A 143,435-nucleotide genomic window follows, 5' to 3' on the forward strand; every position below is an offset into this window, starting at 1 on the left:
CAAATTCCATATGATACATAGAAAAAGTCCACCTCATCTATTTTAGTTTTTTCCTGATCAATAATACAAAAAAAAAAGAAAAGAAGAAAAGATGAACAGCACCCTCTAGCGATGAACCTCAATTATTTCAAGATAACTTTAAAACATGGCTAGGTTAAGTCGGCGTTAAAACAAAAAATGCTCAGATTAACTTGTGTCTCATGGCACGCAGCTGAGTTTAAAATGAAACACAATGAAATCAAATTAAATTGACCCAGCTGCAACAGGCTCAGCAACCACATTTAATTTCACTGATTGGTCAGTTAGCCAGGCTATACAAAACAGGCGATTGTTAGAAATTCTGCACATGTACTTCGCTTAGCTTCACATCTCACACTGCTTATAATTATAAGATAACGTATCCACGTTCGTAATAACGTGGTGAAATCTGCCAAAAATGGTGAGACTGAACATAACAAATAATAAGACAATCTGAGCACTTAGTCCACATATTTCTAAATGAGAAGCAAAAGTTCTTCCAAACAATATAAAGCACACAATTCTATATGGAAAAACAGTTACATTTGTCATTAAGACAAGCACTACTTATTACACAAATGTCAATAACTGTCATAATATTAATAGTTCAACAGTCTTCCTCTGTCTATTATACGCACTGTACACATGTGAAATATCTGCCTTGAAATTACAATGAAATGACTTCCGGGCGCACTGAAAATTGTTATATACACACAGACACCCCCATACCAACATAAGCATAGTGCAACTCTATGTTTACGCACCAGAGATTGAGTGGGCAAGTGCGTATATATGCACGTTTAAATTATTATACACAAATGTAAGTAGTAGGCTATTTATGTGAAAATGTTTCATATGTATGTACAAGTAGTGTTTCCCTGATTTCTCCCTAAATGGCCCCTCATAGTTCAGCAGTAATGAGGCTAGTTAGATTTTGCTCAGAATTAAGTACACTTTGGGATGTTATATGTATCACAGTCTCCGGTGAGCCGTACATGGTTAATCAATCCAGGTTGAGGTAGAGTCACTGCATTAATGACACATCTGTTTGCATTGCCAGTTGTTGCTATGGCAGCAATGAAATTAGGAAATTCAAAGAAAAACAACTCATCTACACTCTTGGAACTTTAGAACCCCATATGTCCTGTGGCCCAATGTCACACGTGAGGGGAATCCCATCAACACCTTTACAGATCAGTCTGTGGAAAGACACTGAAGAGGACAGAGGAAAAATGAGGCGTTTCTGGAGATGGTGTGCTGGACGCATCGAGGACGAATACACAGACACAAAGGATGTGGAGGGTAAATGTAAATATAATGCCACTCACACCTGCGGTTGCTGCTGCTGCCACTCATACCTGTGGTTAAAATTCCTTTTTTGTCTTTAGCGCTGCATTGTCGCCTCTATCTCCCAATAATTCATAGTCGAGGCTTTAGAAATCTAATTTTTGGGGGGGTATATGCCATTTCCTGTTATTTGTGCAGAATACACACACTTTCACTTTGGAATCCACAAAGTTTTATAAATGAGGTCCCTGAATAACATCAATCTATTTCTACACTATATGGCTTTCTAATTTCATATGTCTGTCTGTCTTTCTGTTTGTCTCTGTGTGTGTGTGTGTGTGTGGTTCTGTGTCAGTAGTGGGGCCTGTGGCCCGATTGGAGTGTTTGCGGTGTGAGAAGGAGGAGTTGGAGAACAGTTTGTTGGAGCAGCTGAAGGAGTTGAGGTTGCAGAAGCAGAAGGAGCTGCAGGTTCTTCAGGAGATGCTGAAACACAAGCAGCAGGAGGAGACAGAGCTCCTGCAGAAACAGCAGGAGGAGGAGGAGCATAACAGGTCCATCAAGAGTAAGTACTATGGAAATGCAATAATACTAACATAACTAATAATGAATGTTAGCCTTTAGGCTCCAATAAAAGTGATACTAATATATGTATAGTACTATATATATTATATTTTATATATTCAGTAGTAATTATGTAGTATATACAATCTGTGTTATATCCAGCAGTAATGATACTTGCTCTGGCAGATATGAAAATGGCCTGTGAACAGGAGAAGAAATCTCTGGAGGAAGAACTTGAGAAGCTCAGACTGTCACTGCAGGTAGAGATCCCTTATAGTGTCAGTACACATCCACCAGTACCTCCACCTTTCACTTATAACGTCAGTACACATTCAGTACACATTCCCACCTTTCCATTGTACTGGCTGTAGTGATGATTCGTGTGTGTGTGTGTGTGTGTGTGTGTGTGTGTGTGTGTGCGTGGGCGTGTGCGCACCGTACCGGGGTAAAGAGGTTTCCTGTGTTATGTACGCTGTGAGAGTAAAACGACCATAATATGCTGACTAGATGTAAAAGGATTGTATGGTGTTGATTGTGAAGCGTCCTTGAGTATTACAAAGATCACGATATAAGTGTATATAAATGTCCATTAAACCAAGACAGATCAGTTCTCACTGCGTATCACTACAATAAGATAGTAACAATGTCATAGATAATACCATACCTACAGTTGACATTCCTCTCGAGAATAAACTGTCATGCACTGAAGAACCAGATAGTAACCCCAATGGTTATGTGATCAGGTGCATGCAGTTCCTTTTTCCCTTGCTTGATGGCTCTCTGCCACTGTATTTTGACATTTTTCCTCTGCTGATTGCACGTGCCTGTGCAGCAAACTATAATAAAATATGTCTCACCTGATTCTTCCATTTCCCGTACTGCTTCTGTCATGGACTCCAACTCCTATGATCCTCCAGCCAACTTCTGCCAACTAGATATAACTACCCTGCTTATTGATTGTGCCTATTCTCAGTCTACTGACCCCTCCTTGTGTATTTAAGATCCGCTTTTCTGTCTGCATATTATGCAGTCTCACTGTGTGTAGTTCTAAGCCTTCTAGTTGCATGTTGTTGTGCCTAATCAAGAGATTCACAGCGGCTTGGATGTTGTCTGGGTCAGCAAGTTCTGTGTCAGATGTTGGGGGACCTACAAAGAGTTAGGCAAGTCCCAAGAAGTCAGCTGAATGGGAGAACCAAGATCCAGGCTATCAACACCTAGGCTCTGCCATTTATCAGATACCCCGTTGGAATAAAAAGGCAGCCAAAGGAGGAGATAGAAGCCATTGACATCAAAACAAGGAAATGTCTCACAATGTACGGAGGGTTTCATCCCAAATGACCCCCAATGGCTCCAGCAAATGCCAGGAACAACATCCTAGATGTCTGTCCAGAAGAGTGCAGTCCTGGGAACAGCTAAGATACTACGCAGGACTCTCAAGCTCCCAGGCCTCTGGTAGAAGACCTGAGCTTGTAGGGAAACACCACCACCTGGAGGGCGAGTAGGGAATTTTATTTAATTAAAAAAAATAAAAATAAAAATCAGGTGTAACACTTGCGTAGTTTACTTCAGGTAGGGTTTGAACCAGCAATCTTCCAATTACAAGTCAGGTACCTTAACCACTGAGCTTAACCACTGAGCTTAACCACTGCCCTTTTTGTTTGTTTGTTTGTTTTTGTGAAGAACTCCAAAAGGACCAGAACCTAAACCATGCTGCCTTGTACATTACCTCCAGCAAGGCTTGCTGAGTAGCTTTGATCTCCCTGAAGAGGTCAAGCTGTTCCTGGGAGTGCTTCTCAGTCAATAGGAGGCCAGAGTTGGCCAGAGTTGGCCAGCAAGTCACATGCATTTCACCAAGCACATAAAAACAAAGCTGATTGTTTGCTGCTGCATTTAAAGTGTCAGATGAAGTGTAAACAGTAAATCCTCTCACCAGAGTGAACAGGAACAGCCATGGAGAAGAGACAGAAGAGACCTGCGAGGATGAGAAACGCAGACAAAGATCTCCGTCTCCGTTATAATAACTGGACAGTTATTATAACATCACACTTGTCACCTGTAAAGCTGAAGAAGACCTTTAGTACCTGCACCACAGTGATTTCAACACCTGTGTTCTATGCTCAATGACCTTACCCACAGAAGGGTTCATCAAGAGTGTGAGGGGTTGTGAATACCAGAACTTGTTGACAAATCAGCTGCAGAAAGTGCATTAGTGCGAGTCCCTGTATGAGTGTTTGCGCACGCGCGCATGTACACGCACCAGGGCTTGTTGATGACATAAATGCATAGTGGGTAGGCAGGCAGCTCCACCAGACCGTACATGGCTACACTAAGATAGCGACTTCCCCTGTCCGCACTCGCATTCATCGTCAGGCCATAGTACACGAGACTGCAGGCATACAACACACACACACACACACACACACACACACACACACACACACACACACACACACACACACACACACACACACACACACACACACACACAGAACTCAGGAGTGACAGTTCAGTACTTTTTAAAAGTTCAAGAGGAATATAAAGTCAATTAAGGCAACCTGGGTTAAGTAGGCACATTATTTTAGTTGATGGGTAACTCAGAAGGTCTGTGCTCCTGGTCTGTGCTATACACCTTACAGAGAACTTCAGACAACCCTGCCCTCAGCCCCTCCAGGATTCATGTTACATCAGGCACCTTCAGTCTTTAAATTGTAGTTACACACTCCCATTGAGGCAGTGGGGTGCACAACACCCAATCCTAGCATCCCCTACCGTGGAGAGTGGGAAACCCCGCTGTGCATACTCACCAGACGAACATGAGGACCAGAGTCCTGCAGCGGAGCACAGGGTGAGTGGCCAGCCGGAAGAGCCCCGGGCCGGACGCGTCAGGGCCAGCCGGGCTGAGCACGCGACGCAACTTCAGCGTGACCCGGCCCTTGCCATTCCGCACCGCGAAAGCCTGCAGCACACGCTCGGCCTGCGAAGAGCGCCCCCTGGAGTATAGCCAGCGTGGCGACTCAGGCAGGACGCTGGAGCCACCCCCCCCCACCCCCACGTGCACACAAACACACACATTCAGGCAGACACATACAATATCAAAGAGTAAGGCAAGAGTAAGGAATCACAGAGATTCCAAATTTCCAGTAATAGTTAAGAAGATGTATAAAAATGAAGGAAGGTTAGAATGATCAAAGAGGCAGAGCAGACATGTCAGCTGAGTGTTCAGAAGGTCCTGACGGAGGCGCCATCACTCAGGCCTCCGACTGCACACCTACATGCAGAACAGGAAGAGCAGCACGCCGGGACAGTTGACTGCCGTTGCTAGGTTACGCCACTGCCTAATGTAACCAAGCAGAGCGAACAACGCAATGCCCACGGCAAATGTCATGTTAGTCAGCGTTCCTGATACACACACAAAAACACACACCCATCCGCACGTGCACGTACGTACACACAAACACACACACACATAAAATGTAAGTCAACAAAAACATTACTAAAAATTCAAGAGGGGACAAATAGGACAGGCCTCATCAAACAAGGCTTAGAAGACATTCAGAAGCTGCTGGCTTCATTAAACTTGTTTACATGGCTTGTATGTTGGAGCGCGTCACAGTGCGTGGGCTCGCGCTGCACTACCTGTGTGAGCCTGGTTAGCCTACAGGTGGCACTACCTGTCAGGGCCCAGTAGGACTTCCCCACATACTCCTGAGAGAGGATGAAGCAGACCAGAGCCATGCTCCCATTCATCATGCCCATCAACAAGCGGGACAGGGCAAAGAGCTCGTAGCTGGGCGCCAGGGCGCTGCCGTAGGCAAAGAGGAGCTCGAAAAACATGCCTGAGAGAGAGAGAGAGAGAGAGAGAGAGAGAGAGAGAGAGAGAGAGAGAGAATATGTAAAAGAATAAGACAGAAACAGAGGAGAGACAGAAGGGAAATAGGAAGTGTTGAGAGTGCCATGGAGGGAGACAAACAGAGAATTAAATATTAACAGTGAAGCTTCCAATAAAATCTTCTTACTTACAAATGTCATAGCATGGAATGAAAATACATTTTCATGGATTTGTGAAAATGTGGTCAACATTATGCAGTGATATAAAAGAACTGCTGACCTATGAGCCGTGTCAACAAACCTACACAAACATCACATGGCTCAAAACATCATCACATGGCCCACGTCCCTAGAAGACTCTTCCAGTCGATATGAGAAGCAGCCATACGAGTAAGGAACACGGGTTTCCAGGCCTAAGTACCTGTGAGGAACACGGGTTTTCTCCCGATCCTGTCGGAGAGCGGCCCAAAGAGCACGTTCCCGACGAGCACACCGGTGAAGAACAGAGATCCCGCCAGACTAACTTTGTAGGCCTGCTGGTTCACCAGATACCACTGTGGGACAGTGCAGGACACACCATCAGACACAAACACTCCAATGGGTTTAACTATGCATTATGCATTACCCATTATGTTTTAGCCCTAGCCCAGCTCCCAACAAATCCATACTAGCTAGTTGATGTACTACATGGCCTGTCTTAGGTGCGTTAAGAGCTGGAATTATAGACAAATGCAGATCATGAGCACCGGGGTCTGGCTTAGAAATACTGCAGCCTGACATGAAAAAAAAACAAAAGTCCCTCAACTAACTCTGGGCTTCCTAACAAAGACTTGTCAGCATTTGCCGTCTTGAGGTTCCACTGGTATTGCTCAAATGCGGGCATGGGCTTCTACAGCACCATCCTACCGTGTAGTGCCCCACAGCGATTAGGGACTCGCGCTCACCTCCGTCACGATGGAGTTCACGTCATCCGTAAACGTGACGGACTGCGTTACATCACCTCCGCTGCTGTCCGTGACGGGCTCTGTGTGGTACTCTGGAACGGCGCCCACCAGCACAATTAGCATGGACTGGCAAGCCATGTAGATCTAACACAACAGATAAGACACACATGAGCCAAACTCAGTATTTACAACGCAACACTTTATTTAGAACATTCTCCCCCCCCCCTTTCCCCTACCCGACATAACGTATATAAATACTTTAATTTCGTAGCTCAGCGCTTATTACACTTCAATGAAGCATCATAACGCACGCACTTGACCATTATTTAGGCCTCAAACATGCTCGTCTGAAAGTCACGCGACCCTTATTTTGAGCTCGCGCGGGAGGACGGCCGCCTGCACGCGTGAATAAACTTGAACAGTCGGAGGTCTAAACCAGCCTTGGTGACAAAATGACGTTGTGTAGGTAAAGGCAGGTGTAGGATTACCACAGAAAATCCACACACTTTAGAGTCTGCGCTATTCAACAGCACAGGAGTAATGTTTGCGATATCCTAGCTAACCTAACTAGTTAAAAGAACAAATGAACAGAGAGTGAGGTTCGTTAAGCTGCCTAATAGTATACAGAATTCTGAAGCTTGAATAACCCTGAATATCAAATCAAATCTAACTTATTTTACAACAGATGTTGTTACAAAGCAGCTTTTCAAATGTCAACAGCGATTTAAATGAACTCTGCAGTCCTACGCGTAATGGCTGCATTTACCTGAACCTGACAGTGTGTCATGTAGTTAGGTTAGAGGACACCTTTATTACCAACATCTACCTAACGACAATAAATCACCAGCGAGACACAAATAAAGGACCTGGCCCCACACAGCTCGTTACCTCAGATAGCTTAACCTAGTTAGGTTAGACACAAATAAAGGACCTGGCCCCACACAGCTCGTTACCTCAGATAGCTTAACCTAGCTAGGTTAGACACAAATATAGGACCTGACGCCACACAGCTCGTTACCTCAGGTAGCTTAGCTCTCTGGGTTAGCATTAGCGTGCTGCACTACGTTAAGCTACTAGCTAGCTAACATTACCTGGAGCAGTATCAAAACGGTATCAATCACTTTCTGGTGTCGGCCGAACTCTCCGACCACTTGAAAAGCCTCTTCCAAATCCATTGTCCAGATAAGTAATCCCAGATCTTAACATCTCACATCGGTTTACTAAATGAAGTCTGCTCAGTCAGGTCTCTTCCTTCTTTTCTGGTCAGATAAAAACCTAGCTGCGGATGTGGGTTTTTGCCACATGGTAAAGATCTCTCACGCGTTAGGAGAAACATCAGCAGCACCAAACGCCGATGCCAAAGGCATGCTCACCGAAACTCGCAACTGGTATGCACGGTTATGGCTAAAGAAAATACCCGCTTAAATGCACCTCAAATTATTCCTCCACTCTGCTGTCCTCTGCAGAATTACAGTTTTGCATACTAGATGTGAAACGATTCAGTTTTCTGATCAAACTGAAATTTCACAGCTGCTTGAGCTGAACATATGTTTTTGTTAGCCAAATCACGAATGGCACACAACCTTTTCCAAAGTTTATCAACAAAGTCACTTGCAGGTGAACTCAAAACCAAGGGAGAAACAGACAACCATTGTTTGTACAGTAACTTAAGGGGCCCTCGCTCTGATCGGCCAAAAAGCAGGGTGTTTGGACTAAAGCCAATAGATTCCTGCACTATATCCAGAATGGCAAACAATAACAAGGGCACTCCCTCATCCCAATCTTTCTCAAAATCATGACAATCCATTTTAAAAATGTTCTTGAAGGCCTGATGGAACCTTTCTAGGGCTCCTCGGGACTCTGGATGGTAGGCGCTAGACACATGATGCTGTTTTTTTAATTTGCCAACAACTTGTGCAAACAGGGTCAACATGAAATTAGAACCTTGATCTGTCTGTATGCATTTATTTACATATGGTGCAAAACTTAAAAAATGCATTCACTATAACCTTAGATTTAAGGCAATGCAGGGGAATGGCCTCAGGGAACCTGGTAGCAGCACACATTAGCAAAAGGAGCGACCTACACAATCTACTCACAATCTCAAATAGCTCACTGACAACTGGTCTGGGGCAAAGTGGAGCAGAAGGGATCACTTGGTTAGGTTTTCCAACCATTTGACATGTGTGACAAGACAGTAATGAATTACATCACCGTTTACAGAGAGCCAAAAGAAATGTGACAAAATACGCTGTACACTTTTCTTAACTCCTAGATGTCCAGAAAGTGGATGTTCGAACACAGGACGTAACAAAGGTAAAAGCCGCTGTTTCAGTTTATGTAATACCTGAACTGTCCCAGGTTTTACTTCCTTAGCAGAGGCACTTACAGATGACCTTTTTGTTCTTCATACATATTAATTTATAGGTACAGTACAGTTACAGGTGTGAATGAGCAGTATAAAAAAATAATAATGAACCTGTAACAATGGTCTGTGTAGCAGGAGATCAGATACCAATTAGTGCAGTGGTTTGTACAAATACACAGATCACCAGCACACCAATTCAAAAAGGGTGAATAATATAAATCTAACATTATATACAACAGTGACACAAGTAGGATCTGAAATTTAAAAAAAGACAAGTTACATGCTCATCATAAAACCGTACACAAAAATATTAGCAATACTTTCTTACACAATAAATTCAACACAGCAAAGTATACCCAAACCTACAAGACCAATGTGGTTATTTATCCCAATAACCACAGCAGCCTTTTGACATCAAATTGTCTTCCTAAAGGTCTCTGAAGCAACTGAAATAGCTTCACAGATGTTAATACACACAACAGGAAAAAGGAATATGCTAACAGCGCTAGTGCTAATGGTACTATCGGCGCAGCCAATGGCGCATGCGCAGGGCCCACCATAGAACAGCGCCCTCTCATCATCACGGAGAGTGACGTGAGGAGAGTGTTTAAAAGGGTGAATACCAGGAAGGTGGTGGGACCAGACGGTATCTGCGGGAGGGTCTTCAAAGCCTGTGCAGATCAGCTAGCCCCGGTATTCACCGACATCTTCAATCTCTCCCTGACGCTTGGTATCGTCCCGTCTAGCTTCAAGCGGTCCACCATCGTCCCCGTCCCGAAGAAACCTCGACCCTCCGAACTCAATGACTACCGCCCTGGACGAAGGGAGGGGAAATTATGTTAAAATGCTGTTTGTCGACTACAGTTCAGCATTTAACACTATCTTCCCCTCCCTACTCACTACTAAGTTGGGGGATCTAGGACTGCACACATCCCTGTGCAACTGGATCTCCAATTTCCTAACAGACAGACCACAATCAGTACGGGTGGGCAACTGTGCCTCATCCACCCTCACACTCAGCACTGGAGCTCCTCAGGGTTGTGTCCTAAGCCCCCTGCTCTACTCACTGCACACCTACGACTGCACAGCCACTTCCAGCTCCACCATCATTGTCAAGTTTGCTGACGACACTGTTGTCATGGGCCTGATCTCAGACAATGACGAGAGGGCCTACCTGGAGGAGATTAAACACCTGGAAAACTGGTGCCAGGAAAATAATCTCCTCCTAAACGTCAGTAAAACAAAGGAGCTGATCGTGGATTGCAGCAAGAAGCAGGAGCGGCACTACCAACCTGTGAGGATCAGTGGAACCACGGTGGAGAGAGTAGATAGTTTCAGGTACCTTGGTGTTCACATCTCGCAGGACCTGTCCTGGTCCCGCTATACCAACTCCCTGGCAAAGAAGGCTCGTCAGCGTCTTTACCACCTCAGATGCCTAAGAGACTTCAGACTGCCCTCCAAGGTACTGCGGAACTTCTACACCTGCACTATCGAGAGCATCCTCACGGGGAACATCACAGTCTGGTTTGGGAACAGCACCAAGCAGGACAGACAAGCACTCCAAAGGGTAGTGCGTTCAGCAGAGCGCATCACTCACATGGAACTTCCTGACCTGCAGACCATCTACTACAATTGTGAAGGACCCCACCCATCCCAACAATAGGCTCTTCTCTCTGTTGAGGTCAGGGATGTGCTTTCGCTCCCTGAAGACCAAGACAGAGAGACTGAAGAGGAGCTTCTTCCCACAGGCCATTTGGGCCCTGAATCAGGGAAACTGATAAACTGTGGGGACCACCACCACCATGTAACATAACTGTGTGTGTGTGTGTGTGTGTGTGTGTGTGTGTGTGTGTGTGTGTATATATATATATACATACAATTACCAAGTAACATAAAACATAAAAACTGTAAATATGTTATTCCACAAAATGGATCTGTACATTCTGTACATTGTTTACATATATATACACAACCATATACATTGTACATTGTGTATATAATCATAATATACATATATTGTACATACATTGTTAATATATTTTTGTACATATATAGAATATATATTTCTCTATGCACCCCTGTGTTCTTTTTCCTCAGTTTGGACAGAGCACTCTCAACCATTTCACTGCGAGTTATACTGTGTATGACTATGTATGTGACAAATAAACCAAACTTGAAACTTGAAACTTATATAAACCTACTGTTAATTTGCTGTCAGGCACCATCTGAAAGCTTTTATTTCTTTGTTTATTGTATGATGATTCATGGTTCATACATATATATCCCAGCACAACCAGCATTATTAAGATGTGACTGTAGCCAGTAGCCAGTAGGTGTCATCGCATACTGGATACGCTACTGCATGTACTGGAACCAGAACGCAGTAAGGTTTGTATTGGGGGGCAGTATACCGTATAAAGTATGTGGTAGGCTATTTCCAATAGCCAATTAGAAACAGACTTAACATACTTAACATACATAAACACATTTGATCAATACGTCTCTCGTACATGTAATCATCTCTATGACAAAGCGGTCATTACAGAACTGATAGCAATACTGCTGATCAACAGGTGCGTTCCCGGAGATCGATATCGCAGTCAGGTTATCAGCACTTTAAATCCGATTTTACGGTATTTCGCCGCTCACAGCAAACTAACGCTCCCTAAGCAAAGAGAAACAGAGACCTTCGTATTTTTTGAGCTTTGATGAAGACACCCACTTTTACTACATTTAAAAGTACAAAATACAGTTTAGTTGAACTAGTTTACTTGAATCATTACATTAAACACAACTAGTAATATATATAAACAGTTTAATAAGCATTGTGCAAAATGGTTTTTCTATATAATATTTCTCAGAAGTTTATTACAGAGCTGGTCTGCCAGCTAATAGTGACATGTTGACAGCTAACTAGTGCAGGGTATGGGGAACTGAAGAATGACACTGGCAGTTGAGTGGTGGCCCTTGGCTAACTTACTCTGCTACTAGCCAAGGGCTCCTAGTCTTATGTGGCAGTGAAACAGTTTTGACTTTATGGGATATTTCTGAGAATTAGATATCCATATTCAGTCTTTGTAAAATGGGTTTATATTCACCTAAAGGTAGTACTGTTTTAATGTGGGTTTATGAAAAAATGGTAAAGTCAAATGTGTGCAAACTTACTCAGCTGATAGGCAAGGAGTCCTACTCTTATTTGGTAGTGAAATAGTTTTGACTTTATGGGATATTTCTGAGAATTAGATATCAAATTCATCTTATATGAAATTAGTACATTAATTTGCCTAAAGGTAGTTCAAATCTAATATGGATTTATGAAGAAATGGTAGAGTGAAATCTGTCCAAACTTACTCGGCTGATAGGCAAGGACTCCTACTCTTATATGGTAGTGAAATAGTTTTGACTTTATGGGCAATGTCTTAGAAATAGACAACTGTACTGTCTCCAAGCCCATTAAAGACATTAACATTTTATATGGATTTTTGAGAAAATGATACAGTATTATCTGTCCAAACTTGCACTGGTGATGGGCAAAGTCTCCCACTTGAGTGGTAGTAGAACTGTGTTGGCATTATGGGAAAATTCAGAAAAATACATGACCATACTTTCTCTGAATTAAATGGACATGTAAACATCATTACAAATACAAGGACTTCAGTATAGATTTATGAAAACTGGTGCAGTAGAATCTTTAAACATTAGAAAAGCATTATTATTATTATTATTATTATTATTTAATTGCCTGAGTCATATCTAAAGCTGTTGCAAAACAAATACCACAGATCACAGCTATGACCACAGACAAATGATTATTAATGCACACATGGAGAATAAAGCTATTTATTACACAAAGACATGCACACACAATCCTTTAATGAATCAATTAGTGGTAGCTCAGTGGTTAAGGTACTTGACTTGTAATTGGAAGAATGCTGGTTCAAGCCCCACCACTACCAAGTTGCCACTGGTGTGTCACTGAGCAAGACCATTAACCCTCAATTACTCAGGTTGTACTCAGTCATAATTATAAGTTGCTTTGGATGAAAGTGTCAGCTAAATGCTGTAAAAGTCACTCAAACAATTAGTGATATATTGTAACTATAAATAGACCCCAAATTAAAGAACTGGAAACCCAGAGAATGGCGGATGTAGTGCTCAGTCCATCACTGAAAAAGAGGGACTTGAACAGCTCCAGAAAGATTTTTGTTTTTCAGACATTTTTTGTTTTGGGGTTGGGGTAGGGTTAGGGTTGGGGTTTGGTTAGGGGTAGGGGTAGAGTTAGGGGTTGGGGTTAGGGTTAGGTTAGGGGTGGGGTTCGGGGTTCGGGTAGGGGTAGGGGCAGGGGTAGGGGTAGGGGCAGGGGTAGGGGTAGGGGTAGGGGTAGGGGCAGGGGTAGGGGTAGGGGTAGGGGCAGGGGTAGGGGTAGGGGTAGATTAGGATTAGGGGTAGGGTTAGGATTATGATTATGATTAGGATTAGGATTAGGATTAGGATTAGGATTAGGATTAGGGTTCGGGTTGGGGTTAGGGTTAGGTTAGGGGTAGGGGTAGAGGCAGGGTTAGGGGTAGGGGTAGAGGCAGGGTTAGGGGTAGGGGTAGAGGTAGGGTTGGGTTTTTCCCAACTTTTCAGGAAGGAGTCCCAGTCAGGTGCTGATAGGGGCAACTCAGACTGGAAATGATTCCAGAACCTGGTGATCAAAAGCACATCACATGATTTAATATTACAGCATAATCTATGGCTGGAGAGCTGAATAGTTGCAAACATGGGTAGGAGGTGGTGTGTGTACAGAATTTCAGTGGGTATGAATTCATGTTTCCATACTAAGGACTCAAATCTGATGTTTTCAGCCAGTGAGGTGTGTTTGGAAACTGCTACTGCAGACGAACAGAAGCAATCACATTCTCCTTTGCTGGATGGCACAGAGAATTTGATCCAATCCATGATATCCACAATCAGATCACATAATATGCAAACAGTACAACTTTGCATCCCAAATTTTTAATTGAAAAACTTTATTTTTAAGTGTCTTTTCTTTGTCTTTCTCCCTCTCTGACAGTGTTGGCAGATTCTGACAACTGACACTGCAAACTCAGATAAGGAACAGACTTGGTTCGCCTGGCGAGGTGTGCCTGCCTAGACAGTAAATCACTGAACTTGGTTTGGGTGCAGTTGGCTGATTGATGAAGAGGGCTGGGTTGTGTATGAGTGTGTTTGTGTGTGCCCAAATGCCTTACTTGTGATGGTAGATGTCTGGCTCACGGCTGATCCTGTTATTAAAGCCGATATACAGGTCGTCCCACAGCAAGCCATTCACAACCACGTGCCTCATCACCCCAATTCTGTTTTGAATCTAAATACATGCGCATGTGCGCACACACACAATTATATAAAAATAAGATGCGTAACAGATTAGACAGTGGATAGTAAAAATATAATTTATCACATGCTCCAACCACTTAATGTATACATACCCAGTGTTAGCCATATTATTCATAGTTTCCATGGTTAAGATATGTTGCAAAAGTGTAAGGCTCTGATGTTTCCATGGTTACCTCCACATAGAAGCGCTCTCTCTGTGGCCTTACAGATGGGAAGGAAAGGTCCAGAAAGTCGACCAGGTAGTCATAGCCATCATCCCGCGGCTGGAAATCGTCATCTGTCTCAGTGACCTGTTGGGAAGGTATTTACTTATTTTACATCTTATAGAGAAAACTATACAGGAAATAAAAAAAACAAAAAACCTATTTGAAGTTTGGCCCAAAGAGGCCAGCTTGCTTCAGCTTTGAACCTTTTGCAGTAGCTCTCATTAAATGATGTATAGTGACCAGTCTATCCCGTTTCAAGGCCCAGTCAGCAGCTACTGCAACTGACTAGGTCCAGGATTGCAAAGACAGAGGCTTCAAGACAATCCATCCAGTCTGTGAACAACGCACCAATACCTAAGCCTGCTGCAGGAGTTAAAAGAACATGGCAGCCAGTCTGAGGAAAATGTTTAGATATGCCTGGGCAACATATACATTTGGCTGAATCTGAAGCTGTCAAAGTCTGTTACTGAATTTTGTCTCATAGAATTCCCAGAGTTTTTCCCATGTTATATTTATTGCCTGGTATAAATAAATAAGATACTACAAATGGCTCCTAAACACAGTACAGAAGAAATATGTCACTGTAAAGTTGATCTCACACACACACACACACACACACACTGCATTAGCGTCTGTGCTCTTAACCAGTCCCTGAGTCATAGTGTCTGTTGAGGACACCGTGTAGGCCGCCTCCCCTTTGTGTAAAACTGTGTACAGCTGTTTGTTCAGGCTAGTGGCCTTTAGGTCTCAGGATATATTTTCCTTTGCCCTGTGACATTAAGGGCAAACAAGAGACAGGTTTGGCTAGATTTTAAAATAAGAGTCTCTGTGCAAACAGAGGGAGTGTAGCACAATGGTTGCTAGATTGAATAGAATCACTGACCAGGAGCACTCTAAGATGAACACTAGTTTTTCCTTCAGTAGAATGAGGTAGCAGGGCCATCAGAGCAGTTCCACATTTAAAAAGTGCTGTAAATTTTAGTTACCCGAATGACCAGGTTGTAGTTCTTGAATCCTGCCCAGTTGTAATAAAACTGGATCCAGCTTTTGTGTTCAAAGATTTTGGATGAGATGGCAGCGTTTAGTTCGTCCACATACAAGTCAAAGTCCCAGCTGTCCTTCAAGATCTTTGTGCCACTCGGTGGCTGGGTAATGCAGTCTCTAGATGTATTTGCAGGGTTAGAGGAAACAAATACAGAAAAATTCATTTCTCTCAGTTGGTATCATATCTGACATTACAATATTGTGTAAAATTTGCATAATTGTTCCATATTAAGTTAATTTTCATCAATATTAAAAAACAAACCAACAAAAACAAATTCAATCATTTATACAATGACACTGATAAGGTAATGTTGCTATTGAATAAAGGACTAAAATTAGATATTGTAAAGCTTGGTGTGCTCCAAATAGCAATTTTGTTTATACTTTCATCTTTGCAACATCATCCACAGCTTTGTTATACTACGCTGGGATGGAAAAGTCCCATATAAACTGTTTATATAAACTGTGTGCCAATTAACTGCCAAACTGCTATGTCTGTTAACACGATAGCGCAATTATCTAATAAATGTTACATTTACATCCTGTCACGCTCCCCCATTTCCCTGGCTACCTATCCACGTCCGTGTTTTCCCACCATCATCTGTTTCTATGGTTTCCTGTCTCCTCCCCTTTAGCTCCAGCTGTTCCTCGTTGGTCCTTCGTTAGTGTTTCTGTTGAAACCTTGCTTCTTCGTCCCGTGTTTGCTGGTCATTGTATATCCCCATGGAGCTCTCTGCGTAACCCGTTCTGTCTACGCTGCTTTCCCTGTTCTCGATCCTCATCAGGTGTTCTCTCGTCTGTTATACTTTTTCTCTGCATTCCTGTCTATGTTCCTCTCCTTTTTTCGTGTTCGCTATTGTAGATCTGTTTCCTGTGTGTGTCTTGTTTATTGTTTGTCTAGTTTAAGTAGCCCAGTTCAGTGTGTTCCCTGCTTGTCTTAGTTTTATGCCTCGTCGTTGTTCTCTGTCTTTCCTTAGTGTTTATTTCCTTTGTTGCCTAGTTCTTGCCCTCACCCTGTTAGCCTGTTATTCTTCTGTTTGTTCCTTCGTTCTGTACTGTGTTCTTTCCCTGGTTAGTCTGTTTCTGTTATTAAACTTATTATTCATTTATTCTATCCTATCTGTCTCTGTTCTCATTATGGCTTCCCCAGTTTGTGATTCAGTTCCTTCTCACGTCTGAGGCGTCGTCACTTTGCAAGTGTGTTCGCTCTCCCTCCCAAACGTTACGCAGCCCAATGAAATAGCAAAAATACTTCACTTTTGTTTATGGTACACAATAGTGAATTGCAGTATACATACACACGCACGTACACACCTGTCATCTTGGTTTGTTAGAGCAAGGGCCAGGTCAAGCACAGATCCAGGCAAAGGTGTCCATGTGGTGATATGGGGACAAAGATTCTTGATCTTTTCATTCAGGTCTGCTGGGTTGTTCTTAGTATTAATGTTTTTTATGTACCTGTTGGATATAGAGGGATCTGTTAAATATAGAATGTACTGGGTACTTTACAGTCTCTGCCTGGCAACGACAGTTATATTAGTTACGTTTATAAGCAAGTAATCTTTTGCAAAAATTGCTTTAGTGCTCAAGAATGTTCGATGATTTTATATATATGTGATAGACGGAAAAAATACACTGTTTCCAACTTTAGCGGTAAAAGTATGTCAATACCTGAAATTTCGCAAAAAATGAATTGAAAAATGAATTGCCATTTGCAAGTTTTCCCTCTCATGAGCTCGAAAACACACACACACACACACACACACACACACACACACACACACACAGCTGATGGGGGGACTCGCGGATTGAATGAGAGTGTTTTTCGGTCTCGTTACACTAAAGAAAGGCCGCCACATCCTGCGAGACACTGTATAGAAACAATGCTCGGTTAAAGAACAAACACATTTTGATTCATGTATCCTCCCCCAGTAGTTATCAGTTCTTGAATATCAGTTTGTGAATTTTCAGCCGTAAATAGCTTTCACCGCAGTCTCATTTGGATACAAGTAGCCTAATAACACTTTACTGATCCCAAAGGAAATTGCAGATTATGCTAATAAACGGCACATAAGATTAGATCAATGGTATAATAATTGGCCTGTGACCCTTAATTGTTACGAGAAGGTTAAGAAAGCCAAATGTACACAATTTATGACAAACATGAAATGAAAGATGGGGAGATCAACCCCAACTTTTTTTGTGGGCAAACCAAAACTTACACAAACTTAGCAAAAAATTACGTTACCACGCAGATATTGTTTCGCTAAAAGTCAGTTTGACGGACACAAGCTGAGCAGAAAAAAAAGTATTTTCGGGAATTTTCATTTTATCGCTTGCAGTTTAATAAAGATTCGATGAAAACGTAGCTGTTTCGCTACCTGTCGGATGGGTGAGCCTCGGTAAAGTAGCCCGCAAACGGGCAGTAGACTTTGGGCTGCAGTGTCGCCACCAGGTTGGCCGTATAGCGCAGAAGTTCCTTCCTCTCTCTGCTGATAAAGTGGCGCTTCCAGCTCTCTGCAGGAATTGTGTGGTGATTTTTATTTATTTTTTCTGTCATTATATTTCTAGATTCTTGTCTTTAAGTAACATTGTAGTCGGTCATATTTGACCTTTTCTTGAACCCTATGACCAACTAAGCACTTACCACGGTTTGCCTCATAACTCACCAGTGTATTTGTAACGTAAGGAGGCTAAGCAGGATGCGTGGACGAGTTATGTTAAACAAACGCATACATTTATTCGCACAGAAACCAAATACGATGCAGCAATGAAACTATCGTAACATCAAACACAGACAACAGTGCCATAGGGGTTTATATACATACGTAAATGACAAGCAATTACAAACAGGTGTGAAACGTGTGGGGTGTGGCCACATGGACGAACATACACACACCCACACAAACACACGGGGAGACACTTGGGAAGAGGGGCCGTGCCGCGACAGTATTTGACTCATAACTCACCAGTGTATTTGCCTTTGTGAAAGGTCATGGGAAATCCTGACGCTCCTCCAGCAAAGTCGCTCATCATCACGTCCACACCATGTGGAAGGCAGCCATTATTTGGACGTGTGCAGTCCACTGTGTTCAGGATTAGGTGTCCTGGGGGCATTCAGCAGATTCATTTCACAAATGCATGTGTGGTGGAAATTTGAATAAACAGCAAGTCAGACGTGATTAAAAGAGTAATTTATTAAAGAAAAAAGAAAAGATGTAGCTACATGAGGGATAATTCCTACAGCAAAAGCTCTAAAGGGGTAGACTGACTCTGCTCCTTATATCTAAACTTCACCCCCAGGGAGGGGTGCTCCGTCATCCTGTTTACCCATTCCCTGCTCCTTATCGCAATGAACATTCTTGCACGTACCAGAACGGACACAGTTTGCAAGATAAGCCTAATTCCTCTTTTACGACACATGCAGGTCACGAAGCAACATTCTAACAGTCGTTTTGTTCACACAACATACAGAGACAGAGTGTGCAGACTAAACTATTCATATAAGATTATATAATGAAAGGATTAACATGATTATATATGAATCATTACATATGAATCACACGAGAATACATGATCGAATAATATTTTCCATCACAGCATGATATGGAGTTTATGTACAATGAGCGTGAGCGATGCGGCTTTGCCTCCAGCTGCCCTGTAGCTAGTCTCCTCCTCTCCTCACTACACATTACATAGATCCACTAGCCACTATTGTTCTACAAAGACATATAACAATACATTTTGTTGTCTGAGTCACTCTCAGCAGCAGTGTGGTGGAGAGATGTTTGAAGGACAGCAAAGAGATTATATATATCAGAAACAGCTCTAACTCAAAGTAATATTTTGAGTTTTACAGTAGAACAACAGGGTTTTGGTTTTTTGAACTTCTCAAATCACTGAAACCAGTAAACTGTGATGTTTTCTTTCATTGGTCCGTACTACAGGAAGGAAGTTCATATCTTCCGCAACTTGTGAAAAAAATAACTTTTACCAGAAATGTCAGTGGTGAAACCTAATATCAGAGATTATGGGGAGTTATGAACACCAGGGATGTTGCATACTCAAAGTTATTACATAAAGTAACTAAAATCATCTTTAAAAAAGCAGAATTAGCATTTTCTTAAATGTTAAACACACACACATACACACACACACACACACGCACGCACGCACGCACACACACACACACACACACACACACACACACACACACACACACACACACACACCTAAATTTATTTGGTACTAATTATCCACTGCATCAGTTAATATATTTCATAACTAGGTATACACATTATTTGCCCCTTTAATGATTTCAGGTATTAAATGAACTTTGTAGTGTCTTTGAGCAACAAAACTGTTGAGTAGCATAGGCTAAAGTACAGCAACAATATTACCTTTATAATCAACTATTAAGCAGGTGTCTATCTCTGGGTGAACTCCATCCATCAAAATCATAAACCTCAGGTTTTTGTCAACCTTAAGGAAACATAAGGGGACAGAACAGACACTTGGAATGAATGTTTGCACATCAACACTGGTGTCACCCTGCTAAAAACCAAGCCTGAAGCTGCCACTGACAGGGTTGGAATATCTGTACGTCAGACGGTTTAGGAGAAGGTGAGATCAAGTCAGGAACAAACAGAAATTACTGCACTCACAGTGCTTCAGATTAGTCACAAAGATAGCGCACCATCAAAGGTGACAAAGGTATTTATGTTTTTGATGCTCTATTAAGATATTGTTTGAAACCGTTGTTTACATTTTCGGTAGCGTGAGTCACAATGGAGGATAGAAGAGGATTCTTACATTGTACCAGACTCCGAAGGGGACCACAGAGATGTTAGTTAGGTTCACTCCGCTTCTACCCAGATACCTGTGGCACCAACACAAACATATCTAGATGCCTTGACTCGACTGTCAGCTTCTACCGAATAGAATGGTGGGAATTAAGCCTTACCAGAACACTGGCCGTGAAGTGTCTCCCACGTATATGGGTATGTCTGGCCGTTGCTGGGCAAGGAGCTTCAAGGATGGATAACTGAGAAATTCGAGTGTGTGTAAAAAAGGTTCGAGCAAAACCAGCAGAAGACCCCAGTATCTGGATTTCGTAATAGTTTTCCTTCAAAAGCTCTCATGATGTAAGATTTGTAAGAATGCAATTAACAAGGTTGTGAGACAATTATGAATAATTATATGATCAGCAGTACCGATATTACTTTTAAAATGGTCTTGTTTGTATTCTTGTACGACATAGTATTAGTGTAATTTCACATGAATTTCTCTTTTTTCATCATAACTCCATTAGCATGATATCTCATTGACTTGTTCAAATGTGGGCATACATTGAACTAAATTACTGGGTAGTTTTATAGCTTGTATGAAAATACTTGAAAACAAAGGCTTTTTCTAAATGTGTTTCAAGAGTGTTTCTAGATTTGGTTGTGGTTTTACATTACATGTTCAAAATGGTGCTACAATTTTCAACACCATCACCTGGTTATTGACACCCCCCTTGCTCTGTTACTAATGTGTTACTACCATGACTGTGCCATTGTTTGTCTTACATTTCAAGTTTTCAGAACACTACGAAGACGACCCACCTTAGGTGGTCCGAGTGTGTGTGGCTGATGTAAACGAGGTCTGCTTGTCTGAGTCTGTCCATGGCGTCTGAGGGTGGCTCGTGCAGAAGCCACCAGCCCCTGGCGAAGGCAGGACCTGTCAGCCATGGGTCAAACATCATCCTCTTGTCTCCAGCCTTTAGTTCCATGCATGCGTGGGTTATGTAGGTCAGCTTTACGCACAGCATGAAAAGATATGGTGGTTTGTTTTGTTATTCAGTTGGGCCTTGTTTCAGAAGCAAACAGAAAACATTTAGCTTCAAATATCAGATGGTGTGGAACAACAGTCAATTACTGACTACATAACACTGAAGCTTAAATATTACCATTAAATAAGCGTGTGACCTTTCCACATCTGATTAGTTATAATTCATGAAATACTATGATTAACGTTATTCTCTATTAGTTATAATTAAATCAAAGAAACACAAGAAAGTTGTCAACAGTCTCACTGAGGTTGAGAAGTAAGTTTTTTTTTCTGATACCAGTATGAGTATATCCAGATCCTATTACATAATTTGTTAATTTTCTATGTGGTTCTATATGGAAACTGTTCTGTGTTTGTGCATCATACCGTGACCTCTCCCGGTTGCAGTTCTTGTGCTGGTCTGGAATCTACAGTCCAGGGTTCAGGAGGGACCAGCTCCACCAGCTTCAACCCTCCATCTTCAGACTTTACCACCTCTGCATGCATACACATACATGACAGACTGAAGTAACAGTGTTATTTGAAATATTTTAATGTTAATACTTCTCTAGGATATGTTTATGTGCAGTGGATAGTGTAATAATATATTAATATTGCTGCTAGTCCTCCTACTACTATTACTACTAATATAATAAGGACATTCCTGACATCAGTAATTTTCTATATTGCAGACTTTGTCCCAATGAGTAATAAACAATATTTAGTAACTTGGAACAGTATATACACATAATTGCTATTTAGAAGATTTTTAAGATAAGATACATCATTTGTTGGGCTTTTGAGGGTGTTGGTGGTGGGAGTCTAACACCGCTTCCTTCTTCAAAAAGCCCTGTAAAGGATGTTGCTATGAATAAAAGCATTTGGCAGTTTACTAAATGTAAATTCAATATACAAGTGCTGGTCAGGCTTCTTTGCCCAAGCCTTTACAAGAGGGCCATTTTCACAGTTTGTCAGGACACAAATGGTATAAAGCTGATTAATGCTACGAAAAGCTGAAGTGGAATCTTGGTGTCAAAGAACTCGCGTATCAGCAGCGGGTGAAATGCTCCACAGCACGAGTTCCCTTGATATTCATGTGAAATTTCGCTGACAAAAGTCTAGTGTGATCACGGCTTTAAGGTAAAGAGGAAATTTTTGTGGTCGGAACTGTGGACCAGAAAGACAGTTTGCAGGAGCACTTCAGGAAAACCAGAGTGAAGACCACAAACTGCGAGAAAATTACTTACTTTGGAAAAAATATAGAACGTGAAAATTCAGTTTTTACGAGGTATGAAACCAGAAGCGCAGCTAAAAAGGGTCTAGAATCACCCGTTTCAGAATGCGGCTTTATTAACATACAATATACAGAGGGTGACTCAATTAAACAAAACAAGGAAAAAAAAAAAAAAAAGAAAAAAAAAAAAAAAACCCACACATACAATATTCTTAATGACAATGCCCATCTCAACCAAGTGAACAACAAAACCGGTAAAATGAAGCCTAAACAATAAAACTGAAAATTACTTAGGAAATAGGAAAAAACATTAATTCATGCCTTCTTAAATTATAATGTAGTAAAAAGGTGGCCGGGCAGCGCTCACTCGTTCTGAGTGCGGAGGGGTAATCTGGCACGAGGGAGTGTCAAAAGGCTGTCCTTTTCTGACACCTTGGAGCAGTTCAGGGAAGGATTGGGGTGGTTCTTCTAGCGAAGGTACCTTAAAGAAGCGTCCTCCTACTACTAATATAATAATGACATTCCTAACATCAGTAATTTTATATATATTGCAGACTTTGTCCCAGTGAGTAATAATTCTATTTCATTAGAGCCAGATTTCATACATTTTTTATGCATCCAGTATCTGATTGTCTCAAATGCAGGATATTAGGGCGGGAGCTAGCAGGGTAGCCAGTAGCTTTGCTCCTTACATAGATCCGAGTATCAACAGATTCCCTGTGTCTGTAATGCTGAAAGCACAGTCAGGCACTTGTGGGTAGCTTAGTTGAGGCTCCCTTAAGGAGGGCTATGAGAGGAGCTGCTACATCACTGAAATGCCTAATAAAACGTCTATAAAAGTTTCCGAAGCCGAGGAAGCTCTGAAGTTTCCTGATAGTGGTGGGAACAGGCCAGTTGCGGATAGCCTCTATTTTTTTCTTTGATGTATGTCTCCATGGCTCTCTCCTCCTCGTGAGACAGGCTTTACGCAGGCTTTAGGTAATGTGGCTCCTTCTAAGAGTTCTATGGAGCAATCATAGGTACGATGAGGTGGCAAAATGGTGGCTTTTTGTTTGCTGAAAACCTCAGCAAGATCCTGATATTCAAAGGGAATGGAAAAGGTGCGGGAATCAACAGGGCTTTCAAGGGTAGTGGAACACAGAGTGACGGTGGGAAGGGTCAGGCAGTTCTTTGGGCAGGCGAATGATCTCCTACTGATCATTCAGTAAGACCACCGAATGATCTCTTACTGTGACCACGAGATACTAGAATTATGTTGTGCCAACCATGGGAGGCCTAGTATAATGAGGAAGGCTGAAGCTTCTATAACAAAAAAGGATGTGTGAAGTGCACTGGTGGAGAGTTTGACGGTTGTGGTGCGGAAGGCGATGGAACCAGCCCCTAATGGGGACCCGTCTACAGTGTCCAGGTGAAGGGACTTTGGTAGAGGCTCCACTGGAATGTCCAAATCCCAAACCAGATTGTCATGAATGAAATTGCCCTCTGCTCCTGAATCTATTAATGCTTTAAAGCAGGTAGATGAGGAGTGTGAACAAACAGACAGGTACATTGAAGGATTTAGCCACCATCCTTTTAACGGGAAGGGCTCTTACTTGGGCGAGTGGATTGGTCTCCTGACCTCTCCTATGGGCTGAGGAAACGAACCGGTTAGGTCTCGGACTGCACTCCCTCAGAACATGTCCTGCAGCACCACAGTAAAGGCACAGACCCTACTGGAGGCGGCGTCTTCTCTCCTCTGCGGACAAACGAGTGGAATCACATTGCATGGGCTCGGCCGGAGTTTCTCTTCTAAATTCTACTGATCTAATTCCTGGAGTGGGGTGATTGACGTGAATATGATTGGTTCGGTGCGGTCTCCGTTCTTGAATACAACGTTCCATCTGAACGGCTAGTACAATAAGTTGGTCAAGAGTCAGCTCATCATCACGACAAGCCAGTTCATGAAGTACTTCAGTGTTTAGGCCATTACAAAACACGACCAGCAGAGCTGCTTCATTCCATCTTTCTACCAGCGGCTATAGTGCCAAACTCCCAAGCTTAGTCAGAAACTGCACGATTGCACTGGCGGAGTTTAGTGAGCCTCTCCCCTCATGCGGATGATCAAAAACTGCTTTAAACTGGGCGAGGAAGTCATTATTCGGCAGTGTCTGAGTCGTTTCCCAGATAGCTGCAGCTCACTCCAGCACTTTGTCCATTAGCCGTGCAGTAAGGAAAGATATCTTGGCTTGGTCGGAACGGGGGAATGCCATTAAAATATAGGGTGCACTGTTACAAAAAAACCCTACATTTGTCCAGGGAGTCGTCATACTTATCGGATCTACTCATTGGAACAACAGGAGAAGCAGCGTTGGAAGTGGTTGCTGTAGCAGCAGCAGGGGAAGCGAGTTGTGCTGGGGAGATGTAGTCATGGCCTGTAGTCGAGCAGTAAGGTCTCTTAGACACTGTACAAGTTCAGCCATTTGGACCTGTTGGTCAGTCTGTTGTTTGGCAAGAACATCCAGAGACCGTGTGACTCCTTCGAGGACATGCTGGTGTTGACTGACGACCTGTCTTCGGCTGTTAACAGCCTCCATCAGAACCTCCGAATCCACCGTCTACACTACATAGAGGTGAACTATTCTGTAATGCTGAAAGCACAGTCAGATGCTTGCGGATAAAAGGCAGCAGTTTTATTGTAATCCGTATCCGTGGCGGTTAAACTAGCCAGGGCCAGAACCAGAGTGATACAGTCCAGGGGAATCACAATCATAATGGTAAACAGTCCAAGTCCAATAAACCATAGAGCAATAACACAGGCAAACAAATTCAACAAGGGGTATGCAAAAATCGTAGTCTCGGTAAAAAGCTCTGGCGAGTAACACTCCGTGTTACTATTCCACGTTAGTCACCTCCCTACATCTTACAAAAACCAGTCACAAGAGCAGAATTAATACACAAAACGGTGCAGGTCCAAGTGCAGGAGAGATGAAACGCTTCGTAGTGACTAGGCGAGAGTCAGTGCTTGGAGCCCTCTAATCACAACGAAATAATCAACAAGAACGTTAACGTAACAAACTAAGACAAACATGAAACGAGTAGTTACAAAATATATATCAAAGAACCTAGCTAAAAAATATAGATGTGGTGCGGATACATAAGGAGCAAACGAACAACGTTTGAACAGCGACAAGACGCTAAAATAACCGACAAACGTAACTCCGAAATACACGCACACAAAACAGCATCGGGAAACACCTGCGGCAGATTACACAAAGCAGACACAGGTGAAACTAAAACAACAATCAAAACTAAAAACAGAAACCAAAACAAAAGAACGTACTGCAGGCATCGCCATGACAACCGCGACAGTGAGAAAGGAAGGTACATGTGGATCCACAGAGCTCAGAGCAGCCGAATGAGACGTGGAGCGATTTAAAAGACATACTGAAGAGTGAGGAAGACTTGAAAAGAGAGCAAAACAGAAATGTAAACAAATATGAAGCAGCAGAAGAATATAATCCATCGAGAAACAACAGGAATAGATGCTTTTACTAAGAACTTACTAAGTTCTTCCTGTAGGAAACTGTCTGGTGGGTTCACATACTGCATGGTGGCGACATTAAGTTTCCAGTTGTGATTAGTGCAGTGCACTGTCCTAGTTTAAAAACACACACACACAAAAAAACACATACACAAGCATACTTCGTTTACCTGCTAGAATAATATATTATTTCTCTGTAGTGTCAGTTGGACTTCATGGAAAAGTTTAAATAAAAGACGATACATTTATATCTAAGGATTTTTAGCAAAGTTACTTGTTACTTGGTACAAGAAAAAATCCTTGCATTGTATTCATTGTAGTTTAGTAGTGTGTTGTAGAATTTTTGGGTTCTGGTTTTAATTAGTATGACTTTGTGGGATTTTGTTGGGTGGGGAATTTTAGGTTTAAGAAAGTAATAAGCTAAGAAAGGGTTTGTTATAACCATTTTGTCTCGTCTCTTGCTATTCTATTGTTATATAGAATTCTGTCTGATAAAAGGTAATGTTGAATAATTAATAATTATGTCAGAAGCATTCAGGAATTACACTGTGGAGTGTGGCTGGGGGTCATCTCAATAGAATTTGGAGGTATACAGCTATATAGGACACCTAGGTAGCTCACGAGCAACAATGGGATCTTTAAAACTATTAATTTCTTATTTGATTGAAGGCGAACCTAGACCCTCCTCCCTATATAAATTCAAAAATATTCCCTGAATCCCAGAGAGAAAGTGGCTTTCTGTGTATGAAGTAGGTTTCTTTGTAGAATTCTGTGTATGAAATTAGTTATCTTTGCATGACTCAAACCTTACTGTCCATGTGATGGCTTGGTTTTACGTAAAACATTTAATTAGACAGACGAAGCCATCACCTTCATGTTTTCCAACATAGACTAGATGTGGTTATTTTCTTTTGGCTCCCGTTCATCCCTGGCACTAAAATCCAGTAACAAGTGAGCCGGTCACAAATGAGATTTAAGTAGAGATGTAAACATGGTGCAAGGTGTTCTTTTCAGGTGGTCCAAGATACAAATTGGCACACCATCAAAGGACCACATTGCCAACTGTATTATGGGCCAAGTCAGAAAGGATAGAATTGTTGTGATGGTGGGAAAGCACACAAAATCACTTATTCAAAGCTTGCTAGCTAGCTAACAATAGTTTAGTGTTAAGTCTCAAAATCACAAGTGGTCATTGGAGGCACATTTGTGAAAATACCGAATGTCAATGGCTGTCCATTCAGTTGTCCCATCAGGTGTGATACATAAGTGAAAAACAAGCCCCCACATCACATACCTCCCATCAATGTCTTCAATGTCTTTTATGAATTTTCCTCCTTGGTGTTTGCATTGGTTCCTGCATGCTCTCAGGGTGTTCTTATCTTTGTAGATCATGAAGCACTTTCCAGCTGGACTCTTCTTAAAGTTGATTCCTTCAGTAAGGCCCAGGACTGCAGTGGCATCCAGCTCCAGTACAGTGTGAGAGGTGTGAGACATTCCTGCTCGCCCAGCAACTGACCAGGAAACAGCAGCTAGAAAGAAACAGAACCATCCCACTAGCTGAACCTGTCTAACCTTCCAAATTTACAGAACCACTCTTGGTCACTGTAAAAAGCAAAATATATGAATTTTTGTGAATGTTTTTATCAAAAGTAAGAAAGCCAGAATTAGCTAATTAATTCACAATGCATACATGTAGTCTATTAATGCTCAGTGCACAAATTTATCCTTTTAATGGTTGGTTGTTTGTATAGGCTACTATAATTGAATGCTGCAGTTTTTGAGAAAAGATTCCCCACTCCTCTGCAAGCGGAATTGAGTGAGTTATAGCAAATTGTTTGTGTTGCTCCATGAGGAGTGAAGCGCCCATTTTAGTTTTTTCTGGCCTCTAGGCACGCAAGCAACGCTTCAGGCCTGCAATGTAGGACAAACGAATAAACTACTGCCCAGAGTTTATTCATGATATCCCTTTATATTGCTATTTTCCTGTTTCTTTCCCCAACCAGAGGACATCGAGGTGGACCCACACTTCGTAGACGTATATGATTTGAATGTTTTTGTATATCTAATTTTAGGAGACGCACTCTGTGACTGTGTGTGCCTAGAGCTGTGGGTTTTTTTTTTTTTTTTTCCTTGATTGAAATGTGAGTTCTCACAATTTCTTTTTTGCTAAAAGGAAGGCAGTAGTTAAGAGGTCGGGGCGCTACATGAAGTTCAGTTCAGACGGTACTAAATGAGTGAGAGAGGTAGAAAAGAGTCTGTTTAAAGCGCATGTTTTAGACTGAACTACATCTTGTACATATTTTTCTTGTGTTCATTGTATGTGTACATCAGATTTGTAAAAAAAAGCTTAAACTGTTTATGTTTCAGAGTCTGTACAGTCCCTCTTGAAAAGCAGCATCAATAAAATAAAAAAAACCTCCTTCTTTGTTTCTGTAGTTTGGGTGTTTCCATCTGATATAGCGGAAACTATGTTTTGTACTGATAGGTTTCACATCAACTAAACCTTCCCTCACACTTTGCATCCATTTCTGTAAATAAGGATACATTTAAATAAATACAACCATACTGCCCCCCCCCCACACGCAAACAGACTTAAATATCTATAGTTAACATTACCCCAACAATACTGTTGAACTATTCAAACCCTAATAAAACTATTATTAGTTCATGAAACAAGACAGTAACTAATTGTGTATATCTAACTAATAATTAATTGAAAGATAGAATCCTTTACTGCCAGTACTCTGAAAACCAGGATTTACCAATAACTGAATATACATTTAAAAATCAACAATCTTAACTTACCTTAAAATTAAAAATGACAGAACTTGTTGATTTAATTCAAGCAGCAACCAATCCAGGGTACAAAGTGTCTGTGGTCTGTCGAGGTCTCTGGTTTGAGGAGGGGTTTGTTCCTTCCGTTTTCCGTTAGCCGCACCCTACCGGGGTAAAGAGGTTTCCTGTGTTGTGTACGCTGTGAGAGTAAAACGACCATAATATGCTGACTAGATGTAAAAGGATTGTAAGGTGTTGATTGTGATGCATCCTTGAGTATTACAAAGATCATGATATAAGTGTATATAAATGTCCATTAAACCAAGACAGATCATTTCTCACTGCGTATGACTACTAGTAAGCTAGTAACAACATCATAGCACCCACTGAGCTTAACCACTGAGCTTAACCACTGAGCTTAACCACTGCCCATTTTTTTTTGTTTGTTTTTGTGAAGAACTCCAAAAGGACCAGAACCTAAACCATGCTGCCTTGTACATTACCTCCAGCAAGGCTTGCTGAGTAGCCTTGATCTCCCTGACGAGGTCAAGCTGTTCCTGGGAGTGCTTCTCAGTCAACAGGAGGCCAGAGGAGGCCAGAGTTGGCCAGCGAGTCACATGCATTTCACCAAGCACATAAAAACAAAGCTGATTGTTTGCTGCTGCATTTAAAGTGTCAGATGAAGTGTAAACAGTAAATCCTCTCACCAGAGTGAACAGGAACAGCCATGGAGAAGAGACAGAAGAGACCTGCGAGGATGAGAAACGCAGACAAAGATCTCCGTCTCCCGCACCTGGGAAAGGGGGGGGGGCACTCACATTTCATTTTAATAAGGGGTCTACAGCAGAGGTCCCATTAACTGGACAGTTATTATAACATCACACTTGTCACCTGTAAAGGTGAAGAAGACCTTTAGTACCTGCACCACAGTGATTTCAACACCTGTGTTCTATACTCAATGACCTTACCCACAGAAGGGTTCATCAAGAGTGTGAGGGGTTGTGAATACCAGAACTTGTTGACAAATCAGCTGCAGAAAGTGCATTAGTGCGAGTCCCTGTATGTGTGTGTGTATGTGTGTGTGTGCGTGTGTGTGCGTGTGCGCATGTGCGGATGTACATGCACCAGGGTTTGTTGATGACATAAATGCATAGTGGGTAGGCAGGCAGCTCCACCAGACCGTACATGGCTACACTAAGATAGCGACTTCCCCTTTCCGCACTCGCATTCATCGTCAGGCCATAGTACACGAGAGTGCAGGCATACCCGCAACACACACACACACACACACACACACACACACACACACACACACACACACACACACAGAACTCAGGAGTGACAGTTCAGTACTTTTTAAAAGTTCAAGAGGAGTATAAAGTCAATTAAGGCAACCTGGGTTAAGTAGGCACATTATTTTAGTTGATGGGTAACTCAGAAGGTCTGTGCTCCTGGTCTGTGCTATACCCCTTACAGAGAATATCAGACAACCCTGCCCTCAGCCCCTCCAGGATTCATGTTACATCAGGCACCTTCAGTCTTTAAATTGTAGTTACACACTCCCATTGAGGCAGTGGGGTGCACAACACCCAACCCTAGCATCCCCTGCCGTGGAGAGTGGGAAACCCCGCTCTGCACACTCACCAGACGAACATGAGTCCTGCAGCGGAGCACAGGGTGAATGGCCAGCCGTGTGTTTACGATGTCAGTGTGTAGAAATGCAAAATTGGTCATTTATGAGCACCATTCAAACCAAATGGGCGAACAGGGAATGTGTTAGCAAGACAGTTTCATGCGAAAACTCGTGTGTGTGTGTGTGTGTGTGTGTATGTGTGTGTATGTGTGTGTGTGTATGTGTGTGTGTGTGTCTATGTGTGTGTGTATGTGTGAGTGTGTGTGTGTGTGTGTCTGTGTGTGTGTATGTGTGTGTGTGAGTGTGTGTGTGTGTGTGTGTGTGTGTCTGTGTGTGTGTATGTGTGTGTGTGAGTGTGTGTGTGTGTATGTGTGTGTATGTGTGTGTGTATGTGTGTGAGTGTGTGAGTGTGTGTGTGTGTGTGTGTGTGTGTGTGTGTGTGTGTGTGTGTGTGTGTGTGGTTACTTTGGTGTAGGGATGAAAGGTTTGTTCTTGTAGTCCCTTCAGCATTGTCTCAACCCAAAGGCCTTGTTCCTCTACTCAGATGAATTCTCACGCAGCCCAAACATCTCGCCATCATAAATCATTCAGAATCCAAGATGCAGATTTTGAGTTTGCATGTTTTTCTTATCAGAGACAAAGCTGAAGGGTAATCTCCAAAATCACACACACACACGAAAAAACTATTAAATCTTCCATCACAGCAGCAGTACCTCTGAATGCATTTATTATGCAGAAACAAGCAAGCGTTTCCTCCTCCACCGAACACATCTGCTGATCTTGTGTTTGCGTCATTGCCTTGATTCTCTGCCATTTTATCCGCGTCCTCATAAAACCTTGCAGTAGCAAGTCTGAGCAGCGGCAGCCATCCCAGATATGGCTTTAAGGACGTATGGAGATATTGTTTATCTCCTGTCCAATCCTCCAGCGATGCAGAGAACCTCACTTTGACTGTAGTGGCACTACAAATGTGGGAAAATAAATTGATCTTAATAAACAGGAATATTCAGAAGTGTAGCTGAACCGTATGACCAGTGAGGGAATGTTTAGTGTAGCGTAGTGGACTGTAGAAGGACAACGTAATATCATGGGAAGAAAATCTATATCTTATATCTCTCTGTCTCACACACAAACACACGCAGACACACACAGCGAGTTTTCAGAGATTGGATTTTCCCTTTTGCCGCTAAATCCCAAAACCCTTATCATTGACCAATGCATGCACACATGCCTTCACACACACACACACACACACACACACACACACATGCACACACGCACGTGCACACACACACACAAATAGCAAGATGCACATCCAGGCACACATGTCATGCTCTTCATCCATATTAGACATCCTCTATCAAACTAAGGCTAGAGTATGGTATAGTATAGTATAATATGAAACATCCTGATATATCCACTTTATCTGGGAGAACCCTCTAAACCAGTCTGTGGTATATACTGGTGCAGCGTCTTAATCAGTCTGTTGCTTTGGTGGGTGATACAGCCAAGATTATTTCAGTATGTGGACCTAGAGTACAACACAGTAGAAGGTGAGCAGGTGGCACTAGCTCACTAACTTCTGACCACGGCACCCGGATTCATGGTTTATAGACACACTGTGTTGGACTGACTGTGATAGGTTGACTGTGTTGAACTGGTTGTGGTAGGTAGACCATATTGAGCTGACTGTGTTAGGCAAACTGTGTTGAGCTGTCTATGATTAGCTGACTGTTTTCATCTAACTGTATTGAACTGACTGTTTTAGATTTACTGTGTTGAGCTGACTGTGGCGAGCTGACTGTGTTGAGCTGTCTGTGGTGAGCTGACTGTGTTGAGCTGACTGTGGCGAGCTGACTGTGTTGAGCTGTCTGTGGTGAGCTGACTGTGTTGAGCTGACTGTGGCGAGCTGACTGTGTTGAGCTGTCTGTGGCGAGCTGTCTGTGGTGAGCTGACTGTGGTGAGCTGACTGTGTTGAGCTGACTGTGGCGAGCTGACTGTGTTGAGCTGTCTGTGGTGAGCTGACTGTGTTGAGCTGACTGTGGCGAGCTGACTGTGTTGAGCTGTCTGTGGTGAGCTGACTGTGGTGAGCTGACTGTGTTGAGCTGACTGTGGTGAGCCGACTGTGGCGAGCCGGCTGTGTTGAGTTGACTGTGTTGAGCTGCCTGGCTCTGTTCTGAACACATCCATTACAGAGTTAGCTGATTAAACTACAGAACCCACAGCACACTGCCAAGGCGCTGGCTGGAATGTTCTTCGTGTGATGGAGATGACATGGAGATTTACGGAGGGATTGGGAACCAGTGGAGAACTGGGTGACTGCGTTTGGAGTTTGGGGGGCAATGATTAGGAATTTTGTAAGTGCTTGGGTGTGGCAGTGTGTCTATGGATATGTGCATGTGTGTGGACGTGCATGCACATGTCTGTGCGTGAATGTGTGCGTATGTGGGTGTGCACATGTGTATCTGCTTGTGCGCGTATGTTGGTCTGTGCATGTGTGTCTGTGCATGTGCGTGTCTGTGCATGCATGCATGTGTGTCTGCATGTGTGTGTCTTTCACTGAGATTTCAGCTTCAGATGAAATTGTGACATTTTTACCGAATCAGAGGCACAGATCACCTGCAGCTCACCTCTCATGCATACACACACACACACTCTCACACTCGCTCACACATACACGTAGGTACACACCCAGGTGCTTGTACAATGATAGGTCTTGACCGCACTGACGCCGCTGAGATGTCATTGCACATTACATTGTTTCATAATAAAAGCCTTTTCATGTTTTCATTTTTTTCTTTCTGAATATTTTTCCTGCTGGTCTACTTATGTTAACTTTTTCAATCATTTTTCCTGTCTTGCTTATGATGTTAAAGACCCTTCAACTGCAGATCCAGAACTGACTGCAGCAGACGTTTGTGGAGATGCATCATAGTTAGGTTCACTCCGCTTCTAGGAGATGCTGAAACACAAGCAGCAGGAGGAGACAGAGCTCCTGCAGAAACAACAGGAGGAGGAGGAGCATAACAGGTCCATCAGGAGTAAGTACTATGGAAATGCAATAATACTAACATAACTAATAATGAATGTTAGCCTTTAGGCTCCAATAAAAGTGATACTAATATATGTATAGTACTATATATATTATATTTTATATATTCAGTAGTAATTATGTAGTATATACAATCTGTGTTATATCCAGCAGTAATGATACTTGCTCTGGCAGATATGAAAATGGCCTGTGAACAGGAGAAGAAATCTCTGGAGGAAGAACTTGAGAAGCTCAGACTGTCACTGCAGGTAGAGATCCCTTATAGTGTCAGTACACATCCACCAGTACCTCCACCTTTCACTTATAACGTCAGTACACATTCAGTACACATTCCCACCTTTCCATTGTACTGGCTGTAGTGATGATTCGTGTGTGTGTTATACCAGCCCATAGAGGAGGACATTATGAGTCTGAAAGTGGCGCTGGAGATGAAGAACCAGGAGATCAAAGATCAGCACGATCATCTGGTAAAACTTTATACTCTGTTTATATACTATATACTCTGTATGTAGTACCTGGTTTAACACTATATACTCTGTATATATACTATATACTGTTTATGTAGTACCTGATTTAACACTATATCCTCAGCTTACTCTAGTCTGCAGATGTGAAGAAATTAAACAGAATGTGTATCTGTGTATATGTGCGCACCTGTATGTGTGCCCCTGTGTGTGTGTGTGTGTGGAGAAGCATGTTCTGGTTCTCCTGCAGCAGAATGCAGCACTAATTGCCAGGAAAGACCTGCATGTCGCCAAGTCCAGGTCTCTACACCTCTGCACTGTTTCACTCACACATCAGCATGTGGTATTAGTAGGACTAAGACCTTTAAGGGAGACTCCTTTAAACCTTTAAGGGACTAACCCAGTACTTGTTTTCTTCATATCGCTGGGTTTGTCACCTTTCATCACAAGAATCTGTAGCACTCAACCTGGTAAAACTATGCGCTCTCTATGTATACTATATACTCTGTACCTGTCAAGTTGAAATCAGCTGACAATCAAACTCATAAACATATATATCAACTTATGCTAGTGTATCTACAGATGTGAAGAAATTAAACAGTATCTGTATGTCTGTATGTGTGCCCGTGTGTGTGCGTGTGCATGTGTGTGTGCGTTGTCATCAGGCCCAGAAGAACGTGCTGTTGGATAAGCGTGTTCAGGTCCTCTAGTAACAGAATAGCACCAGAATGCGAGGATAGGCCTGCATCTCGCCAAGTCCAGGTCTCTACACCTATGCACTGTTTCACTCACACATCAGCATGTGGGATGAGCAGGACTAAGACCTGCAAGGGATTTAACCTTTAAGAGATAATCTGTTCAGAACATCCTAAAACATTTTAGGAAAGTTCTTAAGGGCTATGGTAGTGTTATTCAAATGAATTCATGAAAGTTTGTAAGGGTTACATTAGGGTTGATCGAATGAGATCATTCTATATGACCTCTATAAGGCTTCATATAATAAGCGCGGTTAGCCTCACAGATGTACTATATCTGTAGCCTTTAACAGCAGGCTACGCGTCACACCACGTCTCTTCTGCCCTCAGGCGGTTGGCGGAGGAGATGCCTAAACTGCAGGAGTACCTGGAGAAAGAGGACATCGAAAAGAAGCTTCTGAGCCGAACCAATGAGGAGCTGCTCTGTAAGTAAAATATAAATATCTGTAAATATCTGTATAATATGTAAATAAAAGGAAGATGTGGTTGTATAGTGTAGTCGTTTGATTATAAATAATCTCATAATAATCTTATCTACAAATTCTTTTACATTTACATAGTAACATTCACTCATATACTCAAATTCCATATGATACATAGAAAACGTCCACCTCATCTATTTTAGTTTTTTCCTGATCAATAATACAAAAAAAAAGAAAAGAAAAAAAGATGAACAGCACCCTCTAGCGATGAACCTCAATTATTTCAAGATAACTTTAAAACATGGCTAGGTTAAGTCGGCGTTAAAACAAAAAATGCTCAGATTAACTTGTGTCTCATGGCACGCAGCTGAGTTTAAAATGAAACACAATGAAATCAAATTAATTGACCCAGCTGCAACAGGCTCAGCAACCACATTTAATTTCACTGATTGGTCAGTTAGCCAGGCTATACAAAACAGGCTATTGTTAGAAATTCTGCACATGCGCTTCGCTTAGCTTCACATCTCACACTGCTTATAATTATAAAATAATGTATCCACGTTCGTAATAACGTGGTGAAATCTGCCAAAAATGGTGAGACTGAGCATAATAAATAATAAGACAATCTGAGCACTTAGTCCACATATTTCTAAATGAGAAGCAAAAGTTCTTCCAAACAATATAAAGCACACAATTCTATATGGGAAAACAGTTACATTTGTCATTAAGACAAGCACTACTTATTACACAAATGTCAATAACTGTCCTAATATTAATAGTTCAACAGTCTTCCTCTGTCTATTATACGCACTGTACACATGTGAAATATCTGCCTTGAAATTACAATTAAATGACTTCCGGGCGCACTGAAAATTGTTATATACACACAGACACCCCCATACCAACATAAGCATAGTGCAACTCTTTGTTTACGCACCAGAGATTGAGTGGGCAAGTGCATATATATGCAAGTTTAAATTATTATACACAAATGTAAGTAGTAGGCTATTTATGTGAAAATGTTTCATATGTATGTACAAGTAGTGTTTCCCTGATTTCTCCCTAAATGGCCCCTCATAGTTCAGCAGTAATGAGGCTAGTTAGATTTTGCTCAGAATTAAGTACACTTTGGGATGTTATACGTATCACAGTCTCCGGTGAGCCGTACATGGTTGATCAATCCAGGTTGAGGTAGAGTCACTGCATTAATGACACGTCTGTTTGCATTGCCAGTTGTTGCTATGGCAGCAATGAAATTAGGAAATTCAAAGAAAAACAACTCATCTACGCTCTTGGAACTTTAGAACCCCATATGTCCTGTGGCCCGATGTCACACGTGAGGGGAATCCCATCAACACCTCTACAGATCAGTCTGTGGAAAGACACTGAAGAGGACAGAGGAAAAATGAGGCGTTTCTGGAGCTGGTGTGCTGGACGCATCGAGGACGAATACACAGACACAAAGGATGTGGAGGGTAAATGTAAATATAATGCCACTCACACCTGCGGTTGCTGGTGCTGGCACTCATACCTGTGGTTAAAATTCCTTTTTTGTCTTTAGCGCTGCATTGTCACCTCTATCTCCCAATAATTCATACTCGAGACTTTAGAAATCTAATTTTTGGGGGGGTATATGCCATTTCCTGTTATTTGTGCAGAATACACACACTTTCACTTTGGAATCCACAAAGTTTTATAAATGAGGTCCCTGAATAACATCAATCTATTTCTACACTATATGGCTTTCTAATTTCATATGTCTCTCTGTCTTTCTGTTTGTCTCTGTGTGTGTGTGTGTGTGGTTCTGTGTCAGTAGTGGGGCCTGTGGCCCGATTGGAGTGTTTGCGGTGTGAGAAGGAGGAGTTGGAGAACAGTTTGTTGGAGCAGCTGAAGGAGTTGAGGTTGCAGAAGCAGAAGGAGCTGCAGGTTCTTCAGGAGATGCTGAAACACAAGCAGCAGGAGGAGACAGAGCTCCTGCAGAAACAGCAGGAGGAGGAGGAGGAGCATAACAGGTCCATCAAGAGTAAGTACTATGGAAATGCAATAATACTAACATAACTAATAATGAATGTTAGCCTTTAGGCTCCAATAAAAGTGATACTAATATATGTATAGTACTATATATATTATATTTTATATATTCAGTAGTAATTATGTAGTATATACAATCTGTGTTATATCCAGCAGTAATGATACTTGCTCTGGCAGATATGAAAATGGCCTGTGAACAGGAGAAGAAATCTCTGGAGGAAGAACTTGAGAAGCTCAGACTGTCACTGCAGGTAGAGATCCTTATAGTGTCAGTACACATCCACCAGTACCTCCACCTTTCACTTATAACGTCAGTACACATTCAGTACACATTCCCACCTTTCCATTGTACTGGCTGTAGTGATGATTCGTGTGTGTGTGTGTGTGTGTGTGTGTGTGTGTGTGTGCGTGGGCGTGTGCGCACCCTACCGGGGTAAAGAGGTTTCCTGTGTTATGTACGCTGTGAGAGTAAAACGACCATAACATGCTGACTAGATGTAAAAGGATTGTATGGTGTTGATTGTGAAGCGTCCTTGAGTATTACAAAGATCACAATATAAGTGTATATAAATGTCCATTAAACCAAGACAGATCAGTTCTCACTGCGTATGACTACTAGTAAGATAGTAACAATGTCATAGATAATACCATACCTACAGTTGACATTCCTCTCAAGAATAAACTGTCATGCACTGAAGAACCAGATAGTAACCCCAATGGTTATGTGATCAGGTGCATGCAGTTCCTTTTTCCCTTGCTTGATGGCTCTCTGCCACTGTATTTTGACATTTTTCCTCTGCTGATTGCACTTGCCTGTGCAGCAAAGTATAAAAAAATATGTCTCACCTGATTCTTCCATTTCCCGTACTGCTTCTGTCATGGACTCCAACTCCTATGATCCTCCAGCCAACCTCTGCCAACTAGATATAACTACCCTGCTTATTGATTGTGCCTATTCTCAGTCTACTGACCCCTCCTTGTGTATTTAAGATCCGCTTTTCTGTCTGCATATTATGCAGTCTCACTGTGTGTAGTTCTAAGCCTTCTAGTTGCATGTTGTTGTGCCTAATCAAGAGATTCACAGCGGCTTGGATGTTGTCTGGGTCAGCAAGTTCTGTGTCAGATGTTGGGGGACCTACAAAGAGTTAGGCAAGTCCCAAGAAGTCAGCTGAATGGGAGAACCAAGATCCAGGCTATCAACACCTAGGCTCTGCCATTTATCAGATACCCCGTTGGAATAAAAAGGCAGCCAAAGGAGGAGATAGAAGCCATTGACATCAAAACAAGGAAATGTCTCACAATGTACGGAGGGTTTCATCCCAAATGACCCCCAATGGCTCCAGCAAATGCCAGGAACAACATCCTAGATGTCTGTCCAGAAGAGTGCAGTCCTGGGAACAGCTAAGATACTACGCAGGACTCTCAAGCTCCCAGGCCTCTGGTAGAAGACCTGAGCTTGTAGGGAAACACCACCACCTGGAGGGCGAGTAGGGAATTTTATTTAATTAAAAAAAAAATAAAATAAAAATCAGGTGCAACACTTGCGTAGTTTAGTTCAGGTAGGGTTTGAACCAGCAATCTTCCAATTACAAGTCAGGTACCTTAACCACTGAGCTTAACCACTGAGCTTAACCACTGCCCTTTTGTTTGTTTGTTTGTTTTTGTGAAGAACTCCAAAAGGACCAGAACCTAAACCATGCTGCCTTGTACATTACCTCCAGCAAGGCTTGCTGAGTAGCTTTGATCTCCCTGAAGAGGTCAAGCTGTTCCTGGGAGTGCTTCTCAGTCAATAGGAGGCCAGAGTTGGCCAGAGTTGGTCAGCAAGTCACATGCATTTCACCAAGCACATAAAAACAAAGCTGATTGTTTGCTGCTGCATTTAAAGTGTCAGATGAAGTGTAAACAGTAAATCCTCTCACCAGAGTGAACAGGAACAGCCATGGAGAAGAGACAGAAGAGACCTGCGAGGATGAGAAACGCAGACAAAGATCTCCGTCTCCCGCACCTGAGAAAGGGGGGGGGGGGCACTCACATTTCATTTTAATAAGGGGTCTACAGCAGAGGTCCCATTAACTGGACAGTTATTATAACATCACACTTGTCACCTGTAAAGCTGAAGAAGACCTTTAGTACCTGCACCACAGTGATTTCAACACCTGTGTTCTATGCTCAATGACCTTACCCACAGAAGGGTTCATCAAGAGTGTGAGGGGTTGTGAATACCAGAACTTGTTGACAAATCAGCTGCAGAAAGTGCATTAGTGCGAGTCCCTGTATGTGTGTGTGTGTATGTGTGTGTGTGCGTGTGTGTGCGTGTGCGCATGTGCGGATGTACATGCACCAGGGTTTGTTGATGACATAAATGCATAGTGGGTAGGCAGGCAGCTCCACCAGACCGTACATGGCTACACTAAGATAGCGACTTCCCCTTTCCGCACTCGCATTCATCGTCAGGCCATAGTACACGAGAGTGCAGGCATACCCGCAACACACACACACACACACACACACACACACACACACACACACACACACACACACACACACACACACACACACACAGAACTCAGGAGTGACAGTTCAGTACTTTTTAAAAGTTCAAGAGGAGTATAAAGTCAATTAAGGCAACCTGGGTTAAGTAGGCACATTATTTTAGTTGATGGGTAACTCAGAAGGTCTGTGCTCCTGGTCTGTGCTATACACCTTACAGAGAACTTCAGACAACCCTGCCCTCAGCCCCTCCAGGATTCATGTTACATCAGGCACCTTCAGTCTTTAAATTGTAGTTACACACTCCCATTGAGGCAGTGGGGTGCACAACACCCAATCCTAGCATCCCCTGCCGTGGAGAGTGGGAAACCCCGCTGTGCATACTCACCAGACGAACATGAGGACCAGAGTCCTGCAGCGGAGCACAGGGTGAGTGGCCAGCCGGAAGAGCCCCGGGCCGGACGCGTCAGGGCCAGCCGGGCTGAGCACGCGACGCAACTTCAGCGTGACCCGGCCCTTGCCATTCCGCACCGCGAAAGCCTGCAGCACACGCTCGGCCTGCGAAGAGCGCCCCCTGGAGTATAGCCAGCGTGGCGACTCGGGCAGGACGCTGGAGCCACCCCCCCCACCCCCACGTGCACACAAACACACACATTCAGGCAGACACATACAATATCAAAGAGTAAGGCAAGAGTAAGGAATCACAGAGATTCCAAATTTCCAGTAATAGTTAAGAAGATGTATAAAAATGAAGGAAGGTTAGAATGATCAAAGAGGCAGAGCAGACATGTCAGCTGAGTGTTCAGAAGGTCCTGACGGAGGCGCCATCACTCAGGCCTCCGACTGCACACCTACATGCAGAACAGGAAGAGCAGCACGCCGGGACAGTTGACTGCCGTTGCTAGGTTACGCCACTGCCTAATGTAACCAAGCAGAGCGAACAACGCAATGCCCACGGCAAATGTCATGTTAGTCAGCGTTCCTGATACACACACAAAAACACACACCCATCCGCACGTGCACGTACGTACACACAAACACACACACACATAAAATGTAAGTCAACAAAAACATTACTAAAAATTCAAGAGGGGACAAATAGGACAGGCCTCATCAAACAAGGCTTAGAAGACATTCAGAAGCTGCTGGCTTCATTAAACTTGTTTACATGGCTTGTATGTTGGAGCGCGTCACAGTGCGTGGGCTCGCGCTGCACTACCTGTGTGAGCCTGGTTAGCCTACAGGTGGCACTACCTGTCAGGGCCCAGTAGGACTTCCCCACATACTCCTGAGAGAGGATGAAGCAGACCAGAGCCATGCCCCCATTCATCATGCCCATCAACAAGCGGGACAGGGCAAAGAGCTCGTAGCTGGGCGCCAGGGCGCTGCTGTAGGCAAAGAGGAGCTCGAAAAACATGCCTGAGAGAGAGACAGAGAGAGAGAGAGAGAGAGAGAATATGTAAAAGAATAAGACAGAAACAGAGGAGAGACAGAAGGGAAATAGGAAGTGTTGAGAGTGCCATGGAGGGAGACAAACAGAGAATTAAATATTAACAGTGAAGCTTCCAATAAAATCTTCTTACTTACAAATGTCATAGCATGGAATGAAAATACATTTTCATGGATTTGTGAAAATGTGGTCAACATTATGCAGTGATATAAAAGAACTGCTGACCTATGAGCCGTGTCAACAAACCTACACAAACATCACATGGCTCAAAACATCATCACATGGCCCACGTCCCTAGAAGACTCTTCCAGTCGATATGAGAAGCAGCCATACGAGTAAGGAACACGGGTTTCCAGGCCTAAGTACCTGTGAGGAACACGGGTTTTCTCCCGATCCTGTCGGAGAGCGGCCCAAAGAGCACGTTCCCGACGAGCACACCGGTGAAGAACAGAGATCCCGCCAGACTAACTTTGTAGGCCTGCTGGTTCACCAGATACCACTGTGGGACAGTGCAGGACACACCATCAGACACAAACACTCCAATGGGTTTAACTATGCATTATGCATTACCCATTATGTTTTAGCCCTAGCCCAGCTCCCAACAAATCCATACTAGCTAGTTGATGTACTACATGGCCTGTCTTAGGTGCGTTAAGAGCTGGAATTATAGACAAATGCAGATCATGAGCACCGGGGTCTGGCTTAGAAATACTGCAGCCTGACATGAAAAAAAAAACAAAAGTCCCTCAACTAACTCTGGGCTTCCTAACAAAGACTTGTCAGCATTTGCCGTCTTGAGGTTCCACTGGTATTGCTCAAATGCGGGCATGGGCTTCTACAGCACCATCCTACCGTGTAGTGCCCCACAGCGATTAGGGACTCGCGCTCACCTCCGTCACGATGGAGCTCACGTCATCCGTAAAAGTGACGGACTGCGTTACATCACCTCCGCTGCTGTCCGTGACGGGCTCTGTGTGGTACTCTGGAACGGCGCCCACCAGCACAATTAGCATGGACTGGCAAGCCATGTAGATCTAACACAACAGATAAGACACACATGAGCCAAACTCAGTATTTACAACGCAACACTTTATTTAGAACATTCCCCCCCCCCCCTTTTCCCTTACCCGACATAACGTATATAAATACTTTAATTTCGTAGCTCAGCGCGTATTACACTTCAATGAAGCATCATAACGCATGCACTTGACCATTATTTAGGCCTCAAACATGCTCGTCTGAAAGTCACGCGACCCTTATTTTGAGCTCGCGCGGGAGGACGGCCGCCTGCACGCGTGAATAAACTTGAACAGTCGGAGGTCTAAACCAGCCTTGGTGACAAAATGACGTTGTGTAGGTAAAGGCAGGTGTAGGATTACCACAGAAAATCCACACACTTTAGAGTCTGCGCTATTCAACAGCACAGGAGTAATGTTTGCGATATCCTAGCTAACCTAACTAGTTAAAAGAACAAATGAACAGAGAGTGAGGTTAGTTAAGCTGCCTAATAGTATACAGAATTCTGAAGCTTGAATAACCCTGAATATCAAATCAAATCTAACTCATTTTACAACAGATGTTGTTACAAAGCAGCTTTTCAAATGTCAACAGCGATTTAAATGAACTCTGCAGTCCTACGCGTAATGGCTGCATTTACCTGAACCTGAGTGTCATGTAGTTAGGTTAGAGGACACCTTTATTACCAACATCTACCTAACGACAATAAATCACCAGCGAAACACAAATAAAGGACCTGACCCCACACAGCTCGTTACCTCAGATAGCTTAACCTAGTTAGGTTAGACACAAATAAAGGACTTGACCCCACACAGCTCGTTACCTCAGGTAGCCTAACCTAGTTAGGTTAGACACAAATAAAGGACCTGACGCCACACAGCTCGTTACCTCAGATATCTCAACCTAGTTAGGTTAGACACAAATAAAGGACTTGACCCCACACAGCTCGTTACCTCAGGTAGCCTAACCTAGTTAGGTTAGACACAAATAAAGGACCGGACGCCACACAGCTCGTTACCTCAGGTAGCTTAGCTCTCTGGGTTAGCATTAGCGTGCTGCACTACGTTAAGCTACTAGCTAGCTAACATTACCTGGGCAGTATCAAAACGGTATCAATCACTTTCTGGTGTCGGCCGAACTCTCCGACCACTTGAAAAGCCTCTTCCAAATCCATTGTCCAGATAAGTAATCCCAGATCTTAACATCTCACATCGGTTTACTAAATGAAGTCTGCTCAGTCAGGTCTCTTCCTTCTTTTCTGGTCAGATAAAAACCTAGCTGCGGATGTGGGTTTTTGCCACATGGTAAAGATCTCTTACGCGTTAGGAGAAACATCAGCAGCACCAAACGCCGATGCCAAAGGCATGCTCACCGAAACTCGCAACTGGTATGCACGGTTATGGCTAAAGAAAATACCCGCTTAAATGCACCTCAAATTATTCCTCCACTCTGCTGTCCTCTGCAGAATTACAGTTTTGCATACTAGATGTGAAACGATTCAGTTTTCTGATCAAACTGAAATTTCACAGCTGCTTGAGCTGAACATATGTTTTTGTTAGCCAAATCACGAATGGCACACAACCTTTTCCAAAGTTTATCAACAAAGTCACTTGCAGGTGAACTCAAAACCAAGGGAGAAACAGACAACCATTGTTTGTACAGTAACTTAAGGGGCCCTCGCTCTGATCGGCCAAAAAGCAGGGTGTTTGGACTAAAGCCAGTAGATTCCTGCACTATATCCAGAATGGCAAACAATAACAAGGGCACTCCCTCATCCCAATCTTTCTCAAAATCATGACAATCCATTTTAAAAATGTTCTTGAAGGCCTGATGGAACCTTTCTAGGGCTCCTCGGGACTCTGGATGGTAGGCGCTAGACACATGATGCTGTTTTTTTAATTTGCCAACAACTTGTGCAAACAGGGTCAACATGAAATTAGAACCTTGATCTGTCTGTATGCATTTATTTACATATGGTGCAAAACTTAAAAAATGCATTCACTATAACCTTAGATTTAAGGCAATGCAGGGGAATGGCCTCAGGGAACCTGGTAGCAGCACACATTAGCAAAAGGAGCGACCTACACAATCTACTCACAATCTCAAATAGCTCACTGACAACTGGTCTGGGGCAAAGTGGAGCAGAAGGGATCACTTGGTTAGGTTTTCCAACCATTTGACATGTGTGACAAGACAGTAATGAATTACATCACCGTTTACAGAGAGCCAAAAGAAATGTGACAAAATACGCTGTACACTTTCTTAACTCCTAGATGTCCAGAAAGTGGATGTTCGAACACAGGACGTAACAAAGGTAAAAGCCGCTGTTTCAGTTTATGTAATACCTGAACTGTCCCAGGTTTTACTTCCTTAGCAGAGGCACTCACAGATGACCTTTTTGTTCTTCATACATATTAATTTATAGGTACAGTACAGTTACAGGTGTGAATGAGCAGTATAAAAAAATAATAATGAACCTGTAACAATGGTCTGTGTAGCAGGAGATCAGATACCAATTAGTGCAGTGGTTTGTACAAATACACAGATCACCAGCACACCAATTCAAAAAGGGTGAATAATATAAATCTAACATTATATACAACAGTGACACAAGTAGGATCTGAAATTTAAAAAAAGACAAGTTACATGCTCATCATAAAACCGTACACAAAAATATTAGCAATACTTTCTTACACAATAAATTCAACACAGCAAAGTATACCCAAACCTACAAGACCAATGTGGTTATTTATCCCAATAACCACAGCAGCCTTTTGACATCAAATTGTCTTCCTAAAGGTCTCTGAAGCAACTGAAATAGCTTCACAGATGTTAATACACACAACAGGAAAAAGGAATATGCTAACAGCGCTAGTGCTAACAGCACTAATGCTAGCAGCGCTAGTGCTAATGGTACTATCGGCGCAGCCAATGGCGCATGCGCAGGGCCCACCATAGAACAGCGCCCTCTCATCATCACGGAGAGTGACGTGAGGAGAGTGTTTAAAAGGGTGAATACCAGGAAGGTGGTGGGACCAGACGGTATCTGCGGGAGGGTCTTCAAAGCCTGTGCAGATCAGCTAGCCCCGGTATTCACCGACATCTTCAATCTCTCCCTGACGCTTGGTATCATCCCGTCTAGCTTCAAGCGGTCCACCATCGTCCCCGTCCCGAAGAAACCTCGACCCTCCGAACTCAATGACTACCGCCCTGGACGAAGGGAGGGGAAATTATGTTAAAATACTGTTTGTCGACTACAGTTCAGCATTTAACACTATCTTCCCCTCCCTACTCACTACTAAGTTGGGGGATCTAGGACTGCACACATCCCTGTGCAACTGGATCTCCAATTTCCTAACAGACAGACCACAATCAGTACGGGTGGGCAACTGTGCCTCATCCACCCTCACACTCAGCACTGGAGCTCCTCAGGGTTGTGTCCTAAGCCCCCTGCTCTACTCACTGCACACCTACGACTGCACAGCCACTTCCAGCTCCACCATCATTGTCAAGTTTGCTGACGACACTGTTGTCATGGGCCTGATCTCAGACAATGACGAGAGGGCCTACCTGGAGGAGATTAAACACCTGGAAAACTGGTGCCAGGAAAATAATCTCCTCCTAAACGTCAGTAAAACAAAGGAGCTGATCGTGGATTGCAGCAAGAAGCAGGAGCGGCACTACCAACCTGTGAGGATCAGTGGAACCACGGTGGAGAGAGTAGATAGTTTCAGGTACCTTGGTGTTCACATCTCGCAGGACCTGTCCTGGTCCCGCTATACCAACTCCCTGGCAAAGAAGGCTCGTCAGCGTCTTTACCACCTCAGATGCCTAAGAGACTTCAGACTGCCCTCCAAGGTACTGCGGAACTTCTACACCTGCACTATCAAGAGCATCCTCACGGGGAACATCACAGTCTGGTTTGGGAATAGCACCAAGCAGGACAGACAAGCACTCCAAAGGGTAGTGCGTTCAGCAGAGCGCATCACTCACATGGAACTTCCTGACCTGCAGACCATCTACTACAATTGTGAAGGACCCCACCCATCCCAACAATAGGCTCTTCTCTCTGTTGAGGTCAGGGATGTGCTTTCGCTCCCTGAAGACCAAGACAGAGAGACTGAAGAGGAGCTTCTTCCCACAGGCCATTCGGGCCCTGAATCAGGGAAACTGATAAACTGTGGGGACCACCACCACCATGTAACATAGCTGTGTGTGTGTGTGTGTGTGTGTGTGTGTATATATATATATATATATATATATATATATATATATATATATATATATATATATATATATATATATATATATATATACATACATATATATATATATATATATACATACAATTACCAAGTAACATAAAACATAAAAACTGTAAATATGTTATTCCACAAAATGGATCTGTACATTCTGTACATTGTTTACATATATATACACAACCATATACATTGTACATTGTGTATATAATCATAATATACATATATTGTACATACATTGTTAATATATTTTTGTACATCTACGCACCCCTGTTTTCTTTTTCCTCAGTTTGGACAGAGCACTCTCAACCATTTCACTGCGAGTTATACTGTGTATGACTATGTATGTGACAAATAAACCAAACTTGAAACTTGAAACTTATATAAACCTACTGTTAATTTGCTGTCAGGCACCATCTGAAAGCTTTTATTTCTTTGTTTATTGTATGATGATTCATGGTTCATACATATATATCCCAGCACAACCAGCATTATTAAGATGTGACTGTAGCCAGTAGCCAGTAGGTGTCATCGCATACTGGATACGCTACTGCATGTACTGGAACCAGAACGCAGTAAGGTTTGTATTGGGGGGCAGTATACCGTATAAAGTATGTGGTAGGCTATTTCCAATAGCCAATTAGAAACAGACTTAACATACTTAACATACATAAACACATTTGATCAATACGTCTCTCGTACATGTAATCATCTCTATGACAAAGCGGTCATTACAGAACTGATAGCAATACTGCTGATTAACAGGTGCGTTCCCGGAGATCGATATCGCAGTCAGGTTATCAGCACTTTAAATCCGATTTTACGGTATTTCGCTGCTCACAGCAAACTAACGCTCCCTAAGCAAAGAGAAACAGAGACCTTCGTATTTTTTGAGCTTTGATGAAGACACCCACTTTTACTACATTTAAAAGTACAAAATACAGTTTAGTTGAACTAGTTTACTTGAATCATTACATTAAACACAACTAGTAATATATATAAACAGTTTAATAAGCATTGTGCAAAATGGTTTTTCTATATAATATTTCTCAGAAGTTTATTACAGAGCTGGTCTGCCAGCTAATAGTGACATGTTGACAGCTAACTAGTGCAGGGTATGGGGAACTGAAGAATGACACTGGCAGTTGAGTGGTGGCCCTTGGCTAACTTACTCTGCTACTAGCCAAGGGCTCCTAGTCTTATGTGGCAGTGAAACAGTTTTTACTTTATGGGATATTTCTGAGAATTAGATATCCATATTCAGTCTTTGTAAAATGGGTTTATATTCACCTAAAGGTAGTACTGTTTTAATGTGGGTTTATGAAAAAATGGTAAAGTCAAATGTGTGCAAACTTACTCGGCTGATAGGCAAGGAGTCCTACTCTTATTTGGTAGTGAAATAGTTTTGACTTTATGGGATATTTCTGAGAATTAGATATCAAATTCATCTTATATGAAATTAGTACATTAATTTGCCTAAAGGTAGTTCAAATCTAATATGGATTTATGAAGAAATGGTAGAGTGAAATCTGTCCAAACTTACTCGGCTGATAGGCAAGGACTCCTACTCTTATATGGTAGTGAAATAGTTTTGACTTTATGGGCAATGTCTTAGAAATAGACAACTGTACTGTCTCCAAGCCCATTAAAGACATTAACATTTTATATGGATTTTTGGGAAAATGATACAGTATTATCTGTCCAAACTTGCACTGGTGATGGGCAAAGTCTCCCACTTGAGTGGTAGTAGAACTGTGTTGGCATTATGGGAAAATTCAGAAAAATACATGACCATACTTTCTCTGAATTAAATGGACATGTAAACATCATTACAAATACAAGGACTTCAGTATAGATTTATGAAAACTGGTGCAGTAGAATCTTTAAACATTAGAAAAGCATTATTATTATTATTATTATTATTATTTAATTGCCTGAGTCATATCTAAAGCTGTTGCAAAACAAATACCACAGATCACAGCAATGACCACAGACAAATGATTATTAATGCACACATGGAGAATAAAGCTATTTATTACACAAAGACATGCACACACAATCCTTTAATGAATCAATTAGTGGTAGCTCAGTGGTTAAGGTACTTGACTTGTAATTGGAAGAATGCTGGTTCAAGCCCCACCACTACCAAGTTGCCACTGGTGTGTCACTGAGCAAGACCATTAACCCTCAATTACTCAGGTTGTACTCAGTCATAATTATAAGTTGCTTTGGATGAAAGTGTCAGCTAAATGTTGTAAAAGTCACTCAAACAATTAGTGATATATTGTAACTATAAATAGACCCCAAATTAAAGAACTGGAAACCCAGAGAATGGCGGATGTAGTGCTCAGTCCATCACTGAAAAAGAGGGACTTGAACAGCTCCAGAAAGATTTTTGTTTTTCAGACATTTTTTGTTTTGGGGTTGGGGTAGGGTTAGGGTTGGGGTTTGGTTAGGGGTAGGGGTAGAGTTAGGGGTTGGGGTTAGGGTTAGGTTAGGGGTAGGGGTAGAGGTAGGGGTAGGGGTAGGGGTAGAGGTAGATTAGGATTAGGGGTAGGATTAGGATTAGGGGTAGGATTAGGATTAGGGTTCGGGTTGGGGTTCGGGTTCGGGTTCGGGTTGGGGTTGGGGTTGGGGTTAGGGTTAGGTTAGGGGTAGGGGTAGAGGCAGGGTTAGGGGTAGGGGTAGAGGCAGGGTTAGGGGTAGGGGTAGAGGTAGGGTTGGGTTTTTCCCAACTTTTCAGGAAGGAGTCCCAGTCAGGTGCTGATAGGGGCAACTCAGACTGGAAATGATTCCAGAACCTGGTGATCAAAAGCACATCACATGATTTAATATTACAGCATAATCTATGGCTGGAGAGCTGAATAGTTGCAAACATGGGTAGGAGGTGGTGTGTGTACAGAATTTCAGTGGGTATGAATTCATGTTTCCATACTAAGGACTCAAATCTGATGTTTTCAGCCAGTGAGGTGTGTTTGGAAACTGCTACTGCAGACGAACAGAAGCAATCACATTCTCCTTTGCTGGATGGCACAGAGAATTTGATCCAATCCATGATATCCACAATCAGATCACATAATATTCAAACAGTACAACTTTGCATCCCAAATTTTTAATTGAAAAACTTTATTTTTAAGTGTCTTTTCTTTGTCTTTCTCCCTCTCTGACAGTGTTGGCAGATTCTGACAACTGACACTGCAAACTCAGATAAGGAACAGACTTGGTTCGCCCGGCGAGGTGTGCCTGCCTAGACAGTAAATCACTGAACTTGGTTTGGGTGCAGTTGGCTGATTGATGAAGAGGGCTGGGTTGTGTATGAGTGCGTTTGTGTGTGCCCAAATGCCTTACTTGTGATGGTAGATGTCTGGCTCACGGCTGATCCTGTTATTAAAGCCGATATACAGGTCGTCCCACAGCAAGCCATTCACAACCACGTGTCTCATCACCCCAATTCTGTTTTGAATCTAAATACATGCGCATGTGCGCACACACACAATTATATAAAAATAAGATGAGTAACATTACCAGATTAGACAGTGTATAGTAAAAATATAATTTATCACATGCTCCAACCACTTAATGTATACATACCCAGTGTTAGCCATATTATTCATAGTTTCCATGGTTAAGATATGTTGCAAAAGTGTAAGGCTCTGATGTTTCCATGGTTACCTCCACATAGAAGTGCTCTCTCTGTGGCCTTACAGATGGGAAGGAAAGGTCCAGAAAGTCAACGAGGTAGTCATAGCCATCATCCCGTGGCAGGAAATCGTCATCTGTCTCAGTGACCTGTTGGGAAGGTATTTACTTATTTTACATCTTATAGAGAAAACTATACAGGAAATAATAAAAAAAAAAACCTATTTGAAGTTTGGCCCAAAGAGGCCAGCTTGCTTCAGCTTTGAACCTTCTGCAGTAGCTCTCATTAAATGATGTATAGTGACCAGTCTATCCCGTTTTAAGGCCCAATCAGCAGCTACTGCAACTGACTAGGTCCAGGATTGCAAAGACAGAGGCTTCAAGACAATCCATCCAGTCTGTGAACAACGCACCAATACCTAAGCCTGCTGCAGGAGTTAAAAGAACATGGCAGCCAGTCTGAGGAAAATGTTTAGATATGCCTGGGCAACATATACATTTGTCTGAATCTGAAGCTGTCAAAGTCTGTTACTGAATTTTGTCTCATAGAATCCCCAGAGTTTTTCCCGTTATATTTATTGCCTGGTATAAATAAATAAGATACTACAAATGGCTCCTAAACACAGTACAGAAGAAATATGTCACTGTGAAGTTGATGTCACACACACACACACACACACACACACACACACACACACACACACACACACACACACTGCATTAGCGTCTGTGCTCTTAACCAGTCCCTGAGTCATAGTGTCTGTTGAGGACACCGTGTAGGCCGCCTCCCCTTTGTGTAAAACTGTGTACAGCTGTTTGTTCAGGGTAGTGGCCTTTAGGTCTCAGGATATATTTTCCTTTGCCCTGTGACATTAAGGGCAAACAAGAGACAGGTTTGGCTAGATTTTAAAATAAGAGTCTCTGTGCAAACAGAGGGAGTGTAGCACAATGGTTGCTAGATTGAATAGAATCACTGACCAGGAGCACTCTAAGATGAACACTAGTTTTTCCTTCAGTAGAATGAGGTAGCAGGGCCATCAGAGCAGTTCCACATTTAAAAAGTGCTGTAAATTTTAGTTACCTGAATGACCAGGTTGTAGTTCTTGAATCCTGCCCAGTTGTAATAAAACTGGATCCAGCTTTTGTGTTCAAAGATTTTGGATGAGATGGCAGCGTTTAGTTCGTCCACATACAAGTCAAAGTCCCAGCTGTCCTTCAAGATCTTTGTGCCACTCGGTGGCTGGGTAATGCAGTCTCTAGATGTATTTGCAGGGTTAGAGGAAACAAATACAGAAAAATTCATTTCTCTCAGTTGGTATCATATCTGACATTACAATATTGTGTAAAATTTGCATAATTGTTCCATATTAAGTTAATTTTCATCAATATTAAAAAACAAACCAACAAAAACAAATTCAATCATTTATACAATGACACTGATAAGGTAATGTTGCTATTGAATAAAGGACTAAAATTAGATATTGTGAAGCTTGGTGTGCTCCAAATAGCAATTTTGTTTATACTTTCATCTTTGCAACATCATCCACAGCTTTGTTATACTACGCTGGGATGGAAAAGTCATTGGTTTATATAAACTGTGTGCCAATTAACTGCCAAACTGCTATGTGTCTGTTAACACGATAGCGCAATTATCTAATAAATGTTACATTTACATCCTGTCACGCTCCCCCATTTCCCTGGCTACCTATCCACGTCCGTGTTTTCCCACCATCATCTGTTTCTATGGTTTCCTGTCTCCTCCCCTTTAGCTCCAGCTGTTCCTCGTTGGTCCTTCGTTAGTGTTTCTGTTGAAACCTTGCTTCTTCGTCCCGTGTTTGCTGATCATTGTATATCCCCATGGAGCTCTCTGCGTTACCCGCTCTGTCTACGCTGCTTTCCCTGTTCTCGATCCTCATCAGGTGTTCTCTCGTCTGTTATACTTTTTCTCTGCATTCCTGTCTATGTTCCTCTCCTTTTTTCGTGTTCGCTATTGTAGATCTGTTTCCTGTGTGTGTCTTGTTTATTGTTTGTCTAGTTTAAGTAGCCCAGTTCAGTGTGTTCCCCGCTTGTCTTAGTTTTACGCCTCGTCGTTGTTCTCTGTCTTTCCTTAGTGTTTATTTCCTTTGTTGCCTAGTTCTTGCCCTCACCCTGTTAGCCTGTTATTCTTCTGTTTGTTCCTTCGTTCTGTACTGTGTTCTTTCCCTGGTTAGTCTGTTTCTGTTATTAAACTTATTATTCATTTATTCTATCCTATCTGTCTCTGTTCTCATTATGGCTTCCCCAGTTTGTGATTCAGTTCCTTCTCACGTCTGAGGCGTCGTCACTTTGCAAGTGTGTTCGCTCTCCCTCTCAAACGTTACGCAGCCCAATGAAATAGCAAAAAAACTTCACTTTTGTTTATGGTACACAATAGTGAATTGCAGTATACATACACGCGCACGTACACACCTGCCGTCTTGGTTTGTTAGAGCAAGGGCCAGGTCAAGCACAGATCCAGGCAAAGGTGTCCATGTGGTGATATGGGGACAAAGATTCTTGATCTTTTCATTCAGGTCTTCTGGGTTGTTCTTAGTATTAATGTTTTTTATGTACCTGTTGGATATAGAGGGGTCTGTTAAATATAGAATGTACTGGGTACTTTACAGTCTCTGCCTGGCAACGACAGTTATATTAGTTACGTTTATAAGCAAGTAATCTTTTGCGAAAATTGCTTTAGTGCTCAAGAATGTTCGATGATTTTATATATATGTGATAGACGGAAAAAAGACACTGTGTTTCCAACTTTAGCGGTAAAAGTATGTCAATACCTGAAATTTCGCAAAAAATGAATTGAAAAATGAATTGCCATTTGCAAGTTTTCCCTCTCATGAGCTCGAAAACACACACACACACACACACACACACACAGCTGATGGGGGGACTCGCGGATTGAATGAGTGTTTTTCGGTCTCGTTACACTAAAGAAAGGCCGCCACATCCTGCGAGACACTGTATAGAAACAATGCTCGGTTAAAGAACAAACACATTTTGATTCATGTATCCTCCCCCAGTAGTTATCAGTTCTTGAATATCAGTTTGTGAATTTTCAGCCGTAAATAGCTTTCACCGCAGTCTCATTTGGATACAAGTAGCCTAATAACACTTTACTGATCCCAAAGGAAATTGCAGATTATGCTAATAAACGGCACATAAGATTAGATCAATGGTATAATAATTGGCCTGTGACCCTTAATTGTTACGAGAAGGTTAAGAAAGCCAAATGTACACAATTTATGACAAACATGAAATGAAAGATGGGGAGATCAACCCCAACTTTTTTTGTGGGCAAACCAAAACTTACACAAATTTAGCAGAAAATTACGTTACCACGCAGATATTGTTTCGCTAAAAGTCAGTTTGACGGACACAAGCTGAGCAGAAAAAAAAGTATTTTCGGGAATTTTCATTTTATCGCTTGCAGTTTAATAAAGATTCGATGAAAACGTAGCTGTTTCGCTACCTGTCGGATGGGTGAGCCTCGGTAAAGTAGCCCGCAAACGGGCAGTAGACTTTGGGCTGCAGTGTCGCCACCAGGTTGGCCGTATAGTGCAGAAGTTTCTTCCTCTCTCTGCTGATAAAGTGGCGCTTCCAGCTCTCTGCAGGAATTGTGTGGGGATTTTTATTTATTTTTTCTGTCATTATATTTCTAGATTCTTGTCTTTAAGTAACATTGTAGTCGGTCATATTTGACCTTTTCTTGAACCCTATGACCACTAAGCACTTACCACGGTTTGCCTCATAACTCACCAGTGTATTTGTAACGTAAGGAGGCTAAGCAGGATGCGTGGACGAGTTATGTTAAACAAACACATACATTTATTCACACAGAAACCAAATACGATGCAGCAATGAAGCTATCGTAACATCAAACACAGACAACAGTGCCATAGGGGTTTATATACATACGTAAATGACAAGCAATTACAAACAGGTGTGATATGTGTGGGGTGTGGCCACATGGGCGAACATACACACACCCACACAAACACACGGGGAGACACTTGGGAAGAGGGGCCGTGCCGCGACAGTATTTGACTCATAACTCACCAGTGTATTTGCCTTTGTGAAAGGTCATGGGAAATCCTGACGCTCCTCCAGCAAAGTCGCTCATCATCACGTCCACACCATGTGGAAGGCAGCCATTATTTGGACGTGTGCAGTCCATTGTGTTCAGGATTAGGTGTCCTGGGGGCATTCAGCAGATTCATTTCACAAATGCATGTGTGGTGGAAATTTGAATAAACAGCAAGTCAGACGTGATTAAAAGAGTAATTTATTAATGAAAAAAGAAAAGATGTAGCTACATGAGAGATAATGCCTACAGCAAAAGCTCTAAAGGGGTAGACTGACTCCTTATATCTAAACTTCACCCCCAGGGAGGGGTGCTCCGTCATCCTGTTTACCCATTCTCTGCTCCTTATGGCAATGAACATTCTTACACGTACCAGAACACTCACCAGAACGGACACAGTTTGCAAGATAAGCCTAATTCCTCTTTTACGACACATGCAGGTCACGAAGCAACATTCTAACAGTCGTTTTGTTCACACAACATACAGAGACAGAGTGTGCAGACTAAACTATTCATATAAGATTATATAATGAAAGGATTAACATGATTATATATGAATCATTACATATGAATCACACGAGAATACATGATCGAATAATATTTTCCATCACAGCACGATATGGAGTTTATGTACAATGAGCGTGAGCGATGCGGCTTTGCCTCCAGCTGCCCTGTAGCTAGTCTCCTCCTCTCCTCACTACACTTTACATAGATCCACTAGCCACTATTGTTCTACAAAGACATATAACAATACATTTTGTTGTCTGAGTCACTCTCAGCAGCAGTGTGGTGGAGAGATGTTTGAAGGACAGCAAAGAGATTATATATATCAGAAACAGCTCAAACTCAAAGTAATATTTTGAGTTTTACAGTAGAACAGCAGTGTTTCGGTTTTTTGAACTTCCGCAACTTGTGAAAAAAATAACTTTTACCAGAAATGTCACAGTGGTGAAACCTAATATCAGAGATTATGGGGAGTTATGAACACCAGGGATGTTGCATACTCAAAGTTATTACATAAAGTAACTAAAATCATCTTTAAAAAAGCAGAATTAGCATTTTTTTAAATGTTAAACACACACACATACACACACACACACGCACACACACACACACACACACACATACACACACACACACACACACACACACACACACACACACACACACACATACACACACACACACACACACACACACACACACACACACACACACACACACACACACACACCTAAATTTATTTGGTACTAATTATCCACTGCATCAGTTAATATATTTCATAACTAGGTATACACATTATTTGCCCCTTTAATGATTTCAGGTATTAAATGAACTTTGTAGTGTCTTTGAGCAACAAAACTGTTGAGTAGCATAGGCTAAAGTACAGCAACAATATTACCTTTATAATCAACTATTAAGCAGGTGTCTATCTCTGGGTGAACTCCATCCATCAAAATCATAAACCTCAGGTTTTTGTCAACCTTAAGGAAACATAAGGGGACAGAACAGACACTTGGAATGAATGTTTGCACATCAACACTGGTGTCACCTTGCTAAAAACCAAGCCTGAAGCTGCCACTGACAGGGTTGGAATATCTGTACGTCAGACGGTTTAGGAGAAGGTGAGATCAAGTCAGGAACAAACAGAAATTACTGCACTCACAGTGCTTCAGATTAGTCACAAAGATAGCGCACCATCAAAGGTGACAAAGGTATTTATGTTTTTGATGCTCTATTAAGATATTGTTTGAAACCGTTGTTTACATTTTCGGTAGCGTGAGTCACAATGGAGAACAGAAGAGGATTCTTACATTGTGCCAGACTCCGAAGGGGACCACAGAGATGTTAGTTAGGTTCACTCCGCTTCTACCCAGATACCTGTGGCACCAACACAAACATATCTAGATGCCTTGACTCGACTGTCAGCTTCTACCGAATAGAATGGTGGGAATTAAGCCTTACCAGAACACTGGCCGTGTAGTGTCTCCCACGTATATGGGTATGTCTGGCCGTTGCTGGGCAAGGAGCTTCAAGGATGGATAACTGAGAAATTCGAGTGTGTGTAAAAAAGGTTCGAGCAAAACCAGCAGAAGACCCCAGTATCTGGATTTCGTAATAGTTTTCCTTCAAAAGCTCTCATGATGTAAGATTTGTAAGAATGCAATTAACAAGGTTGTGAGACAATTATGAATAATTATATGATCAGCAGTACCGATATTACTTTTAAAATGGTCTTGTTTGTATTCTTGTACGACATAGTATTAGTGTAATTTCACATGAATTTCTCTTTTTTCATCATAACTCCATTAGCATGATATCTCATTGACTTGTTCAAATGTGGGCATACATTGAACTAAATTACTGGGTAGTTTTATAGCTTGTATGAAAATACTTGAAAACAAAGGCTTTTTCTAAATGTGTTTCAAGAGTGTTTCTAGATTTGGTTGTGGTTTTACATTACATGTTCAAAATGGTGCTACAATTTTCAACACCATCACCTGGTTATTGACACCCCCCTTGCTCTGTTACTAATGTGTTACTACCATGACTGTGCCATTGTTTGTCTTACATTTCAAGTTTTCAGAACACTACGAAGACGACCCACCTTAGGTGGTCCGAGTGTGTGTGGCTGATGTAAACGAGGTCTGCTTGTCTGAGTCTGTCCATGGCGTCTGAGGGTGGCTCATGCAGAAGCCACCAGCCCCTGGCGAAGGCAGGACCTGTCAGCCATGGGTCAAACATCATCCTCTTGTCTCCAGCCTTTAGTTCCATGCATGCGTGGGTTATGTAGGTCAGCTTTACGCACAGCATGAAAAGATATGGTGGTTTGTTTTGTTATTCAGTTGGGCCTTGTTTCAGAAGCAAACAGAAAACATTTAGCTTCAAATATCAGATGGTGTGGAACAACAGTCAATTACTGACTACATAACACTGAAGCTTAAATATTACCATTAAATAAGCGTGTGACCTTTCCACATCTGATTAGTTATAATTCATGAAATACTATGATTAACGTTATTCTCTATTAGTTATAATTAAATCAAAGAAACACAAGAAAGTTGTCAACAGTCTCACTGAGGTTGAGAAGTAAGTTTTTTTTTCTGATACCAGTATGAGTATATCCAGATCCTATTACATAATTTGTTAATTTTCTATGTGGTTCTATATGGAAACTGTTCTGTGTTTGTGCATCATACCGTGACCTCTCCCGGTTGCAGTTCTTGTGCTGGTCTGGAATCTACAGTCCAGGGTTCAGGAGGGACCAGCTCCACCAGCTTCAACCCTCCATCTTCAGACTTTACCACCTCTGCATGCATACACATACATGACAGACTGAAGTAACAGTGTTATTTGAAATATTTTAATGTTAATACTTCTCTAGGATATGTTTATGTGCAGTGGATAGTGTAATAATATATTAATATTGCTGCTAGTCCTCCTACTACTATTACTACTAATATAATAATGACATTCCTGACATCAGTAATTTTCTATATTGCAGACTTTGTCCCAATGAGTAATAAACAATATTTAGTAACTTGGAACAGTATATACACATAATTGCTATTTAGAAGATTTTTAAGATAAGATACATCATTTGTTGGGCTTTTGAGGGTGTTGGTGGTGGGAGTCTAACACCGCTTCCTTCTTCAAAAAGCCCTGTAAAGGATGTTGCTATGAATAAAAGCATTTGGCAGTTTACTAAATGTAAATTCAATATACAAGTGCTGGTCAGGCTTCTTTGCCCAAGCCTTTACAAGAGGGCCATTTTCACAGTTTGTCAGGACACAAATGGTATAAAGCTGATTAATGCTACGAAAAGCTGAAGTGGAATCTTGGTGTCAAAGAACTCGCGTATCAGCAGCGGGTGAAATGCTCCACAGCACGAGTTCCCTTGATATTCATGTGAAATTTCGCTGACAAAAGTCTAGTGTGATCACGGCTTTAAGGTAAAGAGGAAATCTTTGTGGTCGGAACTGTGGACCAGAAAGACAGTTTGCAGGAGCACTTCAGGAAAACCAGAGTGAAGACCACAAACTGCGAGAAAATTACTTACTTTGGAAAAAATATAGAACGTGAAAATTCAGTTTTTACGAGGTATGAAACCAGAAGCGCAGCTAAAAAGGGTCTAGAATCACCCGTTTCAGAATGCGGCTTTATTAACATACAATATACAGAGGGTGACTCAATTAAACAAAACAAGGAAAAAAAAAAAAAAAAGAAAAAAAAAAAAAAAAACCCACACATACAATATTCTTAATGACAATGCCCATCTCAACCAAGTGAACAACAAAACCGGTAAAATGAAGCCTAAACAATAAAACTGAAAATTACTTAGGAAATAGGAAAAAACATTAATTCATGCCTTCTTAAATTATAATGTAGTAAAAAGGTGGCCGGGCAGCGCTCACTCGTTCTGAGTGCGGAGGGGTAATCTGGCACGAGGGAGTGTCAAAAGGCTGTCCTTTTCTGACACCTTGGAGCAGTTCAGGGAAGGATTGGGGTGGTTCTTCTAGCGAAGGTACCTTAAAGAAGCGTCCTCCTACTACTAATATAATAATGACATTCCTAACATCAGTAATTTTATATATATTGCAGACTTTGTCCCAGTGAGTAATAATTCTATTTCATTAGAGCCAGATTTCATACATTTTTTATGCATCCAGTATCTGATTGTCTCAAATGCAGGATATTAGGGCGGGAGCTAGCAGGGTAGCCAGTAGCTTTGCTCCTTACATAGATCCGAGTATCAACAGATTCCCTGTGTCTGTAATGCTGAAAGCACAGTCAGGCACTTGTGGGTAGCTTAGTTGAGGCTCCCTTAAGGAGGGCTATGAGAGGAGCTGCTACATCACTGAAATGCCTAATAAAACGTCTATAAAAGTTTCCGAAGCCGAGGAAGCTCTGAAGTTTCCTGATAGTGGTGGGAACAGGCCAGTTGCGGATAGCCTCTATTTTTTTCTTTGATGTATGTCTCCATGGCTCTCTCCTCCTCGTGAGACAGGCTTTACGCAGGCTTTAGGTAATGTGGCTCCTTCTAAGAGTTCTATGGAGCAATCATAGGTACGATGAGGTGGCAAAATGGTGGCTTTTTGTTTGCTGAAAACCTCAGCAAGATCCTGATATTCAAAGGGAATGGAAAAGGTGCGGGAATCAACAGGGCTTTCAAGGGTAGTGGAACACAGAGTGACGGTGGGAAGGGTCAGGCAGTTCTTTGGGCAGGTGAATGATCTCCTACTGATCATTCAGTAAGACCACCGAATGATCTCTTACTGTGACCACGAGATACTAGAATTATGTTGTGCCAACCATGGGAGGCCTAGTATAATGAGGAAGGCTGAAGCTTCTATAACAAAAAAGGATGTGTGAAGTGCACTGGTGGAGAGTTTGACGGTTGTGGTGCGGAAGGCGATGGAACCAGCCCCTAATGGGGACCCGTCTACAGTGTCCAGGTGAAGGGACTTTGGTAGAGGCTCCACTGGAATGTCCAAATCCCAAACCAGATTGTCATGAATGAAATTGCCCTCTGCTCCTGAATCTATTAATGCTTTAAAGCAGGTAGATGAGGAGTGTGAACAAACAGACAGGTACATTGAAGGATTTAGCCACCATCCTTTTAACGGGAAGGGCTCTTACTTGGGCGAGTGGATTGGTCTCCTGACCTCTCCTATGGGCTGAGGAAACGAACCGGTTAGGTCTCGGACTGCACTCCCTCAGAACATGTCCTGCAGCACCACAGTAAAGGCACAGACCCTACTGGAGGCGGCGTCTTCTCTCCTCTGCGGACAAACGAGTGGAATCACATTGCATGGGCTCGGCCGGAGTTTCTCTTCTAAATTCTACTGATCCAATTCCTGGAGTGGGGTGATTGACGTGAATATGATTGGTTCGGTGCGGTCTCCGTTCTTGAATACAACGTTCCATCTGAACGGCTAGTACAATAAGTTGGTCAAGAGTCAGCTCATCATCACGACAAGCCAGTTCATGAAGTACTTCAGTGTTTAGGCCATTACAAAACACGACCAGCAGAGCTGCTTCATTCCATCTTTCTACCAGCGGCTATAGTGCCAAACTCCCAAGCTTAGTCAGAAACTGCACGATTGCACTGGCGGAGTTTAGTGAGCCTCTCCCCTCATGCGGATGATCAAAAACTGCTTTAAACTGGGCGAGGAAGTCATTATACGGCAGTGTCTGAGTCGTTTCCCAGATAGCTGCAGCCCACTCCAGCACTTTGTCCATTAGCCGTGCAGTAAGGAAAGATATCTTGGCTTGGTCGGAACGGGGGAATGCCATTAAAATATAGGGTGCACTGTAACAAAAAAACCCTACATTTGTCCAGGGAGTCGTCATACTTATCGGATCTACTCATTGGAACAACAGGAGAAGCAGCGTTGGAAGTGGTTGCTGTAGCAGCAGCAGGGGAAGCGAGTTGTGCTGGGGAGATGTAGTCATGGCCTGTAGTCGAGCAGTAAGGTCTCTTAGACACTGTACAAGTTCAGCCATTTGGACCTGTTGGTCAGTCTGTTGTTTGGCAAGAACATCCAGAGACCGTGTGACTCCTTCGAGGACATGCTGGTGTTGACTGACGACCTGTCTTCGGCTGTTAACAGCCTCCATCAGAACCTCCGAATCCACCGTCTACACTACATAGAGGCGAACTATTCTGTAATGCTGAAAGCACAGTCAGATGCTTGCGGATAAAAGGCAGCAGTTTTATTGTAATCCGTATCCGTGGCGGTTAAACTAGCCAGGGCCAGAACCAGAGTGATACAGTCCAGGGGAATCACAATCATAACGGTAAACAGTCCAAGTCCAATAAACCATAGAGCAATAACACAGGCAAACAAATTCAACAAGGGGTATGCAAAAATCGTAGTCTCGGTAAAAAGCTCTGGCGAGTAACACTCCGTGTTACTATTCCACGTTAGTCACCTCCCTACATCTTACAAAAACCAGTCACAAGAGCAGAATTAATACACAAAACGGTGCAGGTCCAAGTGCAGGAGAGATGAAACGCTTCGTAGTGACTAGGCGAGAGTCAGTGCTTGGAGCCCTCTAATCACAACGAAATAATCAACAAGAACGTTAACGTAACAAACTAAGACAAACATGAAACGAGTAGTTACAAAATATATATCAAAGAACCTAGCTAAAAAATATAGATGTGGCGCGGATACATAAGGAGCAAACGAACAACGTTTGAACAGCGACAAGACGCTAAAATAACCGACAAACGTAACTCCGAAATACACGCACACAAAACAGCATCGGGAAACACCTGCGGCAGATTACACAAAGCAGACACAGGTGAAACTAAAACAACAATCAAAACTAAAAACAGAAACCAAAACAAAAGAACGTACTGCAGGCATCGCCATGACAACCGCGACAGTGAGAAAGAAAGGTACATGTGGATCCACAGAGCTCAGAGCAGCCGAATGAGACGTGGAGCGATTTAAAAGACATACTGAAGAGTGAGGAAGACTTGAAAAGAGAGCAAAGCAGAAATGTAAACAAATATGAAGCAGCAGAAGAATATAATCCATCGAGAAACAACAGGAATAGATGCTTTTACTAAGAACTTACTAATTTCTTCCTGTAGGAAACTGTCTGGTGGGTTCACATACTGCATGGTGGCGACATTAAGTTTCCAGTTGTGTTTAGTGCAGCGCACTGTCCTAGTTTAAACACACACACACAAAAAAAAAAACACATACACAAGCATACTTCGTTTACCTGCTAGAATAATATATTATTTCTCTGTAGTGTCAGTTGGACTTCATGGAAAAGTTTAAATAAAAGACGATACATTTATATCTAAGGATTTTTAGCAAAGTTATTTGTTACTTGGTACAAGAAAAAATCCTTGCATTGTATTCATTGTAGTTTAGTAGTGTGTTGTAGAATTTTTGGGGTTCTGGTTTTAATTAGTATGACTTTGTGGGATTTTGTTGGGTGGGGAATTTTAGGTTTAAGAAAGTAATAAGCTAAGAAAGGGTTTGTTATAACCATTTTGTCTCGTCTCTTGCTATTCTATTGTTATATAGAATTCTGTCTGATAAAAGGTAATGTTGAATAATTAATAATTATGTCAGAAGCATTCAGGAATTACACTGTGGAGTGTGGCTGGGGGTCATCTCAATAGAATTTGGAGGTATACAGCTATATAGGACACCTAGGTAGCTCACGAGCAACAATGGGATCTTTAAAACTATTAATTTCTTATTTGATTGAAGGCGAACCTAGACCCTCCTCCCTATATAAATTCAAAAATATTCCCTGAATCCCAGAGAGAAAGTGGCTTTCTGTGTATGAAGTAGGTTTCTTTGTAGAATTCTGTGTATGAAATTAGTTATCTTTGCATGACTCAAACTTTACTGTCCATGTGATGGCTTGGTTTTTACGTAAAACATTTAATTAGACAGACGAAGCCATCACCTTCATGTTTTCCAACATAGACTAGATGTGGTTATTTTCTTTTGGCTCCCGTTCATCCCTGGCACTAAAATCCAGTAACAAGTGAGCCGGTCACAAATGAGATTTAAGTAGAGATGTAAACAGGGTGCAAGGTGTTCTTTTCAGGTGGTCCAGGATACAAATTGGCACACCATCAAAGGCCCACATTGCCAACTGTATTATGGGCCAAGTCAGAAAGGATAGAATTGTTGTGATGGTGGGAAAGCACACAAAATCACTTATTCAAAGCTTGCTAGCTAGCTAACAATAGTTTAGTGTTAAGTCTCAAAATCACAAGTGGTCATTGGAGGCACATTTGTGAAAATACCGAATGTCAATGGCTGTCCATTCAGTTGTCCCATCAGGTGTGATACATAAGTGAAAAACAAGCCCCCACATCACATACCTCCCATCAATGTCTTCAATGTCTTTTATGAATTTTCCTCCTTGGTGTTTGCATTGGTTCCTGCATGCTCTCAGGGTGTTCTTATCTTTGTAGATCATGAAGCACTTTCCAGCTGGACTCTTCTTAAAGTTGATTCCTTCAGTAAGGCCCAGGACTGCAGTGGCATCCAGCTCCAGTACAGTGTGAGAGGTGTGAGACATTCCTGCTCGCCCAGCAACTGACCAGGAAACAGCAGCTAGAAAGAAACAGAACCATCCCACTAGCTGAACCTGTCTAACCTTCCAAATTTACAGAACCACTCTTGGTCACTGTAAAAAGCAAAATATTTGAATTTTTGTGAATGTTTTTATCAAAAGTAAGAAAGCCAGAATTAGCTAATTAATTCACAATGCATACATGTAGTCTATTAATGCTCAGTGCACAAATTTATCCTTTTAATGGTTGATTGTTTGTATAGGCTACTATAATTGAATGCTGCAGTTTTTGAGAAAAGATTCCCCACTCCTCTGCAAGCGGAATTGAGTGAGTTATAGCAAATTGTTTGTGTTGCTCCATGAGGAGTGAAGCGCCCATTTTAGTTTTTTCTGGCCTCTAGGCACGCAAGCAACGCTTCAGGCCTGCAATGTAGGACAAACGAATAAACTACTGCCCAGAGTTTATTCATGATATCCCTTTATATTGCTATTTTCCTGTTTCTTTCCCCAACCAGAGGACATCGAGGTGGACCCACACTTCGTAGACGTATATGATTTGAATGTTTTTGTATATCTAATTTTAGGAGACGCACTCTGTGACTGTGTGTGCCTAGAGCTGTGGGTTTTTTGGTTTTTTTTTCCTTGATTGAAATGTGAGTTCTCACAATTTCTTTTTTGCTAAAAGGAAGGCAGTAGTTAAGAGGTCGGGGCGCTACATGAAGTTCAGTTCAGACGGTACTAAATGAGTGAGAGAGGTAGAAAAGAGTCTGTTTAAAGCGCATGTTTTAGACTGAACTACATCTTGTACATATTTTTCTTGTGTTCATTGTATGTGTACATCAGATTTGTAAAAAAAAAGCTTAAACTGTTTATGTTTCAGAGTCTGTACAGTCCCTCTTGAAAAGCAGCATCAATAAAAGAAAAAAATCTCTTGCTTCTTTGTTTCTGTAGTTTGGGTGTTTCCATCTGATATAGCGGAGACTATGTTTTGTACTGATAGGTTTCACATCAACTAAACCTTCCCTCACACTTTGCATCCATTTCTGTAAATAAGGATACATTTAAATAAATACAACCACACTGCCCCCCCCCCACGCAAACAGACTTAAATATCTATAGTTAACATTACCCCAACAATACTGTTGAACTATTTAAACCCTAATAAAACTATTATTAGTTCATGAAACAAGACAGTAACTAATTGTGTATATCTAACTAATAATTAATTGAAAGATAGAATCCTTTACTGCCAGTACTCTGAAAACCAGGATTTACCAATAACTGAATATACATTTAAAAATCAACAATCTTAACTTACCTTAAAATTAAAAATGACAGAACTTGTTGATTTAATTCAAGCAGCAACCAATCCAGGGTACAAAGTGTCTGTGGTCTGTCGAGGTCTCTGGTTTGAGGAGGGGTTTGTTCCTTCCGTTTTCCGTTAGCCGCACCCTACCGGGGTAAAGAGGTTTCCTGTGTTGTGTACGCTGTGAGAGTAAAACAACCATAATATGCTGACTAGATGTAAAAGGATTGTAAGGTGTTGATTGTGATGCATCCTTGAGTATTACAAAGATCATGATATAAGTGTATATAAATGTCCATTAAACCAAGACAGATCATTTCTCACTGCGTATGACTACTAGTAAGCTAGTAACAACATCATAGCACCCACTGAGCTTAACCACTGAGCTTAACCACTGAGCTTAACCACTGAGCTTAACCACTGAGCTTAACCACTGCCCATTTTTTTTTGTTTGTTTTTGTGAAGAACTCCAAAAGGACCAGAACCTAAACCATGCTGCCTTGTACATTACCTCCAGCAAGGCTTGCTGAGTAGCCTTGATCTCCCTGACGAGGTCAAGCTGTTCCTGGGAGTGCTTCTCAGTCAACAGGAGGCCAGAGGAGGCCAGAGTTGGCCAGCAAGTCACATGCATTTCACCAAGCACATAAAAACAAAGCTGATTGTTTGCTGCTGCATTTAAAGTGTCAGATGAAGTGTAAACAGTAAATCCTCTCACCAGAGTGAACAGGAACAGCCATGGAGAAGAGACAGAAGAGACCTGCGAGGATGAGAAACGCAGACAAAGATCTCCGTCTCCCGCACCTGGGAAAGGGGGGGGGGGGCACTCACATTTCATTTTAATAAGGGGTCTACAGCAGAGGTCCCATTAACTGGACAGTTATTATAACATCACACTTGTCACCTGTAAAGGTGAAGAAGACCTTTAGTACCTGCACCACAGTGATTTCAACACCTGTGTTCTATGCTCAATGACCTTACCCACAGAAGGGTTCATAAAGAGTGTGAGGGGTTGTGAATACCAGAACTTGTTGACAAATCAGCTGCAGAAAGTGCATTAGTGCGAGTCCTTGTATGTGTATGTGTGTGCGCGCATGTACACGCACCAGGGTTTGTTGATGACATAAATGCATAGTGGGTAGGCAGGCAGCTCCACCAGACCGTACATGGCTACACTAAGATAGCGACTTCCCCTTTCCGCACTCGCATTCATCGTCAGGCCATAGTACACGAGAGTGCAGGCATACCCGCAACACACACACACACACACACACACACACACACACACACACACACACACACACACACACACACACACACACACACACACACAGAACTCAGGAGTGACAGTTCAGTACTTTTTAAAAGTTCAAGAGGAGTATAAAGTCAATTAAGGCAACCTGGGTTAAGTAGGCACATTATTTTAGTTGATGGGTAACTCAGAAGGTCTGTGCTCCTGGTCTGTGCTATACCCCTTACAGAGAACTTCAGACAACCCTGCCCTCAGCCCCTCCAGGATTCATGTTACATCAGGCACCTTCAGTCTTTAAATTGTAGTTACACACTCCCATTGAGGCAGTGGGGTGCACAACACCCAACCCTAGCATCCCCTGCCGTGGAGAGTGGGAAACCCCGCTCTGCATACTCACCAGACGAACATGAGTCCTGCAGCGGAGCACAGGGTGAATGGCCAGCCGTGTGTTTACGATGTCAGTGTGTAGAAATGCAAAACTGGTCATTTATGAGCACCATTCAAACCAAATGGGCGAACAGGGAATGTGTTAGCAAGACAGTTTCATGCGAAAACTCGTGTGTGTGTGTGTGTGTGTGTGTGAGTGTGTGTGTATGTGTGTGTATGTGTGTGTGTGTGTCTATGTGTGTGTGTATGTGTGAGTGTGTGTGTGTGTGTGTCTGTGTGTGTGTATGTGTGTGTGTGAGTGTGTGTGTGTGTATGTGTGTGTATGTGTGTGTGTATGTGTGTCAGTGTGTGTGTGTGTGTGTGTGTGTGTGTGTGTGTGTGGTTACTTTGGTGTAGGGATGAAAGGTTTGTTCTTGTAGTCCCTTCAGCATTGTCTCAACCCAAAGGCCTTGTTCCTCTACTCAGATGAATTCTCACGCAGCCCAAACATCTCGCCATCATAAATCATTCAGAATCCAAGATGCAGATTTTGAGTTTGCATGTTTTTCTTATCAGAGACAAAGCTGAAGGGTAATCTCCAAAATCACACACACACACGAAAAAACTATTAAATCTTCCATCACAGCAGCAGTACCTCTGAATGCATTTATTATGCAGAAACAAGCAAGCGTTTCCTCCTCCACCGAACACATCTGCTGATCTTGTGTTTGCGTCATTGCCTTGATTCTCTGCCATTTTATCCGCGTCCTCATAAAACCTTGCAGTAGCAAGTCTGAGCAGCGGCAGCCATCCCAGATATGGCTTTAAGGACGTATGGAGATATTGTTTATCTCCTGTCCAATCCTCCAGCGATGCAGAGAACCTCACTTTGACTGTAGTGGCACTACAAATGTGGGAAAATAAATTGATCTTAATAAACAGGAATATTCAGAAGTGTAGCTGAACCGTATGACCAGTGAGGGAATGTTTAGTGTAGCGTAGTGGACTGTAGAAGGACAACGTAATATCATGGGAAGAAAATCTATATCTTATATCTCTCTGTCTCACACACCAACACACGCAGACACACACAGCGAGTTTTCATAGATTGGATTTTCCCTTTTGCCGCTAAATCCCAAAACCCTTATCATTGACCAATGCATGCACACATGCCTTCACACACACACATGCACACACGCACGTGCACACACACACACAAATAGCAAGATGCACATCCATGCACACATGTCATGCTCTTCATCCATATTAGACATCCTCTATCAAACTAAGGCTAGAGTATGGTATAGTATAGTATAATATGAAACATCCTGATATATCCACTTTATCTGGGAGAACCCTCTAAACCAGTCTGTGGTATATACTGGTGCAGCGTCTTAATCAGTCTGTTGCTTTGGGGGGTGATACAGCCAAGATTATTTCAGTATGTGGACCTAGAGTACAACACAGTAGAAGGTGAGCAGGTGGCACTAGCTCACTAACTTCTGACCACGGCACCCGGATTCATGGTTTATAGACACACTGCGTTGGACTGACTGTGATAGGTTGACTGTGTTGAACTGGTTGGTGTAGGTAGACCATATTGAGCTGACTGTGTTAGGCAAACTGTGTTGAGCTGTCTATGATTAGCTGACTGTTTTCATCTAACTGTATTGAACTGACTGTTTTAGATTTACTGTGTTGAGCTGACTGTGGCGAGCTGACTGTGTTGAGCTGTCTGTGGTGAGCTGACTGTGGTGAGCTGACTGTGGCGAGCTGACTGTGTTGAGCTGTCTGTGGTGAGCTGACTGTGGCGAGCCGGCTGTTTTGAGTTGTTTGTGTTGAGCTGCCTGGCTCTGTTCTGAACACATCCATTACAGAGTTAGCTGATTAAACTACAAAACCCACAGCACACTGACAAGGCGCTGGCTGGAATGTTCTTCGTGTGATGGAGATGACATGGAGATTTACGGAGGGATTGGGAACCAGTGGAGAACTGGGTGACTGCGTTTGGAGTTTGGGGGGCAATGATTAGGAATTTTGTAAGTGCTTGGGTGTGGCAGTGTGTCTATGGATATGTGCATGCATATGTCTGTGCGTGAATGTGTGCGTATGTGGGTGTGCACATGTGTATCTGCTTGTGCGCGTATGTTGGTCTGTGCATGTGTGTCTGTGCATGTGTGTGTCTTTCACTGAGATTTCAGCTTCAGATGAAATTGTGACATTTTTACCGAATCAGAGGCACAGATCACCTGCAGCTCACCTCTCATGCATACACACACACACTCACACTCGCTCACACATACACGTAGGTACACGCCCAGGTGCTTGTACAATGATAGGTCTTGACCGAACTGACGCCGCTGAGATGTCATTGCACATTACATTGTTTCATAATAAAAGCCTTTGCATGTTTTCATTTTTTTTCTTTCTGAATATTTTTCCTGCTGGTCTACTTATGTTAACTTTTTCAATCATTTTTCCTGTATTGCTTATGATGTTAAAGACCCTTCAACTGCAGATCCAGAACTGACTGCAGCAGACGTTGGTGGAGATGCATCATAGTTAGGTTCACTCCGCTTCTAGGAGATGCTGAAACACAAGCAGCAGGAGGAGACAGAGCTCCTGCAGAAACAACAGGAGGAGGAGGAGCATAACAGGTCCATCAGGAGTAAGTACTGTGGAAATGCAATAATACTAACATAACTAATAATGAATGTTAGCCTTTAGGCTCCAATAAAAGTGATACTAATATATGTATAGTACTATATATATTATATTTTATATATTCAGTAGTAATTATGTAGTATATACAATCTGTGTTATATCCAGCAGTAATGATACTTGCTCTGGCAGATATGAAAATGGCCTGTGAACAGGAGAAGAAATCTCTGGAGGAAGAACTTGAGAAGCTCAGACTGTCACTGCAGGTAGAGATCCCTTATAGTGTCAGTACACATCCACCAGTACCTCCACCTTTCACTTATAACGTCAGTACACATTCAGTACACATTCCCACCTTTCCATTGTACTGGCTGTAGTGATGATTCGTGTGTGTGTTATACCAGCCCATAGAGGAGGACATTATGAGTCTGAAAGTGGCGCTGGAGATGAAGAACCAGGAGATCAAAGATCAGCACGATCATCTGGTAAAACTTTATACTCTGTTTATATACTATATACTCTGTATGTAGTACCTGGTTTAACACTATATCCTCTGTATATATACTATATACTGTTTATGTAGTACCTGATTTAACACTATATCCTCAGCTTACTCTAGTCTGCAGATGTGAAGAAATTAAACAGAATGTGTATCTGTGTATATGTGCGCACCTGTATGTGTGCCCCTGTGTGTGTGTGTGTGGAGAAGCATGTTCTGGTTCTCCTGCAGCAGAATGCAGCACTAATTGCCAGGAAAGACCTGCATGTCGCCAAGTCCAGGTCTCTACACCTCTGCACTGTTTCACTCACACATCAGCATGTGGTATTAGTAGGACTAAGACCTTTAAGGGAGACTCCTTTAAACCTTTAAGGGACTAACCCAGTACTTGTTTTCTTCATATCGCTGGGTTTGTCACCTTTCATCACAAGAATCTGTAGCACTCAACCTGGTAAAACTATGCGCTCTCTATGTATACTATATACTCTGTACCTGTCAAGTTGAAATCAGCTGACAATCAAACTCATAAACATATATATCAACTTATGCTAGTGTATCTACAGATGTGAAGAAATTAAACAGTATCTGTATGTCTGTATGTGTGCCCGTGTGTGTGCGTGTGCATGTGTGTGTGCGTTGTCATCAGGCCCAGAAGAACGTGCTGTTGGATAAGCGTGTTCAGGTCCTCTAGTAACAGAATAGCACCAGAATGCGAGGATAGGCCTGCATCTCGCCAAGTCCAGGTCTCTACACCTATGCACTGTTTCACTCACACATCAGCATGTGGGATGAGCAGGACTAAGACCTGCAAGGGATTTAACCTTTAAGAGATAATCTGTTCAGAACATGCTAAAACATTTTAGGAAAGTTCTTAAGGGCTATGGTAGTGTTATTCAAATGAATTCATGAAAGTTTGTAAGGGTTACATTAGGGTTGATCGAATGAGATCATTCTATATGACCTCTATAAGGCTTCATATAATAAGCGCTGTTAGCCTCACAGATGTACTATATCTGTAGCCTTTAACAGCAGGCTACGCGTCACACCACGTCTCTTCTGCCCTCAGGCGGTTGGCGGAGGAGATGCCTAAACTGCAGGAGTACCTGGAGAAAGAGGACATCGAAAAGAAGCTTCTGAGCCGAACCAATGAGGAGCTGCTCTGTAAGTAAAATATAAATATCTGTAAATATCTGTATAATATGTAAATAAAAGGAAGATGTGGTTGTATAGTGTAGTCGTTTGATTATAAATAATCTCATAATAATCTTATCCACAAATTCTTTTACATTTACATAGTAACATTCACTCATATACTCAAATTCCATATGATACATAGAAAACGTCCACCTCATCTATTTTAGTTTTTTCCTGATCAATAATACAAAAAAAAGAAAAGAAAAAAAGATGAACAGCACCCTCTAGCGATGAACCTCAATTATTTCAAGATAACTTTAAAACATGGCTAGGTTAAGTCGGCGTTAAAACAAAAAATGCTCAGATTAACTTGTGTCTCATGGCACGCAGCTGAGTTTAAAATGAAACACAATGAAATCAAATTAAATTGACCCAGCTGCAACAAGCTCAGCAACCACATTTAATTTAACTGATTGGTCAGTTAGCCAGGCTATACAAAACAGGCTATTGTTAGAAATTCTGCACATGTGCTTCGCTTAGCTTCACAGCTCACACTGCTTATAATTATAAGATAACGTATCCACGTTCGTAATAACGTGGTGAAATCTGCCAAAAATGGTGAGACTGAACATAATAAATAATAAGACAATCTGAGCACTTAGTCCACATATTTCTAAATGAGAAGCAAAAGTTCTTCCAAACAATATAAAGCACACAATTCTATATGGGAAAACAGTTACATTTGTCATTAAGAGAAGCACTACTTATTACACAAATGTCAATAACTGTCATAATATTAATAGTTCAACAATTTTCCTCTGTCTATTATACGCACTGTACACATGTGAAATATCTCCCTTGAAATTACAATGAAATGACTTCCGGGCGCACTGAAAATTGTTATATACACACAGACACCCCCATACCAACATAAGCATAGTGCAACTCTTTGTTTACGCACCAGAGATTGAGTGGGCAAGTGCATATATATGCAAGTTTAAATTATTATACACAAATGTAAGTAGTAGGCTATTTATGTGAAAATGTTTCATATGTATGTACAAGTAGTGTTTCCCTGATTTCTCCCTAAATGGCCCCTCATAGTTCAGCAGTAATGAGGCTAGTTAGATTTTGCTCAGAATTAAGTACACTTTGGGATGTTATACGTATCACAGTCTCCAGTGAACCGTACATGGTTGATCAATCCAGGTTGAGGTAGAGTCACTGCATTAATGACACGTCTGTTTGCATTGCCAGTTGTTGCTATGGCAGCAATGAAATTAGGAAATTCAAAGAAAAACAACTCCTACGCTCTTGGAACTTTAGAACCCCATATGTCCTGTGGCCCGATGTCACACGTGAGGGGAATCCCATGAACACCTTTACAGATCAGTCTGTGGAAAGACACTGAAGAGGACAGAGGAAAAATGAGGCGTTTCTGGAGATGGTGTGCTGGACGCATCGAGGACGAATACACAGACACAAAGGATGTGGAGGGTAAATGTAAATATAATGCCACTCACACCTGCGGTTGCTGGTGCTGCCACTCATACCTGTGGTTAAAATTCCTTTTTTGTCTTTAGCGCTGCATTGTCACCTCTATCTCCCAATAATTCATAGTCGAGGCTTTAGAAATCTAATTTTTGGGGGGGTATATGCCATTTCCTGTTATTTGTGCAGAATACAAACACTTTCACTTTGGAATCCACAAAGTTTTATAAATGAGGTCCCTGAATAACATCAATCTATTTCTACACTATATGGCTTTCTAATTTCATATGTCTCTCTGTCTTTCTGTTTGTCTCTGTGTGTGTGTGTGTGTGGTTCTGTGTCAGTAGTGGGGCCTGTGGCCCGATTGGAGTGTTTGCAGTGTGAGAAGGAGGAGTTGGAGAACAGTTTGTTGGAGCAGCTGAAGGAGTTGAGGTTGCAGAAGCAGAAGGAGCTGCAGGTTCTTCAGGAGATGCTGAAACACAAGCAGCAGGAGGAGACAGAGCTCCTGCAGAAACAGCAGGAGGAGGAGGAGCATAACAGGTCCATCAAGAGTAAGTACTATGGAAATGCAATAATACTAACATAACTAATAATGAATGTTAGCCTTTAGGCTCCAATAAAAGTGATACTAATATATGTATAGTACTATATATATTATATTTTATATATTCAGTAGTAATTATGTTGTATATACAATCTGTGTTATATCCAGCAGTAATGATACTTGCTCTGGCAGATATGAAAATGGCCTGTGAACAGGAGAAGAAATCTCTGGAGGAAGAACTTGAGAAGCTCAGACTGTCACTGCAGGTAGAGATCCCTTATAGTGTCAGTACACATCCACCAGTACCTCCACCTTTCACTTATAACGTCAGTACACATTCAGTACACATTCCCACCTTTCCATTGTACTGGCTGTAGTGATGATTCGTGTGTGTGTGTGTGTGTGTGTGTGTGTGCGTGGGCGTGTGCGCACCGTACCGGGGTAAAGAGGTTTCCTGTGTTATGTACGCTGTGAGAGTAAAACGACCATTATGTGCTGTCTAGATGTAAAAGGATTGTATGGTGTTGATTGTGAAGCGTCCTTGAGTATTACAAAGATCACAATATAAGTGTATATAAATGTCCATTAAACCAAGACAGATCAGTTCTCACTGCGTATGACTACAATAAGATAGTAACAATGTCATAGATAATACCATACCTACAGTTGACATTCCTCTCGAGAATAAACTGTCATGCACTGAAGAACCAGATAGTAACCCCAATGGTTATGTGATCAGGTGCATGCAGTTCCTTTTTCCCTTGCTTGATGGCTCTCTGCCACTGTATTTTGACATTTTTCCTCTGCTGATTGCACGTGCCTGTGCAGCAAACTATAATAAAATATGTCTCACCTGATTCTTCCATTTCCCGTAATGCTTCTGTCATGGACTCCAACTCCTATGATCCTCCAGCCAACCTCTGCCAACTAGATATAACTACCCTGCTTATTGATTGTGCCTATTCTCAGTCTACTGACCCCTCCTTGTGTATTTAAGATCCGCTTTTCTGTCTGCATATTATGCAGTCTCACTGTGTGTAGTTCTAAGCCTTCTAGTTGCATGTTGTTGTGCCTAATCAAGAGATTCACAGCGGCTTGGATGTTGTCTGGGTCAGCAAGTTCTGTGTCAGATGTTGGGGGACCTACAAAGAGTTAGGCAAGTCCCAAGAAGTCAGCTGAATGGGAGAACCAAGATCCAGGCTATCAACACCTAGGCTCTGCCATTTATCAGATACCCCGTTGGAATAAAAAGGCGGCCAAAGGAGGAGATAGAAGCCATTGACATCAAAACAAGGAAATGTCTCACAATGTACGGAGGGTTTCATCCCAAATGACCCCCAATGGCTCCAGCAAATGCCAGGAACAACATCCTAGATGTCTGTCCAGAAGAGTGCAGTCCTGGGAACAGCTAAGATACTACGCAGGACTCTCAAGCTCCCAGGCCTCTGGTAGAAGACCTGAGCTTGTAGGGAAACACCACCACCTGGAGGGCGAGTAGGGAATTTTATTTAATTAAAAAAAAAATAAAATAAAAATCAGGTGCAACACTTGCGTAGTTTAGTTCAGGTAGGGTTTGAACCAGCAATCTTCCAATTACAAGTCAGGTACCTTAACCACTGAGCTTAACCACTGAGCTTAACCACTGCCCTTTTTGTTTGTTTGTTTGTTTTTGTGAAGAACTCCAAAAGGACCAGAACCTAAACCATGCTGCCTTGTACATTACCTCCAGCAAGGCTTGCTGAGTAGCTTTGATCTCCCTGAAGAGGTCAAGCTGTTCCTGGGAGTGCTTCTCAGTCAATAGGAGGCCAGAGTTGGCCAGAGTTGGTCAGCAAGTCACATGCATTTCACCAAGCACATAAAAACAAAGCTGATTGTTTGCTGCTGCATTTAAAGTGTCAGATGAAGTGCAAACAGTAAATCCTCTTACCAGAGTGAACAGGAACAGCCATGGAGAAGAGACAGAAGAGACCTGCGAGGATGAGAAACGCAGACAAAGATCTCCGTCTCCCGCACCTGAGAAAGGGGGGGGGGGGGCACTCACATTTCATTTTAATAAGGGGTCTACAGCAGAGGTCCCATTAACTGGACAGTTATTATAACATCACACTTGTCACCTGTAAAGCTGAAGAAGACCTTTAGTACCTGCACCACAGTGATTTCAACACCTGTGTTCTATGCTCAATGACCTTACCCACAGAAGGGTTCATCAAGAGTGTGAGGGGTTGTGAATACCAGAACTTGTTGACAAATCAGCTGCAGAAAGTGCATTAGTGCGAGTCCCTGTATGTGTGTGTGTGTATGTGTGTGTGTGCGTGTGTGTGCGTGTGCGCATGTGCGGATGTACATGCACCAGGGTTTGTTGATGACATAAATGCATAGTGGGTAGGCAGGCAGCTCCACCAGACCGTACATGGCTACACTAAGATAGCGACTTCCCCTTTCCGCACTCGCATTCATCGTCAGGCCATAGTACACGAGAGTGCAGGCATACCCGCAACACACACACACACACACACACACACACACACACACACACACACACACACACACACACACACACACAGAACTCAGGAGTGACAGTTCAGTACTTTTTAAAAGTTCAAGAGGAGTATAAAGTCAATTAAGGCAACCTGGGTTAAGTAGGCACATTATTTTAGTTGATGGGTAACTCAGAAGGTCTGTGCTCCTGGTCTGTGCTATACACCTTACAGAGAACTTCAGACAACCCTGCCCTCAGCCCCTCCAGGATTCATGTTACATCAGGCACCTTCAGTCTTTAAATTGTAGTTACACACTCCCATTGAGGCAGTGGGGTGCACAACACCCAATCCTAGCATCCCCTGCCGTGGAGAGTGGGAAACCCCGCTGTGCATACTCACCAGACGAACATGAGGACCAGAGTCCTGCAGCGGAGCACAGGGTGAGTGGCCAGCCGGAAGAGCCCCGGGCCGGACGCGTCAGGGCCAGCCAGGCTGAGCACGCGACGCAACTTCAGCTTGACCCGGCCCTTGACATTCCGCACCGCGAAAGCCTGCAGCACACGCTCGGCCTGCGAAGAGCGCCCCCTGGAGTATAGCCAGCGTGGCGACTCGGGCAGGACGCTGGAGCCACCCCCCCCACCCCCACGTGCACACAAACACACACATTCAGGCAGACACATACAATATCAAAGAGTAAGGCAAGAGTAAGGAATCACAGAGATTCCAAATTTCCAGTAATAGTTAAGAAGATGTATAAAAATGAAGGAAGGTTAGAATGATCAAAGAGGCAGAGCAGACATGTCAGCTGAGTGTTCAGAAGGTCCTGACGGAGGCGCCATCACTCAGGCCTCCGACTGCACACCTACATGCAGAACAGGAAGAGCAGCACGCCGGGACAGTTGACTGCCGTTGCTAGGTTACGCCACTGCCTAATGTAACCAAGCAGAGCGAACAACGCAATGCCCACGGCAAATGTCATGTTAGTCAGCGTTCCTGATACACACACAAAAACACACACCCATCCGCACGTGCACGTACGTACACACAAACACACACACACATAAAATGTAAGTCAACAAAAACATTACTAAAAATTCAAGAGGGGACAAATAGGACAGGCCTCATCAAACAAGGCTTAGAAGACATTCAGAAGCTGCTGGCTTCATTAAACTTGTTTACATGGCTTGTATGTTGGAGCGCGTCACAGTGCGTGGGCTCGCGCTGCACTACCTGTGTGAGCCTGGTTAGCCTACAGGTGGCACTACCTGTCAGGGCCCAGTAGGACTTCCCCACATACTCCTGAGAGAGGATGAAGCAGACCAGAGCCATGCCCCCATTCATCATGCCCATCAACAAGCGGGACAGGGCAAAGAGCTCGTAGCTGGGCGCCAGGGCGCTGCTGTAGGCAAAGAGGAGCTCGAAAAACATGCCTGAGAGAGAGACAGAGAGAGAGAGAGAGAGAGAGAATATGTAAAAGAATAAGACAGAAACAGAGGAGAGACAGAAGGGAAATAGGAAGTGTTGAGAGTGCCATGGAGGGAGACAAACAGAGAATTAAATATTAACAGTGAAGCTTCCAATAAAATCTTCTTACTTACAAATGTCATAGCATGGAATGAAAATACATTTTCATGGATTTGTGAAAATGTGGTCAACATTATGCAGTGATATAAAAGAACTGCTGACCTATGAGCCGTGTCAACAAACCTACACAAACATCACATGGCTCAAAACATCATCACATGGCCCACGTCCCTAGAAGACTCTTCCAGTCGATATGAGAAGCAGCCATACGAGTAAGGAACACGGGTTTCCAGGCCTAAGTACCTGTGAGGAACACGGGTTTTCTCCCGATCCTGTCGGAGAGCGGCCCAAAGAGCACGTTCCCGACGAGCACACCGGTGAAGAACAGAGATCCCGCCAGACTAACTTTGTAGGCCTGCTGGTTCACCAGATACCACTGTGGGACAGTGCAGGACACACCATCAGACACAAACACTCCAATGGGTTTAACTATGCATTATGCATTACCCATTATGTTTTAGCCCTAGCCCAGCTCCCAACAAATCCATACTAGCTAGTTGATGTACTACATGGCCTGTCTTAGGTGCGTTAAGAGCTGGAATTATAGACAAATGCAGATCATGAGCACCGGGGTCTGGCTTAGAAATACTGCAGCCTGACATGAAAAAAAAACAAAAGTCCCTCAACTAACTCTGGGCTTCCTAACAAAGACTTGTCAGCATTTGCCGTCTTGAGGTTCCACTGGTATTGCTCAAATGCGGGCATGGGCTTCTACAGCACCATCCTACCGTGTAGTGCCCCACAGCGATTAGGGACTCGCGCTCACCTCCGTCACGATGGAGCTCACGTCATCCGTAAAAGTGACGGACTGCGTTACATCACCTCCGCTGCTGTCCGTGACGGGCTCTGTGTGGTACTCTGGAACGGCGCCCACCAGCACAATTAGCATGGACTGGCAAGCCATGTAGATCTAACACAACAGATAAGACACACATGAGCCAAACTCAGTATTTACAACGCAACACTTTATTTAGAACATTCCCCCCCCCCCCCTTTTCCCTTACCCGACATAACGTATATAAATACTTTAATTTCGTAGCTCAGCGCGTATTACACTTCAATGAAGCATCATAACGCACGCACTTGACCATTATTTAGGCCTCAAACATGCTCGTCTGAAAGTCACGCGACCCTTATTTTGAGCTCGCGCGGGAGGACGGCCGCCTGCACGCGTGAATAAACTTGAACAGTCGGAGGTCTAAACCAGCCTTGGTGACAAAATGACGTTGTGTAGGTAAAGGCAGGTGTAGGATTACCACAGAAAATCCACACACTTTAGAGTCTGCGCTATTCAACAGCACAGGAGTAATGTTTGCGATATCCTAGCTAACCTAACTAGTTAAAAGAACAAATGAACAGAGAGTGAGGTTAGTTAAGCTGCCTAATAGTATACAGAATTCTGAAGCTTGAATAACCCTGAATATCAAATCAAATCTAACTCATTTTACAACAGATGTTGTTACAAAGCAGCTTTTCAAATGTCAACAGCGATTTAAATGAACTCTGCAGTCCTACGCGTAATGGCTGCATTTACCTGAACCTGAGTGTCATGTAGTTAGGTTAGAGGACACCTTTATTACCAACATCTACCTAACGACAATAAATCACCAGCGAAACACAAATAAAGGACCTGACCCCACACAGCTCGTTACCTCAGATAGCTTAACCTAGTTAGGTTAGACACAAATAAAGGACTTGACCCCACACAGCTCGTTACCTCAGGTAGCCTAACCTAGTTAGGTTAGACACAAATAAAGGACCTGACGCCACACAGCTCGTTACCTCAGATATCTCAACCTAGTTAGGTTAGACACAAATAAAGGACTTGACCCCACACAGCTCGTTACCTCAGGTAGCCTAACCTAGTTAGGTTAGACACAAATAAAGGACCGGACGCCACACAGCTCGTTACCTCAGGTAGCTTAGCTCTCTGGGTTAGCATTAGCGTGCTGCACTACGTTAAGCTACTAGCTAGCTAACATTACCTGGAGCAGTGTCAAAACGGTCACCATCACTTTCTGGTGTCGGCCGAACTCTCCGACCACTTGAAAAGCCTCTTCCAAATCCATTGTCCAGATAAGTAATCCCAGATCTTAACATCTCACATAGGTTTACTAAATGAAGTCTGCTCAATCAGGTCTCTTCCTTCTTTTCTGGTCAGATAAAAACGTAGCTGCGGATGTGGGTTTTTGCCACGTGGTAAAGATCTCTCACGCGATTGGAGAAACATCAGCAGCACCAAACGCCGACGCCAAAGGCACGCTCACCGAAACTCGCAACTGGTATGCACGGTTATGGCTAAAGAAAATACCTGCTTAAATGCACCTCAAATTATTTCTCCACTCTGCTGTCATCTGCAGAATTATAGTTTTGCATACTAGATGTGAAACGATTCGGCTTTGCCTGGACAACCTTTTATTCTGCCTCGGTCAGCTACCACAAACACAAGTTTGATGAAAAAAAAAAGAAAAGTCAAAGAAAAAATGAACGCGAGACAGTTTTCTGATCAAAGTGAAATTTCACAGCTGCTTGGGCTGAACATAGGTTTTTGTTAGCCAAATCACGAATGGCACACAACCTCTTCCGAAGTTTATCAACAAAGTCACTTGCAGGTGAACTCAAAACCAAGGGAGAAACAGACAACCATTGTTTGTACAGTAACTTAAGGGGCCCTCGCTCTGATAGGCCAAAAAGCAGGGTGTTTGGGCTAAAGTCAGTAGATTCCTGCACTGTATCCAGAATGGCAAACAATAACAAGGGCACTCCCTCATCCCAATCTTTCTCAAAATCATGACAATACATTTTAAAAATGTTCTTGAAGGCCTGATGGAACCTTTCTAGGGCTCCTCGGGACTCTGGATGGTAGGCGCTAGACACATGATGCTGTTTTTTTTAATTTGCCAACAACTTGTGCAAACAGGGTCAACATAAAATTAGAACCTTGATCTGTCTGTATGCATTTATTTACATATGGTGCAAAACTTAAAAAATGCATTCACTATAACCTTAGATTTAAGGCAATGCAGGGGAATGGCCTCAGGGAACCTGGTAGCAGCACACATTAGCAAAAGGAGCGACCTACACAATCTGCTCACAATCTCAAATAGCTCACTGACAACTGGTCTGTGGCAAAGTGGAGCAGAAGGGATCACTTGATTAGGTTTTCCAACCATTTGACATGTGTGACAAGACAGTAATGAATTACATCACCGTTTACAGAGAGCCAAAAGAAATGTGACAAAATACGCTGTACACTTTTCTTAACTCCTAGATGTCCAGAAAGTGGATGTTCGAACACAGGACGTAACAAAGGTAAAAGCCGTTGTCCGGGCTGTTTCAGTTTATGTAATACCTGAACTGTCCCAGGTTTTACTTCCTTAGCAGAGGCACTCACAGATGACCTTTTTGTTCTTCATACATATTAATTTATAGGTACAGTACAGTCACAGGTGTGAAATGAGCAGTATAAAAAAAATAATAATGAACCTGTAACAATGGTCTGTGTAGCAGGAGATCAGATACCAATTAGTGCAGTGGTTTGTACAAATACACAGATCACCAGCATACCAATTCAAAAAGGGTGAATAATATAAATCTAACATTATATACAACAGTGACACAAGTAGGATCTGAAATTTAAAAAAAGACAAGTTACATGCTCTTCATAAAACCGTACACAAAAATATTAGCAATACTTTCTTACACAATAAATTCAACACAGCAAAGTACACCCAAACCTACAACACCAATGTGGTTATTTATCCCAATAAACACAGCAGCCTTTTGACAACAGATTGTCTTCCTAAAGGTCTCTGAAGCAACTGAAATAGCTTCACAGATGTTAATACACACAACAGGAAAAGGGAATATGCTAACGGCGCTAGTGCTAACAGCACTAATGCTAGCAGCGCTAGTGCTAATGGTACTATCAGCGCAGCCAATGGCGCATGCGCAGGGCCCACCATAGACCAGCGCCCTCTCATCATCACGGAGAGTGACGTGAGGAGAGTGTTTAAAAGGGTGAATACCAGGAAGGCGATGGGACCAGACGGTATCTGCGGGAGGGTCCTCAAAGCCTGCGCAGACCAGCTAGCCCCGGTATTCACCGACATCTTCAATCTCTCCCTGACGCTTGGTATCGTCCCGTCTAGCTTCAAGCGATCCACCATCGTCCCCGTCCCGGAGAAACCTCGACCCTCCGACCTCAATGACTACCGCCCTGTTGCCCTCACATCGGTCGTGATGAAGTGCTTTGAAAAGCTATTCAGAGACTTCATCACATCTTCACTGCCAGCCTCCATGGACCCACTGCAGTTTGCATACCGCCACAACCGCTCCACTGACGACGCAATTGCAAATCTGCTCCACACCACACTCACTCACCTGGACGAAGGGAGGGGAAATTATGTTAAAATGCTGTTTGTCGACTACAGTTCAGTATTTAACACCATCATCCCCTCCCTACTCACTACTAAGTTGGAGTATCTAGGACTGCACACATCCCTGTGCAACTGGATCTCCAACTTCCTAACAGACAGACCACAATCAGTACGGGTGGGCAACTGTGCCTCATCCACCCTCACACTCAGCACTGGAGCTCCTCAGGGTTGTGTCCTAAGCCCCCTGCTCTACTCACTGTACACCTACGACTGCACAGCCACTTCCAGCTCCACCATCATTGTCAAGTTTGCTGACGACACCGTTGTCATGGGCCTGATCTCAGAAAATGACGAGGGGGCCCAACCTGGAGGAGATTAAACACCTGGAAAACTGGTGCCAGGAAAATAATCTCCTCCTAAACGTCAGTAAAACAAAGGAGCTGATCGTGGATTACAGCAAGAAGCAGGAGCGGCACTACCAACCTGTGAGGATCAGTGAAACCACGGTGGAGAGAGTAGATAGTTTCAGGTACCTTGGTGTTCACATCTCGCAGGACCTGTCCTGGTCCCGCTATACCAACTCCCTGGCAAAGAAGGCTCGTCAGCGTCTTTACCACCTCAGATGCCTAAGAGACTTCAGACTGCCCTCCAAGGTACTGCGGAACTTCTACACCTGCACTATCAAGAGCATCCTCACGGGGAACATCACAGTCTGGTTTGGGAATAGCACCAAGCAGGACAGACAAGCACTCCAAAGGGTAGTGCGTTCAGCAGAGCGCATCACTCACATGGAACTTCCTGACCTGCAGACCATCTACTACAAGCGGTGCCAGACCAAGGCCAGGAGGATTGTGAAGGACCCCACCCATCCCAACAATAGGCTCTTCTCTCTGTTGAGGTCAGGGATGTGCTTTCGCTCCCTGAAGACCAAGACAGAGAGACTGAAGAGGAGCTTCTTCCCACAGGCCATTCGGGCCCTGAATCAGGGAAACTGATAAACTGTGGGGACCACCACCACCATGTAACATAGCTGTGTGTATATATATATATATATATATATATATATATATATACATACAATTACCAAGTAACATAAAACATAAAAACTGTAAATATGTTATTCCACAAAATGGATCTGTACATTCTGTACATTGTTTACATATATATACACAACCATATACATTGTACATTGTGTATACAATCATAATATGCATATATTGTACATACATTGTTAATATATTTTTGTACATATATAGAATATATATTTCTCTACGCACCCCTGTTTTCTTTTTCCTCAGTTTGGACAGAGCACTCTCAACCATTTCACTGCGAGTTATACTGTGTATGACTATGTATGTGACAAATCAACCAAACTTGAAATTTGAAACTTGAAACTTATATAAACCTACTGTTAATTTGCTGTCATGCACCATCTGAAACCTTTTATTTCTTTGTTTGTTGTATGATGATTGATTGTTCATACGTATATATCCCAGCACAACCAGCATTATTAAGATGTGACTGTAGCCAGTAGTCAATAGGTGTCATCGCATACTGGATACGCTACTGCATGTACTGGAACCAGAAGGCAGTAAGGTTTGTACTGGGGGGCAGTATACCGTATAAAGTATGTGGTAGGCTATTTCCAACAGCCAATTAGAAACAGCCTTAACACACTTAACATACATAAACACATTTGATCAATACGTCTCTCGTACTTGTAATCATCTCTATTACAAAGCGGTCATTACAGAACTGATAGCAATACTGCTGATCAACAGGTGCGTTCCCGGAGATCGATACCGCAGTCAGGTTATCAGCACTTTAAATCCGATTTTACGGTATTTCGCCGCTCACAGCAAACTAACGCTCCCTAAGCAAAGAGAAACAGAGACCTTCGTATTTTTTGAGCTTTGATGAAGACACCCACTTTTACTACATTTAAAAGTACAAAATACAGTTTAGTTGAACTAGTTTACTTGAATCATTACATTAAACACAACTAGTAATATATTTAAACAGTTTAATGAGCATTGTGCAAAAATGGTTTTTCTATATAATATTTCTCAGAAGTTTATTACAGAGCTGGTCTGCCAGCTAATAGTGAAATGTTGACAGCTAACTAGTGCAGGGTATGGGGAACTGAAGAATGACACTGCCAGTTGAGTGGTGGCCCTTGCCTAACTTACTCTGCTACTAGCCAAGGGCTCCTAGTCTTATGTGGTAGTGAAATAGTTTTGACTTTATGGGATATTTCTGAGAATTAGATGTCCATATTCAATCTTTACAAAATTGGTTTATATTCACCTAAAGGTAGTACTGTTTTAATATGGGTTTATGAAAAAATGGTAAAGTGAAATGTGTGCAAACTTACTCGGCTGATAGGCAAGGACTCCTACTCTTATGTGGTAGTGAAATAGTTTTGACTTTATGGGCAATGTCTTAGAAATAGACAACTGTACTGTCCCCAAGCCCATTAAACACATTAACATTTTATATGGATTTTTGAGAAAATGATACAGTATTATCTGTCCAAACTTGCACTGGTGATGGGCAAAGTCTCCCACTTGAGTGGTAGTAGAACTGTGTTGGCATTATGGGAAAATTCAGAAAAATACATGACCATACTTTCTCTGAATTAAATGGACATGTAAACATCATTACAAATACAAGGACTTCAATATAGATTTATGAAAACTGGTGCAGTAGAATCTTTAAACATTAGAAAATTATTATTATTATTATTATTATTATTATTATTATTTAATTGCCTGAGTCATGTCTAAAGCTGTTGCAAAAAAAATAAAAATAAAAAGCTATACCACAGATCACAGCAATGACCACAGACAAATGATTATTAATGCACACATGGAGAATAAAGATATTTATTACACAAAGACATGCACACACAATCCTTTAGTGAATCAATTAGTGGTAGCTCAGTGGTTAAGGTACTTGACTTGTAATTGGAAGAATGCTGGTTCAAGCCCCATCACTACCAAGTTGCCACTGGTGGGCCCCTGAGCAAGACCCTTAACCCTCAATTACTCAGGTTGTACTCAGTCATAATTATAAGTTGCTTTGGATAAAAGTGTCAGTTAAATGCTGTAAAAGTGACTCAAACAATTAGTGATATATCGTACCTATAAATAGACCCCAAATTAAAGAACTGGAAACCCAGAGAATGGCGGATGTAGTGCTCAGTCCATCACTGAAAAAGAGGGACTTGAAAAAGAACAGCTCCAGAATGATTTTTGTTTTTCAGACATTTTTTGTTTTGGGGTTGGGGTTAGGGTTAGGGTTAGGGTTGGGATTACGGCTGGGGTTGGGTTAGGGGTAGGGGCAAGGGTTGGGGTAGGGTTGGGGTAGGGGTAGGGGTAGAGGTAGAGGTAGGGTTGGGTTTTTCCCAACTTTTCAGGAAGGAGTCCCAGTCAGGTGCTGACAGGGGCAACTCAGACTGGAAATGTTTCCAGAACCTGGTGATCAAAAGCACATCACATGATTTAATATTACAGCATAATCTATGGCTGGAGAGCTGAATAGTTGCAAACATGGGTAGGAGGTGGTGTGTGTACAGAATTTCAGTGGGTATGAATTCATGTTTCCATACTAAGGACTCAAATCTGATGTTTTCAGCCAGTGAGGTGTGTTTGGAAACTGCTACTGCAGACGAACAGAAGCAATCACATTCTCCTTTGCTGGACGGCACAGAGAATTTGATCCAATCCATGATATCCACAATCAGATCACATAATATGCAAACAGTACAATTTTGCATCCCAAATTTACATTGAAAAACTTTATTTTTAAGTGTCTTTTCTTTGTCTTTCTCCCTCTCTGACAGTGTTGGCAGATTCTGACAACTGACACTGCAAACTCAGATAAGGAACAGACTTGGTTCGCCCGGCGAGGTGTGCCTGCCTAGACAGTAAATCACTGAACTTGGTTTGGGTGCAGTTGGTTGATTGATGAAGAGAGCTGGGTTGTGTATGAGTGTGTTTGTGTGTGCCCAAATGCCTTACTTGTGATGGTAGATGTCTGGCTCACGGCTGATCCTGTTATTAAAGCCGATATACAGGTCGTCCCACAGCAAGCCATTCACAACCACGTGCCTCATCACCCCAATTCTGTTTTGAATCTAAATACATGCGCATGTGCGCACACACACAATTATATAAAAATAAGATGAGTAACATTACCAGATTAGACAGTGTATAGTAAAAATATAATTTATCACATGCTCCAACCACTTAATGTATACATACCCAGTGTTAGCCATATTATTCATAGTTTCCATGGTTAAGATATGTTGCAAAAGTGTAAGGCTCTGATGTTTCCATGGTTACCTCCACATAGAAGTGCTCTCTCTGTGGCCTTACAGATGGGAAGGAAAGGTCCAGAAAGTCGACCAGGTAGTCATAGCCATCATCCCGCGGCTGGAAATCGTCATCTGTCTCAGTGACCTGTTGGGAAGGTATTTACTTATTTTACATCTTATAGAGAAAACTATACAGGAAATAAAAAAACAAAAAACCTATTTGAAGTTTGGCCCAAAGAGGCCAGCTTGCTTCAGCTTTGAACCTTCTGCAGTAGCTCTCATTAAATGATGTATAGTGACCAGTCTATCCTGTTTTAAGGCCCAGTCAGCAGCTACTGCAACTGACTAGGTCCAGGATTGCAAAGACAGAGGCCTCAAGACAATCCATCTAGTCTGTGAACAACGCACCAATACCTAAGCCTGCAGCAGGAGTTAAAAGAACATGGCAACCAGTCTGAGGAAAATGTTTAGATATGCCTGGGCAACATATACATTTGGCTGAATCTGAAGCTGTCAAAGTCTGTTACTGAATTTTGTCTCATAGAATTCCCAGAGTTTTTCCCATGTTATATTTATTGCCTGGTATAAATAAATAAGATACTACAAATGGCTCCTAAACACAGTACAGAAGAAATATGTCACTGTAAAGTTGATGTCACACACACACACACACACACACACACACACACTGCATTAGCGTCTGTGCTCTTAACCAGTCCCTGAGCCGCCTCCCCTTTGTGTAAAACTGTGTACAGCTGTTTGTTCAGGGTAGTGGCCTTTAGGTCTCAGGATATATTTTCCTTTGCCCTGTGACATTAAGGGCAAACAAGAGACAGGTTTGGCTAGATTTTAAAATAAGAGTCTCTGTGCAAACAGAGGGAGTGTAGCACAATGGTTGCTAGATTGAATAGAATCACTGACCAGGAGCACTCTAAGATGAACACTAGTTTTTCCTTCAGTAGAATGAGGTAGCAGGACCATCAGAGCAGTTCCACATTTAAAAAGTGCTGTAAATTTTAGTTACCCGAATGACCAGGTTGTAGTTTTGGAATCCTGCCCAGTTGTAATAAAACTGGATCCAGCTTTTGTGTTCAAAGATTTTGGATGAGATGGCAGCGTTTAGTTCGTCCACATACAAGTCAAAGTCCCAGCTGTCCTTCAAGATCTTTGTGCCACTCGGTGGCTGGGTAATGCAGTCTCTAGATGTATTTGCAGGGTTAGAGGAAACAAATACAGAAAAATTCATTTCTCTCAGTTGGTATCATATCTGACATTATTGTGTAAAATTTGCATAATTGTTCCATATTAAGTTAATTTTCATCAATATTAAAAAACAAACCAACAAAAACAAATTCAATCATTTATACAATGACACTGATAAGGTAATGTTGCTATTGAATAAAGGACTAAAATTAGATATTGTAAAGCTTGGTGTGCTCCAAATAGCAATTTTGTTTATACTTTCATCTTTGCAACATCATCCACAGCTTTGTTATACTACGCTGGGATGGAAAAGTCATTGGTTTATATAAACTGTGTGCCAATTAACTGCCAAACTGCTATGTGTCTGTTAACACGATAGCGCAATTATCTAATAAATGTTACATTTACATCCTGTCACGCTCCCCCATTTCCCTGGCTACCTATCCACGTCCGTGTTTTCCCACCATCATCTGTTTCTATGGTTTCCTGTCTCCTCCCCTTTAGCTCCAGCTGTTCCTCGTTGGTCCTTCGTTAGTGTTTCTGTTGAAACCTTGCTTCTTCGTCCCGTGTTTGCTGATCATTGTATATCCCCATGGAGCTCTCTGCGTTACCCGCTCTGTCTACGCTGCTTTCCCTGTTCTCGATCCTCATCAGGTGTTCTCTCGTCTGTTATACTTTTTCTCTGCATTTCTGTCTATGTTCCTCTCCTTTTTTCGTGTTCGCTATTGTAGATCTGTTTCCTGTGTGTGTCTTGTTTATTGTTTGTCTAGTTTAAGTAGCCCAGTTCAGTGTGTTCCCTGCTTGTCTTAGTTTTATGCCTCGTCGTTGTTCTCTGTTTTTCCTTAGTGTTTATTTCCTTTGTTGCCTAGTTCTTGCCCTCACCCTGTTAGCCTGTTATTCTTTGGTTTGTTCCTTCGTTCTGTACTGTGTTCTTTCCCTGGTTAGTCTGTTTCTGTTATTAAACTTATTATTCATTTATTCTATCCTATCTGTCTCTGTTCTCATTATGGCTTCCCCAGTTTGTGATTCAGTTCCTTCTCACGTCTGAGGCGTCGTCACTTTGCAAGTGTGTTCGCTCTCCCTCCCAAACGTTACGCAGCCCAATGAAATAGCAAAAATACTTCACTTTTGTTTATGGTACACAATAGTGAATTGCAGTATACATACACACGCACGTACACACCTGCCGTCTTGGTTTGTTAGAGCAAGGGCCAGGTCAAGCACAGATCCAGGCAAAGGTGTCCATGTGGTGATATGGGGACAAAGATTCTTGATCTTCTTATTCAAGTCTTCTGGGTTGTTCTTAGTATTAATGTTTTTTATGTACCTGTTGGATATAGAGGGGTCTGTTAAATATAGAATGTACTGGGTACTTTACAGTCTCTGCCTGGCAACGACAGTTATATTAGTTACGTTTATAAGCAAGTAATCTTTTGCGAAAATTGCTTTAGTGCTCAAGAATGTTCGATGATTTTATATATATGTGATAGACGGAAAAAAGACACTGTTTCCAACTTTAGCGGTAAAAGTATGTCAATACCTGAAATTTCGCAAAAAAATGAATTGAAAAATGAATTGCCATTTGCAAGTTTTCCCTCTCATGAGCTCGAAAACACACACACACACACACACACACACACACACACACACACACACACACAGCTGATGGGGGGACTCGCGGATTGAATGAGAGTGTTTTTCGGTCTCGTTACACTAAAGAAAGGCCGCCACATCCTGCGAGACACTGTATAGAAACAATGCTCGGTTAAAGAACAAACACATTTTGATTCATGTATCCTCCCCCAGTAGTTATCAGTTCTTGAATATCAGTTTGTGAATTTTCAGCCGTAAATAGCTTTCACCGCAGTCTCATTTGGATATAAATAGCCTAATAACACTTTACTGATCCCAAAGGAAATTGCAGATTATGCTAATAAATGGCACACAAGATTAGATCAATGGTATAATAATTGGCCTGTGACCCTTAATTGTTACGAGAAGGTTAAGAAAGCCAAATGTACACAATTTATGACAAACATGAAATGAAAGATGGGGAGATCAACCCCAACTTTTTTGTGGGCAAACCAAAACTTACACAAATTTAGCAGAAAATTACGTTACCACGCAGATATTGTTTCGCTAAAAGTCAGTTTGACGGACACAAGCTGAGCAGAAAAAAAAGTATTTTCGGGAATTTTCATTTTATCGCTTGCAGTTTAATAAAGATTCGATGAAAACGTAGCTGTTTCGCTACCTGTCGGATGGGTGAGCCTCGGTAAAGTAGCTCGCAAACGGGCAGTAGACTTTGGGCTGCAGTTTCGCCACCAGGTTGGCCGTATAGTGCAGAAGTTCCTTCCTCTCTCTGCTGATAAAGTGGCGCTTCCAGCTCTCTGCAGGAATTGTGTGGGGATTTTTATTTATTTTTTCTGTCATTATATTTCTAGATTCTTGTCTTTAAGTAACATTGTAGTCGGTCATATTTGACCTTTTCTTGAACCCTATGACCAACTAAGCACTTACCACGGTTTGCCTCATAACTCGCCAGTGTATTTGTAACGTAAGGAGGCTAAGCAGGATGCGTGGACGAGTTATGTTAAACAAACACATACATTTATTCACACAGAAACCAAATACGATGCAGCAATGAAGCTATCGTAACATCAAACACAGACAACAGTGCCATAGGGGTTTATATACATACGTAAATGACAAGCAATTACAAACAGGTGTGAAACGTGTGGGGTGTGGCCACATGGACGAACATACACACACCCACACAAACACACGGGGAGACACTTAGGAAGAGGGGCCGTGCCGCGACAGTATTTGACTCATAACTCACCAGTGTATTTGCCTTTGTGAAAGGTCATGGGAAATCCTGACGCTCCTCCAGCAAAGTCGCTCATCATCACGTCCACACCATGTGGAAGGCAGCCATTATTTGGACGTCTGCAGTCCACTGTGTTCAGGATTAGGTGTCCTGGGGGCATTCAGCAGATTCATTTCACAAATGCATGTGTGGTGGAAATTTGAATAAACAGCAAGTCAGACGTGATTAAAAGAGTAATTTATTAAAGAAAAAAGAAAAGATGTAGCTACATGAGGGATAATTCCTACAGCAAAAGCTCTAAAGGGGTAGACTGACTCTGCTCCTTATATCTAAACTTCACCCCCAGGGAGGGGTGCTCCGTCATCCTGTTTACCCATTCTCTGCTCCTTATGGCAATGAACATTCTTGCACGTACCAGAACACTCACCAGAACGGACACAGTTTGCAAGATAAGCCTAATTCCTCTTTTACGACACATGCAGGTCACGAAGCAACATTCTAACAGTCGTTTTGTTCACACAACATACAGAGACAGAATGTGCAGACTAAACTATTCATATAAGATTATATAATGAAAGGATTAACATGATTATATATGAATCATTACATATGAATCACACGAGAATACATGATCGAATAATATTTTCCATCACAGCATGATATGGAGTTTATGTACAATGAGCGTGAGCGATGCGGCTTTGCCTCCAGCTGCCCTGTAGCTAGTCTCCTCCTCTCCTCACTACACATTACATAGATCCACTAGCCACTATTGTTCTACAAAGACATATAACAATACATTTTGTTGTCTGAGTCACTCTCAGCAGCAGTGTGGTGGAGAGATGTTTGAAGGACAGCAAAGAGATTATATATATCAGAAACAGCTCTAACTCAAAGTAATATTTTGAGTTTTACAGTAGAACAACAGTGTTTCGGTTTTTTGAACTTCTCAAATCACTGAAACCAGTAAACTGTGATGTTTTCTTTCATTGGTCCGTACTATAGGAAGGAAGTTCATATCTTCCGCAACTTGTGAAAAAAATAACTTTTACCAGAAATGTCACAGTGGTGAAACCTAATATCAGAGATTATGGGGAGTTATGAACACCAGGGATGTTGCATACTCAAAGTTATTACATAAAGTAACTAAAATCATCTTTAAAAAAGCAGAATTAGCATTTTTTTAAATGTTAAACACACACACATACACACACACACACACACACGCACACACACACACACACACATACAGACACACACACACACATACACACACACACACACACACACACACACACACACACACACACACACACACACACACACACACACACCTAAATTTATTTGGTACTAATTATCCACTGCATCAGTTAATATATTTCATAACTAGGTATACACATTATTTGCCCCTTTAATGATTTCAGGTATTAAATGAACTTTGTAGTGTCTTTGAGCAACAAAACTGTTGAGTAGCATAGGCTAAAGTACAGCAACAATATTACCTTTATAATCAACTATTAAGCAGGTGTCTATCTCTGGGTGAACTCCATCCATCAAAATCATAAACCTCAGGTTTTTGTCAACCTTAAGGAAACATAAGGGGACAGAACAGACACTTGGAATGAATGTTTGCACATCAACACTGGTGTCACCCTGCTAAAAACCAAGCCTGAAGCTGCCACTGACAGGGTTGGAATATCTGTACGTCAGACGGTTTAGGAGAAGGTGAGATCAAGTCAGGAACAAACAGAAATTACTGCACTCACAGTGCTTCAGATTAGTCACAAAGATAGCGCACCATCAAAGGTGACAAAGGTATTTATGTTTTTGATGCTCTATTAAGATATTGTTTGAAACCGTTGTTTACATTTTCGGTAGCGTGAGTCACAATGGAGAACAGAAGAGGATTCTTACATTGTGCCAGACTCCGAAGGGGACCACAGAGATGTTAGTTAGGTTCACTCCGCTTCTAGCCAGATACCTGTGGCACCAACACAAACATATCTAGATGCCTTGACTCGACTGTCAGCTTCTACCGAATAGAATGGTGGGAATTAAGCCTTACCAGAACACTGGCCGTGAAGTGTCTCCCACGTATATGGGTATGTCTGGCCGTTGCTGGGCAAGGAGCTTCAAGGATGGATAACTGAGAAATTCGAGTGTGTGTAAAAAAGGTTCGAGCAAAACCAGCAGAAGACCCCAGTATCTGGATTTCGTAACAGTTTTCCTTCAAAAGCTCTCATGATGTAAGATTTGTAAGAATGCAATTAACAAGGTTGTGAGACAATTATGAATAATTATATGATCAGCAGTACCGATATTACTTTTAAAATGGTCTTGTTTGTATTCTTGTATGACATAGTATTAGTGTAATTTCACATGAATTTCTCTTTTTTCATCATAACTCCATTAGCATGGTATCTCATTGACTTGTTCAAATGTGGGCATACATTGAACTAAATTACTGGGTAGTTTTATAGCTTGTATGAAAATACTTGAAAACAAAGGCTTTTTTCTAAATGTGTTTCAAGAGTATTTCTAGATTCGGGTGTGATTTTACATTACATGTTCAAAATGGTGCTACAATTTTCAACACCATCACCTGGTTATTGACACCCCCCTTGCTCTGTTACTAATGTGTTACTACCGTGACTGTGCCATTGTTTGTCTTACATTTCAAGTTTTCAGAACACTACGAAGATGACCCACCTTAGGTGGTCCGAGTGTGTGTGGCTGATGTAAACGAGGTCTGCTTGTCTGAGCCTGTCCATGGCGTCTGGGGGTGGCTCGTGCAGAAGCCAACAGCCCCTGGCGAAGGCAGGACCGGTCAGCCATGGGTCAAACATCATCCTCTTGTCTCCAGCCTTTAGTTCCATGCATGCGTGGGTTATGTAGGTCAGCTTTACGCACAGCATGAAAAGATATGGTGTTTTGTTTTGTTATTCAGTTGGGCCTTGCTTCAGAAGCAAACAGAAAACATTTAGCTTCAAATATCAGATGGTGTGGAACAACAGTCAATTACTGACTACATAACACTGAAGCTTAAATATTACCATTAAATAAGCGTGTGGCCTTTCCACATCTGATTAGTTATAATTCATGAAATACTATGATTAACGTTATTCTCTATTAGTTATAATTAAATCAAAGAAACACAAGAAAGTTGTCAACAGTCTCACTGAGGTTGAGATGTAGGTTTTTTTTCTGATACCAGTATGAGTATATCCAGATCCTATTACATAATTTGTTAATTTTCTATGTGGTTCTATATGGAAACTGTTCTGTGTTTGTGCATCATACCGTGACCTCTCCCGGTTGCAGTTGTTGTGCTGGTCTGGAATCTACAGTCCAGGGTTCAGGAGGGACCAGCTCCACCAGCTTCAACCCTCCATCTTCAGACTTTACGACCTCTGCATGCATACACATACATGACAGACTGAAGTAACAGTGTTATTTGAAATATTTTAATGTTAATACTTCTCTAGGATATGTTTATGTGCAGTGGATAGTGTAAAAATATATTAATATTGCTGCTAGTCCTCCTACTACTATTACTACTAATATAATAAGGACATTCCTGACATCAGTAATTTTCTATATTGCAGACTTTGTCCCAATGAGTAATAAACAATATTTAGTAACTTGGAACAGTATATACACATAATTGCTATTTAGAAGATTTTTAAGATAAGATACATCATTTGTTGGGCTTTTGAGGGTGTTGGTGGTGGGAGTCTAACACCGTTTCCTTCTTCAAAAAGCCCTGTAAAGGATGTTGCTATGAATAAAAGCATTTGGCAGTTTACTAAATGTAAATTCAATATACAAGTGCTGGTCAGGCTTCTTTGCCCAAGCCTTTACAAGAGGGCCATTTTCACAGTTTGTCAGGACACAAATGGTATAAAGCTGATTAATGCTACGAAAAGCTGAAGTGGAATCTTGGTGTCAAAGAACTCGCGTATCAGCAGCGGGTGAAATGCTCCACAGCACGAGTTCCCTTGATATTGATGTGAAATTTCGCTGACAAAAGTCTAGTGTGACCACGGCTTTAAGGTGAAGAGGAAATCTTTGTGGTCGGAACTGTGGACCAGAAAGACAGTTTGCAGGAGCACTTCAGGAAAACCAGAGTGAAGACCACAAACTGCGAGAAAATTACTTACTTTGGAAAAAATATAGAACGTGAAAATTCAGTTTTTACGAGGTATGAGACCAGAAGCGCAGCTAAAAAGGGTCTAGAATCACCCGTTTCAGAATGAGGCTTTATTAACATACAATATACAGAGGGTGACTCAATTAAACAAAACAAGGAAGAAAAAACAAAACAAAAACAAACCCCCACACACACAATATTCTTAATGACAAGTAAAAATAACTCACAATGCCCATCTCAACCAAGTGAACAACAAAACCGGTAAAATGAAGCCTAAACAATAAAACAAGTTTTAAGTTTGGTTTATTTGTCACATACATAGTCATACACAGTATAACTCGCAGTGAAATGGTGGAGAGTGCTCTGTCCAAACTGAGGAAAAAGAACACAGGGGTGCATAGATGTACAAAAATATATTAACAATGTATGTACAATATATGTATATTATGTTTATATACACAATGTACAAGGTTGTGTGTATCTCTCTCTCTCTCTCTCTCTCTCTCTCTCTCTCTCTCTATATATATATATATATATATATATATATATATATATATATATATTTGTGTACACAATGTACAGAATGTACAGATCCATTTTGTAAAATGACATTTACAGTTTATATGTTTTTATGTTAAATGGTAATTGAATATATGCATACATATATACATATTACACACACACACATACATAATATATATATATATATATATATATATATATATATATATACACATATATACACACACACACACACACATATATACAGTTATGTTACATGGTGGTGGTGGTCCCCACAGTTTATCAGTTTCCCTGATTCAGGGCCCGAATGGCCTGTGGGAAGAAGCTCCTCTTCAGTCTCTCTGTCTTGGTTTTCAGGGAGCGAAAGCACCTCCCTGACCTCAACAGAGAGAAGAGCCTATTGTTGGGATGGGTGGGGTCCTTCACAATCCTCCTGGCATTGGTCTGGCACCGCTTGTAGTAGATGGTCTGCAGGTCAGGAAGTTCCATGTGAGTGATGCGCTCTGCTGAACGCACTACCCTTTGGAGTGCTTGTTTGTCCTGCTTGGTGCTATTCCCAAACCAGACTGTGATGTTCCCCGTTAGGATGCTCTCGATAGTGCAGGTGTAGAAGTTCCGCAGTACTTTGGAGGGCAGTCTGAAGTCTCTTAGGTATCTGAGGTGGTAAAGAAGCTGACGAGCCTTCTTTGCCAGGGAGTTGGTATGGCGAGACCAGGACAGGTCCTGCGAGATGTGAACACCAAGGTACCTGAAACTATCTACTCTCTCCACCGTGGTTCCACTGATCCTCACAGGTTGGTAGTGCCGCTCCTGCTTCTTGCTGCAATCCACGATCAGCTCCTTTGTTTTACTGACGTTTAGGAGGAGATTATTTTCCTGGCACCAGTTTTCCAGGTGTTTAATCTCCTCCAGGTAGGCCCTCTCGTCATTGTCTGAGATCAGGCCCATGACAACAGTGTCGTCAGCAAACTTGACAATGATGGTGGAGCTGGAAGTGGCTGTGCAGTCGTAGGTGTGCAGTGAGTAGAGCAGGGGGCTTAGGACACAACCCTGAGGAGCTCCAGTGCTGAGGGTGAGGGTGGATGAGGCACAGTTGCCCACCCGTACTGATTGTGGTCTGTCTGTTAGGAAGTTGGAGATCCAGTCGCACAGGGATGTATGCAGTCCTAGATCCTCCAACTTAGTAGTGAGTAGGGAGGTGATGATAGTGTTAAATGCTGAACTGTAGTCAACATTTTAACATAATTTCCCCTCCCTTCGTCCAGGTGAGTCAGTGTAGTGTGGAGCAGATGTGCAATTGCGTCATCAGTGGAGCGGTTGTGGCAGTATGCAAACTGCAGTGGGTCCATGGAGGCTTGCAGTGAAGATGTGATGAAGTCTCTGACTAGCTTTTCAAAGCACTTCATCACGATGTGAGGGCAACAGGGCGGTAGTCACTGAGTTCGGAGGGTCGAAGTTTCTTAGGGCTGGGGACGATGGTGGATCGCTTGAAGCTAGACGGGACGATACCAAGCGTCAGGGAGAGATTGAAGATGTCGGTGAAAACCAGGGCTAGCTGATCTGCGCAGGCTTTGAGGACCCTCCCTCAGATACCGTCTGGTCCCACCGCCTTCCTGGTATTCACCCTTTTAAACACTCTCCTCACGTCACTCTCCGTGATGATGAGAGGGCGCTGTTCTTTGGTGGGCCCTGCGCATGCGCCATTGGCTGCGCCGATAGTACCATTAGCACTAGTGCTGTTAGCATTAGCGCTGCTAGCATTGGCCTCGAAGCAAGCAAAGAATGTATTCAGCTCGTTTGCCAGAGACTCATCCGCACTCATCAGTCCGGAGGGTGGGCTCCTGTAGTCCGTGATCGTCCGTAGTCCCGGCCACAGGGATCTAGAGCCACTCTGCTGGAACTGTGTCTCTAGTTTCTTCCCGTAGCGCCGCTTCGCCTCCCTCACCGCCCTGCGCACTCCGTATGCTGCAGACTTGTACTCGTCCATGTTCCTGCTGATGATCCCCGCGTTGTAGGCAGCAGTGCGAGAGTTCAGAGCCTCACGGATGGTTCTGTCCACCCAGGGCTTCTGGTTGGGAAACTTCTTGATGGTGATTCTTGGAAACGTGTCATCCACCAGTTTCCCAATAAACTCCACTACTGCCTCCGTAAACTCGCTGACATCATCAGTGCTGCGCCAGAACATGTCCCAGTCCGCGTCATCCAGAGCATCCTGCAGAGCGGCCACCGATTGGTCTGTCCAGCGCGCGACGTCCCGCTGAACCGGAGATTCCCGTTTCAGCCTTTGTTTATATTTTGGTAGGAGGAAGATGGCGGCGTGGTTCGACTTACCAAACGGTGGATGAGCTTGTGCCTTACTTAGGAAATAGGAAAAAAATTAATTCATGCCTTCGTAAATTATAATGTAGTAAAAAGGTGGCCAGGCAGTGGTCACTGGTTCTGAGTGCGGAGGGGTAATCTGGCACGAGGGGGTGTCAAAAGGCTGTCCTTTTCTGACACCTTGGAGCGGTTCAGGGAAGGATTGGGGTGGTTCTTCTAGCGAAGGTACCTTAAAGAAGCGTCCTCCTACTACTAATATAATAATGACATTCCTGACATCAGTAATTTTATATATATTGCAGACTTTGTCCTAGTGAGTAATAATTCTATTTCATTAGAGCCAGAATTCATACATTTTTTATGCATCCAGTATCTGATTGTCTCAAATGCAGGATATTAGGGCAGGAGCTAGCAGGGTAGCCAGTAGCTTTGCTCCTTACATAGATCCGAGTATCAACAGATTCCCTGTGTCTGTAATGCTGAAAGCACAGTCAGGCACTTGTGGGTAGCTTAGTTGAGGCTCCCTTAAGGAGGGCTATGAGAGGAGCTGCTACATCACTGAAATGCCTAATAAAACGTCTATAAAAGTTTCCGAAGCCGAGGAAGCTCTGAAGTTTCCTGATAGTGGTGGGAACAGGCCAGTTGCGGATAGCCTCTATTTTTTTCTTTGATGTATGTCTCCATGGCTCTCTCCTCCTCGTGAGACAGGGGATATACGCAGGCTTTAGGTAATGTGGCTCCTTCTAAGAGTTCTATGGAGCAATCATAGGTACGATGAGGTGGCAAAATGGTGGCTTTTTGTTTGCTGAAAACCTCAGCAAGATCCTGATATTCAAAGGGAATGGAAAAGGTGCGGGAATCAACAGGGCTTTCAAGGGTAGTGGAACACAGAGTGACGGTGGGAAGGGTCAGGCGGTTCTTTGGGCATGCGAATGATCTCCTACTGATCATTCAGTAAGACCACCGAATGATCTCTTACTGTGACCACGAGATACTAGAATTATGTTGTGCCAACCATGGGAGGCCTAGTATAATGAGGAAGGCTGAAGCTTCTATAACAAAAAAGGATGTGTGAAGTGCACTGGTGGAGAGTTTGACGGTTGTGGTGCGGAAGGCGATGGAACCAGCCCCTAATGGGGACCCATCTACAGTGTCCAGGTGAAGGGACTTTGGTAGAGGCTCCACTGGAATGTCCAAATCCCAAACCAGATTGTCAGGAATGAAATTGCCCTCTGCTCCTGAATCTATTAATGCTTTAAACCAGGTAGATGAGGAGTGTGAACAAACAGACAGGTACATTGAAGGATTTAGCCACCATCCTTTTAACGGGAAGGGCTCTTACTTGGGCGAGTGGATTGGTCTCCTGACCTCTCCTATGGGCTGAGGAAACGAACCGGTTAGGTCTCGGACTGCACTCCCTCGAAACATGTCCTGCAGCACCACAATAAAGGCACAGACCCTACAGGAGGCGACGTCTTCTCTCCTCTGCGGACAAACGAGTGGAATCACATTGCATGGGCTCGGCCGGAGTTTCTCTTCTAAATTCTACTGATCTAATTCCTGGAGTGGGGTGATTGACGTGAATATGATTGGTTCGGTGCGGTCTCCGTTCTTGAATACAACGATCCATCTGAACGGATAGTACAATAAGTTGGTCAAGAGTCAGCTCATCATCACGACAAGCCAGTTCATGAAGTACTTCAGTGTTTAGGCCATTACAAAACACGACCAGCAGAGCTGCTTCATTCCATCTTTCTACCAGCGGCTATAGTGCCAAACTCCCAAGCTTAGTCAGAAACTGCACGATTGCACTGGCGGAGTTTAGTGAGCCTCTCCCCTCATGCGGATGATCAAAAACTGCTTTAAACTGGGCGAGGAAGTCATTATACGGCAGTGTCTGAGTCGTTTCCCAGATAGCTGCAGCCCACTCCAGCACTTTGTCCGTTAGCCGTGCAGTAAGGAAAGATATCTTGGCTTGGTCGGAACGGGGGAATGCCATTAAAATATAGGGTGCACTGTAACAAAAAAAACCCTACATTTGTCCAGGGAGTCGTCATACTTATCGGATCTACTCACTGGAACAACAGGAGAAGCAGCGTTGGAAGTGGTTGCTGTAGCAGCAGCAGGGGAAGCGAGTTGTGCTGGGGAGATGTAGTCATGGCCTGTAGTTGAGCAGTAAGGTCTCTTAGACACTGTACAAGTTCAGCCATTTGGACCTGTTGGTCAGTTTGTTGTTTGGCAAGAACATCCAGAGACCGTGTGACTCCTTCGAGGACATGCTGGTGTTGACTGACGACCTGTCTTCGGCTGTTAACAGCCTCCATTAGAACCTCCGAATCCACCGTCTACACTACATAGAGGCGAACTATTCTGTAATGCTGAAAGCACAGTCAGATGCTTGCGGATAAAAGGCAGCAGTTTTATTGTAATCCGTATCCGTGGCGGTTAAACTAGCCAGGGTCAGAACCAGAGTGATACAGTCCAGGGGAATCGCAATCATAAGGGTAAACAGTCCAAGTCCAATAAACCGTAGAGCAATAACACAGGCAAACAAATTCAACAAGGGGTATGCAAAAATCGTAGTTGAGAGAAGGAGTAACAGTGTAAAATCCTGAAAAGGAGAGAACCAGGGATTGATCCCAGGGCAAAGCCTTGTCTGGCATCAATAGCAGGTTTGCATTAACAAGTGGTATAAAAATAAAGGCTATGGAATTTTCCATAGTCCATCAGAAAGCAGGTAGGTAGAAACCATGACAAACCCAAAGTAAAAAAGGAGAAGTGAAAAGAATCCTGTAGAAATCACATTCTCAGATATAACTATCCAGGTCTCGGTAAAAAGCTCTGGCGAGTAACACTCCGTGTTACTATTCCACGTTAGTCACCTCCCTACATCTTACAAAAACCAGTCACAAGAGCAGAATTAATACACAAAACGGTGCAGGTCCAAGTGCAGGAGAGATGAAACGCTTCGTAGTGACTAGGCGAGAGTCAGTGCTTGGAGCCCTCTTATCACAACGAAATAATCAACAAGAACGTTAACGTAACAAACTAAGACAAACATGAAACGAGTAGTTACAAAATATATATCAAAGAACCTAGCTAAAAAATATAGATGTGGTGCGGATACATAAGGAGCAAACGAACAACGTTTGAACAGCGACAAGACGCTAAAATAACCGACAAACGTAACTCCGAAATACACGCACACAAAACAGCATCGGGAAACACCTGCGGCAGATTACACAAAGCAGACACAGGTGAAACTAAAACAACAATCAAAACTAAAAACAGAAACCAAAACAAAAGAACGTACTGCAGGCATCGCCATGACAACCGCGACAGTGAGAAAGGAAGGTACATGTGGATCCACAGAGCTCAGAGCAGCCGAATGAGACGTGGAGCGATTTAAAAGACATACTGAAGAGTGAGGAAGACTTGAAAAGAGAGCAAAACAGAAATGTAAACAAATATGAAGCAGCAGAAAAATATAATCCATCGAGAAATAACAGGAATAGATGCTTTTACTAAGAACTTACTAAGTTCTTCCTGTAGGAAACTGTCTGGTGGGTTCACATACTGCATGGTGGCGACATTAAGTTTCCAGTTGTGTTTAGTGCAGTGCACTGTCCTAGTTTAAAACACACACACACACACACACACACACACATAAAAACACATACACAAGCATACTTCGTTTACCTGCTAGAATAATATATTATTTCTCTGTAGTGTCAGTTGGACTTCATGGAAAAGTTTAAATAAAAGACGATACATTTATATCTAAGGATTTTTAGCAAAGTTATTTGTTACTTGGTACAAGAAAAAAATCCTTGCATTGTATTCATTGTAGTTTATTAGTGTGTTGTAGAATTTTTGGGGTTCTGGTTTAATTAGTATGACTTTGTGGGATTTTGTTGGGTGGGGAATTTTAGGTTTAAGAAAGTAATAAGCTAAGAAAGGGTTTGTTATAACCATTTTGTCTCGTCTCTTGCTATTCTATTGTTATATAGAGTTCTGTCTGATAAAAGGTAATGTTGAATAATTAATAATTATGTCAGAAGCATTCAGGAATTACACTGTGGAGTGTGGCTGGGGGTCATCTCAATAGAATTTGGAGGTATACAGCTATATAGGACACCTAGGTAGCTCACGAGCAACAATGGGATCTTTAAAACTATTAATTTCTTATTTGATTGAAGGCGAACCTAGACCCTCCTCCCTATATAAATTCAAAAAAATTCCCTGAATCCCAGAGAGAAAGTGGCTTTCTGTGTATGAAGTAGGTTTCTTTGTAGAATTCTGTGTATGAAATTAGTTATCTTTGCATGACTCAAACCTTACTGTCCATGTGATGGCTTGGTTTTAACGTAAAACATTTAATTAGACAGACGAAGCCATCACCTTCATGTTTTCCAACATAGACTAGATGTGGTTATTTTCTTTTGGCCCCCGTTCATCCCTGGCACTAAAATCCAGTAACAAGTGAGCCGGTCACAAGTGAGATTTAAGTAGAGATGTAAACAGGGTGCAAGGTGTTCTTTTCAGGTGGTCCAGGATACAAATTGGCACACCATCAAAGGCCCACATTGCCAACTGTATTATGGGCCAAGTCAGAAAGGATAGAATTGTTGTGATGGTGGGAAAGCACACAAAACCACTTATTCAAAGCTTGCTAGCTAGCTAACAATAGTTTAGTGTTAAGTCTCAAAATCACAAGTGGTCATTGGAGGCACATTTGTGAAAATACCGAATGTCAATGGCTGTCCATTCAGTTGTCCCATCAGTTGTGATACATAAGTGAAAAACAAGCCCCCACATCACATACCTCCCATCAATGTCTTCAATGTCTTTTATGAATTTTCCTCCTTGGTGTTTGCATTGGTTCCTGCATGCTCTCACGGTGTTCTTATCTTTGTAGATCATGAAGCACTTTCCAGCTGGACTCTTCTTAAAGTTGATTCCTTCAGTAAGGCCCAGGACTGCAGTGGCATCCAGCTCCAGTACAGTGTGAGAGGCGTGAGACATTCCTGCTCGCCCAGCAACTGACCAGGAAACAGCAGCTAGAAAGAAACAGAACCATCCCACTAGCTGAACCTGTCTAACCTTCCAAATTTACAGAACCACTCTTGGTCACTGTAAAAAGCAAAATATATGAATTTTTGTGAATGTTTTTATCAAAAGTAAGAAAGCCAGAATTAGCTAATTAATTCACAATGCATACATGTAGTCTATTAATGCTCAGTGCACAAATTTATCCTTTTAATGGTTGATTGTTTGTATAGGCTACTATAATTGAATACTGCAGTTTTTGAGAAAAGATTCCCCACTCCTCTGCAAGCGGAATTGAGTGAGTTATAGCAAATTGTTTGTGTTGCTCCATGAGGAGTGAAGTGCCCATTTTAGTTTTTTCTGGCCTCTAGGCACGCAAGCAACGCTTCAGGCCTGCAATGTAGGACAAACAAATAAACTACTGCCCAGAGTTTATTCATGATATCCCTTTATATTGCTATTTTCCTGTTTCTTTCCCCAACCAGAGGACATCGAGGTGGACCCACACTTCGTAGACGTATATGATTTGAATGTTTTTGTATATCTAATTTTAGGAGACGCACTCTGTGACTGTGTGTGCCTAGAGCTGTGGGGTTGTTTTGTTTTTTTTCCTTGATTGAAATGTGAGTTCTCACAATTTCTTTTTTGCTAAAAGGAAGGCAGTAGTTAAGAGGTCGGGGCGCTACATGAAGTTCAGTTCAGACGGTACTAAATGAGTGAGAGAGGTAGAAAAGAGTCTGTTTAAAGCGCATGTTTTAGACTGAACTACATCTTGTACATATTTTTCTTGTGTTCATTGTATGTGTACATCAGATTTGTAAAAAAAAGCTTAAACTGTTTATGTTTCAGAGTCTGTACAGTCCCTCTTGAAAAGCAGCATCAATAAAATAAAAAAAACCTCCTTCTTTGTTTCTGTAGTTTGGGTGTTTCCATCTGATATAGCAGAGATTATGTTTTGTACTGATAGGTTTCACATCAACTAAACCTTCCCTCACACTTTGCATCCATTTCTGTAAATAAGGATACATTTAAATAAATACAACCATACTGCCCCCCCCCCCACACGCAAACAGACTTAAATATCTATAGTTAACATTACCCCAACAATACTGTTGAACTATTCAAACCCTAATAAAACTATTATTAGTTCATGAAACAAGACAGTAACTAATTGTGTATATCTAACTAATAATTAATTGAAAGATAGAATCCTTTACTGCCAGTACTCTGAAAACCAGGATTTACCAATAACTGAATATACATTTAAAAATCAACAATCTTAACTTACCTTAAAATTAAAAATGACAGAACTTGTTGATTTAATTCAAGCAGCAACCAATCCAGGGTACAAAGTGTCTGTGGTCTGTCGAGGTCTCTGGTTTGAGGAGGGGTTTGTTCCTTCCGTTTTCCGTTAGCCGCACCCTACCGGGGTAAAGAGGTTTCCTGTGTTGTGTACGCTGTGAGAGTAAAACGACCATAATATGCTGACTAGATGTAAAAGGATTGTAAGGTGTTGATTGTGATGCATCCTTGAGTATTACAAAGATCATGATATAAGTGTATATAAATGTCCATTAAACCAAGACAGATCATTTCTCACTGCGTATGACTACTAGTAAGCTAGTAACAACATCATAGCACCCACTGAGCTTAACCACTGAGCTTAACCACTGAGCTTAACCACTGCCCATTTTTTTTTGTTTGTTTTTGTGAAGAACTCCAAAAGGACCAGAACCTAAACCATGCTGCCTTGTACATTACCTCCAGCAAGGCTTGCTGAGTAGCCTTGATCTCCCTGACGAGGTCAAGCTGTTCCTGGGAGTGCTTCTCAGTCAACAGGAGGCCAGAGGAGGCCAGAGTTGGCCAGCGAGTCACATGCATTTCACCAAGCACATAAAAGCAAAGCTGATTGTTTGCTGCTGCATTTAAAGTGTCAGATGAAGTGTAAACAGTAAATCCTCTCACCAGAGTGAACAGGAACAGCCATGGAGAAGAGACAGAAGAGACCTGCGAGGATGAGAAACGCAGACAAAGATCTCCGTCTCCCGCACCTGGGAAAGGGGGGGGGCACTCACATTTCATTTTAATAAGGGGTCTACAGCAGAGGTCCCATTAACTGGACAGTTATTATAACATCACACTTGTCACCTGTAAAGGTGAAGAAGACCTTTAGTACCTGCACCACAGTGATTTCAACACCTGTGTTCTATACTCAATGACCTTACCCACAGAAGGGTTCATCAAGAGTGTGAGGGGTTGTGAATACCAGAACTTGTTGACAAATCAGCTGCAGAAAGTGCATTAGTGCGAGTCCCTGTATGTGTGTGTGTGTGTATGTGTGTGTGTGCGTGTGTGTGCGTGTGCGCATGTGCGGATGTACATGCACCAGGGTTTGTTGATGACATAAATGCATAGTGGGTAGGCAGGCAGCTCCACCAGACCGTACATGGCTACACTAAGATAGCGACTTCCCCTTTCCGCACTCGCATTCATTGTCAGGCCATAGTACACGAGAGTGCAGGCATACCCGCAACACACACACACACACACACACACACACACACACACACACACACACACAGAACTCAGGAGTGACAGTTCAGTACTTTTTAAAAGTTCAAGAGGAGTATAAAGTCAATTAAGGCAACCTGGGTTAAGTAGGCACATTATTTTAGTTGATGGGTAACTCAGAAGGTCTGTGCTCCTGGTCTGTGCTATACCCCTTACAGAGAACTTCAGACAACCCTGCCCTCAGCCCCTCCAGGATTCATGTTACATCAGGCACCTTCAGTCTTTAAATTGTAGTTACACACTCCCATTGAGGCAGTGGGGTGCACAACACCCAACCCTAGCATCCCCTGCCGTGGAGAGTGGGAAACCCCGCTCTGCATACTCACCAGACGAACATGAGTCCTGCAGCGGAGCACAGGGTGAATGGCCAGCCGTGTGTTTACGATGTCAGTGTGTAGAAATGCAAAACTGGTCATTTATGAGCACCATTCAAACCAAATGGGCGAACAGGGAATGTGTTAGCAAGACAGTTTCATGCGAAAACTCGTGTGTGTGTGTGTGTGTGTGTGTGTGTGTGTGTGTATGTGTGTGTGTGTGTCTATGTGTGTGTGTATGTGTGTGTGTGAGTGTGTGTGTGTGTGTGTGTGTGTGTGTGTGTGTCTGTGTGTGTGTATGTGTGTGTGTGAGTGTGTGTGTGTGTATGTGTGTGTATGTGTGTGTGTATGTGTGTGAGTGTGTGAGTGTGTGTGTGTGTGTGTGTGTGTGTGTGTGTGTGGTTACTTTGGTGTAGGGATGAAAGGTTTGTTCTTGTAGTCCCTTCAGCATTGTCTCAACCCAAAGGCCTTGTTCCTCTACTCAGATGAATTCTCACGCAGCCCAAACATCTCGCCATCATAAATCATTCAGAATCCAAGATGCAGATTTTGAGTTTGCATGTTTTTCTTATCAGAGACAAAGCTGAAGGGTAATCTCCAAAATCACACACACACACGAAAAAACTATTAAATCTTCCATCACAGCAGCAGTACCTCTGAATGCATTTATTATGCAGAAACAAGCAAGCGTTTCCTCCTCCACCGAACACATCTGCTGATCTTGTGTTTGCGTCATTGCCTTGATTCTCTGCCATTTTATCCGCGTCCTCATAAAACCTTGCAGTAGCAAGTCTGAGCAGCGGCAGCCATCCCAGATATGGCTTTAAGGACGTATGGAGATATTGTTTATCTCCTGTCCAATCCTCCAGCGATGCAGAGAACCTCACTTTGACTGTAGTGGCACTACAAATGTGGGAAAATAAATTGATCTTAATAAACAGGAATATTCAGAAGTGTAGCTGAACCGTATGACCAGTGAGGGAATGTTTAGTGTAGCGTAGTGGACTGTAGAAGGACAACGTAATATCATGGGAAGAAAATCTATATCTTATATCTCTCTGTCTCACACACAAACACACGCAGACACACACAGCGAGTTTTCAGAGATTGGATTTTCCCTTTTGCCGCTAAATCCCAAAACCCTTATCATTGACCAATGCATGCACACATGCCTTCACACACACACACACACACACACATGCACACACGCACGTGCACACACACACACAAATAGCAAGATGCACATCCAGGCACACATGTCATGCTCTTCATCCATATTAGACATCCTCTATCAAACTAAGGCTAGAGTATGGTATAGTATAGTATAATATGAAACATCCTGATATATCCACTTTATCTGGGAGAACCCTCTAAACCAGTCTGTGGTATATACTGGTGCAGCGTCTTAATCAGTCTGTTGCTTTGGTGGGTGATACAGCCAAGATTATTTCAGTATGTGGACCTAGAGTACAACACAGTAGAAGGTGAGCAGGTGGCACTAGCTCACTAACTTCTGACCACGGCACCCGGATTCATGGTTTATAGACACACTGCGTTGGACTGACTGTGATAGGTTGACTGTGTTGAACTGGTTGTGGTAGGTAGACCATATTGAGCTGACTGTGTTAGGCAAACTGTGTTGAGCTGTCTATGATTAGCTGACTGTTTTCATCTAACTGTATTGAACTGACTGTTTTAGATTTACTGTGTTGAGCTGTCTGTGGTGAGCTGACTGTGGTGAGCTGACTGTGGTGAGCTGACTGTGGTGAGCTGTCTGTGGTGAGCTGACTGTGTTGAGCTGTCTGTGGTGAGCTGACTGTGGTGAGCTGTCTGTGGTGAGCTGACTGTGTTGAGCTGTCTGTGGTGAGCTGACTGTGGTGAGCTGTCTGTGGTGAGCTGACTGTGGTGAGCTGTCTGTGGTGAGCTGACTGTGTTGAGCTGTCTGTGGTGAGCTGACTGTGGTGAGCTGTCTGTGGTGAGCTGACTGTGTTGAGCTGCCTGGCTCTGTTCTGAACACATCCATTACAGAGTTAGCTGATTAAACTACAGAACCCACAGCACACTGACAAGGCGCTGGCTGGAATGTTCTTCGTGTGATGGAGATGACATGGAGATTTACGGAGGGATTGGGAACCAGTGGAGAACTGGGTGACTGCGTTTGGAGTTTGGGGTTCTCAGGGAGCAATGATTAGGAATTTTGTAAGTGCTTGGGTGTGGCAGTGTGTCTATGGATATGTGCATGTGTGTGGACGTGCATGCACATGTCTGTGCGTGAATGTGTGCGTATGTGGGTGTGCACATGTGTATCTGCTTGTGCGCGTATGTTGGTCTGTGCATGTGTGTCTGTGCATGTGCGTGTCTGTGCATGCATGCATGTGTGTCTGTGCATGTGTGTCTGTGCATGTGTGTCTGTGCATGTGTGTCTGTGCATGTGTGTCTGTGCATGTGCGTGTCTGTGCATGTGTCTGTGCATGTGTGTCTGTGCATGTGCGTGTCTGTGCATGCATGCATGTGTGTCTGTGCATGTGTGTGTCTTTCACTGAGATTTCAGCTTCAGATGAAATTGTGACATTTTTACCGAATCAGAGGCACAGATCACCTGCAGCTCACCTCTCATGCATACACACACACACACTCTCACACTCGCTCACACATACACGTAGGTACACACCCAGGTGCTTGTACAATGATAGGTCTTGACCGCACTGACGCCGCTGAGATGTCATTGCACATTACATTGTTTCATAATAAAAGCCTTTGCATGTTTTCATTTTTTTTCTTTCTGAATATTTTTCCTGCTGGTCTACTTATGTTAACTTTTTCAATCATTTTTCCTGTCTTGCTTATGATGTTAAAGACCCTTCAACTGCAGATCCAGAACTGACTGCAGCAGACGTTGGTGGAGATGCATCATAGTTAGGTTCACTCCGCTTCTAGGAGATGCTGAAACACAAGCAGCAGGAGGAGACAGAGCTCCTGCAGAAACAGCAGGAGGAGGAGGAGCATAACAGGTCCATCAAGAGTAAGTACTATGGAAATGCAATAATACTAACATAACTAATAATGAATGTTAGCCTTTAGGCTCCAATAAAAGTGATACTAATATATGTATAGTACTATATATATTATATTTTATATATTCAGTAGTAATTATGTAGTATATACAATCTGTGTTATATCCAGCAGTAATGATACTTGCTCTGGCAGATATGAAAATGGCCTGTGAACAGGAGACAAAATCTCTGGAGGAAGAACTTGAGAAGCTCAGACTGTCACTGCAGGTAGAGATCCCTTATAGTGTCAGTACACATCCACCAGTACCTCCACCTTTCACTTATAACGTCAGTACACATTCAGTACACATTCCCACCTTTCCATTGTACTGGCTGTAGTGATGATTCGTGTGTGTGTTATACCAGCCCATAGAGGAGGACTTTATGAGTCTGAAAGTGGCGCTGGAGATGAAGAACCAGGAGATCAAAGATCAGCACGATCATCTGGTAAAACTTTATACTCTGTTTATATACTATATACTCTGTATGTAGTACCTGGTTTAACACTATATCCTCTGTATATATACTATATACTGTTTATGTAGTACCTGATTTAACACTATATCCTCAGCTTACTCTAGTCTCCAGATGTGAAGAAATTAAACAGAATGTGTATCTGTGTATATGTGCGCACCTGTATGTGTGCCCCTGTGTGTGTGTGTGGAGAAGCATGTTCTGGTTCTCCTGCAGCAGAATGCAGCACTAATTGCCAGGAAAGACCTGCATGTCGCCAAGTCCAGGTCTCTACACCTCTGCACTGTTTCACTCACTCACACATCAGCATGTGGTATTAGCAGGACTAAGACCTTTAAGGGAGACTCCTTTAAACCTTTAAGGGACTAACCCAGTACTTGTTTTCTTCATATCGCTGGGTTTGTCACCTTTCATCACAAGAATCTGTAGCACTCAACCTGGTAAAACTATGCACTCTCTATGTATACTATATACTCTGTACCTGTCAAGTTGAAATCAGCTCACAATCAAACTCATAAACATATATATCAACTTATGCTAGTGTATCTACAGATGTGAAGAAATTAAACAGTATCTGTATGTCTGTATGTGTGCCCGTGTTTGTGCGTGTGCATGTGTGTGTGCGTTGTCATCAGGCCCAGAAGAACGTGCTGTTGGACAAGCGTGTTCAGGTCCTCTAGTAACAGAATAGCACCAGAATGAGAGGATAGGCCTGCATCTCGCCAAGTCCAGGTCTCTACACCTATGCACTGTTTCACTCACACATCAGCATGTGGGATGAGCAGGACTAAGACCTGCAAGGGATTTAACCTTTAAGAGATAATCTGTTCAGAACATCCTAAAACATTTTAAGAAAGTTCTTAAGGGCTATGGTAGTGTTATTCAAATGAGTTCATGAAAGTTTGTAAGGGTTACATTAGGGTTGATCGAATGAGATCATTCCATATGACCTCTATAAGGCTTCATATAATAAGCGCTGTTAGCCTCACAGATGTACTATATCTGTAGCCTTTAACAGCAGGCTACGCTTCACACCACGTCTCTTCTGCCCTCAGGCGGTTGGCGGAGGAGATGCCTAAACTGCAGGAGTACCTGGAGAAAGAGGACATCGAAAAGAAGCTTCTGAGCCAAACCAATGAGGAGCTGCCCTGTAAAGAAAATATAAATATCTGTAAATATCTGTATAATATGTAAATAAAAGGAAGATGTGGTTGTATAGTGTAGTCGTTTGATTATAAATAATCTCATAATAATCTTATCTACAAATTCTGCAGGAGTACCTGGAGAAAGAGGACATCAAAAAGAAGCTTCTGAGCTGAACCAATGAGGAGCTGCCCTGTAAATAAAATATAAATATCTGTATAATATGTAAATAAAAGGAAGATGTGGTTGTACAGTGTAGTCGTTTGATTATAAATAATCTCATAATAATCTTATCCACAAATTCTTTTACATTTACATAGTAACATTCACTCATATACTCAAATTCCATATGATACATAGAAAACGTCCACCTCATCTATTTTAGCTTTTTCCTGATCAATAATACAAAAAAAAAGAAAAGAAAAAAAGATGAACAGCACCCTCTAGCGATGAACCTCAATTATTTCAAGATAACTTTAAAACATGGCTAGGTTAAGTCGGCGTTTAAACAAAAAATGCTCAGATTAACTTGTGTCTCATGGCACGCAGCTGAGTTTAAAATGAAACACAATGAAATCAAATTAAATTGACCCAGCTGCAACAAGCTCAGCAACCACATTTAATTTCACTGATTGGTCAGTTAGCCAGGCTATACAAAACAGGCTATTGTTAGAAATTCTGCACATGTGCTTCGCTTAGCTTCACATCTCACACTGCTTATAATTATAAGATAACGTATCCACGTTCGTAATAACGTGGTGAAATCTGCCAAAAATGCTGAGACTGAGCATAATAAATAATAAGACAATCTGAGCACTTAGTCCACATATTTCTAAATGAGAAGAAAAAGTTCTTCCAAACAATATAAAGCACACAATTAGTAACATTTCAGGCACATGAGTGGAGGAACTAGCAAATTCTAAATAATGAAATCGAAGCTGATAAAAATCCATGAAAATTTAAACTGGCCATGAAAAAATGCTTGTGAATTGAAAATGTAAGTGAGATGATTAAAACAGTCTTGATTTGATATGTTTTTAAAAATCAAATATCAAGTTTGATCATTCATGACCAAGGGAGTTTCTATGAGGGTGTAAACAACAAATGCATGTGAACTAAATACTACAGTGGTATATAATTAAATAATTTGAGTAACTTTGTGTCACGTCATTTAACGTTTAACTCAAGCCGTTTGTGTTACCGGACTCTTTTATCACTTAACATTAGTAACTGTTTTAGTTGCCTTGTTTATCCAATAACATTCATTAATTAATCAATCCATGGTTTAACCCAAGCAATTTTCCTTACTTCCGCCTCTCGAGGCAAAATGTCAATCAGAACGTTGCGCCCGCAAACTTCAAATAAACGATAAATAAGGCAAGTAATAAAAATGGATAAAGTTGAAAGATAAGTTGATTAAACCTGAGTCAAATAAAACTACTTATCAGTCAAAGCGTCAATTCATATGCATTTTATTGACTCTAAATTTAATTTACGTGCATTTTAATCAGCCATATTTTTGGTGTACAGACCTGAGTTTTGTCGTTGAAGAGAATAAAAGAATCCGTCTGCAGGCTGAGATGGTGTTGGGGTGACCCGGATATGACATTTGCCAGGCTGATGACATATCACGATATTAATTGTGAGATTTCCTTACCATCTTTGCTCTTCGCAGAAGGGCACAGTGCGGTTTACAGGGCACAGTTTGACCTTTTAAATAAAACTAGAAACACACTTCCTGGCCCAAGAGGTCACACAGTCATGCCCAGCAAGGTTGCTTTAAACGTGGGCACACTTCAGACCGTTTCACTCTTTAAAGCACCACATTTCAAGGCCCAAGAGGTCACAGAATCATGCCCATCAAAGTAGCTCTGGGCCTGGGCACACTTCACGCAGTTTGACCATTTAAATAAAACTAGAAACAGACTTCCAGACCCAAGAGTTCGCACAGTCGTGCCCAGCAAAGTAGCTCTGGGCCTTTGAACACTTCACGCAGTTTGACCCTTTAAATAATACTACAACCAGACTTCCAGGCCCACTTTAAACCATTAAAGGGTAAGGTTTCAGATTAGAACAAGGATTGACAGTTTAATCTCAGAGTAAATGGCTAATCTGGTTCACTCACTTAAAATGATTGAGCACAATTGGGAGGGTCTCAGAGAGCTGGTCCATTGAGGGATATTTGAATCTACAGAAAAACAATTGCACTGGGTGAGTTATAATTCTGAGGGACGCCATTGATTCTCCAGGATTTGAACCTGCTAAACCTAGCTATGATGTAATGGGAGCCACAGCCAGCAATGTAGCATGTGAACGCTAAGAAAGAGGTTCAGGAATAAAACCCTGGTGCATGACAAGCTGGTGCCACCTAGACATGCTGACAGTCAGGGCCTCCAGATGTTAGTTTAGATGGGCACCAACTCCATGACAGAGTTGTCCTGTCTGGCTGCCAGGAAGGAGCGGTCTGAGGGCAGACGGAGGGCTATGGAGTAGGTTCGGATAAATATACATATTGGAAAAATTGTATGGGGTATCTGAAGGTCACATTTTAGATTAGGTTTAACCTTGGGATGTCTTTCAGCCCCTGAAAGAACATTGTGGCATGTGGTGTACTCACGGTCACCCAGCAGGGAATATGCTGGCACCCTCATGTTGCTCGGGAGCGTTGACCTGACACACGGCAAAGTGTTGCATGATTTCCTGCATGTCCTCATCATAGAACAGAGAGTCGAAGCAGGTTTTGTATGCAGACATGCATGCCAGGGTCATTACAACACAATAAATGAAGCTTATGCTAAGCTTTAGACTTTAGAGCAATAAGCTACATGCCACAAGCTACAATATTACAGTACAAATATTCTGGCCTTAGATATTTCACGTTCATGTTTATGATGAGAGCAGAGTCTTACGGTTCATTCCGATGTTTCCGATGTCATGGTAGGTGAGGATGACAGCTCAGTTTTCCTGGGGATACCTGCCATGGTGCAGCATACAGTGCCAAAGGGGATCTCCACATTGTCCTCCTATAAGACCCAGGTGGGGTATAAACGAAACCATTTATTTATCATTCATTATTAAACAAGTTCATTTGTTTACAAAAGATCATGTTTGACTCAGAAGACACATGACAGTGCTTGAAAACATATGCTTCATGGGTAAAAGCATTAGCCTATTGTGAAAAGGTAGTGCTACTTGCCACAACTTCACCCCAAAATGCCCTGTTAAAATCCTTCAGACAAAATACAGAGAAAAATAGATTTTGGAGTGGGAACATTTCATTTTGGATGTGAAAAGATCCATCCCATAGGCTTTATTCTATTAACAGTACTCAATGTCTGAAAATACAGCCTTATCTTTCCGGACACAATGGGTCCATACAAAAGGCATCATCGGACGTTACTTCATCAGCCTCCAATAGAGGGTTATAGAGGGTCTGTGGGTTAAGAAGCAAAAAATCTCAGTACAAAGTTAGATAAAACTTGGTTGTAAGGTTGTATTAAACAAGTATTCTCAACCTACCCTTTTGCCATTATCCCAAAAGGTGACGAGCAAAGATTCTTCGCTAAATCGATTCCCTGTCTGAATACCTTCTGCATTGCTGGTGCCATGTATATGGGATTTCAGAGATTCAGTACAGACCTATTTGGATATTAGGCTGTGCAGTTCCAATTTAGAATATTTGCAGTATGTTTTGGATGTTACAGCTGTTTTGCTGACGGACCTTCTCTGTTTGAAATGCATCAAAAATGATCCCTATTACTAAGCTGCAAGGCTATAGAGACTAAAGACTAAAAAGACTGTAACGGTGAGCGTTAAGGAGGCGGATGCATGTGTGGAGAAGAGCGAGATTTATTAGGGGCAAATCCAGAGTCGTAGTTGTTGAAGTTGTCCACACATGAAGGCAAACAGGGAAAGCAGGCTATAAGAGAGGCTAGGAAAAATAGTCAGACTAGGAAGGACGGAGTACAAATTAATAGATACGTGCTTTCAAACACATCCATACAAACATCAATTTGACAGCCAAAACAGGGAGCAAGACCGGTTTTAAATACATAAACTAATGAACACTAAACAAGGAACAGGTGCAAATCATGAATGGTGAAAACCAAAACAAGCACTGGAACTGAATGGAGAAAGAATCATGACAAGGAAACCATGGAACATGGACGATAGAAGGGACCAACCAAGACAAAGTGTAAAGAGACTAAAGATTCAACTGTACCTTGTTCTGGAAAATGCAGTAGTAATCCACCACCTACGGTTAGAGTTAATTCACCCTATTGTCTCCCAACTTTTGAACTGCTGAAGTGTGTCAAGTGAAATAACATTTAGAGGCTTGCGCTCACCTTTAAAATAGCTGTAGTGACGTCATAGGCATTGTGACGTCATAGACATTGTGACGTTACTACAATGTTGCGCTGACATTTTGGTCATTGGGAAAATAAGTCAAAAGTTAAAAAAATATGTGAAATCCCTATTTTTTGCGGCAGCTGAGTACGTAGCTGATAGATGGGTACAGTTATAGACATTTCTTACAGTTTTCCAATACAAGACGAAGTCCCTCCATGCAGGCACCACGTGGATTTTTGACAAAGATCGAGACATTAAGTGTTCTGAAATGCATGTAAGCAACTGTACAAAACCCCCCCAAAAAACTGTAATACAGAGAGAGGTCGGTAGAGTAGGCAAAACTGTCATCAAGTAAAATTACTGTTACTTTAAAATAATAATTACTGAAGTAGAAGTAAAAGTAGTCATTTAAATTATTACTTAAGTAAAAGTAAGAAAGTATCTGTTGCAAGAATATTTTAGTAGCAAGTTACTTCACTGGAACTCATTCAATAGCATCAGGCAACAATATATAAACAAAAATCTCACCACCTAATAATCTTGTAATTTTTTAGGGCCCGTCAGTCGTAGCCACAGAACCCCTCCACCCCCCGCGCCCCCGTCCCGCTCTCCATAAATGTGTCCAGTGCCGCTAGTCCCATCAAACACTCTTCCAGCATCTCTACCAGCTTAATATTAAAGAACAAAGTGTTTGAAATCGTTGCCCATTCACTTTATGCAATAGAATGCAGAATAAACTGCTACCCATTGAATTTGTGAAATGCAAAGTGCTGTAAATCAGTGCTCATTCACTTTGAGAAGTACAGAACAGAATAAATCTGGGTGCATCACTTTGTGAGAAGTACAACACAGTATAAATCAGTGCTCATTCACTTTGTGAAGTAAATTATAGAATTAAACATTGCTCATTCACTTTTGAAAGTACAAATGATTATGATACAGTGCTCATTCACAACACACAGAACAAATAATGAAAAAAGGAATAAATATAAAACTATATACAACTATTTACAACGGGGTGAGTGGGCTGGTCAGCAGATCACTGAACCTGTCCAGCATCTCCTCTTCATCTCCTCCATCCACTGCTCCACGGTCTTCCTCGCTACTGCCATGCAGAAGTGCACCCCACGAACACGGCTGTGGCCGAACACAGACGCAGGTTCTTGGTCAGTGCCAGCCTCCCAGCCTCGGCTGACCCTCTGACGCTGCTCTCTGGACAACGTCTGGTTCCAGCCCTTGGGCGTAAGCACCTTAAACAAACAAACAGACGCATCGTGAATATGGGCTGGGTGTTTTCCTGAACTGAAGACAAAACCACCAGAGGCAGGGTGATGCTGCTCACCTCAGCAGCGTCAAGCAAATTTATGTCGTTAAGTGCAGCTCTGTTAATGAAATAAGCAGATGAAATGAAGATGACACAGTTTTAGCCAACAAAAGGGAAGAGCACCGCTTAACATGCATTTAGCGATTAAGTGCAGAATGAATTAATGACCGTGTGTTGTGAAATAGAGACGATTCTATCACCACCATCTCGCATCACCTACCTTACCGCTTTCACGTCCTTCCCATTATAGCTGCATTACAATGCATCACAACAAAACAAGTTACAGTCAGGCCAAACAACAAGACAGAGCTTCAATTTTATACTTGTGTAGTTCACTCAGTCCATTCAGCAGGACAACTCACCTTCAGTGTCCAGTTCCACGGACACAGCCAGCAGCTCGGCATCAGATGACTCCTGTGCGTGGCTTCTGGCTGTGGAACTCCGACAGCTGGAGGAGCAGACTGGTGAATACGAAGGAGCAACTTCAGACAGCAGAAAGGAGTCATACGCCTCTCCCCACACAAGCAGTAAAACCTGGAAGATGGGACGCAGGTGCCAGAGCAGGCAAAGATGGGGAGGCGGTCGCCACGGTTGCGGAGCGAGTCTGTGGCCGGCCGCAATCGTTCGCGTCTCTGCGCTGGATGTACTTTTGCAGCGCTTCCATCTTCCTACCAGGCCTGACCTTCTGCCGCCGGACGTGGCTGGATTAACAAAACGCCGCGTGCAACTGCAAAACGTTCCGCCGCTGCTCTGTTTGTTTTGCATGAATTCAGTACCTACCTCCTTGTCTCCCTGTCTGTGTCCTCAGACAGGTCCCTGTACGACACGCTCTGGTGCTCTCCAAAGCCGACGAGCTTTATACTTTATAAGTTCCGTTCCTTTGTAACCTAACGCAAAATATGCAAGCTTTTGGTTACCACAAAATGGACGTTACTCTCGTAGCAATGTTCCTGAATAGAGGATTCTGTGGTTTCTGTTGGGCCATGAAGAGTTAATGTCTTTGAGTGACAGCAATTCTCACCAAGGTGTGAAGGGGGAAGGGGAGGCGGGGCTATCAAATTACTTCACAACCAATGTCCAAGCACGAGCGGCGTGATTGGCAGGTTTTTCAATAAAAAGAGAATGCTTGCACAAAAATGTAGACGCCTCACTTGCCTTGTTTGTTTTTCCCTTTAGTTACTTATAGCGCTGCGTCCAGTGGCGAGCGCCTGCATGTTATAATCAGGTTTTAGGGCACTTTTGAGATATCTAGCACACCTAGTAGAAAATACTGTGTAGCTACGTAGTAATTTCATATCTGTGCTAAAAATTGTTAAATTTATTAGACATGATCCTGGTGAATCAGGAAAAATAGAGCACGACTAAAAATGAATCTCCAGATTCAGTACGGTACACAGATGACATTATACTGACTGCTCCAAATACGCATTTTAAAACCCCAAAATAAAAGTTCTTTATTTATTTATTTGACATTTTCTTCTGTATTAGATGAGCTGAAATGGTATTTGTTTTGACATGTATTTACTTTGACATGTCTGTGTCCCAGTGACATTGATATCACTGATCAATTTAAAACAACCACCAGTTCAGCAGTTCACAGCAGAAGACAGATCCGCCAGATGGAGGACAAAGAACTGAAAATCTGACTGTCTGTCCCCGTTGTCAGTATTCAAGAAAGTAAAAAGAGCAGAGAAACAACCGCTCTAAAGTGAAAAGAGAACAACTGAAAAGAAAGATAAATAAAACAGACCTGCCCTCTGTGTCTCTGGCTGGGTGCTGCCTGTGTGTTCCTTTTTCTCACTGTTTAGGATGAACAGTATAAAGGTGGGCCGAGAAAGGACAAGTTGCCTTTTCTTGTGTGTGTAATTGAGACGTCGTCAGGCTGAGTCTTTGAATAAACTTTATTTTTATTTTTTACCTTTGCCTCTGAGTCAGTTCATAGCACAGCAATTGCTGGGATCATTATATTGTTCTCTAACCTGTCCAGAAATATTTCCACCACAGTTGACATCTCTTGCTTCATAATTTTAAGATTAAACAGATAATCCAAATATATCCAAATACCTTGTGGCCAAGCCTGTACTTTGAAAAGGTTATAGCAAGTGATAGTTTATTAAGTGTATATGACCTCATGCAGTGTGAGAAAAAAATGCAATAGTGAACTTTACTTTCATGAGTTTTGATACTTGTGTTTGTTTGTTTGTTCTATGGTGGTGGGGGTGCTGATAGATGCCATGTGAGCCGAGCACATCAGCCACAAACCACCATCATGTATACCAATGCCAGTCCGTGCAATGAAGAAGTACCATGTGTGGCTATAACATTGGCTTATGCTGTGCAATAAATGTGTACTTCCATGAGTTCTGTAGGCTGTATGCTAAAATATCGATGGATCAATTCTAGGAGGTAGGACGCTTCCATAATTCTGTATCTGTGACTGTTTTCTGTGCCAGGGTGCAGTGTGCACAATGTGCCTCTGTGAAAGCACACACAAAAGTCATCAAGTGACAAGTCTCTCCTCATCTGTCCTCCCTCCTGTGTAGCTAGACTGTAGACTGATGTCCACATTCACACACTCATGCTGAAAAAACGGACATAAAGATACTACAGTACTGGAAACAAACAAGAGAAACTCAAGAGCAATACAGTCGAATTTGTGCTGTGATCTGGATGGCACGCCGACATGTCTTTGGTAACGCCATTATTCTCAACCAACAGAAATATTGGCTGGAATTGAAACACAGTCAGCATAAATTCTATCAATACTTGAGAGGTTACTTCTTACACTTTTTGTTTCATTTTCTGAGCATCCCCTGTTTCCCTGGCTACCTAATCACTTCCTAGTTTTCCTGCTATCCTCTTTTTCCATAGTTCCCTGTCTCCTCCCTTTTAGCTTCAGCTGTTCCTCGTTTGTCATTCATTTGTGTTTCCATTTAAACTTTGTTCTCCTTATCTTGTGGTTGCGGGTCAGTATGTCACTGTATATATCAATTTCTCTCTCTCAATTTCACTTCTCTTTCCGCTACTCATACCCTCTGCATTGTAGGATAAGTTACACTCTCCTTGTTCGTATTATTCAGTCTTATTCCTCATCGGCTGTTCTCCCGTCTGTTTTCCTTTCTCTCTGTATTCCGCCTGCATTGCTCTCCCTTTTCGTGTTCACTAGTGTTGTAACGTTCCCAGTCCTCGTAAGGCGCTCTCCCGTCGATTCTCTTCCCTCTAGGTTTCTTTTCCTCACACTCTTATACACGAGTGTTGTCTGGTTTTCCTTTTAGTTCTGTTATCTGTGTTTTTGTCTTAGTTCTTGTGTGCCTAGTTAAAGTAGCCCATTTCTGGGTATTCCCATTCCTTATGGTTTCCCTTCCCTGCTCATCCTAATTTGGCTTCATCGTTAGTCATTCTTGAGTGTTTAATTTCCATAGTCTCCGAGGATCCACACCCTGTTACTAGTTAGTCTTCATTAGTTTCTACATTGTACTGCTCGGTTTTGTTTCCCCGGTTAGTTTGTTTATTAAACGTATTATTCATTTAGTCTAGCCTGTCTGTTGTGTCTTCTCTGGTCTTCGATTCTGCTCACTCTCACATTCGAGGTGTTGTCACTCTGGGTGTGTGTTCGCGCTCATCCTCCCCCTCGTTACACGGAGGCTTCAGAAGGTCATTACATGCTATAATTTGTATTAACCAAAGATGAACAAAAACACATGGAAAATATTTTGAAACAAATCACAAACACATTTTATACCAAAGTCTAATGTATTAATAAAGTAAAAATACTAATGTTGATCTAAATAATTGGTACATGTAATTTCTAATTCAATTACAGCAAAAATATGTTAAGAAATTCTGAACATTTTGCCTTACTAAATGTGACATTGGAGAAGCATGAGTGAATTTTGAGTGAGGGACACATATAAATTTTAATTTAAAAACCCACTAGAAGCACACAGCAGAGTGAAGGCTTGCAGGGCTCTTGTCAGTGAAAAGGAGTCTCAGACCATCAATGAGAAGCCCTGAACACGGGCACCTGTGGCGTTGAAATATGTAGTGTGAAAAGAGTAACAGGTGTGAATAATAAGCAGTAACCTGGTGATTGTGAATGCAAATGAGCACCTCCCAAAAAGGTTCAAAAGGCAACTAAAGTCACTGAATGCATAAAGTAAATTAATCCACAGCACAATATCACTCTGAGTGCTCTGTTCATCCAGTGCTAAGGCCCCTCACCATGTAAGGTCATGTGACACGGTAGCGCAGCTACACAAACACCTCGTAGCTACCTTACACATTTCTTTCCTGTCCGTTTCTAAAATAGCTCAGGCAAATATTTTTCAGGAGACTAGACACATTATATACATGATGAGCAACTTGCATAAGGGAGAAGTGGAGGGAAAATAGATGAAAAAAGGAATTTTCACTTGTTCAAAAAAGAGAAAGGTGCAGTCTCTGAATTCTGCACAGTCTAGAACAGGCTATGTGATCATAAAATATATGTAATGTATTACAACTTCCTTATAAGTGTTCTTAATATTTTGACAACAAATCTGATGCCATATCGTTCTCAAAATATATTACTTAAAATTAAATTATATTTAAAAGTAAGTAAAATGACAGGAGATGCTTTCCAAATGAAAGATAAGTTCAAATTAAATGCTGTAGAGAATGAGAGTGCTTAGTGTGTGTGTGTGTGTGTGTGTGAGTGTGTGTGTGTGTGTGTGTGAGTGTGTGTGTGTGTGTGTGTGTGTGTGTGTGTATGTATGTATGTGTGTGTGTGTGTGTGTGTGTGTGTGTGTGTATGTATGTGTGTGTGTGTGTGTGTGTGTGTGTGTGTGTGTGAGTGTGAGTATGTGTGTGTGTGTGTGTGAGTGTGTGTGTGTGTGTGAGTGAGTGTGTGTGTGTGTGAGTGTGTGTGTGTGTGTGTGTGTGTGTGTGTGTGTGTGTGTGTGTGTATGTGTGTGTGTGTGTGTGTGTGTGTGTGTGTGTGTAGATGGTTACTACACACATTTTAAACGAGAGCAGCAGTGCTCTAGATGATCTCATCATGGACAAGCTGCTGGAACAGGGACAGGTCAAGGATGAAGCACAGATAAAGTCTTCATCAGAACAACTGCTGTTCACAAAAATCTTCACTACAATCAAGATGCTTACATGAATTTAGCATTTAATCCTAATACCTCATTCTTTTAATCAACTAATCGTATACTGTGCTGTTGCTGTCAAACACACTCAAACAAATAACAATGCATCTAATCTGTCCCTTCTAAACAAGAAGGAAATGATCAATAATAACAATAATATCAGGGAAATGTAGTGGCACGGTTTCGCCCCTCCCTGGTGTCTTTGCCGCCTCGTTTTGTTAGTAATGCCTCTGGTTTCATTTTCCTTGCCTGTTCTCACGCGTTTATCGATTCCTGCTCATTAGTACATACTTTTAACTCTGTGTTTCTTCAGTCTCGTCTGGTCGTCTGTTTGTGCTTGTTCTGTCCCGTATAGTTATCCAAGTTGTAGTTTGAATGTTAACTCTTCCCCTTCTAAAGAGTGGACAGACTGTGGCAACACCAGCTAATGTATCGCTAATGTATATTGGAAGTAATGCAACATTAACAATCATATTACATGTAAAAATACCTTCTCCATGTTCCTTTGACCTGTTTTCTGCGTAGACTTGAAAGCAATTGAATTGAATATCACCTCACTGTCAGTCTGGAAAAGCAGGAATTGATGGTGCTTTTTCATTTTATCAAGAAATTTAGTAGGCATGTTTCATATTTATCATCTGATCAGTAAAATCATTGAAATTACACATGAAGTTCCATATAAACCGTGGTAGCAGCAGTGTCCATGTTGACCTCTGCAGTGCTGGTTACATTTGTTACTTCTGGTATGATATGATGGGAATTAATCATTATTACAGATTAATCAATATTCAGTTGATACTTAATGTACACACACTTTATTTAATAAAAATGTAAATGTAAAATGTAATAAACACTTTATTTATTGAGAAGAATTTATAAGTTGTGAAGTTAATAATGTTAATGTTAATAATGTGCTAATAATGTTTGTAATCTGTTGCTTTGTTTGCCATTAAAATAAAATATATATTGACTTTGAGGAAATTGTAAAGCTTTTTAACCATCAATAACTTCATATCTTTAAATATGACTCAAGTAATAGATACTTACTGCACTTCCTCTTTAACATAATGATGATGCTGCAAACCAACAGCCAAAGCTCCACACCTGTCAGACTCCAGACAATCGTGTTCCCTTCCATGCAGTGGGCACATGTTTGTTAACACATTTCTTACTGAATGAATCAGAGGAGAGTACATGTACTGTAATTACACTCATATGGAGTCTAACGGGTGAGGGGCAGTACATTGTTTTCATCCATACATATGTATCAACAAATGTATGCTTTCATGCACACTGGAAAGATCTGTACAAGTGATCAACAATGAATTACATCATTATCAATTACTTGTGTTCCTGGGCTAGGGTTAGGGTTAGGGTTAGCACCCATTTGCATTCATGTGAGATTTTGCTGTAGAAGAAAATGTGACACTTTGCAAAGAAAGCAGAAAGAAAATATGGTGTTAAGGTGTTAGCTAGATAGAAGTCCAGCAAGAATGTAACAAAGATAACAAAGATAAACACTCACACACTGAAACCAGCATCAGTGGTGTTTGATATTGTGGAAATTAATTTGCAGATATTTACAGAAAAGCAAACAACATATAAAAGAAAACAAAAGAAAAGTCTACTAATCAAGAAATGAATGCCTACATTTGGAGTACTATAAACAACCACCATAATAAAAGTGTGAGATATGAAATGCAGTTCAACGTTGAGTCACACACTATATCCACAATTAAAAGAGGCCTTGTGTTGAACATCTAAACTTGACTGAACTTACGTGTTTTCCTCACTGCTGGAAACTGCAGTCACTGGTGTTGTTTAAGGGGAGTAGAATCAACAAATCAATTTTATAAGCAGCAACATTTAAATGTAATTAAAAAAATAATAATAAATCAAAAATCTGTATACCTACTACTACAAGAATTGTCCAGTGTTCTAGAGCCCTGTACAAAACCTAAAAATGGGAGAAAGTAAATCTGATGACCTGATGAGTTTTAACACCACTTATCCAGCACTACTTAGATGTCAGTATTGTTATGCACCCTGTTTGCAGACTGTGTTTCTCATCTTTGAAAGACTAATTATATTCCAGTTTCTTACATTTATACACTTATACACTTATGCAAAATATTAACTTCATAGTCAAAAGTGCAATTCCCAAAATGACTTTTCTTTTGTACAAACAGTGCTCATTGTACGTCGTAATTTCATATGCAGTGTTTTACAAATAACTGTTGAAGAAAATGTGCCATGTGCACAGCACACTGATGAAAGCACAGCATGCTTTGCTCTGCCTGTTCTTGTTAAATGGAAAATGTGATCACAGTTGTGTTTAGTGTTTTGTAAAATGTATGTTAAAATCAGTCAGTATAATAGTGGACGTTGCCCAGTGGTGTCTAGAGCGGTAAACTCCATGCGGTCACGGTAGACGCATGTCTTATAAATGGCATCTTTTAGTAGGGCCTTATGAGATTGTACTAAATATTGTGTAGTAGCTTCTTTTAGTAGGGCCTCATGAGATTGTACTAAATATTCTGTAGTAGCTTCTTTTAGTAGGGCTTTATGAGATTGTACTAAATATTCTGTAGTAGCTTCTTTTAGTAGGGCCTTATAAGATTGTACTAAAAGTTCTGTAGTAGGTTCTTTTAGTTGGGCCTTATGAGATTGTACTAAATATTCTGTAGTAGCTTCTTTTAGTAGGGCTTTATGAGATTGTGATAAATATTCTGTAGTAGGTCCTTTTAGTAGGGCTTTATGAGATTATACTAAATATTCTGTAGTAGGTTCTTTTAGTTGGGCCTTATGAGATTGTACTAAATATTCTGTAGTAGCTTCTTTTAGTAGGGCCTTATGAGATTATACTAAATATTCTGTAGTAGCTTCTTTTAGTTGGACCTTATGAGATTGTACTAAATATTCTGTAGTAGCTTCTTTTAGTAGGGCCTTATGAGATTGTACTAAATATTCTGTAGTAGCTTCTTTTAGTAGGGCTTTATGGGATTGTACTAAATATTCTGTAGTAGCTTCTTTTAGTAGGGCCTTATGAGATTGTACTAAATATTCTGTAGTAGCTTCTTTTAGTAGGGCCTTATGAGATTGTACTAAATATTCTGTAGTAGCTTCTTTTACTAGGGCTTTATGAGATTGTACTAAATATTCTGTAGTAGCTTCTTTTAGTAGGGCCTTATGAGATTGTGATAAATATTCTGTAGTAGCTTCTTTTAGTAGGGCTTTATGAGATTATACTAAATATTCTGTAGTAGGTTCTTTTAGTTGGGCCTTATGAGACTGTACTAAATATTCTGTAGTAGCTTCTTTTAGTAGGGCCTTATGAGATTATACTAAATATTCTGTAGTAGCTTCTTTTAGTTGGGCCTTATGAGATTGTACTAAATATTCTGTAGTAGCTTCTTTTAGTAGGGCCTTATGAGATTGTACTAAATATTCTGAAATAGGTTCTTTTATTAGGGCTTTATGGGATTGTACTAAATATTCTGTAGTAGTTTCTTTTAGTAGGGCCTTATGAGATTGTACTAAATATTCTGTAGTAGCTTCTTTTAGGAGGGCCTTATGAGATTGTAATAAATATTCTGTAGTAGCTTCTTTTAGTAGGGCCGTATGAGATTGTACTAAATATTCTGTAGTAGCTTCTTTTAGATGGGCCTTATGAGATTGTACTAAATATTCTGCAGTAGGTTCTATTAGTTGGGCCTTATGCGATTGTACTAAATATTCTGCAGTAGGTTCTTTAATTAGGGCTTTTTGGGATTGTACTAAATATTCTGTAGTAGCTTCTTTTAGTAGGGCCTTATGAGATTGTACTAAATATTCTGTAGTAGCTTCTTTTAGTAGGGCCTTATGAGATTGTACTAAGTATTCTGTAGTAGCTTCTTTTAGTAGGGCGTTATGAGATTGTACTAAATATTCTGTAGTAGCTTCTTTTAGTAGGGCTTTATGAGATTATACTAAATATTCTGTAGTAGCTTCTTTTAGTTGGGCCTTATGAGATTGTACTAAATATTCTGTAGTAGCTTCTTTTAGTAGGGCCTTATGAGATTGTAATAAATATTCTGCAGTAGGTTCTTTTATTAGGGCCTTATCAGATTGTACTAAATATTCTTTAGTAGCTTCTTTTAGTAGGGCCTTATGAGATTGTACTAAATATTCTGTAGTAGCTTCTTTTAGTTGGGCTTTATGAGATTGTACTAAATATTCTGTAGTAGCTTCTTTTAGTAGGGCCGTATGAGATTGTACTAAATATTCTGTAGTAGCTTCTTTTAGTTGGGCTTTATGAGATTGTACTAAATATTCTGTAGTAGCTTCTTTTAGTAGGGCCGTATGAGATTGTACTAAATATTCTGTAGTATCTTCTTTTAGTAGGGCTTTATGAGATTATACTAAATATTCTGTAGTAGCTTCTTTTAGTTGGGCCTTATGAGATTGTACTAAATATTCTGTAGTAGCTTCTTTTAGTAGGGCCTTATGAGATTGTACTAAATATTCTGCAGTAGGTTCTTTTAGTAGGGCCGTATGAGATTGTACTAAATATTCTGTAGTATCTTCTTTTAGTAGGGCTTTATGAGATTGTACTAAATATTCTGTAGTAGCTTCTTTTAGTAGGGCCTTATGAGATTGTACTAAATATTCTGTAGTAACTTCTTTTAGTAGGGCTTTATGAGATTATACTAAATATTCTGTAGTAGCTTCTTTTAGTAGGGCCGTATGAGATTGTACTAAATATTCTGTAGTATCTTCTTTTAGTAGGGCTTTATGAGATTGTACTAAATATTGTGTAGTAGCTTCTTTTAGTAGGGCCTCATGAGATTGTACTAAATATTCTGTAGTAGCTTCTTTTAGTAGGGCTTTATAAAATTGTACTAAATATTCTGTAGTAGCTTCTTTTAGTAGGGCCTTATAAGATTGTACTAAAAGTTCTGTAGTAGGTTCTTTTAGTTGGGCCTTATGAGATTGTACTAAATATTCTGTAGTAGCTTCTTTTAGTAGGGCTTTATGAGATTGTGATAAATATTCTGTAGTAGGTTCTTTTACTAGGGCTTTATGAGATTATACTAAATATTCTGTAGTAGGTTCTTTTAGTTGGGCCTTATGAGATTGTACTAAATATTCTGTAGTAGCTTCTTTTAGTAGGGCCTTATGAGATTGTACTAAATATTCTGTAGTAGCTTCTTTTAGTTGGGCCTTATGAGATTGTACTAAATATTCTGTAGTAGCTTCTTTTAGTAGGGCCTTATGAGATTGTAATAAATATTCTGTAGTAGCTTCTTTTAGTAGGGCCGTATGAGATTGTACTAAATATTCTGTAGTAGCTTCTTTTAGATGGGCCTTATGAGATTGTACTAAATATTCTGCAGTAGGTTCTTTAATTAGGGCTTTTTGGGATTGTACTAAATATTCTGTAGTAGCTTCTTTTAGTAGGGCCTCATGAGATTGTACTAAATATTCTGTAGTAGCTTCTTTTAGTAGGGCCTTATGAGATTGTACTAAATATTCTGTAGTAGCTTCTTTTAGTAGGGCCTCATGAGATTGTACTAAATATTCTGTAGTAGCTTCTTTTAGTAGGGCCTTATGAGATTGTACTAAATATTCTGTAGTAGCTTCTTTTAGTAGGGCCTTATGAGATTGTACTAAATATTCTGTAGTAGCTTCTTTTAGTAGGGATTTATGAGATTGTACTAAATATTCTGTAGTAGCTTCTTTTAGTAGGGCCTTATGAGATTGTGATAAATATTCTGTAGTAGCTTCTCTTAGTAGGGCTTTATGAGATTATACTAAATATTCTGTAGTAGGTTCTTTTAGTTGGGCCTTATGAGATTGTACTAAATATTCTGTAGTAGCTTCTTTTAGTAGGGCCTTATGAGATTATACTAAATATTCTGTAGTAGCTTCTTTTAGTTGGGCCTTATGAGATTGTACTAAATATTCTGCAATAGGTTATTTTATTAGGGCTTTATGGGATTGTACTAAATATTCTGTAGTAGTTTCTTTTAGTAGGGCCTTATGAGATTGTACTAAATATTCTGTAGTAGCTTCTTTTAGTAGGGCCTTATGAGATTGTAATAAATATTCTGTAGTAGCTTCTTTTAGTAGGGCCGTATGAGATTGTACTAAATATTCTGTAGTAGCTTCTTTTAGATGGGCCTTATGAGATTGTACTAAATATTCTGCAGTAGGTTCTATTAGTTGGGCCTTATGCGATTGTACTAAATATTCTGCAGTAGGTTCTTTAATTAGGGCTTTTTGGGATTGTACTAAATATTCTGTAGTAGCTTCTTTTAGTAGGGCCTTATGAGATTGTACTAAATATTCTGTAGTAGCTTCTTTTAGTAGGGCCTTATGAGATTGTACTAAATATTCTGTAGTAGCTTCTTTTAGTAGGGCTTTATGAGATTATACTAAATATTCTGTAGTAGCTTCTTTTAGTTGGGCCTTATGAGATTGTACTAAATATTCTGTAGTAGCTTCTTTTAGTTGGGCTTTATGAGATTGTACTAAATATTCTGTAGTAGCTTCTTTTAGTAGGGCCGTATGAGATTGTACTAAATATTCTGTAGTAGCTTCTTTTAGTTGGGCTTTATGAGATTGTACTAAATATTCTGTAGTAGCTTCTTTTAGTAGGGCCGTATGAGATTGTACTAAATATTCTGTAGTATCTTCTTTTAGTAGGGCTTTATGAGATTATACTAAATATTCTGTAGTAGCTTCTTTTAGTTGGGCCTTATGAGATTGTACTAAATATTCTGTAGTAGCTTCTTTTAGTAGGGCCTTATGAGATTGTACTAAATATTCTGCAATAGGTTCTTTTATTAGGGCCTTATCAGATTGTACTAAATATTCTGTAGTAGCTTCTTTTAGTAGGGCCTTATGAGATTGTACTAAATATTCTGTAGTAGCTTCTTTTAGTTGGGCTTTATGAGATTGTACTAAATATTCTGTAGTAGCTTCTTTTAGTTGGGCTTTATGAGATTGTACTAAATATTCTGTAGTAGCTTCTTTTAGTTGGGCTTTATGAGATTGTACTAAATATTCTGTAGTAGCTTCTTTTAGTAGGGCCTTATGAGATTGTACTAAATATTCTGTAGTAACTTCTTTTAGTAGGGCTTTATGAGATTATACTAAATATTCTGTAGTAGCTTCTTTTAGTAGGGCCGTATGAGATTGTACTAAATATTCTGTAGTATCTTCTTTTAGTAGGGCTTTATGAGATTGTACTAAATATTGTGTAGTAGCTTCTTTTAGTAGGGCCTCATGAGATTGTACTAAATATTCTGTAGTAGCTTCTTTTAGTAGGGCTTTATAAAATTGTACTAAATATTCTGTAGTAGCTTCTTTTAGTAGGGCCTTATAAGATTGTACTAAAAGTTCTGTAGTAGGTTCTTTTAGTTGGGCCTTATGAGATTGTACTAAATATTCTGTAGTAGCTTCTTTTAGTAGGGCTTTATGAGATTGTGATAAATATTCTGTAGTAGGTTCTTTTACTAGGGCTTTATGAGATTATACTAAATATTCTGTAGTAGGTTCTTTTAGTTGGGCCTTATGAGATTGTACTAAATATTCTGTAGTAGCTTCTTTTAGTAGGGCCTTATGAGATTATACTAAATATTCTGTAGTAGCTTCTTTTAGTTGGGCCTTATGAGATTGTACTAAATATTCTGTAGTAGCTTCTTTTAGTAGGGCCTTATGAGATTGTAATAAATATTCTGTAGTAGCTTCTTTTAGTAGGGCCGTATGAGATTGTACTAAATATTCTGTAGTAGGTTCTTTTAGTTGGGCCTTATGAGATTGTACTAAATATTCTGTAGTAGCTTCTTTTAGTAGGGCCTTATGAGATTATACTAAATATTCTGTAGTAGCTTCTTTTAGTTGGGCCTTATGAGATTGTACTAAATATTCTGCAATAGGTTATTTTATTAGGGCTTTATGGGATTGTACTAAATATTCTGTAGTAGTTTCTTTTAGTAGGGCCTTATGAGATTGTACTAAATATTCTGTAGTAGCTTCTTTTAGTAGGGCCTTATGAGATTGTAATAAATATTCTGTAGTAGCTTCTTTTAGTAGGGCCGTATGAGATTGTACTAAATATTCTGTAGTAGCTTCTTTTAGATGGGCCTTATGAGATTGTACTAAATATTCTGCAGTAGGTTCTATTAGTTGGGCCTTATGCGATTGTACTAAATATTCTGCAGTAGGTTCTTTAATTAGGGCTTTTTGGGATTGTACTAAATATTCTGTAGTAGCTTCTTTTAGTAGGGCCTTATGAGATTGTACTAAATATTCTGTAGTAGCTTCTTTTAGTAGGGCCTTATGAGATTGTACTAAATATTCTGTAGTAGCTTCTTTTAGTAGGGCTTTATGAGATTATACTAAATATTCTGTAGTAGCTTCTTTTAGTTGGGCCTTATGAGATTGTACTAAATATTCTGTAGTAGCTTCTTTTAGTTGGGCTTTATGAGATTGTACTAAATATTCTGTAGTAGCTTCTTTTAGTAGGGCCGTATGAGATTGTACTAAATATTCTGTAGTAGCTTCTTTTAGTTGGGCTTTATGAGATTGTACTAAATATTCTGTAGTAGCTTCTTTTAGTAGGGCCGTATGAGATTGTACTAAATATTCTGTAGTATCTTCTTTTAGTAGGGCTTTATGAGATTATACTAAATATTCTGTAGTAGCTTCTTTTAGTTGGGCCTTATGAGATTGTACTAAATATTCTGTAGTAGCTTCTTTTAGTAGGGCCTTATGCGATTGTACTAAATATTCTGCAGTAGGTTCTTTTATTAGGGCCTTATCAGATTGTACTAAATATTCTGTAGTAGCTTCTTTTAGTAGGGCCTTATGAGATTGTACTAAATATTCTGTAGTAGCTTCTTTTAGTTGGGCTTTATGAGATTGTACTAAATATTCTGTAGTAGCTTCTTTTAGTAGGGCCTTATGAGATTGTACTAAATATTCTGTAGTAACTTCTTTTAGTAGGGCTTTATGAGATTATACTAAATATTCTGTAGTAGCTTCTTTTAGTAGGGCCGTATGAGATTGTACTAAATATTCTGTAGTATCTTCTTTTAGTAGGGCTTTATGAGATTGTACTAAATATTGTGTAGTAGCTTCTTTTAGTAGGGCCTCATGAGATTGTACTAAATATTCTGTAGTAGCTTCTTTTAGTAGGGCTTTATAAAATTGTACTAAATATTCTGTAGTAGCTTCTTTTAGTAGGGCCTTATAAGATTGTACTAAAAGTTCTGTAGTAGGTTCTTTTAGTTGGGCCTTATGAGATTGTACTAAATATTCTGTAGTAGCTTCTTTTAGTAGGGCTTTATGAGATTGTGATAAATATTCTGTAGTAGGTTCTTTTACTAGGGCTTTATGAGATTATACTAAATATTCTGTAGTAGGTTCTTTTAGTTGGGCCTTATGAGATTGTACTAAATATTCTGTAGTAGCTTCTTTTAGTAGGGCCTTATGAGATTATACTAAATATTCTGTAGTAGCTTCTTTTAGTTGGGCCTTATGAGATTGTACTAAATATTCTGTAGTAGCTTCTTTTAGTAGGGCCTTATGAGATTGTAATAAATATTCTGTAGTAGCTTCTTTTAGTAGGGCCGTATGAGATTGTACTAAATATTCTGTAGTAGCTTCTTTTAGATGGGCCTTATGAGATTGTACTAAATATTCTGCAGTAGGTTCTTTAATTAGGGCTTTTTGGGATTGTACTAAATATTCTGTAGTAGCTTCTTTTAGTAGGGCCTCATGAGATTGTACTAAATATTCTGTAGTAGCTTCTTTTAGTAGGGCCTTATGAGATTGTACTAAATATTCTGCAGTAGGTTCTTTAATTAGGGCTTTTTGGGATTGTACTAAATATTCTGTAGTAGCTTCTTTTAGTAGGGCCTCATGAGATTGTACTAAATATTCTGTAGTAGCTTCTTTTAGTAGGGCCTTATGAGATTGTACTAAATATTCTGTAGTAGCTTCTTTTAGTAGGGCCTCATGAGATTGTACTAAATATTCTGTAGTAGCTTCTTTTAGTAGGGATTTATGAGATTGTACTAAATATTCTGTAGTAGCTTCTTTTAGTAGGGATTTATGAGATTGTACTAAATATTCTGTAGTAGCTTCTTTTAGTAGGGCCTTATGAGATTGTGATAAATATTCTGTAGTAGCTTCTCTTAGTAGGGCTTTATGAGATTATACTAAATATTCTGTAGTAGGTTCTTTTAGTTGGGCCTTATGAGATTGTACTAAATATTCTGTAGTAGCTTCTTTTAGTAGGGCCTTATGAGATTATACTAAATATTCTGTAGTAGCTTCTTTTAGTTGGGCCTTATGAGATTGTACTAAATATTCTGCAATAGGTTATTTTATTAGGGCTTTATGGGATTGTACTAAATATTCTGTAGTAGTTTCTTTTAGTAGGGCCTTATGAGATTGTACTAAATATTCTGTAGTAGCTTCTTTTAGTAGGGCCTTATGAGATTGTAATAAATATTCTGTAGTAGCTTCTTTTAGTAGGGCCGTATGAGATTGTACTAAATATTCTGTAGTAGCTTCTTTTAGATGGGCCTTATGAGATTGTACTAAATATTCTGCAGTAGGTTCTATTAGTTGGGCCTTATGCGATTGTACTAAATATTTTGCAGTAGGTTCTTTAATTAGGGCTTTTTGGGATTGTACTAAATATTCTGTAGTAGTTTCTTTTAGTAGGGCCTTATGAGATTGTACTAAATATTCTGTAGTAGCTTCTTTTAGTAGGGCCTTATGAGATTGTACTAAATATTCTGTAGTAGCTTCTTTTAGTAGGGCCTTATGAGATTGTACTAAATATTCTGCAGTAGGTTCTTTTATTAGGGCCTTATCAGATTGTACTAAATATTCTGTAGTAGCTTCTTTTAGTAGGGCCTTATGAGATTGTACTAAATATTCTGTAGTAGCTTCTTTTAGTTGGGCTTTATGAGATTGTACTAAATATTCTGTAGTAGCTTCTTTTAGTAGGGCCGTATGAGATTGTACTAAATATTCTGTAGTATCTTCTTTTAGTAGGGCTTTATGAGATTGTACTAAATATTCTGTAGTAGCTTCTTTTAGTTGGGCCTTATGAGATTGTACTAAATATTCTGTAGTAGCTTCTTTTAGTAGGGCCTTATGAGATTGTACTAAATATTCTGCAGTAGGTTCTTTTATTAGGGCCTTATCAGATTGTACTAAATATTCTGTAGTAGCTTCTTTTAGTAGGGCCTTATGAGATTGTACTAAATATTCTGTAGTAGCTTCTTTTAGTTGGGCTTTATGAGATTGTACTAAATATTCTGTAGTAGCTTCTTTTAGTTGGGCTTTATGAGATTGTACTAACTATTCTGTAGTAGCTTCTTTTATTTGGGCTTTATGAGATTGTACTAAATATTCTGTAGTAGCTTCTTTTAGTAGGTCTTTATGAGATTGTACTAAATATTCTGTAGTAGCTTCTTTTAGTTGGGCTTTATGAGATTATACTAAATATTCTGTAGTAGGTTCTTTTAGTTGGGCCTTATGAGATTGTACTACATATTCTGTAGTAGCTTCTTTTAGTTGGTCTTTATGAGATTATACTAAATATTCTGTAGTAGCTTCTTTAAGTAGGGCTTTATGAGATTATACTAAATATTCTGTAGTAGCTTCTTTTAGTAGGGCTTTATGAGATTGTACTAAATATTCTGCAGTAGGTTATTTTATTAGGGCTTTATCAGATTGTACTAAATATTCTGTAGTAGCTTCTTTTAGTAAGGCCTTATGAGATTGTACTAAATATTCTGTAGTAGGTTCTATTAGTTGGGCCTTATGCGATTGTACTAAATATTCTGCAGTAGGTTCTTTAATTAGGGCTTTTTGGGATTGTACTAAATATTCTGTAGTAGCTTCTTTTAGTAGGGCCGTATGAGATTGTACTAAATATTCTGTAGTATCTTCTTTTAGTAGGGCTTTATGAGATTGTACTAAATATTCTGTAGTAGCTTCTTTTAGTTGGGCCTTATGAGATTGTACTAAATATTCTGTAGTAGCTTCTTTTAGTAGGGCCTTATGAGATTGTACTAAATATTCTGCAGTAGGTTCTTTTATTAGGGCCTTATCAGATTGTACTAAATATTCTGTAGTAGCTTCTTTTAGTAGGGCCTTCTGAGATTGTACTAAATATTCTGTAGTAGCTTCTTTTAGTTGGGCTTTATGAGATTGTACTAAATATTCTGTAGTAGCTTCTTTTAGTTGGGCTTTATGAGATTGTACTAACTATTCTGTAGTAGCTTCTTTTATTTGGGCTTTATGAGATTGTACTAAATATTCTGTAGTAGCTTCTTTTAGTAGGGCCTTATGAGATTGTACTAAATATTCTGTAGTAGGTTCTTTTAGTAGGGCCTTATGAGATTGTACTAAATTTTCTGTAGTAGCTTCTTTTATTAGGGCCTTATGAGATTGTACTAAATATTCTGTAGTAGCTTCTTTTAGTAGGGCCTTATGAGATTGTACTAAATATTCTGTAGTAGCTTCTTTTAATAGGGCTTTATGAGATTATACTAAATATTCTGTAGTAGGTTATTTTAGTAAGGCCTTATGAGATTGTACTAAATATTCTGTAGTAGCTTCTTTTAGTTGGGCCTTATGAGATTGTACTAAATATTCTGTAGTAGCTTCTTTTAGTAGGGCCTTATGAGATTGTACTAAATATTCTGCAGTAGGTTCTTTTATTAGGGCCTTATCAGATTGTACTAAATATTCTGTAGTAGCTTCTTTTAGTAGGGCCTTCTGAGATTGTACTAAATATTCTGTAGTAGCTTCTTTTAGTTGGGCTTTATGAGATTGTACTAAATATTCTGTAGTAGCTTCTTTTAGTTGGGCTTTATGAGATTGTACTAACTATTCTGTAGTAGCTTCTTTTATTTGGGCTTTATGAGATTGTACTAAATATTCTGTAGTAGCTTCTTTTATTAGGGCCTTATGAGATTGTACTAAATATTCTGTAGTAGCTTCTTTTAGTAGGGCCTTATGAGATTGTACTAAATATTCTGTAGTAGCTTCTTTTAATAGGGCTTTATGAGATTATACTAAATATTCTGTAGTAGGTTATTTTTGTAAGGCCTTATGAGATTGTACTAAATATTCTGTAGTAGATTCTTTTAGTAGGGCTTTATGAGATTGTACTAAATATTCTGTAGTAGCTTCTTTTAGTAGGGCCTTATGAGATTGTACTAAATATTCTGTAGTAGCTTCTTTTAGTTGGGCTTTATGAGATTATACTAAATATTCTGTAGTAGGTTCTTTTAGTTGGGCCTTATGAGATTGTACTACATATTCTGTAGTAGCTTCTTTTAGTTGGTCTTTATGAGATTATACTAAATATTCTGTAGTAGCTTCTTTTAGTAGGGCTTTATGAGATTGTACTAAATATTCTGCAGTAGGTTCTTTTATTAGGGCCTTATCAGATTGTACTAAATATTCTGTAGTAGCTTCTTTTAGTAGGGCCTTATGAGATTGTACTAAATATTCTGTAGTAGCTTCTTTTAGTAGGGCCTTATGAGATTGTACTAAATATTCTGTAGTAGCTTCTTTTAGTTGGGCTTTATGAGATTGTACTAAATATTCTGTAGTAGCTTCTTTTAGTAAGGCCTAATCAGATTGTACTAAATATTCTGTAGTAGCTTCTTTTAGTAGGGCCTAATCAGATTGTACTAAATATTCTGTAGTAGCTTCTTTTAGTAAGGCCTAATCAGATTGTACTAAATATTCTGTAGTAGCTTCTTTTAGTAGGGCCTTATCAGATTGTACTAAATATTCTGTAGTAGGTTCTTTTAGAAGGGCCTGTCTGGATGTGGGGGGGTTAGGGAAGATATGTTGTATTTTTTTTGTTTGCTTTATTTTCTTTTTGTGAAGTTAGTGAGTTTCCAGAGGTTGTTTAGAGTTTTCTTTGTTATGTTGGCTTATACCCACACTGATTTTATGCTCCCGATATTGTGAGTTTTAAAAATATATAATGTTAAAGTATTTAATTATATTACAAATCTTGTATCTCTGTGTTTTCCTTTATATTGCATCCTTTTGGCCTTAGACCGTTGAGCCAGTACATTAGTGTCATAACAACATAAATTAAAGATCAATATTTGTTAGTGTACCTGGAGTCGTCTCTCTGATGCTGGTTTTCTCTTTGTCAGGTGCTGTCACCACTGTTGTCACTATGAGAAAAGAATCAGAACGGTGACACATTCTGGCATCAGTGAGAACACTTTTCAGTGCCGTATTCAGGGCACAACAGAGACCAAATATGAAAAAGTAAAACTGACTCGCTTACACTAAAACCAGATCTAGTACTTCACCCTGTGCATAATTTATTTTCTTTCTCTAATCACTGTTGCCATCTTTTAAAGCTTAGACAACATTAATAATTTTTTACACCATTTAATTGACTAAATACGAAACAATACATGTGATTATACCTGCAAGCGCATCAGTGACGTCGAAGTGAACAGGAACTTCTAGACCTCCAGCGGAGCACCAGTACCAGCCAGCGTCTTCTTCAGTCCAGTCATTAACACCGTGAAGGTGCCTTTCCCATCATCACTGATCTGCACTGCTGAATTCTGGGATGTGTTGGTCCTCCCCACTGTGTAGCAGGTCCAGTCTATAGATCTGCACCACTTCTTCGCCTCTTTCTTATATGCAGCGCTGTAGAGACACTGGACACTGACACTGCTCCCCTCCTCTCCACTCACTCTGCTCTTGGTCACAGACACAGCAGGAGCTGGAAACAAAGAAGGGCACTTTTGTATGAAAATGAAGGGATAAAATATAAGCAATATGAGAAATGTCACTAAACTGAATATTCAATGTTCATAAAGAATTTGTAATACCTGATTTCACAGTGATATATCGCTGTGCTTTAACATCTGGTTGAAATAGTCCTGAAATCTCCACTGCACACCAATATGCTCCAGTGTTTCTCTCCTGTAGATCCCTCATAGTGACAGTAAAGAGACTCTGAGCTGGATTATCAGTTACTGTCACTTTCTTGTTTGTATTGTTGGCATATGCCATAATCGTGCAGTAACTGAATGCTGTTGCACGCTCACAGCACCAGTATTTCTTATATTGTTTATATTTCATATCATAATGACATGGGATGTTGACAGATGCTCCAGTCTGAAGAGTTAACTGCCTCTGTGACCAATTCCATTTCTCAGTGCCTGCATATACAACCCAGCACCACTGTTAATGGAACACAAGTATTCTTGTTTCTGCTAAGGAATTAAAAAGTGCACATGCTACATATGAAAAAAACTAACAATGTATGTATTGTAATATTGCACAGAAAATAACTTACATAAAATGATGAAAAGGAAAGTAAAATGCTAATTCATGTTGAATAAAGTGAGAAGCTTATTTGAGAAGCCTCCTCACATCTCTTTAGTCTTGTTGCCACTGTGGTTGAATTAATCCAAACAGTTCCTGTTTGCTAAGTCTAAAGCCATGCTGTCGCAGTGCGATGGGCGCCCAGGACAGGCCCACTGTAGTGGTTTGACACACTAATCAGTCCCATTAAATCATCTCAAATATTCAAATCAGAATCACAATCTTTAATTTTTAACTAAAGAAAGTAACATTCATGCTGATCCCTGAAGGATTTAAATAACAGTGATTTGTTTGATGATATTGGCAACAAACACAATCTGAATGATATCAAGACAGACAACTTGGTGACAATAAATGATATTTATATTTATCCTGGTCCACTTCTCCCCTGGAATTAAATGAAGGAAGGGTCTGAGATGGCATCCGACTGGGGTAGTCTGACTATGTTCTCCATGTCCAAAGTATGTCAATAGTAAGTCAAGCGCATGTCAACCAGTTTGTGGGTTCTCTTATACATTGGATGAAACCAACTGACTCTGATATACAGCTAAAGGCCGGTCTCAGAGGGTCTTGGGCATTATCAAGCTGAATATTGAAATCACAAACAATAATGGCTCTTTCTAGTAGATTGACTAGATTAGAAAGGAAATCTGAAAATTCCTTAATAAATTATGAGTAGGGTCGTGGTGGCCTGTAGATACCAAATAGTGGAAGAGGCTGGATGGGCTTCTTATCGCTGGCTACATCATTTATGCTAGAAAAATAATTTATTTTAAAAATAATTTCCCCTTTCTCCCGCACTTATCCCGCTATCTTCAATTCCCTGCTCTAGAGCTATTACTCACGTAATACTAGTCAGCATAAGTGTTAGGGTGCCCAAAGAGGTGCCTTAGGTGCATCAAAGTTACTAATAAAGAAATCAGAATACTCAAAGTCTTTCAACGAATAAAGACATCAGAATATTCCCTGTCTTTCCAGTAGAAAATAAATCAGAATACTCTGTCATATTTTGCCATCCACAGAAATGTATTTGCTATTAAGAAACCTAGAACCTTGAAGATTATTTTGGACTTCAGTTTACCTAAGAACAATAGTAGGTAAGTAAACTTTATTTAGCAGTTTGTAGTTCTGCTTTAGAAAAGTGCCATATAAATAAAGTTTACTTACTTCACAATAAAGTAATAAAAGCAAAAGTTAATAAAACAAAAAATAATAAAATGAAATAAAACACAAACAGTTAAACAAGTTACCAATGATCACAACTCAAAAAAGCTAAAGGATAAAAGTGGGTTTTAAGGCATTTCTTAAAAGAAGATGTGGCTGAGACATAGCTGAGTGTCACCAACATAGCAGTGGAAACTAGCAGAGTGTTTACATATAATGTCACCTAGAGGCAGCAGATATAAAGAACAAAGCAAACGCCCTAGAACAGAGTCTTGTGGGACACCATAGCTAACCTTGTTGTATGCACAAAAGTCTGCATTTATGTTAACAAACTGGTAGGGTCCAGCTAGATAAGATTTATACCAGGAATAGGCTATTCCCCTAATCTCAACAACATTTTTGAGTCTAACTAGTAAAATGATGTGATCTATAGTGTCAAATGATGCAATCTAATCAAGCAATATAAGCAAAGAGACATAACCCTGGTCAGAAGTCAACAATAGGTCATTGGCTACTTTAATTAGTGCTGTTTCTGTACTATGAAGAGGCATAAACCCTGACTGAAAGACTTCATCTATCTGGTTCTGATTCAGATATGAGATTAGCTGCTGAACTACAGTTTTTTTTGTTTTGTTTTTTTGTTGTTTTTTTTCTGGGATCTTGGAAATAAATGGAAGATTTGAGACTGGCCTGTAGTTTGACAGCTGACATGGGTCAAGATTAGATTTTTTTTTTATATGTGGTCTGATTACTGCTAATTTGAATGATTTAGGAATGTAGAAAAGCTTCAAGGAGGAGTTTATTACATTCAGTAAAGGCTCAATTACTTCAGGTAGGATTTCCTTAAGAAAATATGTGGTCAGTGAATCTAGTAAGCAATTGGAGGATCTTGAGCACGAAATCAGAGATGTAAATTCTGGCTTTTGGATTTGTGTAAAGGATTCTAGAGTCGTTTTTGGTTTGGCTGTTCTGATCTGTAAGTAGCTGCAGGGTGTCATGTTTATAATCTTAATGTTATCTCTAATGTGCTTAATTCATGAACTCATTACTACTGTGTGATGTTGTGTGCATTGGTGTCAGTTTTATTCCTAGTAAGATGAGCAATTGTTCTAAAAAGAAATCTAGGATTATTTTTGTTATTTTCTCTTAGAAGATCTTAAGAAGAGCAACATCATCTAGAATTGTTGAGCATAAATTATTAAACCACTAGCTAAATGAGTAACATCTGCAAGTTACAAAAACCTTGCAGACAAACCATTAAAAATAGTTGAAAATGTATCAGCAGTATTATTATTAAAATCTGATGCCATATAATGTGTTTAGGGTTTACAACTTTAGATTGATCCCTTTATGATCACAAACGCATGTCTTCCAAGCAGTGAAGTAAGACCAAATCCAAAGTATATCCATGATTTTAAGTCTGGCCAGACACAAAATTAAATGTTTTCAACAATAGTTAAAAATTCTAAGGTAAAGCCATTTATTTGCAACATCATCTCCCATTTGTAACACATCAAGATCAACTACAATAGATGACAACAAATGTGAAAATTCTGATAAAAAACAACCATGAGACTGAGGAAGTCTGCAGATTACAGAACAAAGCTCAGTTTTTTTCATTTGAAACTTTAAAGGCCAGCAGCTCAAAACTTGCAAATGCACTAAGAGACACAGGGAAACAAATAAAATAGTTTTTAAGAACAGAAACAATGTTAATGCCATGCTCATTTAATCCTGGACTGATACATTTTCTGTAGTCTAATGGACATAATTCAGAGAGTTGACAGCTCTCTCCTGTTTTAAGACAGGTTTCAAGTATAAACATAAAATCCAGAGCATTCAAGGCAGCTAGAGTAGGGAGAAAAAAAACTGAGGGAGAATGTTGACGCCAGAACACGATACAATTTTTATGTTACTCTTCTGGACAGCTAGATTAGGGGGAAAAAAACTTAGACCCAAGAGCACACTTAAAATGTTGTTTTTCTGTTACACTTCAGGACTTCCATATCCACCGTCCAGCCATCTGTTCCAGCTATTTGAAGCAGACTATAAAAACAACACATTGGTTATAAACATGCAGAAGATAAATTATATATACGGAGGGCCATAGCATAGCAGCAACCCTTACCTTAACCTTCATCACTGTTTGTAGTTGTTGTTGTTTTTTTTACTTATCTAAGTGTATTCTGTATGTGTTCACACACAGGAAGATCCGCAAACCGTTAGCTCTCTTGGTTCCATCACTTAATGAAAGGTTTGCATGTTTATATATCCATTGTTTGTTTGGTTTTTTGTTTTGTTGTTAAGAAACACATGGCAAAATGTTTGCCACACATTTATGAAAGAGAAACGATTTACACATTCGATTTTTGTTCGAAACAAAATGTACTTCATGTCACATAAAGCTTTATTCTAACAGCCATACACTGTAGGCTAGCATAAAAAACCAAAAATGTTAAACGATAATGATATAGAATACTGACTTATTTCTGACTTACTGCTATGGGTTAATTGGATAAATAAATGAATAGACCTCTCTAAGGCAGCCAGTGACCCCACCCTGTATCACACTCTGTGCCCCCCCAAGTCCTTTCTGCATAATCTCTGGAAATAAATGGACATATTAACTAATTAATAAATAATTTTTGCAATAAATAAATTTCTGATTATTGCGCTGATTTAATTAGAAGATTTTATTCTACGTCTAAAGGTTGTCCTTTCTTGCGTCGACGCATTGTGCCAAATAATTTTACCTCGGGCGCAATGTCCTATGCGCAGATGTCGCGCATATCTGATGCTACAAACACGTGTTCCCATCAGCCTTTGCCACATATACTTTACACTGATTGGTCCAGTTTGAATAGAAGACCGCGACAGTTTGGCAGTGGAAAACATCGCTAGCTACGTTGGGAATTCACCAGTTTGGCACTGGAAAACCTCGCTGGCTACGCTGGGAATTCACCAGTTTACGGAGATTCAGCGGCAGGTCTCTAGGGCTGGTGTGCAAGTAGCTTTTTAAGAAACAAATATCAGGTGTCTTGGGATTGTTTTCCTAACGTCTAGTTTAAATGGTGATTAGCTGCTGCTAGCGAGCCTAGTCTCGTGAGAAATAAATAATATAAAATGTAAGATTAAGTAACGATAACTAAACGCACTGCATGATTCTGGCTGTAGTTAACTTCAAACTTCATTTCGTGTGTTTGGTGGCCGTTTATTTCAGCGCCATGATGGAGTCGTGCTTCAACGATAAGGTGGCGAAGGCTGAAAGCATCGTTGTCGAGGACCTGAGAAGAGACCTGCACTCGGATTTGACGGAAATTGCCGACTCTCATGTATTGACACCTGTTCTTGGCATGGGTATAATATATATATATATATATATACACACACACACACACTTTTTTATATGTATGTGGCTGTCTGAACCCATTTGCAGGACTCTGACATCTTCGAGAAGGAGCTTTTGCAGGTGTACCTCCGGATACGACCGTTCACCTCGGCTGAAATGGAGAATGGAGAATCACAGGTAAGTTACCTGAAGTGGAATAAATTATTTAGAACAAGTGTTATTTCTTCTGTAATTGTCAGTTAAATTGTTTTCTTCCATTTCTGCAGTAGATTAGAGTTAAGGTTAGGGTTAGTAGATAAAATAGTGGGTGGTTGCTGTGTGTGTGATTTATTTTTTATCTGTATTAATAATCTCTTCTTTGAAGGACTGTGTCAACATACATCCTCCTGACACTGTGCTTCTCAAGGTGCCGAGAGCGTATGTCTCGGCCAGGCTCAGTGATAAGTCCGTCCCCCAAACAGCACAGCGCTTTCAGTTTTCTCAGGTTAGGAGCGTTGCTGTATTCATCTCAGATGTGGAGCAGTTTCTTTCTGATTTTGAATTCTTTGCCACATTTTTATGTTTACCTTGCCAGGAAGAATGCAAAAATTCATATGAACGACGAAACAGTTAACCCTCTGATGCAGATTTTTAACTGGTCCACCTAGGCTTTAGATTCTTAGATCAAGGGATCCATTTATTAAGCTCTGTTTAAGACTGTAATTTGTCTTTGTCTAGGTTTTTGGACCTGACACCTCCCAGAAAGACATTTTTGATGGCACAGTGAAAGGTCTTGTTAGGAATGTGCTAGAAGGAAGAAATTCATTGGTCTTCACATATGGAATAACAAATTCGGGAAAGACCTTCACTTTTTTAGGTTTGTGCGTCCTACAGCACTGCTGGTTAAAGGCTCCTTTTGTTACACTTGCGTTTGTGTACTGGATGTCTGCAGACTTTTAATGGATTGTACATAAACATCGAATGTGTTTTAATCCTTACAAAGCTATGTAGACGAGTTAAACCTTAGGAATGTTTATAAATATCAGCATGAGCTTGTTTTCTGTGCTTTTATACTTTCGTTTTGGTCTTTATTAGAATGAAAGCAAATGTGGGTTAACTTCTTTATAGTTTTCTATTATTAAGGTATAAATAACCAAGATGGAAAAAAATACAACATATAAAACTGGGAGTAAGAAGAAAGGACTCTCTCTGTCTGGTCTTCCAGGGCCAGAAAATGACGTTGGTATCTTGCCCCGTTCCCTGAACATGATCTTCAACTGCCTCAGGGGGCGTGTGTTCACCCACATGAGCGTGAAGCCACAGAGGTGCCAGGACGTGCTCGTGCTCACCAGAGAGCAGCAGGTGGAGGAGGCCCTCGGCAAACGCAACCTCTTCAGACTCCTCAAGGAGGTGCGTTTAGGTTGTAGGAAAACGGTCACGCACACTTCCGCGGTTTCCCTCCTGTGTCATGCGAAACATGGTTCAGTAGCTGTTTGTAAGGCTCTCATGAGTTGGGGAGAGATGGCACTGTAGCAAATGGCACAGGTGTTTGTAGACTGAGATCTAGCGGGTACAACTTGACTCAGTCCTATCCTGTAGTCTGTATAGTTTTCATTTTAGATTAGTCTTTTCCTTTTTTTTTTTTAACTCTCTTTTAGAATGATGGCCAAAAAAGTATGACTAGTCTATTGAGTTCCAAGACTCTTGAAGGTAAGGAGAGCTACAGTTTGTTCTGCTTTGTTTGTTTGTTTGTTTTTCTTGTTGGTTCCCCTGCTAAAGGTCTGCTTGTATACATACAGATCCGGATGAATTGGACGGGTCGGAGAGTGAGAGGAGCCTCAGCTTGAGCACAGACCTTCACACTAAGTTCTCGGTGTGGGTGTCCTTCTGTGAGATTTATAACGAGTACATCCACGACTTGCTCGAGCAGCTGCCCGGTAACGCAGCACGCAGGACCAACCTCCGACTCTGTCAGGATATCAAAGGCAACTCCTTCATTAAAGGTAAACAGGGTTTCCTCACTCTGTCTAGAGTCTTATAAATCGATTTATGATATGGCGCTTTACATGATACAAATACCACGACAGGCTGTATGGCACAATGTGTCATGCTAGTTCTTAAGTGGGTGTTTATAGTGAGGTGTGTGTGTGTGTGTGTGTGTGTGTGTGTGTGTGTGTGTGTGTGTGTGTGTGTGTGTGTGTGTGTGTGTGTGTGTGTGTGTGTGTGTGTGTGTGTGTGTGTGTGTGTTTCAGACCTGCGCTGGGTGCAGGTGCATAGTGCAGATGAGGCATTCAAAGTGATGAAACTTGGAAAGAGGAACCAGAGCATCTCCTCCACCAAGCTCAACCAGCTCTCTAGTCGGAGGTATAACAGATGGGTGCCCCTCCCACTTGCTTCGTTGAACCCTGTGGTCCCTACCTCCAGCTTGCTGCCACATGGGTTCTGCAAGGCCTATGTGCCTAATTCACAGATCTGCTGTCATGTCGTTTTTTTCTAGAACTCGTGTTGAATTGTAATATTCTTTTTTCTGTCTCTTAGTCACAGTATCTTTTCTGTTCGTATACTGCGAATTGAAGATGTGGACACACCCAGAGTGCAGTGTGTTAGCGAGTGAGTCTGCCTGGTGTCTCACCACTGATATCAGTGTCATTTAAACTGCTGCCAATGCAGTAAATACAAACACGATATAAATGTTCTTCATGACTGATTGCATGTGCCGTGTATAAGGAAACAGTTATTTATGTATTTTGTGTGTTTTTTAGGTTGTCTTTATGCGATCTGGCAGGGTCTGAGCGATGTGGTAAAACGCAGAACAAAGGAGATCGCCTGAAAGAAGCAGGAAACATCAACACGTCTCTACTCACCCTGGGCAAATGCATTAACGCTCTCAGGAGCAGCCAACATGCCAGGTGTGGATCTTTGAGATTTCTGTCCCTTCACCTCCATCACAGCGGGTCCACTGACAGTAACTTCCACTTTGCCCCTCTCACCTACTCCAGACACCACATCCCATTTCGAGAGAGCAAGCTCACCCACTACCTGCAGGGCTACTTCACCGGCCGGGGCAAAGCCTGCATGATCGTCAACGTCAACCAGTGTACGTCTATGTATGATGAGACGCTCAACGTGCTCAAGTTCTCTGCTGTGGCACAAAAGGTGGGTTGTAGGGCATGCGTTAGGGGTTTGGTCTGCAGGCTGAAATGTTCTTTCTGAAAAAAGGAGTGAGGGGGAAAGATGAGTGAGAAATGAACATGTTTTTCCTGTAAAGCCAGTCTTAACCGCTATGGCAGTTAGCGTAGTTTTACATGTGTCGCTGACTGGCAGTTATAGGAAGCAGAGAGATATGATGGGCCAGTCATTTGTTTTCTGATCAGTTTACATAAATGACAGACCAATCCTTACACTTATTAAGACATGACTTATTAGTTAAATGCATGCAGTTTGTTTTATATGGACATAATTTCATAACCCATCAGAATTTTCTCTTGCTTAAGTTCTCTACTACTGATTTCTCCTCCCTCCCCAGGTGGTACTCCTCACCACTGCTACCGTCCTCCCACTTGTGGTGAAGAGGAGTGCAAGGGAGGTGTCCTTCATCATCAACAAGGCATCTCAGCGGGGAGCAAGGCGAACCTCTCTGCTGCGCTGGGAACATGGCCAGGAGCATGTTGAGGAGGATGTGGATTCTGAGGTAGAGGATGAGGATGACGAAGAGCAGAGCTTCTTGGAGGAAACCCTGCAGGACGTGGATGATGC

General features: G+C 41.2%; 8 protein-coding genes across 16 annotated transcripts in view; 1 reads left to right on the forward strand and 7 right to left on the reverse strand.

Moving 5' to 3' along the window:
• Positions 1-2,235: 2,235 nt before the first annotated feature.
• Positions 2,236-7,883, reverse strand: LOC118242313 (solute carrier family 22 member 15-like). Of its 3 annotated transcripts, XM_035532489.1 has the most exons (10): positions 7,730-7,883; positions 6,639-6,782; positions 6,116-6,248; positions 5,538-5,702; positions 5,139-5,265; positions 4,671-4,892; positions 4,124-4,252; positions 3,797-3,838; positions 3,593-3,655; positions 2,236-3,353 (listed from the first exon to the last, which is right to left on the reverse strand). In XM_035532489.1, exons 1-10 carry the CDS (start codon positions 7,811-7,813, stop codon positions 3,287-3,289), a joined length of 1,176 nt encoding a protein of 391 aa, XP_035388382.1. In that variant the 5' UTR covers positions 7,814-7,883; the 3' UTR covers positions 2,236-3,286. The 3 variants fall into 3 exon arrangements, with proteins under 3 accessions (XP_035388382.1, XP_035388384.1, XP_035388383.1); XM_035532491.1 differs by lacking the exon at positions 4,124-4,252; XM_035532490.1 differs by lacking the exon at positions 3,593-3,655.
• A 3,778-nt stretch (positions 7,884-11,661) lies between these two features.
• On the reverse strand, positions 11,662-29,114 carry LOC118242351 (cytidine monophosphate-N-acetylneuraminic acid hydroxylase-like). The gene is made up of 16 exons (XM_035532945.1): positions 29,006-29,114; positions 27,495-27,729; positions 26,223-26,314; positions 21,834-21,943; positions 21,242-21,432; positions 20,599-20,679; positions 20,448-20,514; positions 20,036-20,117; positions 18,605-18,742; positions 18,017-18,152; positions 16,950-17,093; positions 15,578-15,752; positions 14,559-14,675; positions 14,241-14,356; positions 13,541-13,693; positions 11,662-11,671 (listed from the first exon to the last, which is right to left on the reverse strand). The coding sequence occupies exons 2-16, from the start codon at positions 27,692-27,694 to the stop codon at positions 11,662-11,664; spliced, it is 1,812 nt and encodes a 603-aa protein (XP_035388838.1). The 5' UTR covers positions 27,695-27,729; positions 29,006-29,114.
• Positions 29,115-37,982: 8,868 nt separating this feature from the next.
• On the reverse strand, positions 37,983-43,322 carry LOC113569345 (solute carrier family 22 member 15-like). Its single transcript, XM_035532640.1, has 8 exons — positions 43,308-43,322; positions 42,163-42,306; positions 41,639-41,771; positions 41,077-41,241; positions 40,678-40,804; positions 40,211-40,432; positions 39,252-39,337; positions 37,983-38,808 (listed from the first exon to the last, which is right to left on the reverse strand). Exons 2-8 carry the CDS (start codon positions 42,298-42,300, stop codon positions 38,696-38,698), a joined length of 984 nt encoding a protein of 327 aa, XP_035388533.1. The 5' UTR covers positions 42,301-42,306; positions 43,308-43,322; the 3' UTR covers positions 37,983-38,695.
• A 4,073-nt stretch (positions 43,323-47,395) lies between these two features.
• On the reverse strand, positions 47,396-64,781 carry LOC118242352 (cytidine monophosphate-N-acetylneuraminic acid hydroxylase-like). Its single transcript, XM_035532946.1, has 16 exons — positions 64,677-64,781; positions 63,165-63,399; positions 61,889-61,980; positions 57,499-57,608; positions 56,907-57,097; positions 56,264-56,344; positions 56,113-56,179; positions 55,701-55,782; positions 54,274-54,411; positions 53,687-53,822; positions 52,636-52,779; positions 51,269-51,443; positions 50,221-50,337; positions 49,897-50,012; positions 49,197-49,349; positions 47,396-47,405 (listed from the first exon to the last, which is right to left on the reverse strand). The coding sequence occupies exons 2-16, from the start codon at positions 63,362-63,364 to the stop codon at positions 47,396-47,398; spliced, it is 1,812 nt and encodes a 603-aa protein (XP_035388839.1). The 5' UTR covers positions 63,365-63,399; positions 64,677-64,781.
• Positions 64,782-65,203: 422 nt separating this feature from the next.
• On the reverse strand, positions 65,204-78,858 carry LOC118242332 (solute carrier family 22 member 15-like). 7 transcript variants are annotated; one of them, XM_035532635.1, is made up of 9 exons: positions 78,658-78,858; positions 77,439-77,582; positions 76,916-77,048; positions 76,354-76,518; positions 75,955-76,081; positions 75,488-75,709; positions 74,536-74,577; positions 74,332-74,394; positions 72,979-74,091 (listed from the first exon to the last, which is right to left on the reverse strand). In XM_035532635.1, the coding sequence occupies exons 1-9, from the start codon at positions 78,739-78,741 to the stop codon at positions 74,025-74,027; spliced, it is 1,047 nt and encodes a 348-aa protein (XP_035388528.1). In that variant the 5' UTR covers positions 78,742-78,858; the 3' UTR covers positions 72,979-74,024. The 7 variants fall into 7 exon arrangements, 6 of the variants coding, with proteins under 6 accessions (XP_035388532.1, XP_035388529.1, XP_035388528.1 ...); XM_035532638.1 differs by having other exon boundaries at positions 73,999-74,091; positions 74,536-74,621; XM_035532639.1 differs by lacking the exons at positions 72,979-74,091; positions 74,332-74,394; positions 74,536-74,577 and adding exons at positions 65,204-65,238; positions 65,380-65,465.
• Positions 78,859-84,364: 5,506 nt separating this feature from the next.
• LOC118242353 (cytidine monophosphate-N-acetylneuraminic acid hydroxylase-like) lies at positions 84,365-102,825 on the reverse strand. The gene is made up of 15 exons (XM_035532947.1): positions 102,728-102,825; positions 101,216-101,450; positions 99,927-100,018; positions 92,700-92,809; positions 92,109-92,299; positions 91,465-91,545; positions 91,314-91,380; positions 90,902-90,983; positions 89,415-89,552; positions 88,827-88,962; positions 87,756-87,899; positions 86,394-86,568; positions 85,398-85,514; positions 85,074-85,189; positions 84,365-84,527 (listed from the first exon to the last, which is right to left on the reverse strand). The coding sequence occupies exons 2-15, from the start codon at positions 101,413-101,415 to the stop codon at positions 84,365-84,367; spliced, it is 1,812 nt and encodes a 603-aa protein (XP_035388840.1). The 5' UTR covers positions 101,416-101,450; positions 102,728-102,825.
• Positions 102,826-114,375: 11,550 nt separating this feature from the next.
• On the reverse strand, positions 114,376-135,306 carry LOC113590403. The gene is given in 7 exon segments (XM_035532511.1): positions 114,376-114,594; positions 115,031-115,272; positions 133,954-134,013; positions 134,275-134,352; positions 134,355-134,579; positions 134,689-135,021; positions 135,279-135,306. Coding segments are annotated over 7 exon segments (1,185 nt in total).
• Positions 135,307-139,339: 4,033 nt separating this feature from the next.
• The window catches only part of kif20ba (kinesin family member 20Ba), a 30,994-nt gene continuing 26,898 nt past the window's right edge, over positions 139,340-143,435 (forward strand). Inside the window, exons 1-13 of the mRNA XM_035532924.1 lie at positions 139,340-139,384; positions 139,572-139,683; positions 139,788-139,877; positions 140,065-140,184; positions 140,418-140,556; positions 140,905-141,089; positions 141,338-141,389; positions 141,479-141,682; positions 141,932-142,043; positions 142,218-142,289; positions 142,442-142,588; positions 142,679-142,835; positions 143,206-143,435. The exon at positions 143,206-143,435 is cut by the window's right edge and continues 40 nt beyond it. Of these exons, the coding sequence (XP_035388817.1) occupies positions 139,576-139,683; positions 139,788-139,877; positions 140,065-140,184; positions 140,418-140,556; positions 140,905-141,089; positions 141,338-141,389; positions 141,479-141,682; positions 141,932-142,043; positions 142,218-142,289; positions 142,442-142,588; positions 142,679-142,835; positions 143,206-143,435 (1,616 nt within the window). The 5' untranslated portion in view covers positions 139,340-139,384; positions 139,572-139,575. The remainder of the gene's footprint in view (positions 139,385-139,571; positions 139,684-139,787; positions 139,878-140,064; positions 140,185-140,417; positions 140,557-140,904; positions 141,090-141,337; positions 141,390-141,478; positions 141,683-141,931; positions 142,044-142,217; positions 142,290-142,441; positions 142,589-142,678; positions 142,836-143,205) is intronic.

Source organism: Electrophorus electricus, chromosome 13 (assembly GCF_013358815.1).
Source record: "Electrophorus electricus isolate fEleEle1 chromosome 13, fEleEle1.pri, whole genome shotgun sequence".
NCBI lineage: Eukaryota > Metazoa > Chordata > Actinopteri > Gymnotiformes > Gymnotidae > Electrophorus > Electrophorus electricus.

What these genes read in the sequence shown, in the direction of transcription:
- LOC118242313 (XM_035532489.1), bottom strand. Translation starts at nt 7,813, where the DNA reads ATGGATTTGGAAGAGGCTTTTCAAGTGGTCGGAGAGTTCGGCCGACAC. An exon ending in AAAACCCGTGTTCCTCACAG is followed by an intron (nt 5,703 to 6,115) that starts GTACTTAGGCCT and finishes TCTCTCTCTCAG; the next exon opens with GCATGTTTTTCGAGCTCCTC. An exon ending in GTCCTACTGGGCCCTGACAG is followed by an intron (nt 5,266 to 5,537) that starts GTAGTGCCACCT and finishes TGTGTGTATCAG; the next exon opens with GAACGCTGACTAACATGACA.
- LOC118242351 (XM_035532945.1), bottom strand. Translation starts at nt 27,694, where the DNA reads ATGTCTCACACCTCTCACACTGTACTGGAGCTGGATGCCACTGCAGTC. An exon ending in ACACACTCGGACCACCTAAG is followed by an intron (nt 20,680 to 21,241) that starts GTGGGTCGTCTT and finishes CGAATTTCTCAG; the next exon opens with TTATCCATCCTTGAAGCTCC. An exon ending in CCTTCGGAGTCTGGTACAAT is followed by an intron (nt 20,118 to 20,447) that starts GTAAGAATCCTC and finishes TGTTTCCTTAAG; the next exon opens with GTTGACAAAAACCTGAGGTT.
- LOC113569345 (XM_035532640.1), bottom strand. Translation starts at nt 42,300, where the DNA reads ATGGCTTGCCAGTCCATGCTAATTGTGCTGGTGGGCGCCGTTCCAGAG. An exon ending in GTCCTACTGGGCCCTGACAG is followed by an intron (nt 40,805 to 41,076) that starts GTAGTGCCACCT and finishes TGTGTGTATCAG; the next exon opens with GAACGCTGACTAACATGACA. An exon ending in CTGCTCTTCCTGTTCTGCAT is followed by an intron (nt 40,433 to 40,677) that starts GTAGGTGTGCAG and finishes GGGTGGCTCCAG; the next exon opens with CGTCCTGCCCGAGTCGCCAC.
- LOC118242352 (XM_035532946.1), bottom strand. Translation starts at nt 63,364, where the DNA reads ATGTCTCACACCTCTCACACTGTACTGGAGCTGGATGCCACTGCAGTC. An exon ending in CTAACAAACCAAGACGGCAG is followed by an intron (nt 51,444 to 52,635) that starts GTGTGTACGTGC and finishes AAATACATCTAG; the next exon opens with AGACTGCATTACCCAGCCAC. An exon ending in GAGAGCACTTCTATGTGGAG is followed by an intron (nt 50,013 to 50,220) that starts GTAACCATGGAA and finishes GCATGTATTTAG; the next exon opens with ATTCAAAACAGAATTGGGGT.
- LOC118242332 (XM_035532634.1), bottom strand. Translation starts at nt 78,741, where the DNA reads ATGGATTTGGAAGAGGCTTTTCAAGTGGTCGGAGAGTTCGGCCGACAC. An exon ending in CCGTTTTGACACTGCTCCAG is followed by an intron (nt 77,583 to 78,657) that starts GTAATGTTAGCT and finishes CTGTTGTGTTAG; the next exon opens with ATCTACATGGCTTGCCAGTC. An exon ending in TGAGCTCCATCGTGACGGAG is followed by an intron (nt 77,049 to 77,438) that starts GTGAGCGCGAGT and finishes ACTGTCCCACAG; the next exon opens with TGGTATCTGGTGAACCAGCA.
- LOC118242353 (XM_035532947.1), bottom strand. Translation starts at nt 101,415, where the DNA reads ATGTCTCACGCCTCTCACACTGTACTGGAGCTGGATGCCACTGCAGTC. An exon ending in CTAACAAACCAAGACGGCAG is followed by an intron (nt 86,569 to 87,755) that starts GTGTGTACGTGC and finishes AAATACATCTAG; the next exon opens with AGACTGCATTACCCAGCCAC. An exon ending in ACTACAACCTGGTCATTCGG is followed by an intron (nt 85,515 to 86,393) that starts GTAACTAAAATT and finishes CCTTCCCAACAG; the next exon opens with GTCACTGAGACAGATGACGA.